A 144,179-nucleotide genomic window follows, 5' to 3' on the forward strand; every position below is an offset into this window, starting at 1 on the left:
TAATGTATTTGAGGTGGATGTGGTTTTAAAACGTAGTTTATGTGCCTCTGGCTTTTCCAATCTATTATGTGGAAGTGGTTTGTTGCAGTGTATTATATGTGGATCTGGCTTGTATTTTCAATGTGCTGGATTTGCTCCCAGCGCACTAAAAATGAGTGTGATGCAAGGTCATACTTCTGCAAATGTCACACCAAAGGCATGCACACAGAAATTCGGCGTGGGCTTGTGACAGCTAGGCTACACCCCATTTTTTGAGCGCGCGCCTGCAGCGTGCACATGCTGTCTGACTTTTGTTTAGCTACATATATTTTTCAGCGCTTTGCCTCTGACAGGTTTGCCACCCCTGGGCTCAGTAGTCACAGTGGCTGACATTCTGTGGTCTTTCGAGATCACACTCCCTTACTGTGATACCACACCCCCTCACGATGAGGCCACGCCCACTCCACAATATTACTGCTTCGAGGGGGGGGGCATTTTGACTGCTCGCACTGGGAGCCTCAAACCCTAGAAACTGCCCTGGCCATGCAGCAGCATTAAGAATAGACTGGAGAGGAGAGAGATGGGATTTGGGGAGGCCACATAGGAGGAGGTTACAGTAGTCCAATCTGGAGATGACCAGTGAGTATATGAGGGTTTTAGTAGCATCCTGGATGAGATAGGGTCTGATCTTAGAAATATTTTTGAGATGGAAATGACATTATTGTGAAAGGTTCTGGGTATGTGGTTTGAAGGAGAGGGATGAGTCCAGGATAACTCCAAGACAGCGCACCTTGGGACTAGATGAGATAGTTTTTCCATCAATTGATAAAGAAATAGTGGGAGGTGAGGTTATGTGGGAGGGTGGGAATACAATCAGCTCTGTCTTAGTCATATTAAGTTTAAGAAATCACTGGGACATCCAGGAAAAGATAGCAGAGAGACAGTTGGAGATTTGAGTCAGAAGAGAGGGGGAGAGATCAGGGGAGGAAAGGTAGATTTGAGTATCATCAGCATAGAGATGATAATGGAGGTAAAAAGAGCTTAATGAGTTCACCTAGAGAGGAAGTATAGAGGGAGAATAGGAGAGGTCCAAGAACAGAACCTGGGGAACACCTACTGTAAGAGGCTGTGGAGGGGAAGAGGAGTCATGAGAGGAAACTGAGAAAGATCGGTCAGAGAGGTAGGACGACAACCAGGAAAGGGCAGTGTCACGTACACCAAGGGAGTGAAGGATATGCAGCAGGAGAGGGTGGTTCACAGTGTCAAAAGCAGCAGAGAGATCAAGGAGAATGAGAAAAGAGTAGTGGCCTTTGGATTTGGCAACAAGGAGGTCATTGCTGACTTTCGTGAGGGCGGTTTCAGTGGAGTGGAGAGAACGGAAGCCAGACTGAAAAGGGTCAAGGAGGGAGTGGGAGGAAAGAAAAGCGGTAAGGCGGTTGTAGACAATCTGCTCAAGGAGTTTGGAGGCAAAAGGGAGGAGACAGTTGGGTCGTAGTTAGAAAGGTTAGGATCAAGCGTGGGTTTTTTAAGAATGGGGGAGACAAGGGCATGCTTGAATGCAGAAGGAACAGTGCCTGATTAGAGGGAGAAGTTAATGAGGTGGGCAAGATGGGAGCAGGCAGAGAGAGGAGGCGGAGGAGATGGGAGGGGATAGGATCAAGGGGGGAGGTGGAAGGGGGGAGGAGGACCGGATGAGGGCCATGACTTCCTCTCCAGATACAGGAGAGAAGGATGTTAGAGTTGGTAAAGTTGATGGGGAGGGGTGATCTGGGAAAGGAGGAGGTGGAGAGCTGGAGACTGGTTGGATATGATGTCCTGACGTATGGAATCAAATTTAGATGTAAAGTAGGTAGCAAAGTCAAGGGCAGAGAGCAAGGAGGGGGTGGGCAAAGGAGGGTGTTGAAAGTGGTGAAGAGACGCTGAGAGGAGTGAGGATCTTGAAATATGACTGTTTAGACAGGGAGAGAGCAGCACTATGGGATGAGAGCATAAATTTGAAATGGAAAAAAATCTGCCTTAGAGTGTGTTCTTCTCCACTGTCACTTGGCGGTTCGTGAACACTTTTGCAGGTGCATTTGGAATGCCAGGGTTGAGGAGTAGATCTGCGAGTAGTAATTGCCAGAGCAACAGAGTCCAGAGCAGGAGTAAGGGAGGCATTGTATAGGGAAGTGGCTTGTTCAAGGCAGGAGAGAGAGATGATAGGGGAGAGAAGTGAGTCAAGCAGGGAAGAAAAGGAAACTGTCGATAGCATCAATGTTACGCTTAGTGATGGTGGCTTTTGGAGGTAGAGGAGGGGAAGGAGAGAGGGACAGGTTAACAGAGAGAAGGTGATGGTCAGAAAGTGGGAATGGGAAATTGGAGTGATCAGAAATATCACATCGGTGAGTGAAGATCAGATCATGCAAATGGCCACTCACATGGGATGGTGAGGAGGTCTATTGGGAGAGATCAAGTGAAGATGTGAGGGTGAGGAGTTTGCAGGCAGAGAATTCTATGGGGATATCAATTGGAATATTGAAGTCACCTAGGATAATGGAGGGAAGGTCTGAGGAGAGAAAGTGAGGGAGCCAGGAAGCAAAGTTGTCAAGGAACTTGGAGGAAGGACCAGGGGGACGGTAAATGACAGCTACTGGGTGGAACTGGGTAGAAGAGGTGTATAGCATGGACTTCAAATGTAGAGAATGTAAGGGATGGTTAAGATGGAATGGGTTGGTATGAGTAACCAGGGGATAAAAGGACCCCAACACCACCACACCACCATCATGGCAACCCCCAGGTTGTGGGGTATGGGAAAAGGTGAGGCCTCCAGAGGAGAGAGCTGCAGGAGAAGTGGTGTCAGAGGGTAAAATCCAGGTTTCAGTAATGGCTAGGAGATTCAGGGAGTTGGAGGTGAAAAGGTCATGGGTTGGGACCAGTTTATTACAGACTGACCTGGCATTCTAGAGGGCACTGGATAGAGGGACAAAGTTTGTTGGAGAGATTTAAATGAGATTATCAGGATTTCTGTAGCGTGGAGGTGAGATTAATTTGGAGGACCGAGATGAATAGAGTGTAGTGATAGTGCGGTCTCCAGTGCTAGAAAAGGAGCCAGTAGTAGGTGGGCAGGAAGGGAGATTAATGATATTTGGATGGACATGAGGTGAAGTGACATGGAGAGGGGGGTGGGAGGAGGGAATAGCAGTGAGGTAGTAGGACTTTGGTGGAGTATAAGAGAATGAAAGTGGAGTAATGGGAGAAGATGGGGAGGAAGTTAAACAGGAGAGGAGATAATGGGAAGAGGAAGTGGAGGAGACAAGGGGGAAAGGATAAAGGTGGAAGCAAGGGGCAGAACAAAAGATTAGGTAGACACTGTGTGAAGGTGGGAGTTGAAGAAAACATGGTAATGGTAAGGATGATGTAAATTGGGGAAGAAAATGTTGAAAGTAGGAATAAAGAAAGAATGTAAGAGACTGCAGATTTCCAGAAATGCAAGTAAGAGTACAGTGTGGGAAAAATGTGTCTGTAAAACAAAAGTTTATTATTGAGTATAATAAAAGTGAAGATTTGGTGGGAGCAGAAATTAAATAATAAAATAGACAGTGGTTGGAGCTAGATGATAAGACTTAGAAAAAGAGCTAAGGTAAAAGTACATTATTATAGAGGTAAACTGACACACAGATAAGTATGCATTAGGATTATATGTATAGCACAGAGCCAGCACAAATAATAGCAAGGGAGGCACCATGTTTAAGTAGCCACCAAACAGGGAGTTCAGTAATCAAAGTCCTGGTTATGTAGTCCACAGCATTTTGTAGTATGGAGAATGTGAACTCACAATTGTTCATCGCACTTTGTCCAATTAATGTTTGGGTTGTTGTTAGTTTGTAGATCGGTTGGTTTCCTTCTGTTTTACTTCTGTTTAATGCTGATATGACGCCAATAATCGATTTAAAATGTAATTGGCACTTTCGAATAGAGCACTTATGAGATAGGGCAGTCCAGCCAAAGCTATCCAGCCGACTAATGAACCTTACATAGGAGACCTGGCATGTGAAACCACTGATTGCTAACTACCCCCAAAACACTCCCACTAATATTGCTAGCAATAAATTACCTTAAACAAACAAATAGCAAATACCATTAAGCTAACATCTGGGTCTATATATCTAGAAGCTAGCAAAGAAAACAAAAACACAAAAAACTATATTCAAAACCATCAGCTACAGATAGTATGCAGTGATAAAACTACTTAAGTTAACATTACTTCTAAGTTAATTGTTCAGCGCTGTAGTAATTTACCTAATACAGCTAAGGCGGGGACATACAAATACAAGGCAGCAAGAATATGCTGGGAGCTGTAGTCTTTTACCTAATACAGCTAAGGCTGGGACATACAAATACAATGCAGCAAGAATATGCTGGGAGCTGTAGTCATTTACCTGCAGGTGAGAGAAGACAGAAGGATGCATCAATTCACAAGCAATAGCAGCTGTAGATATAATTAATAATGCTGATATAACGCCAATAATTGGTTTTAGAATGTAATTGGCACTTTTGAATATGGCACTTATGAGATAGGGCAGTCCAACCAAGGCTATCCAGCCTACTAATGAACCCTACATAGGAGACCTGGCATGTGAAACCACTGATTGATAACTACCCCCAAAACACTCCCACTAATATTGCTAGCAATAAATTACCTTAAACAAATAAATAGCACATATCATTAAGCTAACATCTGGGTCTATATATCTAGAAGCTAACAAAGAAAACAAAAACACAAAAAACTATATTCAAAACCATCAGCTACAGATAGTACGCAGTGATAAACTACTTAAGTTAGCATTACTTCTAAGTTAATTGTTCACAGCTGTAGTAATTTACCTAATACAGCTAAGGCTGGGACATACAAATACAAGGCAGCAAGAATATGCTGGGAGCTGTAGTCTTTTACCTAATACAGCCGAGGCTGGGATGTACAAATACAATGCAGCAAGAATATGCTGGGAGCTGTAGTCATATACCTGCAGGTGAGAGAAGACAGAAGGATGCATCAATTTACAAGCAATAGCAGCTGTAGATATAATTAATAATGCTGATGTAACGCCAGTAATCGATTTAAAATGTAATTGGCACTTTTGAATAGGGCACTTATGAGATAGGGCAGTCCAGCCAAGGCTATCCAGCCTACTAATGTTACTACTCATGTGGCAGCAACTGTAGGTGATTACAGAACAGAGCATGTTGCTGGCTTTTTGAGAGGATGGCTCGTGGGCCATGCATCCATGACTTGGCGCCACTGCACTTGCAGGCGCGCCGCAAATGACATCATCACTAAGAGCCGATGTACATTAGGGATCTCTGGAGGAAGGTGCCGGCGGTTAGGGAACGCCTATGATGATGTCAGGCGTCCTGAATGAAGCAGGACGCCGACCACGTGCCCGGTCACGCCCTCATGCATTTGCGTGACTGCAGGATCACAGGCCTTTGTAGGCCGTGCCCCAAACACTATTTTGGCGGGTGTTTGAGTGCTGGATTCCTGTTTTGCTGAGACTCACTGCAAATTACAGGGGGATGGCTGTCTCTTATCAGATAAGCTGTTAAACTAGGATTATTACTTTTTGGTATTAACCTGGTGATATATGGTGGTCTTATAACATTGTTATATATATAAGCAACTTTACTGCACTACTTCTTAGGAATTTAGGCAGTAACATATATTGTTTTGTACTGAAGATTCTTTGTTTGACTTTGGTTTTTGTGCTAGTAAATGTGGAGTCCAGTTTTTTGCATTTAAACAGATAGGTGATTTAGAGTCTTAAGCCTCCTCGCTTTTGCTGTCATTTCAAAAGCAGTGCTGGGTAAAAAAAACACCTCCTTTGTTTTTTATCTATTCAAATTGTGCTACACTTTTTCCGGAGTAATTTAGCTAGCTAGCTGTATTGGTTAGAGTTGTCTTTCTCTCTCAGTATGGAGAAGCCAGACAAGGGTTCCAAAAAACAGGGATCAGTCACTTTTTATACTTGTACAAAATGTGATAAAAAGTTTCCAAAGGGTTGTACGGACCCAGGGTCTCTCTTTGCTGGTTGTTCACAGGGAGATTCATTACCGGAAAGTTCGGCTTAACGGTCTGTGATGCCTGATTGGGCAAGGTCTTTGGCTGAGGCCATAGGTGAATTACGTCACTCTCAAATTATACTTACCCTGTGCTTAAATGTCTGATCCCTCGGTAGAGCCCAATTGCTGAGATGGCAATATCCCTAAGGAAAATGTCCTTAGTGGATTTTTCTGGAGATGAGCCTTCAGCCGTCTCTTCCCAGGAAAATTAATTATGTCTGGGAAGACACCTCAAACTGGGAGGTTGACTCCCATTCTTATTCAGGGGTTTCTATGATGGTAAATATGGTCCGGGAGACTTTGCATCTACAGGAAACGGCTATTTCAGTGACTAGTTCAGTTTCTTTCTTTAAACGTAAGATGAAACGTGTCTGTTTTCCCAGAATTTTCACATTTTGAAGAAATATTAAAAGAAGCCTGGTTTAAAACCTGATTCAAAATGTCATATTCCGAAAAAATTTAAGAATATTTATCCTTTTTTAGAAGAGGGTACCAAGCTTTGGGAAATTCCAGCCATGGTGGATGCTCCTATTGCTAGGTTGGTCAGAAATACTGTTATCCCCACAACACAGTCTGTAACACCTAAGGATCCTATGGATGTGAAGAATGAGGCTGTACTTAATATATATATGTCTATATTCACTTTGTCAGGAGTCTCGCTGTGGTCTGTTCTGACCAGCGCCTGGGTGATACAGGCTATAAATTCCTGGATGGCCCAGGTGATTGCTGGGCTTCAATCAGAGGATTTGTCTGAAACTAGTTCTTTAGCTGATCAAATTTTGAGGGCTCTGACATATATAGGTGATGCCTTAATAGACACTATTCAGGTACAGTCTCATATTTCTGTTTTGACCATTGCTGCCATACGTTCTCTATGGTTTAAAACATGAAAGGCAGACATAGAGTCCAAGCATGCCTTAGAGGCACTGCCTTTGAAGGAGGTTTTCTGTTTGGTCCAGAATTAAATCAAGTAAAAGAAGCGCTGTGGGAACTAACAATACATATGTAATACGGTGGAAAACTATACCAGCTGAGGTGAGACAAACAAACAACACTCAACATACAATGTCACAATAGATGTATATAGCGCTTTCTGTGAAGAGTTAATAGTCCTGGATATCAGTTGTACCCGTGACTGTGCGGCGGTATGGCAAGGGTGTAAGTGCTGACCCTACCTTTCCCTATGCTCCTCCGTGCGGGGTTAGCCTGGTCCGGACTCCTGCTGTTCAGTCAGCTGCTGGTCTGCTCCGCTCACCGTTAATAAGATATACGATGCGCCGGGACAGCCTCCTGCTGTGGTAGTCCTGCGACCGTCTACACACCGCTTCCTCGTGGAGTTCAATTACTGCGCTCACTGCCTGGTGACGTCAATCGGGTTGTGGACACCAACGCGTTTCATCCTTTCGGACTTTGTCAAGGTGCTTCAGGATTGCACTTGTTCTCCTTTTACCCTATTGCTAGTTTGCTGATTGGCTTGTGTTTCATGTCAATCAAATAAGCCTTCTAGCTGGATATCGGAGGAGGCGGCTGGATTATTGCCCAGTATGCAAATCCTTGGGTGTGTGTGTATTGTAAAATATCTTTTTATTAATAGCAAAATTCCCGGCGCATCGTATATCTTATTAACGGTGAGCAGAGCAGACCAGCAGCTGACTGAACAGCAGGAGTCCGGCTATATACATCTATTGTGACATTGTATGTTGAGTGTTGTTTGTTTGTCTCACCTCAGCTGGTATAGTTTTCCACCGTATTACATATGTATTGTTAGTTCCCACAGCGCTTCTTTTACTTGATTTAATTGCTAATTGGCCAGGTGTCTGACCATTTATAAGAAAGCTGCTATTTAACCACAACATATCCAGGCGCGTATGACCATCTTTTTTACTGGTCCAGAATTAAGTTATTTCTCAGGTCACGGGAGGTAAAAGTCCTTACCTTCCTGTATCAACACCAAAACCAAAATCTCCTAGGTTTCGTTCCTGTCAGAACCAAGGCAGGAGAAGCTTTCAGGCCTTCAGTGGTATGCCTAGGGGTCCCCATAGAGTTGTTTTCAGGGGGCATGGTGTCCCCAGCACCCACTGCCCTGCTACTAAGTCAGCAGGTCAATCCACATGACTGTCACAGGACTGGGACTCGACCTCTGGTGGGAGGCCGCTTACTCAGGTTCCAGGAAACTTGGATTCAATCCAACCTGGATTTTTGGATACATGGACTGGTAACCAGGACTTACATTTTAGATTTGGAGGGTCCTGTTCCAGAAAGATTCTTTTCCACTCCTCTGCCTGTGGATGGTAAAGGAGGCCCTTATACAGGCAATTTGTGCTCTTTCCAATTCCGAAGTAATTCCGATTCCAGTACTACAGCATGGCCTGGGGTTTTACTCCAGTCTTTTCTTGGTAGACAAACCAGATGGATCGTTTTGTCACATTCTCAATCTCAGGGGGTTAAATCTTTATCTCCACTTTGAAAAATTAGGTCAGTCATTTGTTCCATGGAGGCAGGAGAATTTCTGGCCTCCATAGATATCAAGGATGCCTACCTCAATATTCCTATATGAAGGGGTCATCAACATCATCTGTGGTTTGCAGTGGGGCATTGGCATTTTCAGTTCCAGGCATTGCTATTCGGTTTGTCCACCACTCCCAGAGTCTTTACAAAGGTGGCACACATGATCTCCCTACTCAGGAGTGGGGTGGGGGTGGGGGGGGTCAATGTGTTGGCTTATCTGGACAATTTGTTGCTAAGGGCACCTCCAATAGACCTATTGCAACAACATCTTCAGATTACCATAGGCATGCTTCAGAGATTTGACTGGATCATCAATTTTCCCAAATCAAATTTAATTCCATCTCAGAGGATGGTATTTTTGGGTCTTCTCTTTAACACCCAGTGTCACAAAGTGTTTCTTTCGCAGGCAAAGATTCGGCATCTTCAATCTAAACAAGGATCATTTTACAGATGCCTCATATCTCAGTCCTCAGGGCTATGCAGTTACTGGGAAAAATGGTGGCTTCATTCGAAGCCGTTCCTTTCGCCAGATTCCATGCCTGACCACTGCAAAACCAATTGCTTCATCAATGGGTAAAGTCAGACCCTTGATTAAACAGGCAGATCTTCAGATTATCTCTGCAGACCTGTCAGTCACTCCTATGGTGACTGCAGGATGCAAATCTCAACAGGGGTTGCCAGTTGTCAGTAATAAATTGGATGCCAGCTTAACAGGCTGGGGGACGGTAGTTTTAGACATGCACCTTCAGGGTCTGTGGTCCATCCAGGAAGCTTCTCTTTCCATCAATATGCTGGCAGCATGCACTGAGGACACTGCCAGCACCGCCACACTGAGGACACTGCCGGCACCACCGCACTGCCGACACTGCATGGAAACTCTACACTGAGGATACTGCCACCCCACGTACTGAGGTCACCGTCAGCACCACCACACTGCCGACACCCTGCACTGAGGATACCACTGACACCCCGCTCTGCTGACACTGCCAGCACCCTGCACTGAGGACACTGCTAGCACCCCCAAACTGCCGCCCCACGTACTGAGGACACCGTCAGCACCCCCGCACTGCCGAAAACGGCACTCCCACACTGAGGACACCACCAGCACCCGTGCTCTGACGACACTGCCAGCACCCCTGCACTGAGGACACCACTGGCACTCTCGCACTGAGGATACTGCCGGAACCCCTGCATTGCCGACACAGCTGTCGCAGTAAGTGCACTATTGGTTTATCTGACCTGCACTGTATCCGACCTTCACTGTATACAACACACACTGTATCCATCCTGCACTATAAACTGCACTGTATCCAACTCCCACTGTAACCGACTCTCACTGTACCCCACACTGTATCCAACCCACACAGTATCCGACCTTCACTGTAAACTGCACTGTATCTGACCCACCCTGTATCCCGCACTGTAACCGACTCACACTGTATCCGACCTGGACTATATCCAACCCACACTATCCCGCACTGTATCCGACCCGCACTGTATCTGACCCGTGGGTATGGAATGCTTTTTTTACGGTTGGGGAGATTTTGGGGAACTGCTCAACAAAACGGCTGATTGATTGGGGCTTTACATGGGCACATAAAGCCATTCATCAGTGGCCCAGCGACCCCAGGAGGGAAATACAGATTGAACACTGAGAATAGGCATGTGCTGATGGCATGTGCACTTGTGTGGGAGGCATTCATGTCTGCTGTGGCTATTTACACATGGTTTAGGGCTGCTTGTTAACTATGACTACTTGTTTTGAGCAAGGATATTCCACGCACGATGTTTAGTACATTTAAGTGTTGTATTGTTTTCTATTGAAAGTACTTGTGAGTAGTTTAGATTGGTTATTGCTAATACATTACTAATTTGCAAAACATTTGTAAACAGAAATAACTGCCGTGTGTTTGTGCTGCTGCTCTGTTGGTTGCTTAATTTAGTCAGCCAGCCTTTGGCCTATGTTGGTGAACAATATTGTGAGCTGTAAGGTGGTCAAAATTTACTGAAAATGACTGGAAATTAATGTTATTTAGGTTAATAATACTGTAGGAACAAAAAAGCCAACATTATGTTACTTTAGCTGTTTTTATACATTTAAAAAAAAAAAAATACAGACCCAAAACCCATGAGGATGGTTTGCAAAACCAGAACCAAAACACGAAAGTTAATTCAGATCCAAAACCAAAACACAGGGTTTGGCTCACATCTCTAATTATTATATGAAGGCGGATGTGTACTCGATACATGCACCTTCCGGTCTCCTCACTACAGGTTTGGAATTCACCTCTCCACTCACTTTTACGTTATCAAATTTCTAAACATTCACAGTGTTTAAGTCGCAATTTGAATAAGCTTATTGTACAGATTTTATCACTAAGATTTTCAAGACATCTTTGTAAAATGTCAAATGTACCAACAATGGCAAAAGATCTCACACACTCTTGGGTCATTTTTGACCAGTTTTTACAATATTTAGTTGCTACAACAAACCTAGCCGACCCTGTAGGCGCTGTACAGGAAATCGTTGTTGATGGACCATCAACCATTCCAGAAATTCCATTCCGTACATTATTGGCTCCAAGCTGTGACTTTCTGGCTCCCATGGCCCGTACCGTGACCAACTTCTTGTCCTAACAGCTTCCCCTGCACACAGATAGGTACACTAATACCAATACAGACAGTCCCCAGCTGGTCGTTAGCAAAGCCCCACCGTGACCGACCTCTTGTCCTAACGGTGCCAACCCATGACCAACCTATTGTCCTTTCTACACACAATATTGCATGCACTAATTATCGTTTAAACTAGAAGTGGTATAGGCTCTTTCACTCCCCGATATTCGCTATAGTGCTTATTGAATCACTGTAGTCTAATACTTATTAAATGCCGCTCCTGAAATGCAATCCTTTCGCTTCTCTTGTTGCGACCTTTTACGCTTTCAAAAATGTTGCAAATTGGGGTGCAGTATTTGCTCCCCTTTTTGCAGTCCTGAACACTATTTTACCATATCTATATCATCACTTGCTGCGGGCATTCGCATATACCAAGAATTGCATATATAGGGCTCTATTTACTACAATCCGCATTGGGAATGCAGATTGTAGTATGATATTACCGACTGAATTTGCATTGCGAATTCAGGCAATATCACAGGGATTTACTAAAAATCCCTTGCAGGGACAGAGCTTGCGATAAAGCTCTGTCCCTGCGAATCCCCTCCGCAGCCTTATCACGGTATTTTCGCAAAAAATACTGTGACAAGTGCCCGTGCATGTGCCAACCGGCCGACGCTGCTACCCCCCGATGCTAAGCCCCGACCCCGCAATCGCGGACCACCCACGACCCCTCCTCCCTTAATTGCACTTAACTGCATGATCCGGGCTTCGGTGATGTCCTCCATTGCTCTGGTCAGCTGACATCCCATACTGCACTGGGATCCGGTCACTAGCTGACCGGAGGGAGGACATCACAGGAGCCCGGAACTCCGGTCCCTGGACTCAGGTAAGTTAATTTTTTTTTACTATTTTTTTTTTTTTTTTTGCAGTGTATCAGTGTGTGGTCTGTTTAGACCACACAGCTTATAACTGGGGCCGGCTCCTGGCTCTGCTCTGCACGTTAGAGTGGAGCAGGAGTCCGGTAACTGGGGGAGACCCTGGATAACGCCACCTCCATGTGGCGTTATTATCACAGGGCCTCCCCAGGTTTTTTTTTCACAATTTATTTTTAGTAACTTGCACACAGATCGCATTTCCCATTACAATTATGGGAAATGCGATCTGATTACTAGAAATAAATGATACTTAGGGGCTGGAGTAGAATTTTACGAATTCTACTCCAATTGCCCTGTAGTAACTTTAGGTGAAACTAAAATAATGTGAAAAGGGTGTGAAAACACCCTTTTTCAATTTATTTTAGTAAAAATAATGATAATAAATAGAGCCCTAAGTGAGATTACCTTCACTAAGGACAATTTCCTATTTATATGGTGCTTTGAACGCCATACATTCATCAAGCATACAGTTTTGTTAACACAATTCCTTTTTTGGTACAGTACCTTTTAATTCAGATATTTCTATCGAACATGTACTGACTAAGAAAAAAAACAAAAAACAAGTCTTTGAGACGGCCACTGACTCGATTGTGTGGCTGGCTCCATGTTTTTATGTGCTAATTAACCTGTTCAGTAGTCTGCACAGGATCAGTAAATGGTGAATTGTATAAGACTGAGCTATACAATTTTGACTAAAATGTTTAAAGCTTATGTCAACGTAACTATGTGGCAGAGTTATTTTTAAACACATCAAATATCTACGCAGACTATGCTATTTATTTTACCTTATTCGGAATTCTTCTCTGCATCTTCTCAACCCACAAAGCAGGAATTCAACACAGATGTAGGATATAGGGCCTCATTCAGCAGGGATCGCTGATGCGATAGTGGCTACAATCGCGCACGCAGTTCTGCTGAGAAACTGTGCTAATAATTGCAATCGCAAAGCACTGGCACGGACAACATGCAGACACCCACTTCCTCTCTCGCACATCCGTAATTCCTTGCAAACCAGCCACAACATTGGTAACATCGAAGTACATCGGAACCACTCACACATTTAAGGCAGGTCTGATGGTACCACTAAATTGCTTACTTTCCTGCACGCAGTGAGAGCTCATGCTGCATATGGCATCGCAGTGGTTAATTTATGCATGCCCCTGCAACGCGGTGAAACGCACTGGCACTCCTGCATTTTGCTGACCACTCCCTGTCACTACCCCCAAATGGTACTTCCTGTCAATCACACTGCGATGGGTCTGCGTACTCACTGATCGCAGTCTCGATCGCAGTGAGGCATTCACGCACTGCGATGCATGCACAGTACGCAACAATCGACCGTCTGCGTACGCTTTAGCAGTTGCAATCCTTGCTGAATGAGGCCCATAGAACACATTGTTCTGACCTTTTAGAGATGTGTCTTTCCACCTTTTGTTGTGTCTATGAGCAGAGAGTAAAATAATTGGGAAGTCCGATCAGCTTACTACTCACACAAAGAAATACAAACAATACCACCAATACAATGCGAATACGTGGTTGTCACCAACACAATGCTTCAATTTGGAATGCCCCTGATTTGCAGGGTCAGTGTGGTACAATTTATACACTGCAAACAATATAGGACTAACCTTAGAAACACACAATATATATACTGGTCACTACACAATAGGTTACAGGTAAAAACAATGCAACTGGTCAAGCGTTCAACAGCCTTTCTGAGTCATGGTCACCACTTGCTTGCTTGTCATCATCCCTGTGTGCTTATGTCCTCAGACGACCATCACTCAGAGTGGCAAAGTGGCAGTTAACAGTTTACAGTTAAAGACAGGTTCTTATTAGAAGCATATGCATTTACCAAAAGCTATATCTACAAGCAAAGTTGAATAAAACAAATGTTTACAAATCTGTGATCAAAATCAAATACATTTTCATACATAAATTGCAGTGCGATATTTACACATTGTTATGTTGGAAATTGTGCAACGTTCATAAAGAATATAAACACTAATACACAACAATGCGTGATATTGAAAAGCAGTATTTAAATATATGGAAAATAATAAAAAATATTTAAACGTACAGACAGTTATTTATTATTGTACATCATTCAGTTTTAATATTTGAGTTTGACAGTTTATACACATAAATATATCAAATAGGGAATTAGGTAACCAAGTTTTGTTTGTGTACAGAAGTAGTGGCCAAAGCGTCGACCGCAGACACTCAACGAGTCGATTGCGTTGGCCCACCCAGCAGCAGTCAGCAGCGTCCAATAGGAATTAGTGCAATTCTGATTCGCTGCTGCGCCGAACAGAGGCAGTCAGCTGTCACTGTGACAGCAATAGCCAATAAGAATCAGGCTGATTCTTATTGGTTAAGGTTGTCACATGTAAAGGCCTCCATTGCGCCGATGCCAGAGCTTGTGGGTTAAGGGGAGTCACGGGGCCTGTGTTAGTATTCTACTACTGCCACCCATCACAGACTGGCCGTACTCACTGATATGCCAATACAGTACTCATTCAGTGAAGTCTGACTCTGATTGGCGGGAACTCTAAAGAGGCAGCTGGAGTGACAGAGGGACTCAGGGGTCGGCAGCAGCAGCTCTGCTGAACGTGAGATTTTCCCGTCAGCATAGGGGGGCTGGTTATGAATACACTATTAACACCAGCTAGGAAACTTAACAGGGTATAACTATAACGTGTGGTGGTCCAGAAAGTAACCACTGATGAATATCGCTCATTTACAGTCAATAACCCCACTTTCATTATAGTATACAGATGCCTTTCTCCCACTTCATGCCTGGACCCACAATGAGTCTGTGGTCCAACATTAACCCTTCATTGCCTGTGTATTAAAGCGGCTACAGGGTTCAGTATATTGCAGTGCAGGCCAGACTCGAAGGCGCCAAACCTAAAAGGGGGCGCAGTACTGTACCCTGGAGTGGACCGATCAAGACTGCTGTGTCTGCACTGTGGCTGTTGCTGGACTGCTGGTGTCGCCCAGAGCTGTGGATCTGGAGGGACTGGGAGGTCCTCTACCTCAAGACAGGTCAGTATTCTGTGGGGGGACTGGGGAAATTTAATGTATGTTTTCTTTCTTTTATGTGATGGACAATGTTTGATTTTTTCCTGTAGGGGGACATTGTGTTCGGTTTTTTGGTGTGAGGGCCAATGTATGTGTGTGCGTGTTTTTTTTCTTCCTGTGGGGGCAAATGTGTGGTTTCGGCAGGACAGTCCCCACACCCCTTGCTGTGAGGCCAAGCCCCCTTTTGCATGCCACACCCACTTTTTCGGGCTCGCAGCTACGGTGCAACCAAATGTAGGTACTTGGTGGATCACGGAAGATTTTTAGCTTTAAAAGTAGATAACCGGGTACAAAAGTCTGGCCACCCCTGGTGTACAGTATATGTTGAAGTCCTATTCTGATTACACCATAAAAGTATATTGTGTAGTTCTGAACAGGTTCTCCTGCTAGACCATTAAGTAATCACATGGTCACTGGAATGCAGATGGGGGGGGGTGTATGCATTTTGATCGTGTCAAGTCAAAATACCTATGGTAATTATAAACTGGTTTGTTTGTTGTTTAGAGTAGACCAAGCCAGGGGTCATGGGTGTTGAAGAGAAAACTTTCCAGGTTTTGTAATACCCAGCTAGTTATTGTGAGGTAAAACTGTCATACTAGAGTTATGATACCCTGGGTTGTACCTTGAGGCAGAACTATAATTAGATATTATGAACGACATGCCAGCTAGATGGTTTAGTTTAGGAGTATAAATATAGGAAGTTAAGTTGTAGTAGGAGTTAGAGTAGCAGTAGGACTAAGAGTTCAGTTAAAGTGGGTGCTGGAGAAGAGATGTAAAGCCAGACGGACACACAGAGAGAATCATCGTCGGAATTCAAGAAGGTAGATATGTATCATCTCTCATAATCAGTAGTGATTTTAAATATGTCTATTAATGTCTGTGCGTTAAGTTTGTAAGATATATTTTGTGTTGCATCATGCTATGTAATTAGTTAAGGAAACATAAATATAATTAAAATATTTATCACTATTGTGCATTTTCTATTCTGTTGATTTGAATTATCTATAAATAAAAATTAATAAATACAGCAGGTTTTTTTTTTCATATCTCTGAACTTACATTGGAATCACTACCTAAAGGTTTAGGATATACTGTATAAAGTGTAACCCCTTTTTCAAGAGTTAAATGTAGTACCCACCTATATCTTGTAGGATCTTCAGTGCCTCCACCAGGGGCATATCTATAATGGGTGCAGGGTGTGCGGGGAACATGGGCCCCTGGGTCCAGGGAGGCCCTGCACCGCACACCCTGCACCCATAATATTACTTACCTCTCCGGAGTCCCACGTCGGCGCGGGGGTCTGGCATTGTAAAACGACTGGAAAATGGCCGCCATGGCCATTTTCTCGTCGTTTGCGCATGCGCAGTACAGGAGAAATGGCCACCGCGGCCATTTTCCCGGTGACCTGTGTAGACACTATAGACTTTGGGCACACTCTAGTGCCCAGAGTCTATAACTCCGGTGCTGGTCGCGCACAACTCAGTGCACTGCAGGGCAAAATTGAGTCTGCTTGGGAAAACAAAAATTTTCAGTTTAAACTAGTGTCTTGTACTAGCAAGATACTCAGGACCTGATTCAGACTCGCTCGCTAGATGCGTACTCTCGCACCCAGCATATGCAAATATGGGTAGGCAGGCGATCGCACTGCAAGGCATTAACCCATATCTATAATGGGTGCAGGGTGTGCGGGGAACATGGGCCCCTGGGTCCAGGGAGGCCCTGCACCGCACACCCTGCACCCATAATATTACTTACCTCTCCGGAGTCCCACGTCGGCGCGGGGGTCTGGCATTGTAAAATGACTGGAAAATGGCCGCCATGGCCATTTTCCCGTCATTTGCGCATGTGCAGTACAGGAGAAATGGCCACCGCGGCCATTTTCCCGGTGACCTGTGTAGACACTATAGACTTTGGGCACACTCTAGTGCCCAGAGTCTATAACTCCGGCGCTGGTCGCGCACAACTCAGTGCACTGCCGGCTGCCGGGCGGAAAGGAGGGGGCCCGTGTCGGAGACTGCACATGAGCCCCCTCCTTTCTAGAAACGCCCCTGGCCTCCACCCAAGCTAATGCAGGGCAAAATTGAGTCTGCTTGGGAAAACTAAAATTTTCAGTTTAAACTAGTGTCTTGTACTAGCAAGATACTCAGGACCTGATTCAGACCCGCTCGCTAGATGCGTACTCTCGCACCCAGCATATGCAAATATGGGTAGGCAGGCGATCGCACTGCAAGGCATTAACACGACCACTATGTCTTGGCATGCATTTGCTTTGTGTATGCAGACGCCCACCAGCCAGTCTTAAGATGCCCACTCGCGCACATCAACTCCAGGAAGTGTATGCAACCATCGGTACATCTAGTACCATCGGATGCGATCGCAGCGCTTGAGGTTGACCATACCCTACCGCAAGCACTGCGAGCACTCCAGTGTAAAATCCAGCCAGGTGACGTGTACTATGATGCTCCTTCTTAATTATGCACGCCTCTGAAACAGCGTTGAGACGCTGAGGCACGCCTGCATTCGCATCTCTACTCCCCTGTTCCTAGCAGCCAGCCCCTGTCACCACTCACAAATGGCTTCTCCTGTCACTCACTCTGCTGGGCAGTCTATGCACAGTGAGCGAACGCTTCGCGATCCCTCGCACTGGTTGGCGCACTGCGATGCGTTCGGATGCGCAGAATGCAAAAGTCGGCCAGCTTCGAGCGAACGCATTCTAGCGAGCGGGTCTGAATCAGGTCCTGGTATTGTACTCAAATAATATGCCTCTAACACTATGTGTATATTTATTCTCTATGTCTTTCCAGGGACGCTTCAGTTTGGATATAAATTCCTATAGTATACAAGTGAGTATAAGGACACAGTAAGAATATGTATAATCATTGGTTTATGTGCAATTTTCTTCTTTACACACTATCAGTGGTGGCTTCAGAGATGGGGCTGCAGCGCAGTCCAACATTCAAATAGGGGAGCCACACCAACTGCCCTTCCAAACATCACCGGCCAGGACTCGCTGGCAGTGGCTCTCCTGTTTGAATTTTGGACTGCGCTGCAGCCCCATCCCGGGAGCTGCTACTGCACACTATACATTACATTACCTGAACCTTATGACACACTGGGTAAAAACAAAATCACATTAAATAGTTAACAACAGTCAACATATGCACAGTAGGTATAAAAGTAAGGGGTCTATTTACTAAGAAGTGTTAGAAGTGAAGAGTGAAAAGTGATAAGGAGCCAGCCAATCAGCTCCTAACTGCCATCTCACAGGCTGTGTTTGAAAAATGACAGTTGGGATCTGATTGGCTTGCACCTTATCACTTTTCACTCTTCACTTTTCACTTCTCCTAACACTGCTTAGTAAATAGACCCCTAAGTCTTCTAAAGTGTGATAGCGGTAAGTATTCACTTATGATAGTCACAATAACGTTGCAAGTCTAGGGTATAATACTGATGTAACCCTGGTTAAGGGTTAAAATAAGAACTGTACTTATAAATCTATGTAAGATTTATAAATGTACAATTTATGAGGTAAAATATATATATGTATAGTCACAATTCATGATATATGTATTTAATGTATTAACATATCAATTTATGTGGTACTTTCTTTGTCTCTGTGGTGAGGATGTTCTACAGTTAGTGATGGGTAGTTCATGAATGATCAGTTCAAAATGAACTAGTTCACTCAGTTCACAGCTCTGGCAAAGATCAGTTCATCAGGAGCTAAAACAAGTGGGAGGAGTTAGACACAGTGACAGAGAGAGCCCAGCAGCTCCATTAGGCATGAGTCAGTACTGCTAAACGACCACAGGTGGCACTGCTATGCTCAGACCATCAGCCACCTACCCTCCAACATGACCCGTTCCATTAGGTACAAAACACTCTGCTCCTGGACTTCCCACCTAATGTATGATTGCAGTCACCTGTGTTGAACTAGGTAATTGGTGAGACAGGTGTTTCAGCACAGGTGTCTGCTATTATAAATTAAGAGGGAAGTCCAGGAGCAGAGCATTTTGTACCTAATGGAATGGGTCAGGTTGGAGGGTCTGCAGCCATATTCAATTTGGAGCGAAAAGTCCGTGCTGGACTTTTCGCTCCACATCGGAGTTTTTCTGGGGATAAAGTATCGGGCGCGCGCCCGCTTTGTCTCCGTAATCAATTGAAAACGGGAGCCGGCGAAACAGGATCGGCGAAAAAAAACGAGATTTATCTGGAATAAATTGTAGGACCCCCCTAAAGCTGTCCAGATATGGGGGAAAACTATGGGTACCCCAGTTTTAGCCTGCAAAAGTAAGTCAGGGTTTTAAATAGCTGCGGCAGGTGTTTTTTTCCCGACATTGAAGAAGTGATGCAGAAGAGCACTTAGGTTATTTTTTTAAGTGGTCCCATCAAATTTGGGGTACATGAAAATGGGTACTAGCATATTTTTAAGTCCCTAAAGTGTTTTTTTTTTTTTTAAATTCTGCAAAAATGCACCTGCCGCTAATAGTCTACTCTAGAAAACACCTGCCGCATATTTGCAGAATGGCCCTGAACCTATTTCCCTATTTTTCCTTTTTTTTTTTTTACACCTTAAATTTTTAAATACATTTTTTGGGGTGTCCCTATTTTTTTAAAAACTTTTTTTGACATAGTTTATTTTTAAATGTCATTACCAGGGGTGCAGGATATTTTTTTTAAGCCTACACCCCTAAACCCCAATTCTGCACTTTTTTTCGCCATGTAAAACATGGTGAAAAGTTATCCCCGTTTTTTTTCAAAGACTTTTCGCACCTGCAAAAAGTCTTTGAAATTGAATACGGGGATAATTGAATCGGCGAAAATGACGTCATCGGCAATAATTTATCTCTGATTCCAAACTTTTCGCTCCAAATTGAATACCCCTGTATGTGTGTGACTGTGCAGCTCATTGATCTAGATTGTCATGACTCATGAGTCATAGAGTCATTCTAGTTCACTAGTTCGAATAGGTCAGTGACTCAGTGACTCATGTGGAGCTGATTGAAACAGATTGTCATGATGACTCATTGAGTAGTTCAAAAGTCACATGATACATTCCCCATTAGCTCTCTCACATACAGTTATGAGTCAATACTGCTAAACGACCACAGGGGGCACTGCTGTGATCAAACAGATTCATTGTATGGATCTGATGTATATTGTCAGGATTCATTCTCCTAGTATATTAATTCACAAGATACACTCCTAATCATCTTACGACACAGTGCGGAGTGCTGCATGCTATATACTGTACTTCTGTTTACTCTACAAGACATAGGGGGAGATGTATCAAACCTTCAAGAGAGAAAATGGAACCTATCATTTTATAGACTATGCTTTGCATAACTTCTTTACTTTATCTCTCTCTCTAAGGTTTGATACATCTTCCTCCTATCTTTACTGTACTGATCTCAATTTTAGAGGGGTGATGTATAAAACATTCTAACGAGGATAAGTAGAGAACTTGCCCATATTGAGACCATCCTCCTGTTTTTATGTGGAGGCTGTAATCCCACCCGCCCTATTGTTAAACTGGCCACACACTAGACCAACTTTCATCCAACCATCCAACTAGTTGGCTGGTTGGAATGAAAATCTGGTAACATATGGGAGTAACTGATGATCAGCAATTTGCTCCTAAATGCCAGAAAACAGATGAAAATGGTCGTTCAGACAAGTTTGTTAAATGTTTGATCTAAACAATTTGTTCAAAAAACAGTTTTTGTCCATTTTCTGGCGTTTGGAAGCAAATTGCTGATTGTCATTTGCCTTTCATACCTTACCAGATTTTCATTCCAACCAATCAACTAGTTGGATGGTTGGATATAGGTTGGTCTAGTGTGTGGCCAGCTTTAATCTACAGTAGCTCTGGTGTGCATTAAGTGACATTAATGGGTGCAATAAAAAAATGAGGCAAAGTTTTTTTCCTTGTAATTACTGTATTTTAAAAGAAAAAAAAGTGACACGTTACAATACTCTGAATTTGGGTCTCTCTCACTTGTATATTATGGAAATAAAAATAACAACAATTAAGTTAACATTGCAGAGCTAAACATGTCACTACTACTAGTAGTTTGTTATATATTGCTTTTTTAAAACATTAAAAGATCAGACATATTAAACAGCTGACAATTTGAACAAGACTATAACTCACCTAATGAGCTAGTAGTTGAAATCCCTACTGTTTGTGTAATAGACTAGTTCTAGGTTTCCAATCACTTCTCTCAGCAGTGTTTCAGAGCCAGTGATGTAATTACCTAAATGAACTACATGAACTGATCATTTGAACTATTATTTTCAGTGAACTAGATCATAATGAACTGATAACCAAAATGAACTACATTTCTCATCACTAGCTACAGTGTGTTGGATGGTTGGATGCATTGGAGGAAATGGGGCGGTGTAATATAGGTGGGAGTGAATTGGTTCCTGTCAGTAAAAGAGGATCCAGTGAGAGGGAGGATATATAACAGCTGTTAGCAGCAGCTGATAGGCAGTCTGCTGATCCCTCCCTCCAGTGCCTGCCCTCCTGTGACCCAGGCAGCAAGTGAGTGGCGATGAGCTGCCGGGCGCAGGGGGGCAGAGCCGGAGAGGGGGCCCAGCCAGAGCTGGGGAAGAAGGTGAGACATCGGTACTCACCCTATCTGGCAGGAGAGGCGGCATCGCAGCAGGTGGTCCTGGTGACGGAGAGGAGCAGAGGGACATGCACCGATTTGGGCGTTCCCTGCCGGAGGAGGCGGTAGTGCTGTTGCCCGGCGGCGCTTGTTGCGAGGTGACCCAGCGCACAGCTATGAGCTCAGCGGCTGCAGGGCCATCAATCATAGCTGCTATATGCCGCTGATTGGGAGCCGGTCCGGCGTGCAGCCAATGAGAGCCGGAGACTGAGAAGCAAGGCAGCTCCAGTGTCAGATAGACGGCATCAGCATTGCTGGTCGGGCTGTGAGTAATTAATACCTGGCACTCACATAGACACAGATATCCCTAGTGGCAGCAAAGAGGCTCTATAGGGACAGAGGCTTATATCCCAGGATCATAAGGAACACTAGAGGATTTATCTACTAGTGGTGCTCTTTACAGTGGTTCTACCACAGCTGTATAATTAAATAGACATTTGTCTAAGAGGAGCAATTAACAAACTTCATACCAGAGAAACTATAGATATTTACCTTTTAGACTATATCAGAGGAAACCTCTAATTACATTCTGTAGAGTTAATCCAGGGTCTGAAACAGTACCTGAATACAGTGTAACTTGAGCCAGAGGAATCTCAGAGACAGTTGCACTATAACTACGTACTGCGTATTACTACAGTATATTGGGAACAGCAAAAGCTACAGTGTAACAAGTGGATATTTAGGAGAGTAATTGCTCATTACTTTAGCAGACTATAACAAAGTTTCCAAGTAAATTCTATAGCCACAAGAGGAGTTCAAATCTTATACAGGCACACAGCCTTGTTCTCTGGCTTTTACATGAATAATCCCACAGGATATTATATACTGACATTGTAAGAGTTTATTTTTATGCCAGGCATCAGCATAGATACTTGCATGAAATTTACTCTAATTCAATCTGGAATATACAAATACTAATTTGTGGTACAACCATAACTTCACTTGCATCAAGAGGAAGTCCCATAACTAGGATAAAGGACCATTGGACTAATACCAGGGACAGTGTCTGTGATTTATGAACTTGAAATATTTCTATCCTTAGTCCTTAGGATTGTAATACTTTATTGTTTAGGATATTAGGTGCCATATTCAAGGTAGTAGTATAATCATTGTAAATTGTAATAATATTGTTACTGCGTTGTCATTAATGTTATCTCAAATGTAAAGTGAATGCCTATGTATGGGAACAACTTTCATTTAAGTTCTTCATAAAAGTAATATATGACAAGCCTACTATCTGTATGTTTACTTACCTGGAGTGATTACAGTGGGAGATCCATTACTGCGGAATCTATGGATGGAAGACATTGGTGGTAAATTAAAATTGAAATGATACAGTATTGTATTGTGATTACACATTATCTATACACCACACTATATATTTTAACCATTGGGTTTTCCCAAGTAGACCCACATAAACCATAAGTACTTGGGTGGAGACACTGACATTGGGGATGTACACCACTTAGAGGAATGCTAAGGGACAAAGGTGTTAGTAACCCAGTATCCCTTTTAGAGAGTAAAGGGGGGTTATGAAGAAGTGTGTTGGCTTCCTGACTTCCAATTTAATGTTTTTGAATAACTAATGGATTCCTGAGGCTGATATAATCCCAAATATATACTACACACCTTGAATTCTAATGACCTTTATATTCCTAACGTAGCTTTCTCCTTTCCTTTGTCTGTCATTGATGACTTGGAGAGAATTAATGCAGTCAGCTGGTAGTTTCTTTATAAGCTATTAGATAGTGTAGTTCCCAAATGTTTTAACTTGCTGGAAATATTAAGGGAACCGAAATCCTAACTTTAAGCCTTTACAATCTCTAGGAACCTATGAAAACTGTAGCTGCTAACAATCCTCGGGGCTACACCCCGCATTTTTCCCGCCCGGCCTTGCGACCTTTCCCTCTCTGACCTATCATTTCATAGCTAGGATGTACAAGTGTGGTCTGTTTTATTTGCATTAATTCCAGAGTGCCATCCATTGTTCTCTATTTATCTAGCTGCAATTCTGGTATTGCTGCTGGAGGGGCTCCAGGACTGTTCTATAGTTGTGGTGGAATGCCGGGCATCCAAGTCTATATATATATATATATATATATATACATATATATATATAAAATTAAATATAGTGTGTATATATATACTGTGTGTATAAATAAAGGTATATATATACTGTATATACGCACACACACAATTGTGAGTGTACATTAATTATTTGTTATGTATAGCCCCCAATAGTGTTAGGGTGTTACACTCTCTCCCTGGTGTACTGGCAGGGGTCACCACAACAACCCTCGCGTGGACACCACATCACTCTCCTTTTCTCTATCTAGATAACCACCCAAAATTGGGCCATGAAAATACTATACTAGGGTGAATTAACTGTGGTTGACTGGAGGGTTCCCCTAACTGTTCATAGGTGAGTATGGTGGGGGGGTCACGTATTCCTCTTGTGACGTAACTCTTGTTCACTGTGGAGTTCATACTGCTCCTTAAACCCACTAGTGGAAATATTCAGTACTTCTAGTAATCTCAATAGTACTATCCTCAAATTTGTCTTCTTGAACTAAAGGCTGCTTCGCGGATGTCAACAACAGTGTGGACCTATTTCTATCTAGCCCTGCCATAGAAGGGTTTAAGGATCCTCCAACTTTAGTTCCTAGTCTTTCGTCCATGCTGGCCTTGCAAGAAGTCTCTTGGAAATAATAAGAGCCTTCACCATATTCATCATCCAACAAATTTACTTCCCTCAGGTACCTTTTGCTTCTTGTCTGGTTGGTTGTTTGTTGGCTGTTAAATCCCATCGAAGCTGATTTTCTTGGGATTTATCCTGACTTCTGTCATTATGTTCTTCAGTCTGAGACCCAGGAGGAATCCTGATTTCTCTTCCCAAATGAAGTAAGTGTTGTCTGTAGTAAGTCTGAATAGGGCCAGTTGCTCCTTCAGGCTTCATTTTATAGGAGGGAGTTCCAGGGAGTTGTTCTACCACCACAAAAGGGCCCAACTTTCAGCAATAACTTAACTTGTATCATTGTGTGAGTACTAAATTTCAGACAAGCACTTTGTCTCTTGGACACAATATATGTTCCCATACGTTTATATCATATCTGGATTTATTATTTTTCCCTAATATTTCTGCTGTCTCTTTGGCCAGTTGATGATCTGCCTTAAGAACTGTAATTGCTCCACATACATTACTTAGAGTGAGGAACAAAGTTAAAGCCTTTTGTTGTTAAACCCATGCAGATGTCTATGGGTAGCTGAGTTTCTCTGCCAAACATCAAGAAGTAAAGGGAGTATCCCATGGATTCATTTTTAGTACAATTATGTGCATAGCCAAACTACAGATGTACCGACTCCAATGAGCCTTCGTCTAGGATGCAAGGTGCCCAACATTCGAAAAGGGTGCAATTAAACCTTTCAGGTTGTGAATTCCCTTATGGGTGATAAGGGGTAGTTTGTGACTTCCGAATGCCACAAACCTCACATAATTCCCAAATTAACTGACTCTCGAATATCGCCCCTGATCAGTATGTAGTTGGGCTGGCAAACCATAATGAATGAAAAATTTCTTCCACAAAGTTCTAGCTACAGTGATAGCTCTATGGTCCTGAGTCAAAAAGGCCTGGGAGTAAAATGGTCAGTGAATATTTTGTTTATTTCTATCCCCTGAGTCAATATTTAAAAAATCTATACATACCAACTCCATGGGTCCATTGGTATGAATGTTCTTCAAAGCGGCGTTCTAACCAGGCAGTCTTCCTTAGTATGCAGTTCCCACAGGTCCTAATATGCTGATCTATGTCTTCAGCCATTCTGGGCCAATAAAATTTATACGAAATTAGTTGTCACTTTTCTATACAGAATCCTATTTCTTATGCACAATTTTCCATACTGTTTACAAAGAAGTTGAACTCTATAAAGTCTCCAAACATTCAGTAAATGTATCTTTCCTCCTTCTACAGCTCTACAAACCTGCGAAATATAGGGATCTTCTTCTTGGGCCTGAATTAAATCCCTGTGAGATACTCTCTGTAGATTTCCCAATTCTGACTGAAACAACCAGCTGTATGCAAAATAAAGAGCACTCCTTGTAGCTCCCAAAGATGCCACACAATCCTCTGTCATCAGTCTGATGACAAATCACTTTAACATCCAAAACGGGCACTTCTAACCATTCTTCATTTCTTGGTTTTACTGGGTCATGAATTAAACAGGATAACGTATCTGCATCAATGTTGCTCATTCCCCTGCAGTATTTTAAGCAGAAATTGCAGCACTAGAGAGCAGCAAGCCACCAATGTCCTGTGGCATCCAGTTTAGCTGTGGTCTGGATGTAAGTCAAAGGATTGTTATCGGTGGGAAATTCAAATGTCACACCATATACAGTAAATAATTATGTAATTTATCCACAACTACCCATTTCAAAGCAAGGAATTCCAATTTGTGGATAATTCCTTTCACTGGGATAAGGCCTCTACTGATATATGATACCGGGCATAACTGGTGGGCATGACTTTGATATAGAACCCCTCCCAATCCATCAAGGGATGCATCAATGTGGAGAATATAGGGCTTATCAGGATCTGCATATGCCAGGACAGGGGTGCTAGTAAATTGCTCTGCCACAATCCCATCTCTGCTAACTATATGAACAATATATTTTACCGATTTTTTGACAGGGCTCACATTCCTCCAGAGAAAGCTTGGACCAATGTACCATCAAACAATCCAAGATTCATATCTTCTACCGCTTTTTCCATGCTCTTCTGGAAAGTGGCGGGGGTACCATTTATTCTATGCAGCATACATAAAAATTCAAGAATTCCAACGGGCAAGTGAAAGCCGTATTCTCTGCATCTTCGGAGTTCATGGGAATCTGATAAAAACCCACTCAAGATCAAATCCAAAAAAACACTGGTTCCCGTTAACGATACTGGATCAGAACCTCTATACACTCCTTTCTATACCTTCTAATATCCTACCTATACCTTCTAATATCCTGCCTATACCTTCTAAGGATGACGCTGATTTGCGTACGCAGTCATACAGTAAATAAAGACTTAAGACCTGGGATCTGTGATTTCAAAGCACAAGTATTATTCAAGTAAAAGTACAGTCAGTTACACGCTATTGATCCAGACACAATTCGGCGCAAAGGAATTATACAGACCCAAGTACAGTATACATACGCAGTGCTTCCGGACCAGATGTTAGGCATCAGCAAGAAACTCCTCATCTATCAGCATTCAGCATGAAGACTAAAGACCCAGTGTTGGAGCACACATATTTATACCCCCCAGGAATAGACAACACAATAGGGAAGTTTGTTGCTGATGATATTGGTTCCCAAGGGGGATCCATCTGTTACAGGGCATTTAACAGGCTGATTCAAATAGACACAACCCAGCCTCCGACAACTGAGGGTCCCTAGATTCCCGCCACATGCAACATCCTAACAGTTATTCATTTCATATACATTTTGTTGCTTGAAGTCTCTGCGGTCCATAAGTTGAGAATGCATGATGCGATCTCCCCACCGATAACACCGGAATACTGTGGAAAGAGTACGCATCAGTACAAAACCAAACACGGCTTACTTAGCATATATAAAACCTTAGTTACCAAACAATCTTTATTCCATAGCAATTATACTAAATGAACAAACTTGAATCTTATACCTTAAAGCTTATGAAACCTTGTGTGTGAATATGTAATGTGTGAGTATGCGGGGTTTGATATAAAGACGCTAGTTAACTTGGTGCGGATGCGTGCGCATTTAGCTACTAAAACGATGTTTTATCTTATGCATTCGCTAATATGTGACTAGTTAACAGCGCAATTGTGTGTATTACTGTGAGTATGAGAAATGAGAAAGATGCAATCGTATGGTGTTAATAGTAATCTCGCCATATGTACTTAATTGTGAGTTTATCTAAAATGGCGCTGGGGCGGCCATTCGCAAAATGGCATCTTGCGATTTCATTTCCAAGATGGTATCTTGCAGCCAGTCACAAGATGGCGTCGCCGCGATTCAATTTTAAACTGATATTGTCTCAGCCAAATTCCCAGCTTCGACACCGTTCAATCAGTCCAAAGCTTCATCAACTTTTGGCACTGTACATTGGTCTGGTAGAGTACGCCTATTGAGAGTGCGATAATCCACACACATGTGTATCCCACCATTCTTCTTCCTGGCTACAACAATTATTGATTCGAATGGGCTGTGGGATTCTTTGATAACCTCATCATCCAACAGCATCTTAAGCTGCTGTCTCATATCATTGAAACTGGCTGGAGCCAACCTCCTAGATCGCTCCTGAAAAGGAGTATCATCCGTTAACCATATTCAGTGCTGGTGGCCAGCCCCAAATCCCACTTGTGCTGAGAAAAAACAGTAAATTGGGGTATGAACTCTTTTATTAACTGGTTCTTATCTGCAGGGGCTGTGTCGGTTCCTGGAAAACACATTTCAATATCTTTAGACGTCCAATCGACATTTTCTAGTCTCTTACATTCTTCTATCGCCTGATGATTTCTCAAACAACTGGGATGAATTTTTAGAGAATTAGAATAAGGCTTTCCCCTGCTTCCCGGCACCAATGGGCCAAAGTCTTAAACAAATTAGCATTCGTACAGATAACAATTGGTACTTCACGATCCTTCTCTGGACAAATAAGAGCCATGGTGACAATTTCACCTTTTACTCCAGCTATCTCTTGTGGGAACCTTAGGCTAATTGGTATGGTTGCTGAGGCCCCATAATACCAAACCAGACAGAGGCAAAATTGGAACGTCAGTCAGTTATTGTTGGTACCACCCCTCAAAAATGATGGACACCTGGGATCCACTATCCAATAAGACAGTAAACTGGTGATTGTTAACAAAAGCTGGGATCAGTGTAGCCAGGCCCATCAATCCATCATGTATAGAATTATATCCATGAGAACTCCCTATTACTTCCTGAGAGATTTCTAGGGAGCCAATTTGGGGTTCATTGACCTCCCTCAAGCATTTCCCGAAGGCCTCACACCTCTTCCTTGGTCAAGTATCTGGGGATGGTGATCATCATTACTATCCCAACCTAGCTCACATTCATAAGATTAGGGCGTAGGCCTTCCATAACGAAAACACCTCTGTTGCCTAAAGGAAAAACTGTCTTCACCCCGGCCCCTAATTGAAACCTTTGGAGGATCTTTTTCCGTTCTTCTGCCAATTGTAATGCAAGTTGTCCTACTTCTTCCCGCAAAATTTTCACTTCTTTAGTGAGCTCTTCCATGGGGGTAGAAAAATGACTTGTTTTGGGCACAGCCATCTTGACTCTCTTTATACTCTTCTCCCTGGCTTCCACCAAGGCCTCTTGTTGTCTCACCTCTCATTAGTGGTTGTCAACTAACAATACTATACCTCAGCCTTTGTGCGATGGAATTTGATGTAATGGCACATTCTAGGAGCTGCTGCATCCTTTTTTCATTTATTTCATCCCAATTAAAACCTCCTTTATCAATGATTCTATGAATGAGTTTGTCCAATCAGTGAAGGTAAACAGCCAACCTCTCCCCTTGATCTTGATAGGTGTGTCGAAAACGATAAATAAGATCTTCCGCATTTTCCAGCGTTCCAACTCTAAATCTGATGCCGCCATATAGTCTTTGAATTCTGCATTTGGGTTATCTGTCCTTGTTGCCAGAATTACTTCTGAAGCTGGCCCTCTGATGCTTTCCACTAGATGTTGCTTTTTAACAGAATCAGAAAAGTGCCATACTTTGTATTACTGTTTCCCTCCATTCTTCGTAACTGTCTTCCCCAACCGGAACAGGGCAAACCCCAGAAAACACTCTCAATCTTCAATATCCCCCTTCATGATGGATCTGTCCCAGTTCCCCCCCTATCCACTCCAGTTAGGAAAACAGTATCCTGAGTTTCATCAGAGATAGCCTCTCCTGACAAAAGGGTATTATCATTATTGTTAGATTGATTGGCAGAAGTAGGTGCCCCCTTATCTTCCTCTGGTTCATCCTCTGGCCACATTACATTCCACCTTCTCCCATCTACATCAGCGGCAGGTATCATGGATGGGATCATATCCCTTTCTAAAGGTTCCTGGGTAGTTATTAAGATAGCAACAATGACCCATTTGGTCAACAAGAGAATTATTTTACCCCTTTATCTATGCCGATCTCAGCAGTGCATCCAGTTGTAACCCCTTGGATTCCTGAGGCTGATATAATCCACTTAGCGATTACACAGGCCGATTTAACGATAATTAAATTGTTATTGTTCAGTCGCTTGTTAATCATTCGCAAATCGGCCATGTAAATGTCGAAAACGACCAGCGATGCGAACACCCGCTGGTCATTTTTTACTTCTATCATCGCCCAAATATGCTGGTCAACCTGACGACAATGTCAGGTTGCCCATATTCGGGGATGATTTCCGAAGATTCGTGTTGGTCTCGATTTGTCCCGGTTTTCAATTCGGATAGGATTGATCAAAAATTTTCACTTAAAAAATCAGGAGTTTACCAAGCTCCCAGTTGTTACAGGATCATTTTGTTTGATGGTGTATATTATCGATCCTGACCCGAGTTCCCTGCCCGACTTTCTCTCCCAAACAAGCAGCCTGCACATATCAGTGAAATATGTGCAGGCTGCTTGTTTAAAAAAAAATACAAAGGGTTAATTTTTTAAAAAAAAAAATTATGTGGGGTCTCCCCAAAAGGCTAATCAGCCCCTGACTGGTCAGCCAGTCCTGGTTCCTAAAATTACGTGGAACAAAATGAGTAGGGTTCCCCGCAATTTAAGAACCAGCACCTGGCTGCAGGGCCAGTGCTGGTTTTAAATATAGGGGGGAAAAATGCGTAGGGGTCCCCCTATATTTAAAACCAGCGCTGGACCCAAACCAACTGGGGTGTTATGCCACAGCCCGGAGACCCTCTTCCCCGCATCCCTGGAGCAGTGGGTACGGGGGTGTAATAAAGTGTTAAATAGTTTTAAACTATTGTATTTTACAGTGGAACTATAGGTGCCAGCATGCCTGACCTTTGGATCTTTTGGAACTACAAGAACCAGCAGGAGCCCGGCAACCGTACTTCCACTGAAAAATAAATAGTTAAATAAAGACACAACACACACACAGTAGATAGTATATATTTATTACAGACATACCTCAATCACACATACTTACCTGTACCAGCCAGTCTGTCCTCTTCTCCAATGTAGAAATCTGTAAAATACAATATTTTAATACTATTTAACACTTTGTTACCCCCGTACCCACCGCTCCAGGAGTGCGGGGAAGAGACCCGTGCTTCAGACCAAGCCTGGGTTTTTGGGAGAGAGGGGACCCCACCTCCCCTGTGATCCCCGGCTTGACTTCTGCCAGATGGGAAGATGAGATGGTTTCACCTGAATATGATGGGATCACAGCCGGATTAAGGTCTGTGTGGGCCACTGGGCAACAAACCTGTGGGGGCCCCTATCAATAACATTATCAAAGTGACATATTGACAATGTTATAAAAGAGTATATATATATATACATACAACCACAAACAGTATATATACATAATGCACATATATAGTAGCTACTGTGTGTATACTTACTTATATACTGTGCATATATTATAAATAGATATATATAAATATATATATATATATATATATATATGAAAAAATAGGTGGGGACGGCGCCAGCAATACATACAATAATTGATAAGTGATGTACCATATAATAAGCCATGTAAAGTAGTGTAAACCAAGCCCACTCTATATGGGCGTCTGCTCAATGTCAATAACAAATACTGGTAAAAGTATTAGAAAATGTGTAAGAAAATGAGTTGACTGTAGAGCGACTGGTTTAAAAAAGTGCATTAATCATATAAATATTCAAACTAATACTGTGGTTAAAGAATGAAAGTGCTAGTGCTTATGAATAAATAATTAACAATTTAACAGATACCAAATACACAATAATAAAATAGCAAATAAAACAATAAGATAAATAGAAGTAAAGTATAACAAAGGGGAAGAAAAGAAGGAAAGAGAGGTGGGAAAGGAAAAGTCACCTGTGTTGATTAGTTTGTCATAGGGAGAGGAGGGGTAATATACATACTATAATCTGAGGTTTCTTAAAACTCAACCAATTATACTAAGTGGCCATAAAATCAGAGGAAGGTAATTTCAAAGAAAAGGTGAGATAAGCATATAATGATCTATTCTCTGAAACCACCAAGAGATAGATGAGCAGTTTGAGGACGTCCAAAAAGTCAGCACAGTTGCCCTAGCAGCCTTCACCAGATGTCGAAGCAAGGACTAATTATAACTCGAAACGGGATGTCCACTAAGTTGAGCAGTCAAAACTCAGGCGTATTAGGTAAGGGGAGACCATTGATCAATCCTGTTATCCGCTGAACTGTCTTCCAGAAGTCAGCCAGGACTGGCCATTGCCACAAAATATGGAGAGGAGAACCCAATGCCTGGCCACATCTCCAACATAGAGCAGATACATTTTTGAACAACTGATGTGTACAAGGCATCTGTACCACCTAGCTAGAATCTTATACTGAGAGGTAAATTTACTAAAGTGAGAGATTTTAACTAGCACCTTCTAGAAGATAATGGCTACAATCTGATTGGTTGCTATGGGCATCATCTCCACTTCTAAAAACTCTCACTTTAGTAAATTTACCCCTAAATCTCTAAGACTTGAAGTGAAGCGGAGCTAGCAAAGGTAAAACTGAAAATATGGGACCATTGTTCTTCCATAAATTCCCTCCCTAGTTTACTATGCCAAGCAGAAACATAGGAAGGTAAAGAGACAGTAGAACTCTCAAGACACAACTGGTGCAACAAAGAGATCAGGTGTCTATACAGGGTTTCTGTCAAGCAAAGAGATTTAAATGTAGTTGGGGGTCCACCGGGCACTACCAGCAGTAAGAGAGATAATGTAGCGCCTAATCTGGAGATAGGCCCAATTGGCGCAACTGAGTGAAAAAGGCGTGAGACACCCGCTGAAGCCCAACTAGAGTGGCTAGAAGTCAAAAGGCCTGGGGGACAATCATGATTGCTCAACAAAGGTGTAGGTAGTGAGGCACCTGGACTAAATAAAGGGGAGTTCCTAATTTTTTCCTGCACTGAAGTGTAGGCCTCAGTGTGCGTTGTGTCAAGGGAGGACAATTGGCAATCCAGCAGAGGACATGGGATGGTACAGCAACTGTGTGACTCACTATAAGCGGCCATTGTTTAGCAGCAGGTAGCCTGGACATCTCAACAACCCTAGCCAGGTGAATAATAATACGTGAGGAAGCTGGAGACTGCCTCTTGCGTGATGTTGAGTCAAAACAGCCTGTGACAGTCAAGGTCGAGGTAAACCCCCATACAAAACAACCCACTAGACCCTGTAATTTCTTAAAGAAAGAGGTTGGGATTGTAGTAGGTAGAGCTTGCAATAGGTAAAGTACCTTTACCTTTATTAATTGTAGCTAACCAGGACAGTTTCAATAAAGACCATTTCTGAAAATCTGCCTTAAACTTTTTAAGAAGGGGAAGAAGGTTAAGTTGAAACAAGTTCATATTAGTGGGAGATAAAAGAACCCCAAAATATTTAAGTTGGGGTGAAGTCCAAAGAAATGGGAATGAGTCTTTGAGGCCAGCTACCCACATGGTCAGGGGTTGATATATTTATGGCAATATATGTGGAATAATTGATCTTAAAATTAGACACCCCACTAAACCTATTAACTAATGCATGATGGCAGGGAGAGCGGTCACTGGCGTAGAAATGGTAGAAGGAGATCATCGGCAAATAACGCCAATTTATATTCATTATCACCAACCTGTACACCATAAAATGTTTCCATTAGACCAAATAGCCCTCGCCAGTGCCTCCATACAAAACACAAAAATAAGGGGTGACAGTGTACACTATTGACAGCTACCATTTTTAATCAAATAGAAGTCTGAGAGTGCCCCATGGACCCACACCCTGGCAGAACGGGAGCGATAAAGAGCCAATATATGGTGGAGGCAATGAGAGCCCAATCCCATATAGAGGAGAGGGCCCTCTATGAACTACCAGCCAATCCTATTGAAGGCCTTTTCCGCATCTGTGGATAAAAGGATGATAGTGGCTTTCTAATTGGCCATTTCCTCTGCAAGACATGAGTTGGACCTGGCAGCTCTTTCATGCCGGTCTCAATATTTAATTTTTCACCATGGTAGGGCTAATCTGAGGCCTACACCATCTTTTCAGCCAAAGATATTATAGAATTTTCATTTAAATCAGGAAATTATTATTCCTGCTTTGTCTCAGGATTTGTCGACAGGGGACGGCAATGACTTGTCCTTGTGGGTTGTTGTGTGAGCCTTACAGGTCTATGTAGATCACTCATAATTGCAACTTTGGAGCAATTATGCAAGGTGGCTAACTGGTCATGAGTTCATACATTTACAAATTCAATGTGTTTTTGGCTAAGAACTCCAGCTGTGAGCGCAAAGTTATGTGTGCAGTGGTAGCTGAGCTTTCCCTTCCATAGGGGCAGCTTTAGAATGTCCCCATGGTGAGCAGTGTCCCCCAGAGTGGTTGACAGAGAAAATAGGATTTTAGTACGCACTGTTAAAACCATTTCTCAATCTATCTGGGGGACACTGCGGTCCCTCCCCTTGTCTACTAAGCTTGTCTTGTGTTGTTGAGTTCTCTTTTGTGGCTTTGGGGCCCATTTATTAAGGATCGCATTTTGCAATGCGATCAGGGCATGCAGTCCCGCCCATGATCGCTTTGCAAAATGCGATCATACCGGCCGAATGTATGACCCGGCACATGCAGGGAGACGGGTTCCGAAAAGAGCCCGTCCCTGCAATGTGACCGGAGCGCATTCCGGGTTGCTGCGCATGCGCAGTCCCGCGGACTGCACATGAGCGGCGCCCATTGCCGGCGGAGGGATCTAGAAGGTCCCTCCACCGGCTGAAATGCGGGTAAGTGCCCATAGGACACAGCGGCTAACGCTATCTTCAGATAGCATTAGCTGCTGGGGCCAATATCGGGAATGCTTCGCATTCCCGATATTGATACATTTGGCAGCATCGCATCCCCCATAGAAACCTATGGGGGAGGCGGCTGCCGGCGGCAATGGAGGGATCGCAGCAGGTATCGGAGATACCTGCTGCGGTCCCTCCTTCATACATTCGGGGGATACTTAGTATTTGAGGTAAACCCCCGAAAACAGGTGTTTTCGGGGACTTTACCTCAAATGCACTTTGATAAATGGACCCCTTTATGAAGTTTAACTGAAGTTCTCTTAGCTCCGGTGGGGCTTATGGGTTGTAGAGAGGAGGGCTAACCTACAAACAAGTATAGTCTGATGTGCCAACTCCACACAGTGCTCTCTACACCTCGTGATGATCAGTGTCCACCAGATGGATTAAGAGAAACAGATTCAGGAGTCTATTCATTATGTTAATGTTAACATACCAACTCGCTGCGAGTGCCAGAGCAATTCATCATTGCCCTGGTGCGAAGACAGCTGATCCGAAAATGAGCTGTCTCCCCGAAGCGGCTTCAGTGCTCCTTTCAGAGCAGTAAAACTTAGCACTGCTGAGTTGACTCAGCTGTGCTAGTGTGCCTGCGTGAGCTAAAGTTTATGCAGGCACACTAATCTGTGCTTAGACTAAAGTTCACGCAGGCGCATAAAGCCCGCTGTCTGGCAGAAGGAGCCGGACAGGGGCAAAGGGTGTGTGCTGCGAGCAGGAGCAAACGCTATCTGAAAACTTCATTTTTACAAAAGCAGGTGAAAATGTTAATTTTCATCTGCTTTTGTAAACAATAAGTGATAATTAGATAGACCCCTTAATGTGGAAACTTTAGTCATGTCTTTTGTGTTAGTATTATATTATCATCAGTTTTGAGACACATCTCCCAAATTAGCTGAGTGATTTCATAAACATATGTACAGGCAGTAATATATTTATATTTTACTGACTTTACAAATTAAGTTTTTACTCATTTGCGTGTCAGTGTTTTTGTTTAACTAAACTTTTATATCACTATCTGTGATATTGACTATCTGTGATATTGATTAAAGTACTTTCATATGCTAAAGCATCTGTGTGGACTTGCTACAAATTCTTTTTACCAAATTGAATTTATCTTTTGGAAAACTATTTTTGTTCTATGACATTTGAGAAAAGTTTTACATGAAATAGTGTTTTGGGTTTTGTTGTAAAGATTAATGCTCAGCCTCTTACTGTGAGTAGAAATTGCACCTAAAAACAATGATCAAAGATGTGTCCTTGTACATTTTAAGTCTCCAAAGACTGATTCAGATATAGGACAACACATGTTGCTCACTTTCCGACAAACATATCATTGATATAAGGCGTGTCTTAGAGATGCATGTAAGTGTGTTTGCACATCATAAACACATACAGTACTTGCCCACTTTTGAAAAAGCATTTCAGGGAGATTGTGACAGCATCACCTATGAGTGCGGCGGTAAAGTGGGCGTGTACTACTACATCTGAGAGGCGTTTCATAATATTGACTTGCATCCAAATGTTAATGAGCCCCAAAGCTGTTAGATCTATTTGTTCTTGAAAACAAACTGATACTTTTCAGAAAATGTATGCAGCCAGAGGGATCATTGTGTCTTATAACAGGGAAATGAGAGAGGTATACAGTACCAGTCAAAAGTTTGAATACACCTTCTCATTCAATGGTTTTTGTTTATTTAAATTATTTTCAACATAGTAGATTAATACTGAAGACATCAAAACTATGAAAGAATACATATGGAATTATGTTATAAACAAAAAAGTGTTAAACAAATCAAAATATGTTTTATATTTTAGGTTCCTCAAAGTAGCCCCCTTACAGCTTTGCACACTCTTGGCATTCTCTCAGTCAGCTTCATTTGGTAGTCTCCTGGAATGATTTTTAATTAACAGGTGTGCCTTGTCAAGAGTCAATTTGTGGAATTACTTGCCTTCTTAATGTGTTTGAGATCATCAATTGTGTTGTACAGAGGTAGGGTTAGTACACAATGGACACCACTATTTGACTACTGTTGTAATCCATATAATGGCACCAACCACTAAACTCAGTAAAGAGAAACGACAGTCCATCATTATTTTAAGAGATGAAGGTCACTCGATACGGAAAATTTCAAGAACTTTGAATGTATCCTCAAGTGGAGTTGCAAAAACCATCAAACGCTATGATGAAACTGGTCCTCATGAGGACCACCCCAGGAAAGGAAGACCAAGAGTTACCTCTGCTGCAGAGGATAAATTCATTAGAGTTACTAGCCTCAGAAACCGCTACTTACCTCAGATTAACCTCAGATTAGAGACCACATAAAATCTTCACAGAGTTCAAGTAGCAGACAAATCTCAACATCAACTGTTCAGAGGAGACTGCGTGAATCAGGCCTTCATGGTCGTAATTGCTGCAAAGAAGCCACTACTGAGGATGAACAAGAAGAAGAAGAAGATAATTGTTTGGGCCAAGAAGCACAAGAAATGGACATTAGACTAGTGGAAATCTGTACTTTCGTCTGATGAGTCCAAATTTGAGGTGCAATCAGGGAGTTTGCTAGACTTTCCAGAGAGACTGGAAGATTGCTACTATTGCTGCCCTTCCACTAGGCCAGTGGTTCCAAAACTGTGCACCGTGGCACCCTGAGGTGCTTTTGGACACTTGCAGGGGTGCCTCAGGTTGGTGGTCCAGCACCAAATAAAAGTATTTATGGTCAATGTAATGTAAGTATGTGGACAAACAGAAGCTCAAACCTGTCCACCATTACATAACTGAATCTAAGGATGACAGGTAAGCACTATTTACTTCACTGTACTACTATTTTTATTTCTGAATTTTGGCTTAGGGGTGCCATGAAAACAAAGCGGATACTCTAGGGCACCGTGATTCAAAAAAGTTTGGGAACCACTGCACTAGGCGATTAAACCTAGCGACTGAGCGATAACAACCGTCATCATCGCTCAGTCGCTTGGTAATCGCCCGCAAATCATGCAGTTTAATTCTAATGCGACCAGCGATGCGCGTGCACGCTGGTCGAATTGGACATCTATCATCGGGCAAACATACTGGTCAACCTACGATAACGTCAGGTTCAGCATGTTACCAGATGATTGATGAGCCTGCACTGAACTACTGCTCGTTCAGTGTAGGCACATCACAGACATAGAAACGACAGCACGATTACAATGTCGTAATCGTGCTGTCGTTTTTATGTCGTGTAGTGGATGGGCAGCATAAGTCAGGGAGTCTCCCTGACAATCAGGGAGAGTTGGCAAGTATGCATAAACATACAACTTGATCCTAAATTTCTGAACTGGCTATGTGGACAACTTGTGTCCGTATTTATAGCCGTGTGGATCTTTAACTTGAAGAGGCAGATCAGTGGCATTAAGATGCAAGTACAATAGAGCAAGGGAGTACAAAACACAAGCTAAGCACACCTTTATTATTATTTATTAAAATATAGTGGCAACATATACTGTTGATACAATTGGGAACACTGTAATAAAATGAGACTAATCTGTGCCTAGACTGTGATTGCTAGATAACAAACAGTATTTTTAGCTGTGATTAAGAACACAAGGCTCTCTTTAAATTATATAGTACTTTTTTTAGGTTGTTGTACATATTGTGTAAAAATTGTCTACTTCCTCTATTTCACCACATACCAATTTGGTTCTTGCAGCTAGACCTCTTTCTTCGTATTAGTAATATGATTATGTTTGGCCACTGCTAGAGTGGGCTAAAACTATCTTAAAGGGAAATTCTGATGTGCTTTATTAGTCATTGGAGGTTGTCTCCCTATGGTATGTATCTCTTTTTCTGATTGTATTGTGCTGATTTATTCTGGCTTATTACTGGAAGTGAGATCTTGAATGTGTAAGCATCAGTCTCTGAACATTCATGTACTTAATAATATTTACTTATATAGCGCCGGCATATTCTGTTGCACTTTACAATTGGACACACTTATTGATTGACAAGGCTTGTGTTATCAGCAAGCAGACTCATCTGTAACGTATCCTTTTCAGTTTTGGTATCATTTACAGATTGTTACCAGTATTTGTTTGTTACAGTCTTCGAATATCTTACTCTTGGCAAACATGCTTTGTAGTGTGTCCTTTCATTAGTCAACAGCATGTAGTACTGTCATCTGCTGTCACTTGGTCTGAAATCCATGCACCGTAGTGATCAGTTACTCGTCCAATAGTGTTCCAGTGGGTCGGATTCAGAGGTGAAAGTAGTGTAGATTTTGGTTGCAAGTGGTTGATGTTATTAATGCACACAGGCGTCCTGATAGTTACCACCGGGGGGGGGACAGAACAAATTTGGACGCTGAGAGAGACAATTTCAGTGGGCGTTCCTGGGTATTAACAGGGGTGGCTAGCCAGATGTCGGCATGTTGCGGCCAGAGACGGCATCTTTTTCACAGTTGCACAGGCACCGGCGGCCATGTTCCGATGGACATTCTTAGCAAACATAGGGTTGCTCTAATGTCCGATGATGTGACTGACATGTGTCCGATGGTGCTACTTATTATGTAAAGCAGCGGATTTGAGTCGCAGCCGGTGGGTGTCTCTGTACGATTCCCATCCCTGCGGCATAAAGATGCAGTCATGGCTACATTACTGTCCTCTAAAACAGGCCCAGTGTCTCCATGTGTATGTTGTGCACTGTTTTATATTCTGTAGCAACTGGATATGCTTAGGTACATGTATAAATTACACACTCAGACATTTTTGCATAAGTGGAGCACAAGATTTTATATTGTTGCAAGCTTTTACCTCTTTGGAAATACATCCAATCACTATCTACATTGTTGCCAGCTAAATCATGTATTATAATATAATACAATGAGCTCTCCTTTACTGATGCTAAGTTGTATCAAGTTTCTGTATGTGATTTGACCACTGCATGCAGTTCAATACATCAGGTGTGAAATACTGAATAAAATAAAAATCCGGGCTTATTGGGCATGAACTGTTCGGAACTTGTGATAATCCAGATATGAAATTTGGGTTTGTGACATTCCAGGAAATATACTTTATGCTAATTGTCACAGAATATGGACACTGAGAAGGCGGTCTTCATTACCATGGACAGCTACTAGTAGAAGGAGTGGACATCAGATAAGTGATAATCCAGAACTTTGTACCTTTATGGAATGACATTGCAAAATAGACTATAGACTTTACATGAGTATGTGGGATTCATATATGAACATAACATAAGAAGGGAGCGCCGCATTATTGTGCAGTGCATCACAGGTATTGTTGTCACAGTATAATACTGCGTGGTCTTTTGTCCTAGTTTTGAATATCTTTAGTATTGTGTCCTCAATTATTCATGGATATATAGGATGCAGCTTCAGTTAGAAATATATTATAACACACAGGATGAGAAGAATAAGACAAGTTTGTGAGAAGATTTATTGAGACCAGCATCATTTATTTTTTATTTATTGTGACTTCTACAACTTTGATTGGTGACAACACAACAAAATGATGAGAAAACCCCTCTTGTTTAATGTCTTTTTATCTATAGCTTCTTAAAAATTTATAAGAAAAGCATATCAATTATATTTTTTAGTTAAATAATTTTATAAGGATAGTATAGATATAGAAAAATAGTTTTTGTTTAAAAGACCATCATTGCTGTCACACATATCTCTCATCTATATTGGGATTTTTTCAGTTTCAGATTTCTACCTGTATAGTACCGGGGATTGATTGAAGGTCTAACCACTATAGTCATCTTAATTATATGCTGCTGGTCAGTTCATAGGTGAGGTGTATGTACTCGCTGTTCCCTTCAGTTAGTGTTTGGACGTAATGTTTGTAGAAACAAGATTACAGTGATACTGCAGATATAATTGATACAATGATTGACAATTATGTGAGATATATTATGTGGGCACAGTGTTAGTAATACAGAGAGTAATTACTGATAAATTATAGTCTGCTTCACATAGTCTACTGTCTTTGTTGTAGTCCGGATAGATGTAAATGGCAGTAATTAACATATTAACAACCTCTTCCCCATAAACATTGATTTCTGTTTTTGTGTAATGAATGGTTATTGGCAGTCACAAATATACAGAAGCAATAAGAGAATTAGCAAATACCTTCATATTGTGAGTGCATTTTCCAACATAACGAGAAAAAGAGGAAGAACAAAATAAGAAAGGAGGGGGTGATTCCTGTTTTTCATTAGTCATTGCATTACCACAATAACCCATGTCTTCCGGCTATCGTTGTGTCACTTTGCCGAATTAACAACAAGGTGGCCGCACCCAGGGGCCACACATATAGCTACGTTACCAGTGTGGGGGCATATGTGAACTGGGGTTTCTGTCTGGCATAATGTGAACTGGGGGCACTACAGTGTGGTCAGCACATTTGTGGTGCTGGGAGTATGTACGCCTTATACTTTTTATTAACATCACCAGTATATCATATTGACAATTTTGTTAGTAGGGCCCCCACAAACCTTAATCCGGCCTTGGGTTTAATGCTATTAATATGGAGAGACGCGCTATTTGGCAGAAATATATTTATAGACAGAATTGCCTCAATATGTATATGGGGATCTTTATTTTAATTTGTATTTTGACTTATACTTAGAGAGAAATATTAGGTTGTTGTACACAGTACTATTTATACTTAAGGTGCGTATCCACTTCCCAACTGTGAAAAGAGAGCACAATTATGACACAGTAAAAAACGACCAGTGGGCACATGCATCGCTGGTCGTTTCTGACATTTACATGGCCGATTTGCGCACCTTTAGAGACAAGCTGTGTAACACATATTGTTAAACACAGGATTGTAATCTCTCCAATGTGTATAATGTGTTTGTATTTATATCTGTTGCTTACTAAAGATGACATGTCATGGATATTGGGTACTCTTCATATATTTGATCAGGGGCGTAACTAGAACTTTGGGGGGGGTATCCAATTAGCCCCGAATATTGTATGGGCACTAATTGATCCCAGCGATTGGCGAAAAATTGGGATTTTTCGCCAATTATCCCCATTTTTCGACAATAATAATAGGATATATCTCACGAAAACACATAGGTCTGTGAGCTTATCGCGGACCCTATGTGTTTTCGCCTTTTTTTAGTTGACAAAACTACAACTATTGTGGATTCTTTTTGAGACACATCAGGTCCCAAAAAACCCCCCGATAAGTGCCGGCGTTGGGCTGACTTCGGGGCTAATTGGATAGCCCCGGGGAATCAATTAGCACCCGAACAATATACTTGCGTGAGTTAAAAGGGAGTCCTGGATCATTATCCTTGGACTATCCCAAAAATGTTTTGCAAGTTTTACACTTCACAAACGGATAATTTGCTGTCACACAGCATTCCAAGGAGTTGTGTTTATCCATAATATGCTTAGTTCAAAAGCACTAACTTTGAACTTAAATTTTTTTTAACAAAACGCCCACCTAATCTTTGAATAGGCTAACTGAGGCTTATGGGCAGGACTACCTTCAGAAATTGTAGGGCTTGGGACTGAACAAATAGGCAGGTTGCACCCCCAGGGGAAATTTCTGGAGGGGGCGGGTCTGTTAAGGGGCAGTGGGCTCTTTTAGGAATTGTACACATCAATAAATGACTCTCCAAGCAGCTTCGAAGACAAAGATAAAGCTTTGGATTAAAACTGAAATGTCAGAGCAAAGGAGCCCCTTATAGCGTGATTTATTTCTGAGTATAAATCCTAAGACAGTCGACGGTCCTGGTTTATATTTTCACACATTTGTTGTGTGGAGGGCACCTGGGCATATGTTCCTGTGAGTGCCAGTCAATATGGTTCAGTTTATATATATATATATATATATATATATTATAATGCCACTCACTTATTCATCCAAATCCGGTCCTGGTGCCTGTAGCATTATCCAAATAATCTCCAATAGGTTAAAACGGCACTTAAAAAACACGATTACTGATGAAAAACGAAATGTGTATTCAATCACTGTCAATGTTTCAGGGCTCACGCCCTTTTGTCAGGACACACATTTAATATGTAATTTATTTGTGTGTCCTGACGAAAGGGTGTGAGTCCTGAAAAGTTGACGGTGATTGAATACACATTTCGTTTTGCATCAGCAATCATGTATTTTGAGTGTTGTTTTTTCTATTGGAGATTATAATATACGGCTTATTCCCCTCCTTGCAACACTTCACCCCCACCCCTTATGTGTTTAATATTTCTCTCCCCCTCACCCCCTCTCCTTATGTGTTTAATATTTCTCTCCCCCTCACCCCCTCCCCTTATAAAATATATTTCATTAATTTCTCCCCCCTTGTATATTTAATTAGATTTCACTCCCCTCACCCCACTCCTTAAATAATATATTGAATGATTTTTAGCACTTACGCTAATGGGTGGTCTGGGTTCTGCTCTGTCCTCCCGGGCCCCAACATTCCTACTTAGGAAGCTGAGCTCCACCAGCCTACTTCTAGCTCGTTGTCTTCTTGGTCCGAAGGTGGTGCGGCGCTGTCATCATCACCAGAGGAGGGAGGCTAGCAAGGACAGACAGGTGCGGACGGCCACTTGGAACGGAGAGTGCCTGGCACCTGTAGGCAGTCGGTTGGGCAGAGAAGCTGGGCTGGGGTGTCCTCACAACAGCCCGGCTTCTGCACATTCGCAGATGCTAAACGCTGCCTGAACGGAGCTCCACAGCCCGGCTGCGGCATTCAGTTTATGAATCAGTTGCCAGTCCCGGCAGTACCCCCCCTGATGGCTGCACTGCTTATGGGGCAGATTGTATGTCACGTGCACGTGTGTATGAGTGGCACAAAATATTTAGTGATGGTCGTGAGGATGTCGAAGATGATGAACGTCCCAGAAGGCCTTGCACATCAAAAATAATTAAAATGTGGAAATTGAGAAATTTGTTCGAATTGACCGTCGACTCCGAATGAAGAATCAACGTTGCTACAAATGAATGTGTGTGTGTGTGTGTGTATATATATATACATACCTGCCGACTTTCTGGCTGCTCCTTCCGGGAGGGAGCAGGCAGATCGGCAGGACAGGGGGGCGTGGCCGAGACAAGGGGGAGTGGCCGGTCGGGTGACATCACTTGTGGGTGTGACGGGGGCGGAGTCACGCAATCGCGTCAGTTTGGCCCCGCCCCTGCTACACAATGCTGATAAAATAGGCATTGTAAAGCAGGGGGCGGGCCAAAATGACGCGAATCGCGCCCCCGGCCCCCCCCGCTGCGGGGGCTGCAGGGGTTATAGCGGGGGGGATAGGAAGGGTGAGCGGAAGCTGGGAGAATTGCCTGCCTTCCCGGGAGGTCGGGAGCGGCACCCGATTTTCGGGAGGCTCCCGACCAAATCGGGAGGGTAGGCAAGTATGTGTATATATATATATATATATATATATATATATATGATTCAATCTACTCCAGTAGAAAGGAAAGCACTCTCCAGATCTGTGTTTAATATTTTTATTTTCATAAATTGTTAATATGCCATTATGCCGCTGACGGTTCGACTCTTTCTTAAGGCTGTTTTTTTTTTATAATAATACACTGTAATGGTAAATAAAATAAAATATGAACAAATATGGTCTCCCAGGTCCCTTCTATATACAACTTATTAAGAATTATATATATGGTTGCTTAGGAATAGTATATCAAGCACACTTGAAGTTTTACTTTGATATAACAATATGTGAATGTACTATACATAGTTACCTTATGTTGATTTCAGCACAGTCCTGCATTAAAAAATACATGCATAGGTGTGTTACGTATTGGACAAAAAGATATCCAGTGTGCAATGTATATTATGCTAACTGGATGGTTAGAATAATTACCATATAGTATTACCTAAATGTCATTTTACAATATAATTAGAACATATAGCTGTATCTTAAATAAACTACTCTTCTGTTTATAACTTAACATATGCAGCATATAAGGCATTATACTGGTGGATCATATTACTATCATATACGTTTACTACTGCACAAATTTCAGTAAATATACAATTATCAAATTGTTACTATATTATTATATGATAAATGACCAGTTGCTGTATCTATCACTGATAAAACATATATATATATATATATATATATATATATATATATACATACAGGTTGAGTCTCCCATATACAAAATGCTTGGGACCAAGGGTATTTTGGATTTCGGAATATTCCGTATTTTGGAATATTTGTATACCATATTGAAATGTCTTAGGAATAGGTCCCAAATCTAAACACAGAATGCATTTATGATTCATATACACCTTAAACACACAGCCTGAAGGTAATTTTATACAATATTTTCAATAATTTTGTGGCTCAAACAAAGTTTGTTTACATACATGAAATGAATTTATGTTTCATATATGCCTTATACACACAGCCTATATGTCATTTTATACTTTAATTTTAATAATTGTGTGCCTTAATAAAGTTTATACACATTGAACCATCAAAAATCAAAAGTTTCACTATCTCAGTCATGCTAAAAATATTCCGTATTTTGGAATATACCGTATTTCTGAATATTTGGATATGGGAGACTCAACCTATATATATATATATATATATATATATATATATATATATATATATTAGGGGTGTGCACCGGCCACTTTTCGTGTTTTGGATCTGGATCTTTCTTCGTGTTTTGGATCTGGATTGGTTTTGCCAAAACCACCCTTCCGTGTTTTGGGTTCTGGGTTTTGTGTTTTGGATCTGTATTTTTTTTTAAAAAAAGCATAAAAACAGCTAAAATCACAGAATGTGTTGATTTTTCTGCTCCTATGCTATTATTAACCTCAAAAACCTTAATTTCCACTCATTTCCAGTCTATTCTGAACACCTCACACCTCACAATAGTGTTTTTATGTCCAAAAGGTTGCACCGAGGTAGCTGGATGACTATGCTAAGTGACACGAGTGGGCGGCACAAACACGTGGCCCATCTAGGAGTGACACTGCAGTGGCAGACAGGATGGCAGTTTGAAAAACTAGGCCGCAAACAGTACATAATGCAAAAAAAAAAAGAGGTGCAAGATGGAATTGTCCTTGGGCCCTCCCACCCACCCTTATGTTGTATAAACAGGACATGCACACTTTAACAAACCAATCATTTCAGCGCCAGGGTCTGCCACACGACTGTGGCTGAAATGATTGGTTCATTTGGGCCCCCACAAAACAAGCTGGCAATTAATCTGTCCCTGCACAAACTGGCTCTACAGAGGCAAGAAGTCGTCCTCATCCACCGATTCCTCACCCTCTTCAGTGTTGTGTACATCCTCATCCTCACAGAGTATTAATTCGTCCCCACTGGAATCCACCACCACAGGTCCCTCTGTACGTTCTGGAGGCTGGTCTCCCTGGAAGAGTTGATAATTCATTTTTATGAACATCATCTTCTCCACATTTTGTGGAAGCAACCTCCTACGCCTTTCGCTGACAAGGTTCCCGGCTGCACTAAACACTCTTTCGGAGTACACACTGGAGGGGGGGCAACTCAGGTAAAATAGAGCCAGTTTGTACAGGGGCCTCCAAATTGCCTCTTTTTCCTGCCAGTACAGGTACGGACTGTCTGACATGCCTACTTGGATGCTGTCACTGATGTAATCCTTTAACAGACAGACACACGCTTGTCGGTGCTGCTTTGAGGATGCAGGTGCGGCTACAGCCCACACATTTCACAAAGACAGAAAAAAAAGAAGAATTTTTTATTTTTTGTGGAGCGCACTTTGAGGGTTACACCACCCTTTAACAGACAGACACACACTTGTCGCTGCTGCTTTGAGGATGCAGGTGCGGCTACAGCCCACACATTTCACAAAGACAGAAAAAAAAAGAAGAATTTTTTATTTTTTGTGGAGCGCACTTTGAGGGTTACACCACCCTTTAACAGACAGACACACACTTGTCGCTGCTGCTTTGAGGATGCAGGTCTGACTACTGCGCATACATTTCACACACAAACACAGAAAAAAAGAAGAATTTTTAATTTTTTTGGAGTGCACTTTGGGGGTTACAACACCCTTTAACGGACAAGCCAGCCGGCCCTTTACTTATGACACAGGCGAATGCTTGGCGCTGCTCCTTTGTTGATGCACGTGCAGCCACAGTGCACACAATTCACAAACACAGAAAATAATTCCTCCACCATTCTGTCAGTGGTGACAGTATCATATGCAGTGACAGTAGACATGTCAGGAATTGTTAGCACGCCCTTCAGTCCGGACCAGATGTCCAAACCGGCCCTTTACTTATGACACAGGCGCACGCTTGGCGCTACTTTGTTGATGCACGTGCGGCTACTGCGCACACAATTCACAAACACAGAAAAAATATATTTTTTTTGCACTTGGGGGGAGCACCCCTGATGGACAGAGCACCCCCTGGACAACACTACAGCACCCCTTTAGGACTGGGACACTGCACAGGACTTTGGAGTGGACACAGCCCCTATGGACAACTGACTGCACAACACAGTCCAGCCAGCCCCTATGGACTTTGGAGGAGTGGACACAGCCCCTATGGACAACAGCAGCACAGCACAACACAGCCAGCCCCTATGGACTTTGGAGGAGTGGACACAGCCCCTATGGACAACAGCAGCACAGCACAACACAGCCAGCCCCTATGGACTTTGGAGGAGTGGACACAGCCCCTATGGACAACAGCAGCACAGCACAACACTACACTGCACTACACTACACAGCCCAGCCAGCCCTAACTCCCACCCTCCCTCTTCACTGTCCACAGCCGAGTGAAAAAATGGCGCTGACGCGGGTACCTTATATAGAATCCAAAGCCTGTGAGACCCGGAAGGCGAGATGATGACGTTTTGCCTCGATTTCAGATCCGAGTCAGGTGGGAAAAGTCGAGCCTGACTCGGATCGGCCTCGGATCGGGGGGGCTCGCGGGGGTTCGGATTTCAGAAATCCAAACCCGCTCACCCCTAATATATATATATATATATATATATATATATATACACACACACACACACATACATTATACATCTATAGATATACACCTACATATCATTAACCAATATAACCATAGTATGAGCAACATTAGGGAAAAACTGTATAATTGTGTGCACAATATACTTATAAAGGTGCCCTGGCTGAGTAGTCATACAGTAGGTGTGGCTTTTATTTCAAACTAAGCAAGCTCGTTCAAGATAACAAACAGCCTCAGCTGAATGATCTTAGAAGCTAAGGCTAATATATATATGGCAGACATCAATTAAAATTATAATCCTAGCTAATGCTATCATGGTCTCAGTACCTTAGTAACATACCTTGTCTCCATACTGCATGCTGGCTCAATGCATACTTGCCTACTTTTTAAAAAGCATTTCAGGGGGACTGTGAAAGCAACACCTTTGAGTGCGGAGGTAAAGTGGACGTGTACTGTTACATCTGGGAGGCGTGTCATAAAAGTGATTCACATCCAAATGTAAATGAGCCCCAAAGCAGTTCGTAAGATCTACTTGTTGATGAAAACACACTGGCCCAAAATCAATTCAGTGCGATGATGAATAGCCACGGGGGAGGGAGCTCCCACAGCTATTCAATACACCGCCCTATTTGTGCGGCTAAAGGATTTCTTCTTGCACCCCCCTAGGGATGCGAGGAGAAATCCAACAAAAATGCCTAGTGCACAGTTGTTTCCCGGCTTAGCGTGGCGCTAACAGCTGTGTCCGCCACTTTAGTCAGAGAATGTCTGTTACCGTGCCTCAACACCCAGGTTAAGTTGTGAGAACCGGCATTCTCTGACTTAACCAATTCCCGACAAGGCAAACAGCGCAGTGTATTGAATAGCTGAGGGAGCTCCCTCCCGCATCTATTTATCATCGAACTGAATTGAATTCGGCCCACTGATACTTTTCAGACAGAAAATGCCATTGGGGTCATTGTGCATTATAAATAATGCAAGGAAATTATACTAATGATCCTATTTGAACGGTTTTTTTTTAATATAACAGCTTCACAATGGGGTAAGGTGCTATCAGGGAGATTGCTAGACTCTTCAGGGAGACAGGGAGATTGCTACTATTTCAGGGAGTCTCCCTGACAATGAGGGAGAGTTAGCAAGTATGGCTCAATGCTTGTGTGTATCTGCTCCATATTTAAGGGTTGTTGCTAGATCCAAGTTGGAGAATGGACCTCTGATGTCACAATCACGTGACCGCTACGGCATGGCCAGTCAGCTACCAGTGTTACAATCCACGTGGGCATTGTCGAAGTTAGAAATATTAAATACAAAAAATAATGTCTTATATCCCAAATCTTATGCATTAACTGGCATAGTCTCACAGATTCCAATGTAATAGGTAATTATAGATTAACCAGTAAATCACAGAAGGAGTTGTAAATCAGGTTTGCTGGCCCAGGTTGGAACAAACAACCATGGTGTCATAAAATGTGAAATTTCTATTCACCAACATTTCCTGTATTTGATGTACAAATAAGCATGTGATGCCTGAGATTCTTGGCACCAATATATAAATTACTTTTTATCTGCTGTTATTATGGCCCCTCTTCTGACCCATACTGAACAATGAATGAACTGGTTTATGACCGCCCCAGGTCTGCTGCACTGTGATTTTGATCTTAATTATACGTATCGCCTACACACACCAGTGCATGTGAGTGCCCAGTCCATTGTTTTGTGACATAGACAGGAAAACCTGTTTCTTACATAAATTACTAACCATGGTCAAACAGTAAGACAGATGCACCTACATAAATTCTATCTAAACATTTAATATATATATTTAAACCTAATTAATGTATTTCTTTCTTTGAGGTATATATATATATATATATATACATACATATATATATATATATATATATATGCAGTATTTGTAGGATTGCAATTGGTGATGTGTTGTTTCTGGCAGTGTCTTTTTGTCCTCATATTTCTAGAGATATGTTTAGCTTTACAAGTGATTACCAGCTGGCTGAGGTGGTAGTGCCCCCCGTTATGGCTGTGAGAGATTGGTTTAATTGGCCACACATTAATCTTATTCCAATGCATTTTGAGGCATTTCTTTAAACTAAACTTTCCTTTACATTACTCTTTTGTAATTTCAGTATATATATATATATATATATTTATATATATATATATATATATACAGTCAGGTCCATAAATATTGGGACATTGACAGAATTTTCAGATTTTGGCCTCTATTCACCACCACAAGGGCTTTGAAATGAAACAAACAAGATGTGATTTAACTGCAGACTTTCAGATTTAATTTGAGGGTAATTACATCCAAATCAGGTGAATGGTGTAGGAATTACAACGGTTTCTATATGTGCCTCCCACTTTTTAAGGGGCCAAAAGTAATGGGACAAACTAAACAATCCTAAATCTAACTTTCACTTTTTAATACTTTGTTGCAAAACCTTTGCAGGCAATTACAGAATGCATAGACATCACCAGACGCTGGGTTTCATCCCTGGTGATGCTCTGCCAGGCCTCTACTGCAAATGTCTTCAGTTCCTGCTTGTTCTTGGGCATTTTCCCTTCAGTTTTGTCTTCATCAAGTGAAATGCATGCTCAATCGGATTCAGGTCAGGGGATTGACTTGGCCATTGCATAACATTCCACTTTTTAGCCTTAACAAACTCTTTGGTTGCTTTTGCAGTATGCTTCAGGTCATTGTCCATCTGCATTGTGAATCGCCGTCCAATGAGTTCTGAAGCATTTGACTGCATTTGAGTGAATATGAGCATATAATATTGCCCGAAACACTTCAGAATTCATTCTGCTGCTTTTGTCAGCAGTCACATCATCAATAAATAGAAGGGAACCAGTTCCATTGGCAGCCATAAATGCCCACGTCATGACACTACCACCACCATGTTTCACTGATGAGGTGGTATGTTTTGGATCATGAGCAGTTCTTTCCTTCTCCGTACTCTTCTCTTCCCATCACTCTGGTACAAGTTGATCTTTGTCTCATCTGTCCATAGGATGTTGTTCCAGAACTGTAATGGCTTTTTTAGATGTTGTTTGGCAAACTCTAATCTAGTCCTGTTTTTGTGGCTCACCAATGGTTTGCATCTTGTGGTGAACCCTCTATATTCACTCTTGTGAAGTCTTCTCTTGATTGTTGACTTTGACACATATACATCTACCTACTGGACAGAGTGTTTTTGATTTGGCCAACTGTTATTCAGGGGTTTTTCTTCACCAGGGAAATAATTCTTCTGTCATCCACCACAGCTGTTTTCCGTGGTCTTCCGGGTCTTTTGGTGTTGCTGAGCTCTCCGGTGCATTCTTTCTTTTTAAGAATGTTCCAAACAGTTGATTTGGCCACACCTAATGTTTTTGCTATCTCTCTGATGGGTTTGTTTTGATTTTTCAGCCTAATGATAGCTTGCTTCATTGATAGTGACAGCTCTTTGGATCTCATATTGAGAGTCGACATCAACTGATTCCAAATGCAAATGTCACACCTAGAATCAACTCCAGACCTTTTACCTGCTTAATTGATAATGAAATAATGAGGGAATAGCCCACACCTGTCCATAAAATAGCTTTTGAGTTGATAGTCCCATTGCTTTTGGCCCCTTAAAAAGTGGGAGGCACATATTGAAACCGTTGTAATTCCTACACCGTTCACCCGATTTGGATGTAATTACCCTCAAATTAAATCTGAAAGTCTGCAGTTAAAGCACATCTTGTTTGTTTCATTTCAAAACCATTGTGGTGGTGAATAGAGGCCAAAATCTGAAAATTCTGTCAATGTCCCAATATTTATGGACCTGACTGTATATATATATATATATATATATATATATATAGAATTAGACATTTATATTGCATGTCCAATGTATTATATAAATCCCAGCTTTCGTGGCTCACACAATACATATAGTCCAGGGATGAAACCACATATTTACATCGTGTTTAGGATCATACTGTACAGAATTGTGTTAGCAGTGATCCAATGGTTACAAATAGATTGTCGCACATTGCGGCAAGCAGATATTAGCAATGTCAGATTTATGTTTAAAAATAGCATATAACAATGGTAGATTTGAGCTAGTTTGTTGGAGGGAACCCAGAGGTGAACATCTGTAACAGCAACCTAAGCCTAGGCATCACCCACTGTTTGAACCAACCAATAACCCCCAGTGAACTGGAAACATCCCACCCCTAGACCAATGGAAGGAGACACAACTTGCCATTATACACACCCATAATTTAACTGTATAAAATAAGGCTCCCCTGATCCAGAGCCCAGTAGCTGTAATCTACCAGTCTTCTGGTGACGACTGCACTCTCTGGATCCAGGGCGCACATTGCGAACGTATGTATACTGCTTTGTAACTCTGACCTCTGTTCTTGAACTGTATTGTACCACTGTATAACATGTAATAAATATGTTATATATTCTTTAAATACAATATTTACTTTTGTGCGTTGGAACACAGAAACTGGTGTGTGTGTGTGTTCACTTGCTTTCACATAAGGTTATACTGTTATATATACTGTATATTCCTCTGTAATTCATATTGTATTTATGATATAAAGATAGCGACTGTTATGCATACTAGTGTTGTTACAATAAGGGAAGATATTGCGTATGCATAACACCTTGCGTGCACTGTGCATTCACATTTGCATATCACCATATGCAAGGTGCGTCCACATAGCGTCAACAGCCGTAGAATATTTAAACAGGATTTCACAGTATAGAGGGGGAATATAAACTTGTGGCGAGTGAAGCGAGCCACCGTTCCGAAGCAAGCCCGCGAGGGGATACTTTTGGCCCCCATTCTGAACCTTGCCCCTCCCTTTTTTGCCATGCGCCAGAGGTCCTGTACACCACCTAGTTCTAGACTTAACCCATATTCCTGACTGGTGACCGGAAGTGCATCACCGGAAGTAGATATTAGCTCTGTATCTATTGTTTTTATTATGCATATTGTGATAGAAGCACTGGAGAAGTGGTGAGTGGCTTCTATGTGTGTCCCAGATTCCTGTCTTATGTGTTTTAAGACCCCCAGGAGAAGTCTGTTTGTGAAAACAGACTAGACATGTTGGCTTTGGAGAAAAGCCAGAATGGGTCCTGGGGGTGTGATTGTGAGGAGAGGGAGGGCTCCATCCACAGGCCACTCCAGGTGTTGGGCCTTTTCAGCCTGGTAGTAGGCTCATTAGGGCTTGCACCTGGGCGTGGCTGATTTAAGCTAGGAGTAGCTGTGGCTGAGTGTCTCACACCTGGGGAAGTAGGCATGCAGGCTAGCATGTCCAGAGACACTGTATGACAGACCTGTAAGTACTGTGGATGTGAACTTACTTTTAGTGTTCTGGTAGTGAGGGAACCTACTGTCTAGTTAGAGCCCAGATGGACTAGGATTTTGTTTATGTTTTATTTTGTTTATACGTTTGGTACAATAAAGACTTGCGCTGACCAGTTTGTACGAGAACCCCAGACTTGTGTCCTGTTTCTCCGGCTGCTGTGTGTGTAAAGAGGGAGTCCATCTACCCCAAGAGAGGGACCCCTTTACCGACTGTGTCACATTTGGTGGAGAATGCGGGCAATCACACACTAAAATTGCAGCAAGGAAAAATTTTCCTTTAAAATTTAAAAGGACAGACACATGGAATCCATGAAAGTGGCATCAGCAGATGCTCAGAGAGGCCAGGTTCTGCTTTCATTCTACCCCTAAAGAAAACATGGAGGACATTGTCAAAGACTTGCTCCAAGCTATGGCAGCTCAGCAAGAAGCTACCAGGGCTCAGCAGGAATCCACCAGGGTGCAACTATTGGCCTTGGAGACAGCCCAGAGGCAACAACAAGTCACCATCAAGGAAACCCACCAGGCCTTTGCAGAAAAGAGCCAGGCCAAAAAAGAGGTGGTACAACACCTAGTAGCCCGGTCTGAAGATGCATCCACTGACCCTCCAACCCACTCTTGCTCCATACGTGCCAGTTATTTTTTACAGAAGATTACTTTAAGTGATGATGTGGAGGCATATCTCACAGCATTTGAGAGAACCACAGAAAGGGAGAGCTGGCCCAAGGAACAGTGGGCAAGTTTTGTGGCACCCTTCCTGTACAGCTGAAACGGGAGATTCGAATTCGCTTGGGAGTCACCACATTTGTTCATGCCCAACGAGTCCACCACTGGGAGTTCCAAATGGAAAAGCCTCCATGCTCACAGATGCATGACATCGTCCATCTAACCACAAAATGGCTACAGCCCGAGACACTGATAGGACCACAGATCGTGGAAAGAGTCGTGATGGACCGGTATCTGCGATTACTACCTGCAACTCTGCTGATGTGGGTGAGCCATGCAAACCCTAAGGACCTCATTCAGAGCCGGACGCTATTTGCGCTCGCTCGTTCAGAAAAAAGGGGTGGCTATTCAAATGAACCGTTCACTCTTTGCGGTCTGTTCATGCCTCTAGGTCTGAATGAGCGTACAAAACATGCGGTCGTTTTTTGGAAAACTATGCCCCCTGGCCGCTCGCATCCTACGTCATGTCCGCTATTTATTAGATTACTCGAGTACATCGACCAGAATATGAACTGCTCGCTATTCTTGTGGTTGGTTTTTCCAACCGCAATCTTGCGAGCAGTTCTGACTATAAAATAACCCAGTGACGTGGTCAATGACGCTGCTGTATTAGTTATGCACACCCATAAAACGCCCGTTTTGACCTTTAAGCACGCCTGCGTTCGGATCTCCACTCCCTGTTTTCAAGCACCTTCCCCTGTTACCACCCACATACGCCTCCTCCTGTCACTCAAAATAGCAGGCATTCGCTATTTAGCGAACAAACGATTTTCGGCCGCACTGACTGGTTCGCGCATGCGTATTATGATCCGTACGCATGCGCAGTTGTGCAAACATCGCTCGGAACGAACGAGCGGCCACTTACGAGCGGCTCTGAATCAGGCCCTAAGTCCGCAGACCAGTTAGTTGAACTGGTGGAGAGGTACGTGGTAGCTGAGGAGCTGATGAGTGTGCCCCACCGAGCCCCGATGGCGCATCGGCGAACTCCCATTGACACTGGTAAGACTGTTCCAGGGGAGAAGGGTGCTGGGCGGTGGAATGTACTCAAGACTGGGGGTGTGGAACCTGGAGACATGCCTGCCAGGCCAGGAAGGTTCCTACCTTGTAAAAGACTAGCTATTAATGTGATTCAATGTTTCTGATGTGGTAGTTTCAGCCATATTTTGGCTAATTGTTCACTTACCTCTGAACCTATGCAATGTGATACTGCTCATGTCAACCGCAGGATGTCTTTCTTTGCACAGCCAGCCTGTACTGCTGACCGGCTGGTTGAGACCGATAAGCACATGTGTATGCTCTCTGTAGAAGGCAACTGAGTAGAGGCTCTGTTAGATTCTGGTAGCCTGGTTACACTTATCAAAGCTGAACTGGTGAACCCCTTGAAGCGTAAGGGGAAAACTGTTGGTGTGACCTGCATACATGGGGATACCTTAACTGATGTGGTCAGTTTTGATGTGAACGCAGCCAGCTGTACTTCAAATCACAAGGTGTGACTGCACCATCTGGCTGTTTTTTTGAAGAGAAAATTTGTTCTACACATGTGCAGAATGGATCTCTCCTGACTACCTGGACTTTTCTGCGGACCATGCAATTTCTTACCTGTTTTGCTGGAAAAATAATCAGTTAAGTGGTTCATGCAGAACTGAACATAGAAACACTGTGTGGTTCTGCAATAGTCTCTGTGGGTTTGGTACATGGCTTAATGTATGATGCAATATTGGGGAGAGATTTTGCTCACTTCTGGAGGTTGTGGGAAAGCCAATTTTTTACAGAGGTAAATCACCCTGACCCATTTGAGAAGGTTACTGATGTGGTAGCAGAGAAAGTTTCTTCAGGGTCGGAGATGTTCCTTTTTTCTAGTATGATTGACGAACTAGAGAATGTGGAGCGTGATGGTGGCTCACCAAGTGATGTGCCTCCCACTGAGGTGGGAAGTGTTATTGAGTCAGTTGATCATCTGCCTGATTTAGAGGTCAGAAGAGAGGTCTTTGTCGTGGAGCAGTTAAATGACCCTACTCTGGTAAAAGCCAGGGAGAATGTCAAAGTGATCGATGGTAAACCGCTCAACCCAGATAGTCCTTTGTCATATCCTCACCTGGCAGTTTGTCAGGATTTGTGGTATCAGGTGACTAAGAAGGGGGAAGATATTGTGGAACAATTAATAGTTCCCAAAGCATACAGGAGAACAGTGTTAGATCTGGCTCATGGTCATATAACGGAAGGTCACCTAGGGGTAGAGAAAACCACTGAGCGAATTTTGCAGAGGTTTTTCTGGCCCGGGGTCCATAAAGAGGTATCTGGCTATTGTGCATCCTGCCCTGAATGTCAGTATCATGCTCCAAGACGACATTTTAAAAGTCCACTAGTCCCATTACCCATTATTGAGGTGCCATTTGAAAGAATAGCTATGGATTTGGTTGGACCCTTAATGAAGTCTGCCCGGGGCCATCAATATATTCTGGTGATAATGGATTATGCTACCAGGTCCCCGGAAGCGATACCATTGAGCAATATGTTTACAAAGACTATTGCTAGAGAGTTAGTCCATGTCTTTAGCAGGTTGGGAATACCTAAGGAAATACTGTCTGACCAAGGTACCCCATTTATGTCAAAAGTCATGAAAGAGTTATGCCGCCTGTTTAAAATTGAACAGTAAAGAACTTCGGTCTATCACCCCCACACCGATGGGTTAGTGGAGAGGTTTAACAAGACGTTAAAACATATGCTAAGAAAAGTAGTCGACAAAGATGGTAGAGATTGGGATTACTTGTTGCCTTATTTGTTGTTGGCCATAAGAGAGGTTCCCCAATCCTCCACCGGGTTTTCACCTTTCGATTTGTTATATGGGTTACTACATATTGCCAAAGAGACATGGGAGGGGCAGTCCAGTCTGTATAAAACTGTTATCGAGCATGTTTCCCAAATGCAAGAAAGAATTGCTGCTGTGGTGCCGATAGTGAGAGAGCACTTGGAACAGGCCCAACAGGCACAGCAGAGGGTATACAACCGCAATGCTCAGTTATGCATCTTTGCTCCTTGGGATGGAGTGTTGGTGTTGGTTCCCACAGTAGAAAGTAAACTTTTGGCTAAGTGGCAAGGACCCTTTGAAATTTTAGAAAAAGTGGGGGAGGTTAATTATAAAGTTTACCAGCTGGGGAAAAGAAAGCCAGAACAGATATACCATGTAAATCTTATAAAACCATGGAAGAATAGAGCAGCTTTGTAAGCTGTCCAAGTCCCTCCAGTAAACCCAGGGCCCTTGGTTCCCGAAGTGACGGTAGCAAAACCCCTGTCAGCAGTTCAACAGCAGGAAGGTAAGGAATTTCTTATCAGAAATAGGGTGCTGTTTTCTGACATACCAGGAGAAACCACGGTCATTAAACATGACATAATCACTGACCCATGAGTTAAGGCTAACCTAAAGCCCTATAGGTTACCAGAAGCCCAAAGAGAATCAGTTTCGAAAAGAAATTAAAAAAATGTTAGAGTTGGGTGTAATTGAAGAATCGCATGAGTGGTCAAGCCCCATTGTGCTTATTCCAAAGCCCGATCGGAGTGTGTATTTCTGAAATGACTTCTGGAAATTGAATAGTGTGTCAAAGTTCGATGCCTACCCAATGCCTAAGGTGGATGAACTAATTGAAAGGCTAGGGACAGCCAGATATTTAACCACTCTAGACTTAATGTCACTTGCTAATACCCTTTGGTTAACTGAGAATGCCAAAGAAAAGACAGCTTTTTCTGCACCAGAAGGGTTGTTTCAATACAAGATGTTACCCTTTGGTTTACACGGGCACCTGCTACATTTCAAAGAATGATGGATAGGATTCTAAGGCCCCATAGGCAGTATGCTGCTGCTTATCTAGATGTGATGTGGTCATTCATAGTCCTGATTGGCAGTCTCACTTGCCTAGAGTACAAGCAGTGTTGGACTCCATTTATAAGGCAGATTTAACAGCCAACCCAAAAAAGTGTTGTCTAGGGATGGAAGAAGTAAAGTATCTTGGATATACCATTGGCAGAGATTTGATAAAGCCACAGCTAAATAAAATTGAGGCAATACAAAACTGGCCACAACTCCTGAATAAGAAACAGATGAGAGCCTTCTTAGGGATTCCTGGGTATTATAGGAGGTTTGTACCCAATTTTGCCACCATTGCAGTCCCACTGACTGACCTTAGCAAGGGCAAACAGAAAGTCATGGTGGAATGGAGTCCTGAAGCAGAGAAGGCTTTTCAGGCATTAAAAACAGCGTTGTGTACCCAACCCATTCTGGTGACTCCTGATTTTGACAGGGTTCGTGGTGCAAACTGATGCATTAGAAATAGGTATAGGAGCGGTCCTGTCCCAGAGCAAAGACGGTGAGGTACACCCTATTTTCTACCTAAGCAGGAAATTAAATGTACATGAGAGAAACTATGCTACAGTTGAGAAGGAAGCATTGGCCATAAAATGGGCCTTAGAAACTGTCAGGTACTATTTGGTGGGAAGGAAATTCAGGCTGATCACTGACCATGCCCCTTTGAAGTGGATGTCATAAAACAAAGAGCAATGGGAGAATAGCGAGGGGTTCTTGAGATTGCAAACCTTTAAGTTTTTGTTAGAACACAGGCCAGGAAGTCAGCTGGCCAATGCAGATGCTTTGTCACACATTCATTGTTTGGGGGGTTTGCAGTATTTCCGTTACCCATAGGTAAAAACAAAGGGGGGGATATGTGATTTAAGCACTGGAGAAGTGGTGAGTTGCTTCTATGTGTGTCCCAGATTCCTGTCCTATGTGTTTTAAAACCCCCAGGAGAAGTCTGTTTGTGAAAACAGACTAGACATGTCGAATTTGGAGAAAAAACGGAATGGGTCCTGGGGGTGTGGATGTGAGAAAAGAGAGGGCTGATTTAAGCTAGGAGTAGTTGTGGCTGAGTGTCTCACACCTGGGGAAGTAGGCATGCAGGCTAGCATGTCCAGAGACACTGTATGACAGACCTGTAAGTACTGTGGATGTGAACTTACTTTTAGTTTCTGGTAGTTAGAGCTCAGACGGGCTAGGATTTTGTTTATGTTTTATTTTGTTTATAGGTTTGGTACAATAAAGACTTGTGTCCTGTTTCTCTGGCTGCTGTGTATGTAAAGAGGGAGTCCATCTACCCCAGGAGAGGGACCCCTATCCCGACTGTGTCGCAATATATATGAAGCACTTCTAACTTAATGTGGCTATTAGATTTTAGTATGCACAGATACTGTATTTAGCTCTAAAGGGTGGATAGAATAGTGCACAATAGGTTAATACCTGCCTGGTGAAAACCAAAAGTGTGTCATCACTAGTCCGGGACCGAAAGTGGAGCATGCAGTACTAAGCTGTGTCTAATACAGGAAGTGGGGCATAGTGAGTGCAACATGAGATACAGGAAGTGGGGCAGGATGTTTGGTTAAGTGTGTGGCACTGTATAACAGGAAGTGGGGCATAGTTCCTTTATTACAGTCTTTATTACACTGAGTTGAACAACATATAGTAAACAATAGCTGGCTTTTATAACCAGACATATGTGATTATATGAAAGTGTATATTTTTGGAAATGTGTTGTTTTATATGAGATAAGAGTGAGCAATTTGTGTCTGCAGAATTCATACTTGCCTACACTCCCGGAAGTCGCGGGAGGCTCTCGATTTTGCGGGTAGCCCCTCACACCCCTGGTAGTGTAGGCAGATCTCCCGCATCGTCCCCACTTCCTAGTGAAGCGTGCAGGATGGAGATTAAATGGGGAATTCACGGGTCCACGAGGATGCCAACAGTCTGCAGCAGGTCTCCGGGCTGCTCCCGAAAAGGATTTATACAAAGTCAGTAAAGATGCTGCAGATATGTATGTACAAACCAATGTATATGTGCATATATAACTGTGTGTGTCCCCTTAACTAATTAGTATAATGTGAACTATGTATATCAGGAAATATATAGTAGTATTTAGAGTTAAACCTCAGACATTAAGACTATTATTAACATAGTCTTTGGGATAAGAAAGAAGTTAATTTATATGTAGAATTTTATTTTTTTTAGCATATAAAAGCCAACTATTGATTAGGTGTTCATATAATTATGCATAAACTATTAAGTGTTAACCTTTTACAGTGGAACTTAGAGATTGAGCATACATTATAATCCTAAAGAGAGACCTGGAGAGAATCTCAGTGGGGTCTTCTGGTAGGCCCAGAACAATTAATCATACAAAAATGTTCATCGGGTTATATTCATAAGCCCCCTAGAGGCGACAGTATCCAATGTGTGGATCCACTGGCTCTCGCTTCTGCGCAGTTGTAGTAAACGGTCCTCCACGGGGTGAGGAGGCGACCCAGTCAATTAAATTGGGTCCCCTTCTGTAGGCCATCGTAGGGCCATGGGTGTCTTTGAATGGAAGCACAATATCTGTTTTTATGATGGACCAATAATTCTTGAGTGCTTTCTGTATTGTATGAGCTTGATTGTCATATTCTGTTATGAATATCGATCTGTTGGCTTTCTGCTTTTTGGCTTTAGGTTGCTTATGTTTTGCTCTTGCTTTCTTAAGGCATTTATTTAGTATCTTATTTGTGTATCCATGTTTTTTTAGTGTCTCTGTCATTTTTGCCAGTTGGACCTCTTGGTTTATTACATTAGTGTTGTTGCGTAATAATCTTATGTATTGAGCAATTGGCAAGCTGTTTTTTAAGGCCAGTGGATGATGGCTGGAGGTTATTAGGGAGAGGTTTTAGTCTGTGGATTTTCAAAATATAGTTGTTTCAAATTTATCATCTTGGCAGTATACTGAGATGTCTAGAAAATTGACCATCTGTTGTTCAACATAGTGGGTGAATTTAACTGGGTGGTCAAGTTTATTTAGATAGTCATCTGAATGAAAGTATTTTCATATTCTTGCCATAGTAGAAAAACATCATCTATGAACCTTTTGTAAAACTTGAAGTTATGACCAAAGTTTGTGAAAATGTACATTTCTTTGTATTCCGCTACATATAGATTGGCATATGAGGGGGCCAAATTGCCTGAAAGTTGTAGGTAACATGTGTTTTTGTACATGAAGTGGTTGTTGTACAAAACAAGTTCTGATAGATTAGCAATAAATTCAATTGGAGGCTTACTTGGAGGTGATTTTATAAGGAACGTAGGCCTTGTTGGTATACAAGGAAAAAACATCAAGGGTGGCTAATAAAATGTAATTTGTGAGGTTGTCAATGGGATCCAAGTGAGGAAGTCATCTGTGTCTCGAATGTAACTGGTACATTTAATACTAGGGGTTGTAGATAGTAGTCAACATAAATAGCCAAGGGCTGCAGTATAGATCCTCAAGCAGATATTATAGGGCGACCTGGAGGTCTTTGCAGAGTTTTATGTATTTTTGGGGTAGTATAGATTATAGGGCAAACTGGTTTGTCCACCTTGAGAAAATTAAAGGTGTCTTGGTCTAACCATCCTGCTGTCCTATATATAGTACATTATCCACTTTATTCTTGATGCCTCCCAATGAGTTTTATTGCGGTAGTTGGTAAGTGTTTACATTATTTAGTTGCTGCATAATTTCAATATCATATTCTATCCAATTTTGAACAACAGCAGCTCCCCATTTGTTAGCAAGTCTGATGACTATTTGGTTTTTGTTAGTTTCTTTAAAGATTTTGTTTTGTCTGGACTCAGGTTGTTATAATATTTAACTGGTTGTGTTTATTTGACTTCCTGATTTATCAGTCTAAGATAAGTCTTGATGCTGGCATTATTGGAGGTTGGGTCAAATTTTGATGGACGCTTGAACAGGTGTAGTTCTTCCTTTTGTGTCCTGTGACCAAATAATTTTTTTAACCTAATTCTTCTTCCATATTCGTAATAATTAACTGACCATTTAAATTAATTGTGTCTATTTGTAGGCACAAATGACAAGCCTTTCGCTAGTAGTTGGGTTTCAACCTCATTTAGTGGGTAATCAGATAGATTGAAGACTACATCTGAGGTCTCCTCCCCCTTCCTTTTTTCCTCATAACCTCCCCTCCACATATGTGGTCTTTGGCCCTGATTCAGAGCCGTATGCTCTTTGTGAGCGCCTGCTCTGAATCAGGGCAGGCCGGTGTTTTTTTTTTACACCAGCCTCCAGGCCGCTTGCTAAGCTGTGGGTGACCGCCCACAGCTTTAGAGGGCAGCCTGGCGATGGTCGCGATTATCGCGACCATCGGGCTTGTGACGAGACCCTTGTGATCAGAGGATAGCACAGGCTGACAGGACTCAGGAGGTAGCACTGGGAACTGGGAACTGAGAACTAGATAAGATTAGGGAGTTGATTAATACCCCAACCAAGGGCTCAGAGTCTAAACACACCAGCTGTTTTCACCAGGGAACCCCGCAAGGGGATATGGATTTCGCGGTGTCTGCTGTGCAGGTCACGCCCCCTTGGTAGGGTCTCTCTAGGACTTAATCTAGAACTTTCCGAAGATAATGAGGGTAAGCTCCCAGGACCATGGACTAAACAATGGGGAAGGATAGCAATAGCCCACGTTAATGATCCGATGTTTCTGATTGCAGTTGGTGATGTTGAAACCGATGGTTCTGGTTATAGCTAATGAATAAGGAACCGATGGTTCTGGATACAGCTGATGAATGTGGAACCGATGGTTCTAGATATATGTGGAACCGATGGTTCTAGATATAGCCGATGATTGTGGAACTGGTAAGTTAGTAATCGGATAGGTATCGATAAGATTAGACTTGAGTAGGTACCACTTGACTGAAGATCGGATAGGGACCGATGGTGCTGGTATCGCATAAGAACCGATGGTGCTGGTATCTGATAAGGACCAATGGTGCTGGTATAGGATAAGGACTAATGGTGCAAGTACTTCTACAATACCAACGAGGAGAAGTTTGGAGCCAAGTAACGTAACACAGGAGTGAGACGTGTTGTCCAAGGCACTGACTGCTAGTCAGTGCAATCCTTTTATCCCCCCTGGTCTGTGCTGGTTGGCTGACAGGATCAGGTGTCCGTTGCAATGTGTCCGATTGGATGAAGGACACTCCACACTGAGTGGAGCTCAGAGTCACATGACCACCACTGGCCCAGGGACTAGAGGATCAGCGGTCAGCTGACCGCAAATGTCATGGCGGCGCCCAGGCCCAGACATGGCGGGCATGTTAATGGGGTTACAGCAGCCAGGGTAAGCTGGGGTACACTGCGGACAGCAGCACAGAGCAGGAACTGGAGAGCTAGCCTGAATAGCTGACCTGTGCAGGCCTATGCACCAGCGTGAAGGTGAGATCTGTAGCGCAGTAACGCGATTCCTGACACTAGCCAACTTTTATTCAGGGTCTTATGTTTCACAACTTATCAAAATTCTATTACATTTTATTATCATTAAAATACCTGATATGAATAAACTAGATGGTCACGGCCACAGCAGGGAGCATATCACTGCTAAATAGGAGATATATTGCAGGTCTCTAAGGAGTCGTGGCATAGGTGGAGAGGGAGAGGACAGGGGAATGTGTAGGTAAAAGATTCTCACTTTTCATTCATTTCATTTTCATTCCAGCAAAAACCCATGGTGGTAACCGTAGACCACCCAGGTAGGAGTATGGAGGGAGTTAGAGTTTAGGATGTATAAAACTTTTATAACTAGTTTGTATAGTCCAATAGTAATAGTATGTTTATGTTTTCTTAAAACTAGCAAAGAGAGGAATGAGATAGGTCTATATCTAAGTTTAAAAAAAAAAATAGAAATGAAGAGACAAGAATAAATATATATAAAATGAAAAGAATGGATACACTATATTTTGAAGTTGCTGTTTGTTACAAAATATGTGTAATTATTAACAGTTCTTTATATAGTCCACACATATAATGCAGAATGTTTCAGTCATTTCCATCATTCCCTACAGCTTATGATATATGCACCTGACTGAGCGTTATACGCTAATGCGGCCAATGCTGCTGCCTCTTTGTACTTTGTAGCACCTGCTATGTGAAAATATGCAAATGTTACTCCGCTGAGAGATGTATTGAGATGCCCACCCGCAGCTTTGCAAATCCAAGCAACTGCGTAAATGTTGCAGCATCTGCATACAAAGGGGCAGCATCGGTCGCAGGTCATTCTATTATCGCAGTCCTGAGTGAATCTATGTTCCAGCAGAATGAGTGTGAGAATGGAGACGCTGGAGCCATATTACTTGCATATGGGATCACAGACACAAGATGTGACCCACCCCCGAAACGGTCGCAGCACAGCTGCATTCTTTGCTGTCACTCCCCATTACCTCCCCCAAACGTTCCCTGACTGTCAATAATGTTGTGAGTAAATAGTCACTGCGAGCAACTACGGTAATGGTCTGTGACGCATACCCATTGCGACTTAGATACATTCATGTTTTACTAATAAATGCTCAACTCCGTAAACATGGAAATAGTGTCCAGCTCTGAATCAGACACAATGCTTCCAACCACACAACAATATTTCCTCTTCTTATTGTGCAATAATGCCTTTGTACTGCAGAAATATCAGCATACTGCAAAGGCTTTCCTTTTCCCATTTGTATCTTTTTTTCTATTAAATTGCACAGTAATTCATTGCAGTGATAGACCCAGAGCCTGACTCTGCAATCTCCCGCAGTGCCTGCGTTACCCTGAGTGTACACACAGAGGTGCTGCTATGATCAGGACAGACGGTATCAGAGAGGTGGCAGAAAAGTGATGGTCGGTGACTGGGAGGTGGCTACTAGCGCACACAATAACAGTCCGTTTAGTGGGCGTATTATGGGAATCTCACAGTTCTGTGAGTGCAAGCGGCTGTGTTCCCGGATGCACAGCCGCAAGAATAGGAGCCTGTGGCCAGACGGAAACACTGCACCTGCTATAGGTAAACTTTTCGATGGTGCAACAGATGGTGAAGTATACCAATCAGAATTACAGCGTGCACGGGCGCTAAAAGTGGGATCTCAGTCCTTGTACATTCAGCTGCACTGACTTACACAAGGGAGAGAGTTTGTAGGTCATTTGCATAAAGTCGGAGGTGGGCGACTGCCTATAGACACTGCAATGTGTGTGCGCTTTTGTGTGCGACTCAGAATTTTATCCCAGTGTCCATCAAATATCAACACAATTTGTAATACAGCGCACACAGGCTGTGACAGGCTCATACAATATGTCAGCGCACCATGAATTATTTTTGTTAACTATCATTTACAGGTTGAGTCTCTGATATCCAAAATGCTTGGGACCCCCTTATTTTGGATAACGGAATATTGCGTACTTTGGAATATTTGCATATCATAATGAAATATCTTGGGAATGGGACCCATATATACACACAGAATGCATTTATGTGTTATATACACCTGATACACACAGCCTGCAGGTCATTTTATACAATATTTTCAATAATTTTGTGGCTCAAACAAAGTTTGTGTACATACATAAAATTCAGTTATATTTCATATTCATCTTATACAAACAGCCTGAAGGTAATTTTATACTTTATTTTTAATAATTTGTGCCTTAGACAAAGTTTGTGTACATTGAACCATCAAAAATCAAAGGTTTCATTATCTCAGTCATGCCAAAAAAATTCCATATTTCAGAATATTCCGTATTTCGGAATATTTGGATATGGGAGACTCAACCTGTATAGACTTTTGAGTTCCACCAGATTCTTGCAGTGATTCTGCAACCTTCCCCAAGGACAAACAGTAATTTAAAAATATCTGAAATATTAATATTATTCAGCTGCTATACACTTTAAATATGCATTTTTGAAGAAGTTATATTCTATAAGTGATTTAGTGTTTTAGTCTTAACCTCGGTTTTGTGCATTATGTAGCAGGCAGTGTTAAGTTGTGGTGTGCTCAGCTGTCCAGGCCATTACATTGCCAGGCATTGCTATCAGCCACAGTACCTGAATCTTGGCCAGTCTTCTCAGTCTCCCAGCTGCATCTGTTTTTGTGCCAATTAGTTATTTTTTTCATATTTTATGATCTTCAAAAACAGCGAGTAATGGTTTATCTACTGCTCTCACCTGTGGCGCTCTCACACTGATACCAGCCTTTCCTTCTCTTATATAAAGGTCTCATCAACCTGCCGTCATTGCTGAGACAGATAGAGTCATGAGGAAGATGCTGCTTTGGGCGGGTAAGAGAAATCTATATACTGTATCTGCGTTGTTGTATGATGATGCTATTTGATTGAATATAGCTCAGATTAAATTTTTTTCTATGTACATAACAGCTACATAATAGGTGTAAGGTGCAATCAGAGGATTACTAGACTCTTCAGGGAATCAGGGAGATTACTACTATGTCAGGGAGTCTCCCTGACCTTGAGGGGGTGTAGGGAAATATGAATGTACATGATGTAAAATATTACTTATTGTATATTTTATAACTTTCTGCTTTTTTTCACAGGTCTATTCCTGCTGCTGAATGTACAGCTGGGTAAGGACATGACTTATTTCATATGTGCTGCATGTCTACTAAGGAAATGTAATGACAAACAAATTTCAGGCAATGCTAACAGAAAGACACATAATATAATGGAAAATGTAAATGAATACATGTGATAAGTGGTGGATTTATCACATGCAGTATGCAATGCATGATACATCCCGCCCATAGGAACCAGCATTTATATTGTAGTCTTTGACCTCCATAAGCAGGGCCGCCCTCAGGGGGTGACTGCCAGGTCTGGAGTCCCGGGTCCGGACAGAGAGAGGGGCCCGTGCAGGGATGGAGTTACCAGCCATCGGGGGCGAGCTAGGTACCATTAATGATTCAGGTCCTCCTGCTCCCTCCACGGCCGCTCTGTGTGCCTGTAACACGAGTGAGAGATCTGATAGGCTGAGGCTGCACCAGGGGCTAACAGAAAATGGCTACACCCATAGCAGGCTACAGAAAGATCGACCAATGGGGTGCCAGGCTTCTTTTCCCAAGAACCCAAGGGGCTGAAGAAAGCAAAGGGGTTGGGGCTAATCGGGAAAAAGAGAGGAAGATAAGTAGGTAAGGGGCACTATATTGTGTGTGGTATAAATCTGACATGTGTGTGTGTGTATCAGAGGGGGATGCGTGGGGGTCACTTGCACACATTGGAATGTGGGGGGATCGCTGAAAGAGGGGATTATGGAGGGGATCACTGAGAGGGGAATGTGGGGTGGGGGGTCACTGAGAGAGGGGAATATGAAGGGGATCGCTGAGAGAGGGGAATATGAAGGGGATCGCTGAGAGAGGGGAATGTGGGGTGGGGGGGTCGCGGAGAGAGGGGAATATGAAGGGGATCGTTGAGAGAGGGGAATATGAAGGGGATCGTTGAGAGAGGGGAATGTGAAAGGGATCGCTGAGAGAGAGGGGAATATGTGGGGATCACAGAGAGAAATGTGTTGGGGTGATTGCGCCTGCTTGCCGCCGACAGAGGAACCAGCCGCAGTGTGCAGAGGAGCAGCCAGTAGACACAGGAGAATGTAAGTGTCTGTGGGCTGTAAGGACTGAATGCAGGGGCTGTCAGGCTTCTTTTCCCAGGAACCCAAGGGGCTGGAGAAAGCAAAGGGTTTGGGGCTAATCAGGAGAAAGAGAGGAAGATAAGTAGGTGAGTAAGGGGAACTATATTGTGTGTGGCTTAAATCTGACAGGTGTGTGTGTGTATCAGAGGGGAATGTGTGGGGGGTCACTTACACACAGTGGAATGTGGGAGGATCACTGAGAGAGGGGATTATGGAGGGGATCGCTGAGAGAAGGGATTGTGGGGTTGCTGAGAGAGGGGAATATGAAGGGGATCGATGTGAGAGGGGAATATGAAGGGGATTGCTGAGAGAGAGGGGAATGTATGGGGGTGTCACTGAGATAGGGGAATGTTGGGGATCGCTGAGAGAGAGGGGAATGCATGGGGATCACAGAGAGAAATGTGTGGGGGTGATTGCGCCTGCTTGCCGCCGACAGAGGAACCAGCCGCAGTGTGCAGAGGAGCAGCAAGTAGACACAGGAGAAGGTGTCTGTGGGCTGTAAGGGTTGAATGAAAGGGCTCTCTGGGGAGACAGAAGGGATGATGGCTGGGGAGACACTGTAGGGTTTGAGTTGCAGAAACACCGTGGGGGGGGCTGCCTATTTTGACAGTCCCGGGTCCCACAATTTTTGATGGCTGCCCTGTCTATAAGCCAGGAGGTAGAGCTGTGCCAGTGTTCACCTTGGCAAGTAACTGGCAACTGTGTGCAGTAATAAATGTACCTGCAACTAGCAAAGTGACATGTATTCCCATCAACAGCTGCAATTGTTATTCCACTACCTTATGTATCAATTGTACCTCACACCCTTTACAGTATAATCTCATTTAGGTTGGGTCATCTTCACTTTCTGTTTCATTGTATGTCATTTGTAGTTGTGTCATGATGGCCTCCATGTTAGCTACTGATTAATACGTTGACATTTTATAAATAAAACATAATAAAAGTCTGCTTTGTTCAGGTTCTACCTTCAAACTGGTTTGTTACTTCACAAACTGGGCACAGTATCGGCCTGAGCCTGCAAAGTACATGCCAGGGAATATTGACCCGCAGCTCTGCACTCATCTCGTGTATGCCTTCGCCACCATGAGCGGGCACAAGATTGCACCATATGAGTGGAACGATGATGTCCTCTATAAGCAGTTCAATGATCTAAAGAAAAAGTTGGTATTACAATAAACTTGACCACAGCATTTCTAGTCATACAACTCTGATGTTTGTGTGATCCGCGTGCAGAGATAAGCCCTTATTACCCATGTAACATCTACTGTATATATATTTTAGATTTTGGAATCCTTCAAGTTGTACATTGCTTTTTATTTGATTTGCCAGTGTTATTTATGTGTTATATCTGTTCCAGTCATCTCATAGTTAATCATTCTCATTGGTATATTATAAAGTCTATAAAGTTATGGGTATCGTAGCTATTTAAAGGTTAAGACTGATTTATCTACTATCACCCATATAACACACGGATTCTGTTAGGCCTACAAAACCGGGGTTTGTTACTAGCACTGTCTTGTTCTGTGTTATAGGAATACAAAGTTGGTGACATTATTGGCAATCGGTGGTTGGAACTTTGGGACACAGAAGTAAGCATCATTTTCAGCATTTTAATGCAAATATATGTAACGCTTACAGTATGTCACTGATTTCCCCTGTTTTGTTATTGTTAGGTTCACAGAAATGGTTGCTACTGCTGCGAACCGTAAGATTTTCATTACATCTGTGATTTCATATCTCCGTCTATATAACTTTGATGGCATTGACTTGGACTTTGAGTACCCAGGATCTCGAGGTAGCCCCCCTGAGGACAAGCAACGGTTTACTGTACTGATACAGGTGGGCTGCTAACATCTACTACTACAACTCACTTTATAAGACCTGCTGTAATACCACCCTAATGGCTGAGTGTTGGTGAATGGTGTGTGTGTGTCAGGGCCGTAACTAGGGTAGTGTGACCAGTGCCATGGCACAGGGCACCACTGGGCAGGGGGCGCTGTTTGGACCTGTCAATTTTCCTGTTTATTATCATTCTCACTTGTAGCTTCCTCTTCTTTTACCCCAGCATCTCCTGGCTGCCCAAGGAGTACCCCCATTTCTTCCCTCACCCTTCCTCATGAAGCCATGGCCAGTTTTCAGGTGCACTTTCTTATGTCCCTATTTAAAAAATGGGGGGGGGGGGCACCAATGCTCTCTCTGGCACAGGGTACCAAAAAGTCTAGTTGCAGTTCTGGTGTGTGTCGTGCCTGTTTCCTTCTGTAATTGTAATCTGTCCTGGCCTTTCCGGATGCCTTCTTTCCACGCTTGACTCCTCGAGCCCCTTAGTTGGTATTCAGAGAGTCGAGGACTGCCCAGAGAACCCCCCCAATAAAGTCACTACTCATTTGGCCAGTGACTATGAATTTTATTTAGCTGGAACACTTTGTCACTGTACTTTGGTGAATAGGTTAGTTTTGCAATTAACATACACCATAGAATTTACTGTTGGCCACAATTATCTACCTAACTGTATTACAAGTTATGCATACACATTGTATATAACTGGATTTAAGACTATGGGGCCTATTCATGATGTTAATTATCGGGGTCCAAACGGACCCCGATAACTAACATTCTAACTCGCCATGGCCACCGGAGCAATTCAGCATTGCTCCGGCGCGTTGGCAGCTGATGTGAAATCAGCTGCCCCCGCGAGCGGCTTCACAGCTCCTTTTTGGAGCAGTGAATCTTTTCACTGCTCCTGTTGGAGCAGTGACGGCGGTGCGCATGCGCGACCTACAGGTCACGCATACGCACAAGATCCCCGACGTCCGGCGAAAAGAGCCGGACAGTGGCGGAAGGATCCGAAAGGATCCCTTCTCGCAACCCAGTCCTTCCCATAGGGAAGACCGGGTGGCGAACCACAAGCGGGGGTATTCGCCATCTGAAGATGGTGAATGCCCCCGCAGTCAAGCTCCGAAAATATAATATTTTCGGAGCTTGATGAATTCTGTCCCCATACTAGTGTACGGGGACAGCGGGCCATTCCGCAAACAGATGGTAAGTAGGAGATATCTGTGATATCTCCTGCTTCACCTTCTTAATGAATGGCCCGAATACTTAATTTTCACAATTGCAGGTGAAAATGTTCTTTTTCACCTGCTTTTGTGACAATTAAGTGATGATGAATAGGCTCCTATAGCAGAATTCACAAATGCAACTACAACATCCGGATAACATACATACATTATACATCCAGGTAGTCCTTCAAAACCTTGGGACAGGCCCTGTAATATCCTAGAATGGCAACTGGGTGGCGAGGTTGGATTAGTATGACAGAGCAAGGAGAGGTAGGCTTCCTCACTGCCTTGTGTTTGACAGTATGATATTACAAGGCAGTACTCTCAACTGGCTGTGAAAACATGTACAGCATTTCTCCCTGCTAATTGTGGTGGCAGATAACTGTTCTCAATGCGTGTGGTGATAGCAAATAAGACAGTCCCCACTGCAGATTATGATAGCAAATAAGACAGTCCCCACTGCAGATTATGATAGCAAATAAGACAGTCCCCACTGCAGATTATGATAGCAAATAAAACAGTCCCCACTGCAGATTATGATAGCAAATAAAACAGTCCCCACTGCAGATTATGATAGCAAATAAAACAGTCCCCACTGCAGATTATGATAGCAAATAAGACAGTCCCCACTGCAGCAGATGATGAAAGGATGAGGTTGAGCTTGGTTTTCACTACTTTACCGTACACTGACCATTGGGCTGTACACTGTAACTAGCTGGTACTGTCTACCTAATTGCGGAAAGTCCTTTCCCTTGGGTGCAAGGTTGCTGGGTCACTCCTCAGTGAGGTACAAACTAGTGGGCTGGCACTGAGGGCTCTCGACCTGTCTGTTTGTGCTATTTCCGCTTTATCAGGCTGCCTCTTCAGCTGGTCTCCTCTGTGGCTTACCCTGAGGAACAGCTGCCGTGGATGTCTGTGGCTCCCGGCCACCTGCTGTCGGCCCCTGACTCGAGGCAGTTATCACAGACGTGGCTCCTGCCCGTCTTGTTTTTGTTGGCTGCCCGCTCCTATACTCTGAGTGGCCGGTTCCCTGCAGCACGGCTCCTGCTCAGCAGCATCTGCTGTTTGCAGAATCGTGCGGATGACATGTGGCCCTGATCAACCCCGTGCCTGCTCCTGTCAGCCCGGATCTCTTCATAGCCCGTCGTTCCCACCTAACAGACTTCTCCTCCCTGGCTCACAGGTCAGGTTGTCCTCTCTGTCAGGATTCTTCCCGCTCCTCTGACTCCATTTGAGTCCCTTAGGTCCTAAGCCCCCTTGCTGGCTGCTGACGTCACGAGGTGAGGGGAATGATTAACCCCCTCAGCGCCAGTACAAAAAACGCTTATTTCATTGACAGAAGGTCTGTACTATGGCATCACACTGCTATTATATAAGACGTTATTAGCTTCTTCAGGGATAGTATATGGAAGAATCGCTTTGTACAGTCACAGGGGTCCTGTGACTGTACAGGACAGGGCAGTGTGATGCTCTAGTACAGATCTTATCTAATGCCAGTTACTGCAGTATGTACATGAGGTGGAGGACATGGACTTAGCAGAATTAGTAGTGTGGTTTAGTGTAACAACAATTGTCCCCTACGACGGTGCTTTTGGCGAATCAATAGATAAACCACCTACAACAGTTCCTTTCTGTTTTTCACGTAGTCATTGACTCTGATCTTTTTTGTTTTTAAAACAGAGGTGTAATATAATGTGTGGATGACTGTTTAACTTACCTATTATACAGTATATCCCACCAGTTTACTTGTATTGGGGACAAATTTCCAAGCTCCAAAAAGCTACCCTTTAGTTGCATTTAGCCAGCTTCCACAATGGTAAAATCCTTAAGAGGATCCCTTCTCAGTGGGCTCTTCTCAATGCTTCCACAAGTGCAGTGACATGACCTTTAGTGGCCCCCGCATGGCACTGCAACCAGGAGGTGTAGGGGTTAGCATTACTGCTATCATAGTACTGAGATCATTCCTTAAACTCCCAGGCAATGTTTTATCTGAGTGGAGTTTGTATGTTCTCACAAGTTTTGCATGGGTTTGCGCCGGTTTCTTATCACGCTTATCAAAACATACTGCTACATTTTATTGGCTTCTTACAAAATTAACCCTGGTATGTGTTTTTCCATGTGGTAATGAATATAGCTCCACTGGCGCAGGGATTGATGTGATTGACTAAATATTCACTTTAAAACTGTATTATATGTGTGCGCTTTATAATTAATTGTTTATAAATAAAATAATTAAAATATGGCCAATATTATGCTTGTCTTATGTTTTCACCAGTGCATAGCTAGCGCTCCCAGAACCCGGTGCAGGCCATGCCCCTCAGTATGATGACACGTGGAAGGGGCTTGGCTTGCACTCGGCGCCGGGAGCGAGTGATTACAGCAATGCCCGGAGCATCCTCAGGATGCTCCGGGGAGCTGTAAGGGCAGCGTTGTGACCGTCTGGAGGGTCCTAAGTATGCACCAAGTGGCACTGCTGCAGAGATTCTGGTAGCAGAGTGCCGTTGCAGACACCCTCCCAGCCAGATGCAGGAGCTGTGGGTGAGCGGCGGTGCCACCCACAGGTCCAGGGCCGGATTTCCCGTAATCCATTCTAGGCGCTCGCCTAGGACCCGGCAGGACACAAGGGGCCCGTGGACGGGCCCCTTTGCCTGAAGAAATCCCCGATAACAGCGCTCCCAGAGGAGCACTGTGCTAGTACCACGTGACGTCATGACGTCACGCGGTCCCGCCTCCACTCCCTGAGAGTCCCGCGAGGCTAGAGCCTGTGTGTTCGTGGCCGCCAGCCTGCGGGCGGGCGACATGAGGGAAGGGTGTGCGTGTGTGCACACAGCACAGGGTAACGCACCGGGGACCTGCCGCCGCCTTCCCCTCCCAGCTGATCCATCCTCATCCAGCTACTGTAGCCCTGCCGTGACCCGCCCCAGCAGCCACTTTGCCGGCCTTCCAGGCCCTCCACCGCCCACCAGGTAGGGACCTGTATTAATTACCTGATGAGCTGCCACATACACACACTATATAAGTATGTATGTATGTATATATATATATATATGTATATGTGTATATAAGTATGTATATATATATATGTGTGTGTATATAAGTATGTATATATATATATGTGTGTATATATATATATATATGTGTATGTATATAAGTTTAAAATTATATATATATATATATATATATAAAAATGTGAATTTATCTATATATATATATTTTTTTGTCTAGTGACATTGTAAAAACTATATATATCCAGTAGGATATATGCATTTTTCACAATGTAAATTTTATATATATATATATATATATATATATATATATATATATATATATATATATATGGGAAATGGATCATTCCCATTGAGATATAGATAGATATTGTATTTGCACATTATTTTTGCAGTGTCGGCTCCGGCGTGCGCATGCGTGAGACCCGGCCAGCGACGGGTGCTTAGTCGCTACGGGTCTCGCACCAAAAGGGGGCGGCTGTCGATTTTGAATGACAGCTCGCCCCGGTTTGGAGGCGGGCAGGGGGGGTGGCTACACAAACGGAACGCCTGCTATTTGTGGGAGGCACCACTGACATCACCAGTAATGATTTGATGTCCGTAATGTTTAAAGCTTTAAAAAGTTGAATATAAGGAGGAAAAACAAAAATATGATGTAAGGGCATGAATCAGGAACTCACATGTAGGGCCATATCCAATTAGCCGCGATAAATTACGGTGGATTATTAGCTCACTCGGGGCTATCCAATTAGCCCCGAAGTCGGCCTGACAACGGCACCTATCGGGGTTTTTTTTGGGACCTGATCAAATCCCCATTTTTCGCCGATCGCGGGGATCAATTAGTGCCCGAACAGTGTTCGAGGCTAATTTGATATGGCCCATAGTGCTATGGATTGTTTGAGGGAGGGGGCCCCAAACTAGTATATTGCCTAGGGCCCCATGAGGTCTAAATCCGGCTCTGCACAGGGCTCTGCGCTCTATGCGGCTGCACCGCTCGCACACCCCTAGTTACGGCCCTGGTGTCTGCACCCAAAGGGCATTAAAGTTGGCCTAGTGGTTATTTGCATTCATTGCTATTTATGTTACTTACATTCTGCATTGGCTAAATTATATGATTTTGTTTTTATTAATTTTTACCATGAGCCTTATCTCTTAAGCCATGGTCTACAAACACATTTCATAAACTTTATACTTTATTTTCTAACTGATTAAAGTATTCAAGAACAATGTTTTTGTTTGAATTATTTTGAAAAATATATCTGAAGGTAGAGCTGGAATAGTGCGATGCTTAGTTCCATGCTTTCATCTACTTGCACCTTGTTTCCATCTCCATAACACCCTTTTATAGTCAACAGATACTGGGCCTGATTCAGGGCCACTCACAAAAAGCGAGCGCTCGCTCTCAATCAGGGCGGCTGCTTTTATTTTTAAAACTGGCCTCCTGGCCGCTTGCATAGTTGTGGGTGACCACCCACAGCTTTTGTGAGCGGCCAGGTGATGGTCGCGATGGTCGCGACCATCAGGCTTGCGACGGGACCCTTGCGGTAGGGTCTCGTTCCCGCAAGCCCCAGTGAGCTTCCGGCTGTAATAGAGCCGGAAGCTTACCACTGACATCACTCATCACGAGTGATGAACGCCTACGTTTGGCCAGCCACCCCCCCCGACCGGCCTACCAAACGGGGCGAGCTGTCGATCAACATCGACAGCTGCCCCTTTTGGATGCGAGCGCCGGAGCAAGTGATTTCTCGCTCGCTCCGGGGCTCGCGCGTGCGCACTGCCCGCCCATCGACCCGCTTGCGAGCGGGTCTGAATCAGGCCCACTGTACAATAGGCAAAATACTCTATTTTTATAGTGGTTAAGCAGAATGGTAAATTTGACCAGCATTGTTAAGTAACTGAATTTATGTATCTACCCTAGAACTATCAGGGTTATAGTGTACTGTATTTATCACCTTACTACAACATTTTGATGTCTCATGTAGAACATTAGGGGTCCCTCACCATTTTCCACTGACACCACTGAACTCTGAATGCTCAATGCACGTCTGTGTCTGTTAGTGAATAGATGTCAAATAGAAGGTTCCATGAAATAGTATCTTGTAGGAAAAATATACTAAAACATATAACAACATGTTACTGGCAACTTCTGCCTAGATGTTCAGTTCTAATCATATATAAAATAAAAGGTTGCTCTGTGAGGTTTTGAATTTTTTCTTCTTGTGGTGGTCAGGATTTATGGGTTCCCAGCTAATTAATCAGCTATCATTTGTATCATTTGTAGGTATTGTTCATTTTAATTCAGTGAGACAAATTCCTGTCCGCCCATTACCACATGTAGGGGCCCATTTATCAACAAGTTTTACCATTCACAACGAGTTTTAAAACTCATTGCGTATGATAATGGTGCTCCAGCCAATCAGCTCCCAACTGTCATCTGTTTGAAAAATTAAAGTTGGGAGCTGATTGGCTGGAGCACCATTTATCATACGCAATGAGTTTTATCACTCATTTCGTATGATAAGACTCGTTGATAAATGTGGCCTTTAATGAGCTACAGGCCTGGTTCAGAGTTGTACGCTAGTCCCGTTGCGTCTGACACTTTATAGGTAGTTACTGTGAGTTAATATGCAAATGTCGCAGCTGCTGGGAGATGTATTTAGATGCCTACCGGCAACTTTTCAATTCCAAGCGGCTGCGTAAAAAGTCGCAGCATTTGTGTACAAAGACGGAACATCAGTCACAGATCAGAAGATCATTCGCCTTCTAAGAAGATCAGTCGCTGGGTCCTATAAAACGGCTGTGTTACTCCCTCATTTTTCTAACCACCCCTCCATTACCACCCACAAACGACCCATAACTATCAATCACTCGACTTAGATGCATGCGCTGTTATAAAAACATCAGCCAACTATGGACATATTGGCATAGCGTACAGCTCTGAATCAGATCCTATGTCCCAATGGGTACTTCGTAGCTAAATACAATAACTGTTAAGCTGGGTACACATTAGACGATGTGTACCCAGCATGACATCTTTCGCGACGGACCCGGCGAGGGTGCCGACATCGGAAGTACATATGGTGGCAGCGATCGACTGTCGGGAGGGGGGGTAGCGGGGGCCATGCTGCATTCGGTAGCAGGGCATCGCTAGAGACATCCTCAGATCTTTCAGCATGGACAAAAAGATCTGAGGATGCGACGGACGACCCATGGGAGCGCATGTCGGCATCGTGCGCACACACTGAATGATTTGTCATTCCAATGCGTTGGAATTGGCCAAATCGTTCAAAATATAATCTAATGTGTACCCAGCTTTTGACTGAGTGATATGGTATAGGAAGAAGTTAAATATTTGTTAGTTACCATGTCTGTAGCCATTATAAAATGTACACGAGTCCTTTATAGGTTGATATAATTGTAGTGAAAAAAGAGGATTGGGGAGCGCTAAGTAAAGAGGATATTATTTTATTTTATTATAAAACTCTTAAAACATGAAAACTAGGATATTAAAATATGCATAAACAACACATACATTAATAATGTGTAACATATCAGGCTAGTGAGACACAGATAATTAATATAAATGTATATTCTCTATAAACCGTGAAATATCATCAAAACAGATCTAGAAGAGCAAAGATGATACAAGAAATTAACCTGTTGAAATTGGTATTGACCAACAGATCTGTAACTTAAATAGGTGTTTAAAATTCCAGCTTAATAGCAGATGCTGATAGTATGCAAAGCGTATGGTCTCCAATTAGAAAAAAAACAAGTCATAGATGAATGGTGCAATAAATCACAGTTACTGTCTTAGAGCAAAGCATGCAGTCTCCGTTTGCATGTAAACACAGGGGGTCATTCAGAACCACTCGCGAGCGCAGGACGCTCGCAAGCGGGTCGATGTTACCCCACTGCGCATGCGCACGACGGAGGGAGCTTCGTCGTGCGCATGCGCGAGACCCGGACAACGACAGCCAAGCTGTCGCTCCGGGTATCGCACCAAAGGGGGGCGTGCTGTCGATGGTGACTGACAGCACGCCCCCTTTGGTGGGCGTGCCGGGGGCGTGGCTGCCAGACGGAGGCGTCTGGGTCCGGCCCCACTGACATCACTAGTGATGTCAGTGGGAGTGATTTTGTCTCTGATAGAGCCAAAATCACTCCAGGGATTGCGGTCACCGAGACCCTACCGCAGGGTCTCGTCGCAAGCCCGATGGTCGCGATGGTCTTGACCATCGCGACCATCTTTTTGGCCGCTCGCATAGCTGTGGGTGGTCACCCACAGCTATGCGAGCGGCCAGGAGGCCGCTCCATTTTCATGTAGGAGGGCCCTGATTCAGAGCGAGCGCTCTGGTCAGAGCGTCCGGGCTCTGAATCAGGCCCACAGTCACAAATAATGCTAGTGCTGAGAATCGGCAAAGCTTGCAGTCTCCAATTACAAAGCATGCAGTCCCAGTCAGAGAAGCATATTATTATAAAAAAGCAGGCTAGTAGCGTATGTAAGGTAAACTTGACATTACCTGGACACAGGTCTGTCGTCCAGCATAATTGTAGTTCATGTTATAACCTACTCCTTTACCCTTGCAGGAAATGCTTGATGCATTTACTAAGGAAGCAGCAGAGACAGGTCTCCCACGGCTCCTGATCACAGCAGCAGTGTCTGCAGGAAAAGGGACCATTGATGCTGGTTATGAGATAGCAGAAATCGGAAGGTGGGATATAGAGGCAAAACCATGGGGTGATAGCTAAGGAGCGTATTATACAGAGTAAACTATAAGTAACATATATTACAAATGTATGTTTGGAAATTTCATTTTTCACTGACTGTTCTGTCATGTGTCTGTTTCTGTGTTTTTTATTGTGTGACAGAGTGGTCATAAGACAAGTCTGTGTCTGTTCTAAGCGTAAAGGGGCCTATCCATTACCCGACTTTGTGAACAATTCGACCAAAACCAGGAGGTTTTGGTCGCATTGTTCACAAAGTCAGATAATGGATAGCCGTCAAGGACCAGCGATGTACGTGCACACTGGGTCCTTGCCGTCCCCGACTGTCTACTGCACGTGTCCGTCAACCTGAAGACGCTCGTCAAGTTCGACATGTTCAGGGATAGGAGGTCGGGCTCCTTCACTGAATGACGTTCGGTGAACGCCGTTCAGTGCAATGCCCGCACCTTGGCGACCTGAAGGTCTGAACGCTAGACGGTCATACTTTCAGGTCGCCTAATGGATAGGCATCATAACACTGTAAAAGTCTATTTCACTTTGTTTCTCCACAGACTCCTGGATTTTATCAGCGTGATGACTTATGATTTCCATGGTGGGTGGGACACGGTGTCTGGACATAACAGCCCCCTGTGCCGAGGCTCCACGGACGTGGGAGATTTAATTTACTTTAACATTGTAAGCAAGCCAGACCATTTATCCGAAGATTATTCAGTTAACATACACACTTACCAATCGGCCGCTCGATGTGACATCACAACTGGGAGGGCATTTAAATTTCCCCACCAATTTGAGATGTCTGTATCGGCAGTCCATGCAGCATGTGTACAGGCAATCGGCGGGTCGCCCTTACACACATGCAGATGCACTGATATATATTTCAGATATATCGGCACCGGCTGTGTGCAGAGCCAACCTGATATGTCTGTGAACGATGTCGTTCACAGATATCGGGTGTACATCAAACAATATATCGGCAAATGTTACCCAGCATTACCAGTATTGTGGGTTGTTTACTAATATTGTTTAAAGGTTCAAGTTCTGCACTAAAACCATAGCAACAAATCAAATCTTTGCTTTCATTGTCTAATGCTGGGTACACACTAGGTGATATATCGTTTGTACAGCCGATGAACGATATATCTTTAAGTCCATCTTGCAGTGTATACACGAAATATACTGTATCTGTGAAAGATATAACAGACGGCTGTTCGGCAAGTGTTTATGCACAAGGTTGTTTGTGCAAAACCTTGTAAAATTATTAGATTGACTGGTTGGCGATCTAACAATTTGCCGCTCAAGTGTACATCCCACATTACTTGTACTAGACAGATAAAAGCTGATTGCTTGCTGAATTATTTGTGCAGAAGTGCATCTTTAAGCTCTGTTAGTAATTGATGTGCCTAATAAACCATTGTGTTGTGCATATTATTGATCATGGTATTGCTGTATTTATATTATACTCTTTCCATAATTATCTCCTCTTCACTCCCAGATGTTTGCTATGAATTACTGGAAAGATAATGGAGCGCCTGCAGAGAAACTCCTTATTGGGTTCCCTACTTACGGACGAACATTCAGGAATCCTAATCCTAGTAAATGCGATGTGGGAATCCCTGTCTCTGGAGCAGGATCAGCTGGTCCATACACCCGAGAGGCTGGCTTCTGGGCCTACTATGAGGTGATACACAATACTATACACCATAACATGTAGATTGTCAGTGGCTAAGTGCCTGATTCAGAGGTGGATGCACTGTCCATGTTTACCCAGTTGATGGAATATTTGCTACTGCGTGAAATATCCTGGAAACTCCTATGGCGCATACATACCACTGAGTGTATGCAGAGAACGCTGCTGCATATGGAATCACTGCCATTTGAAGTGGCAGTAAGCAGCCATGGGCATTCCAGGGAGGTTGCTGGGAGACTGCTTGAAGCTGTCACAAAAAAGGCTGTCTCAGAGGCGTGTTGTGGGAGTGTCATGGGAGTGTCCGTCATCGCGGCTTATTTTTCTCAAACACAGAGCTGCAGCCACAGAGGTCATGTTTAGAAAAAGTTCATAAGGAGACACTGTGCCAGCCATAGGGTGTGTCATAATTGTATATGCTGATCTTGATGGTTCACCGATGGTCAGGGGCACCGAGATGGAGGGTGGGTTCGGGTACTGATTGCCCCCTTCCCCTCAGGCCTGGCATGGCTGTCAGCGCCCCTGCCAATGGTAGAGTGTTTGAGTCCACTGTCCATGGACTTAAAAGCGCCCATCTCAGGCTTGCAAATATCCGGCGCCATCGCAAGTACACAAGCAGAAGTCCAAAATGCATTTGCATATTATCGCAGCAGTAAATCCGAAACAAATGGCAGCCATGCATGCATTAGTGTCCACCTCTGAATCAGGCCTAAATGATCTATATAGACTCCGATTCTTGGGAATCTCTAACAGTAAATGTTTTACAGATCTCCTCTGTATCTCAAGCGGAATAATTAATACCACCTGTGGATGTTTTAAAATGTGTCAGCCAGTAATGTGCCCCAACTAAACATGCAGGACTGGAGTTGTGAAACACTGATCTATACATATACAGTAGATGCTAGGTACTCCCCTAGACTGTATGCTCTCAAACGGATGTGGCATATTATGTCAACATTCAGGATGTCAACATACCCAATATGACGACATTTAAACAAAACAAAGACATACAAATGGGCTTGATGAGAAAAATGCACCCCAAAGAAGGAAAGTTCATGGAATACAGAAACATGTAGGTTTCTATCATAAGAACAGATATGAGGAATTGGAAATATATGAATCCCAAAAAAGATATGTACCATCTAGATGGGGGGAAAGAACAAATAAGACTGCTAGACCCTCAGAAACAGATGAGGACTATGATCATTTTTTAGGGGAAGGTCACAAATCAATAGGAAAAACACAGAGAGAGCAACAAAGAAGCTCCATGAAAAAGGGAAGAGAAAAAGAAGGAGAGGAATCAGAGGAGGGAGGAGGAAAACAAATAAAAAGCATGTGCATGAGGTAGAGAAACTAGGAAAAGGAATTTTTAATTTATCGTCCAAAAATCTAAATGAGAATGAAATGAAATTACTAGCAAAAGGGCTAAATCTTGCTCCTGCTAATAAACCGAATTTATTCGATCTCGTTGTGGATTTGAATAGGTATGCTCGTACCTTAAGTAGAAAAAGTATTTTGCCCTTAAAAAATGAAAAATGATGATGTACAAGGAGAACCGATTATTCTAGATAGAATGTCATTGTGGAAATATTGGAATCCTTTGAAAGGCAAGCAGAAACATCTCCCAATAGTGAATATCAAAAAATATTCGAAGTTGAGAACCCCAAAAAATGAAAAGAAAATCAGACTTTTATCCACTCCAATTTGAAGGACCGCTAGTAGAGAGCTTCTATAAAAAAAAGAATGGAACAGTTTCACCTTATGTGTAATAAGGTGGACACTATGCATGTTAGAGATAATCTGAGCCCTATGTAGAGAAAAGCCCTGAAACAATTATATACAGACAAAACTATAGTAATAAAACAAGCAGATAAGGGCGGGGGGATTGTTATTATAGATACAGATGACTATCTGAAAGAAACACACAGACAACTAGATAACATCGAATACTATAGAAAGCAGTCTGGAAGTCCCTCCACCCTTTTTCAGCAAAAATTAAAAGATATGCTGAATTGTGCCCTGACCGAGGGTGCTATAAACAAAGACACTTTTCATTTTTTATTTTGTGCACACCCGGTTATCCCCACATTTTATTATTTACCCAAAGTACACAAATCCCTCACGTCTCCACCGCGTAGACCTATTATTTTGGGTATTGGGTCTCTCACTAATAATTTATCTTTTTTGTGGATTCCCACTTACAAAGACATGTGAAGTCACTCAAATCATATGTTCAGGACACTAAACATTTTTTGAATAAGATTGAAAGCGTACATTAGAAGAAAGGATATTATTTAATCACATGTGATGTTGAATCCTTATACTCAAATATCCCTCACAATCTGTGGATACAAGTAGTATAATACTATCTTTTACAAGATGAAAATATGTCATATACACTGCGGGAGTTTGTATTATGAGCAATAGAATTTATTTGACATCACAATTATTTTTTATTTGACTCACAGTATTATTTACAGACATGGGGGACTGCCATGGGGTCCAGGTTTGCTCCGAGTTTTGCCAACCTATACATGGGGTGGTTTGAGGAGGAGACTGTGTGAGGGGCAGGGCTCGGGGACAATCTGGTCCTCTATGGCAGATATATTGACGATTTGTTTTTCATTTGGGATGGGGATGTCACCTCTGTTGTAGCATTCACTGATGGTTTAAATAATAATTCATATGGTTTAAAATTCACAAGTACATATGATAAAGTACATATTATTTTTTTTAGATATAGCACTCTTGTCAGGGAGGATAAACTGGTCACATAAACATATATAAAACCAGTGGACCAGAACAGATATCTTGACTATAGGAGTTCACATGCCAGATGCTAGAAAGAGAATATTACAAAAGGGCAATTAATTAGAATTAGGCAAAATTGCTCCAGTAACGAAGCATTCCATCGACAAGCACAAACATTGATATAATCGTTTCTTGAACAGGGATATCCTAGGGATACACTGGAGAAAGCATATTAGGAAGTGGATAGCCTAGATAAGGCTCAACTTTTGAGGAAAGGAAAAAAAAAAGTGAAAAAAAGAAGAAAGAACAATGATGTTCACTACTCAATATAATACATGTGCACATTTGATAAAAAAAAATTGTCTTTAAAAACTCCTCATTGCTTAAACTAGATGAGGTATTATCGAAAGAAGCAGACATTAGGAAATTTTATCTTAAGAAAGTCAAAACATTTACAGTCTTATTTAGTGAGAAGTCATTTCCAGAAAAATCAGATAATGATAATGGTAAAGATACAGCCTCCAAAAACTGGCTACCACAAAGACCTCCAGGATTCCATAAATTTGGGAGAGAAGCCTGTGCACATGCAAAATCAATCCAAGAAAACTGATCAACTTTAGATCCCATACTACAAAGGAAGAATACAATATTAAAGATTATATAAACTGTAAATCTTCATATGTAATCTACCTCATCCAATGTGGGTGTGGTAGGCAATATGTGGGGTGTACTACTACAACGCTAAATACCAGATATATGGAGCACAAAAGAAACATTATGAAGGGTATTAAGACACACCCACTATCTAGACATATTTCCATGTGTCAACAGGGACAAATGGATAATGTGTCAGTAAGAGGTATAGAAATCAACTGGTTCACTGTACGTGGAGGAGACAGATTCAGTAGACTATGCCGTAGGGAGGCTTATTGGATCTACTACCTAAATACTGTGGTACCCTACGGACTGAACGATTCTATTGAACTGAATAATATATAGATACTTGAAGGTTGCCTTCGGGGATACTATAGAGGGAAAGAGACTGAACAGAAGAGTATAGTAAAGATGGTGGGGACTAGAGAACTTTAGATATGTTGATAATTTCTTTGAAGACTATATAATGAGCAGAATAAAATAGAATGCTGCATATCTATTGGGGTTGGACAAGATTATGTTTGATGTTTAGTCTGTTGAGGGGTTAAAATTTAGAGAGATCATATGAAAAGATACATAGGGGACTTTGAGCTGTGAAAACAAGAAATATGCATAGAAGTCATGGTGTCATAATGGAAGATGATTATTGGACCAGGACATCTGTGCTTGAAGGAATACAGTCCATATAATATTATGTATATACACAAACTGAAAAAAAAATATGGGCTAAAGGTGGATGGTTATTATTTGGGGTACACCTAGTCAAATGTAAACATATGTAGTTGTAGGTGCAAACTTTTTAAATATATTATTAGTAAATTGTTTGGGTGATGACATATATACACTAATATGATCAATATGTTCTATAGTATTAAGTTTTCATGTGGGGGTTTCTAACCTTCTAAATGATCAACGTATGTATTGTATATCTAATTATATGTAGGTTTTAATAGTATAAAGGGAAAACAACTTACTTAAAGAACATACTATGTTGTATGTAGAGTAAATATGATTAAACGTATCTAGTTTGAGTCCCATGAGGGACACTATAGTGCAATATGAATAAATCCCATCCAAAAGAACTAAGTATAAATTACGGAAAACTTCCATACAAAGGAATTAACGAGAACGAGTCCTGGAATACAAGCCCACTGGACATGCACGCTCTATGACAAAGGAGGATAAAAGGGCAGGAAAAGATGAAGGCACATATCTTCTGAGGAAGCCGCCAATAAGCAAAGAGGTGGGGAAACACGTTAAGAACTGATTAGTCTCACATCACTTACCTGTGCTAGCCGAGGAGTCGTCCCGTCAAGGTCTGGATTCGTGCTTCTACCCTCTGAATAAAGCTGCAATCTGGTGAACGCTGCCAGCACCTGTGAGGAGAAAGCTGCGCTGTTACACGGACATACGGAGACGCTATCACTGGACTTGCATGTGTTAGTGAAACAGTGAGTCGGCCCAGAGAGTGGTGAGATAAGCAAACTTGCTACATTATTACAAACACTGAAGTGACTGTGATCTAACTGTTGCTAAATATTTGCTACAATTTAACCGAATCAAATTGCTGGGCTGTATAAAGACTGCTTTGGATAGCACACGGCCCCACAAAATTAAATGATGTTTAATCAGCAAATTATGCAGGTAAACGTATACAAACAATATTGCTTTTAAAGAGAGGAATAGACCATTTGGGTGCATAACAATTAGCTGCACCTACAGAGCTAAACAGTTACTTTCTTGGGAAAGTTAAATGTTAAATACCTGTATTATGCATGTGAGAGCTAAAGTGCCAAGGTAAAATACAATCACCTTCTATCAAGGAGTAATTTTAAATATTGCCTACCTAATATTTACCAGTTAGGAGAGAACTATATGTATAATTTTTAAAGTGCCGGCCTATGCTCAATTAAATACAATATTTATTTTATATATGTGTTTTTTTTTATATATACATATATTTATTCTGACTTAATCAGCGCCTCTATATATATTTTTATTGAGTTTTCTGGCTGTGGGGATTGGTAATCTCCCCTAAGTAGAGGCTGCAGATTGTCAGGAAATACTAGTGTATAAGTGCAGCGCCAGCCGTATATATCTATATTTTAAGGTAACCCTAATCCTAATCTAACACTATTGTAACCTGAAAATTATGTATTGAAATTCTGTCTGTCGACATTATGTCAGTGTCAACATTGTGAATGTTAACCTGTTGAATGTTGACATTCTGAACATGTCCTCACTTGAACATCAACATTCAGACCATGTCAACATTATGGTATCAACATTATGAATGTCAACATAATGACTATATACTCTCTCACAGGCAGGGCCCTCCATCCTCTTGTTCCACCCTGCATTATCCTTGTCTCCAGTGTACTCAGTCACCAACTCTGATACTTTCTGCCTGCCCTTCCCATGGCACTGGGTCATTGAATGCTGCTGCTAATTACTGTGACTCATCTAGTTGTCTATATATACAACTATTTGATTTTTTTCTTTTTGCTGTCCATTTTATTATATTAATTTGTATGTATATATCATTGTAATTTTCCCTGTATGTTGCTACAGACAGTTGGTGTCACCATAATAATAAAAGATAATAGTAAAAATAAAAATACTCCACCTAAATACCCATGTAATCACCCACTTCTGCAACCAATAGAGACATTATTCAGTCTGTATAAGAAGTACATTTGGGGCTGTGTGCTGAAATATTTATAACTGAGCAAATAATCCACAACTGTACATCATTTAAGTCATTCACATTCAGTGCTTAAAGCTGGCCACACATCTAAAGATAATCTGTCCAACCAGCCAACTAGTTGATTGGTTGGAATGAAAATCTGATAAGGTATGAAAGCAAATTACAATCAGCAATTTGCTTCCAAATGCCGGAAAATGGACAAAAACTGTTGTTTGAACAAATAGTTTAGATCAAACAGTTAACAAACTTGTCTGATGACCATTTTCATCTGTTTTCTGGCATTTAGGAGCAAATTGCTGATCATCAGTTACTCCCATACGTTACCAGATTTTCATTCCAACCAATCAACAAGTTGGCTGGTTGGATGTAAGTTGGTTTAGTGTGTGCCCAGCTTTACTGTCAAAGTCAGAATAGGCAGTGCTGCTTTTCAGCAAGCAGTCCCATAACCTCTCATTAACTATGACATAATGTCCAGGGACAAATGTATTTTCTATAAGATCATTTTTATTTTAAAGGCACTTTTGAGTGGCGACTTTTCTAAATACTATATATAATATATACACAGTAATATATATATATATATATATATATATATACATAAATTTTGTTTGTTTTTCTATAGCTCCACCTCCAGTTTTTTTCAGAAAAATAGCCCTTAGAATAGGTATGGTAATCCAATAATGTTATGCTGTAAAGCAACTTCTTTCCTCCTATTTTTCATTGACATTCAAATTATTGAAATGCATTTCTGCCTTCAGTAACATTGACCTGCCATTCATATTGCTGCTAATATTCAGTAATTTGTAGAGGATACTGCTCATCAAAATGGTTTATACTAATCTGGATATGTTATCACCATTTTGTCTTCATAATATTTACCATTCCCACCATCATGACTCAATGACTCTGTGTGCAATGTGATCACCTTAACTTGATGGTCTGAATGAAATGTTGGCTATTTATAAATATAGGATCATCATCATAACTTCCAACTATGCTGTGGAAACTTATCTGGTGCGCCCCCGCTATTCGCCGTATTCAATTCCCAGCGTCCCAGCGAAGCTCAAACAGGCGAAAATTGCTGTCAGAAATGGGGAAATCAGCCTGACACCCCCCAAAAGATGTGCTAACATTGGGGATCAGTACAGATGTCCCCGATTAGCCCCCCTAGAGCTATTTGGGGTACTTAAGTGCTTTCATTTGCCTCTATATAGCGTCTTTGCACAAGTGGTGAAGAATAGCATAGAGCAGTTTTCTTTGGCAAAAATAAGTAATTGTGTCAAATTTGGAGTACTTGAAAATGTGTGCAAGCATGGTTAAAATTGCTAAAGTGGAGTTTTAAGTGATACCAAAAATGCACCTGCAATAAAAAAAAAACAGCTCCTCCATACTTGCATACCCCCCAAAAGTCTATTTTGCTACTTTTTAGGTGTGTACCTCCACTTTGTACTTTTTCGCCCCCTTTTTCAAGGTCATTTTTTGGGGTGTTTCTCACTTTTATTAGGGATTTTTTGACGTAGTTATCCTTTGGGGGGCTGTCCCAAGGGTGCAGAGTGTTCTCCGCACCTTTGCACCCCAAAACCGCAATTCTGAACTTTTTTTTTCACCTGCTATTCATAGGCAAAACTTTTTCTCCTATTACACTGTATTGACTTTCCGCGTACGCGAAAAGTCTTTGCAATTGAATACGGCGAACATTTTCTGCCTGGCGAAATGTCATCCATGATACTTTTTCACGGATTCCGACTTTTCGATGCTAATTGAATACAGCCCTATCTGTTTTCATCAAATACACAATAAGATTGCACTACTAATTCTACACTGATAACTATTTCACATTAAAGGGTCGTCTTTCTATCACCCACCTCCACCACCAAACTAGTGTATTGGCAGGGCTAATTTCCTTGTGATATCGGCAGTTATTGCTGTGGAGTTCAAATCATATGGCAATATTGACTGTGCCCGGAGGCCGACCACACGTGATTAAAATGGCTGCCAAGGCATTGAGGGGATTAACCCTCATGCCATTGCGCCATTTTTAAAAGGACCGTGTAAAAGCACACTGCACATGGTTTATAATAAACTGTATTAAAGTATATATGTATTGCTGTAATGCACTGCAGCTGATCTGCAATGCATTAGTGCATGAAGCAACGTATACTTAATAGGCTATGCACTATATGGTTTAAATGTATATTTTGTAGAGAAAATGCACTTATAAGGAATGTATAAGTTGTTTTGTTTTAGAAGGCTGTAACATTTAAGTCAAATGGTTATGAGACATTCTCACCTCCTGACATATGAAGTGATATGTTAATTGTCCTGACCTATGACAGTGGTCAGACCATTGTGTAACAAAACTTTCTTTGAAGTGTATTCCAGATTAGACCTGGCTGGAAGGTCTCTGTGTAAAGGTGTGAAGAGGGTGAAATGGCCTGAGACTATCTCCTGTGTGTGCACTTCTGGGGGAGAGAAATGTTTGTTTTTTTCATGATTATTGCTGGTTACCCTACATAGATATGTTGTCACTGTGTGATAAATGTATCAAAGGATGAAAGTAAATGACCAGTTCCTGTGGAACGTGAGTTGTAATTACTTTTGGGATAAGATGGTCTGATCGGGTTACAAGACCAACTGTGGGTGGATGTCACCATGCTGTAGTGTGTTTTCTGACTATATATACAGGGCCTGTTAGCCTCTGTTTGTGTACAACCCTGTAACTTCTTTGAGGAGAAGAGCTGCTAAGATTCCTGTATGTGGTACATCTTTGAAAATCCTTTGTGGAGAATTGCTGTTTGATTTCTGTGTGATATTCCCCTTCAGGCGGAAGGGAGGGTCTTCTTTAAGACTTTGAGCAATAAATATCTTGCCTGAATTCAATTGTATCTCAATCCTACGACCAACAGAATTGCGCAAAACGCTATTCCGTTCTCCTGCTGTTCTGGGTAAGAGCTCCGTGTCTCCAAGTTCAAGCCCTCTGCCAAGCTACCGTGCAGACCTGGTCCATTGCGAGGGATCAGGAGGAATCAGCCGACACCAATCAGGGGGTGTGGCTGCAGCTAGTCAAACACATACGCAGCAGAAGCGGTTCCAGGTAGGAGCCTGAGGGTAACGTAAAAATCAGTTCCAAACGCCGATGGTAGAGTTTGGTGGTGGCAGCATCGTTACACACCCACAGTGCAGTGGCCGGAGTCAGTGACAGGCGGTCACTGACGGTGAGTGGGAGTCCAAAAGTGCTAACCTGTGACCAGGGACGGCCTAGACGGAAGGCGTCCGGTCACATTGACAAATAAATGAGTTTGGAGAACCTTTAAAAACGTGTACACTCTCACTCTAAATGTGACTGATTTCATCTAAAAAGTCCTGAAACCCAATTTTAACCAAATATTGTGAAATTATGCTAAACATATTTTAATTTTCATTCAGTATAAATATTATTATTATTAGTATCATTATACACTGCAGTATTAGATTTTGTAATAGATTCATAATTATCATATTGTTCTGCATCATTACATTATAGTTAATTGTTAGAATACCATGCTCATCTTATCTTTGTTTAATTTTAGAGATCATCATATAGGTATATACTTTTATCATGTTAACTAGTATCATATAATTACACCTAATAACCTTGAAATACACTTTAACTATAGAGCTGTAATCTAATCATGGTACCTTTATATAAGCTCTACATCATTGGACAATACGGCACTTTAGGCATATACATAATGTTGTTGTTATGGGGCCTATTCATCATACCTAAAGTTTCTCAGGAGGAAATTAGATTTAGAACTCGCATGGAGTTCTACCTAATTACTGGAGGAATTCATCATTCCGCCTCTCCATAACTATCTATTCTGAAAAGCTGTCATTTTTGCGATGACAGCTTTTCGGGAAATAGATAGTTATCCCTACCTGCTCTACCTTACCACAGCTGGAAACAGTGCTGCGCATGCGCTGTTACATCTGTAAAACCAGCGCATGTGCAGCACTGCCTATACCTGCGGTAAGTTTGTGTGTGTCCCCCCTCCGCTCACCACCCGTTCAGCACTTATCTGCCCGCGCAGCAGCCTCAGGCACCGTCTGCTATGCTATCACGTGTTCTCCCAGCAGAGCACAGTACTGTTTAGGGGAAAAAAAAAACGTGTTTTTTTCTAAACTTTATTGTGTTCTGCTGGGAGAACACAATGTCAGCATAGCAGACGGAACCAGAGGAGAGACCAGAGTGCCAGAGGGAGATGCCGGGGGACCTGTCCAGCTGGAAGCAAGTAAGTGTTACCTTCTATACACCACCTCAGTGGCGAATAGTAACTCCATCAAATTCCGAAAATACATAATTTTCGGAATTTGATGAATACCATATCAGTGATATCTCCTGTGCTAAGTGTGTTCATGAATACTAAAATAACGTTAATTAAGGAAAATGTCCTTTAAAACGTTATTTTAGTGTTGATGAATAGGCCCCTATGTTATGGATCACAAAATATTAGGCAACATGTAATCCTTTGTGTTTATTAAGTGTATTTTAATTACCAGCATGGTCACCTGCAAATAACCCATGATGTGTATTGTCCAGCTGCAGGGATAATTATTTGTCTGAAAAGATGCCATGTGAGAGGGAGGCTGACAGATTCATGTATAGCCCATTACGGCTCCCAGCAAATGATCCAATAAACAGATATGATAAAAGTATGGATTCTTACACATTCACACATGACAAAAAAATATTGCAACATGAAAGATCACCATACTGTCCATCAGTCTCTCACCATATAAAGGTGTTGCGGTGGGCTAGCTTGCATTGAAGCAATGAAGTCCCGGGCATTCCAGCTCTGCACCACCGCAAATGAGTTTGACAAGGCCAGTTGGAAAATTTCAGCTGCAATTGGTACTTCAAGGTTCCGGCATCAGGATCCCTTCCAACACGTTTTGGTACGAATACCTTCTTCCGATGGACCGTATGGTGATCTTTCATGCTGTTTATATTGCTGCTAAAATATATAGGTTGCACAAATATATTCTGCAAAAAAATTGTCTGCTGCTATATTTAGTGATACTAATTGTTTTATCTTATATTTTATGGTGTTGTTTATTAATTCACATGAATGTGTTTTTAAATTGGTGGAATAAATATTTTTGCTTTCCCTAACTGCATGTGATGAGGTTGGCTTGTATAGTGCAATTCCCCTTACCAAAAGAATGTTATGTTCACAAGCAGGATCTGTACTAATTTACATTGACACAGAAAGCCAAGGAAAAGGTGAGGGGAGGGCAACCTGACACACGGATAGGGATAAATATTCCACATGCAGAACTCTGTACAACTTTTGGGAGGCAATCTGACATTGGAAATTACTCCATCTGCTTGCGTCTTATCTTGTTTATCTTTGTAAAAGATCTTTGTATGTCATTCTTATTAATTTTTTTATGTACTTTAAGCATTGTGAGCATCTTTCTGATATTAAACTTCAGTTAAAAAGATTGGTCTCTATGATTCTTATCAGATCCATTTTGCTTGTGAGTTTGGGTTATCCATGCTACATATCTGTACTACAGGTTATTATGTGGATAATCATACCTGGGAATTAGTTGTAGAAGCATAGGGAGATTGGAAACTTCCTACTTGGGAGTTTGTCGCTCCTGAAATCCTTTCCATGTTGGCCATTATTGGGAAATGAATAGTGAGTGTGAGAGATACTTGGGAGTGTAATCATTACTGTAGACAGACCAGGTGGTGGTTTTTTATTAACTGTATCACCTTCACATCAAGCAAGCTCAAGTGAGTGCTAATCTTGTCAAAGTTACAGACAGCGGTTAGAGATTGGACTATCTTGGAACCGGGTCCGTGACATAATTAGAATGTAATATATTTAATATGCAAGTGTGATAGTGTTGTCATCCAAATCCATGGTGTAACATATATATTTTGACTTTGCTAACATTGCAATCATGTCCTCATTTTTAACAGTATACTCTATGCTAAACTCTCTTTAGATCTGTACTTGGCTTAAAGGAACCACAGTGAAATGGATTCCAGACCAGAGGGTGCCATATGCTTGCAAGGATAATGAGTGGGTTGGATTTGACAACAAAGAGAGTTACGACTGCAAAGTAAGATGGTGTTCAGATGTGGCTTTGTATAGGTACAATGGAAATTAGATCCATCCTTTAGGGGTGTATTTATTATGGCCGCATTTTAGCCCAAATAAGTATATTCATATCTTATCTGCAAATAAGAAATTCTTTATTAGTGCAATGTATCAAAAATTCATGCAAGGACATGGACTCCAATACGAGCCTGTATGGAGAAAAAAGAAAACGTAATAGCTAACACTATAACATTACTTTCTATTAACCGGGTTTGCTGAATGCACATGGGCTGGTCTCAGACATCACATGCACGTGCAGGCGGTAGTTCCCTGCAATAAAAAATGTGATAATGTAGCCTAAAGACTAAAATGGCTAACGCCACCCAAAAAGCTTAGTTTTCAGAGGACTTTCTGCACAATGACTTATGTAGATATGCCCCTTATGGTGGCGTCACCCCATAGCAACTGAAATTATGTTTGGATGCAATATCCTAAAAGATGAAGCACTTGATTGAGAAGAGAGTAACCTTTTGACTATAAGGTATCCTTACAGGAGCACCACATTTAAGGAACAAGCAGGCTGCTATCTGTTCCTTTTATTTATTATGAGACTGCCCACAAAGGGAATAGATTGTCCTTATAAATAAAGCCCATAATTATTATTAGATGGAGTTGTATTCAGCATTACAGGACATTGTAAGGAATGTGCATGACTGTAATGATTTCTCCCTTATTTCCTAGGTGAAGTTTTTGAAGGAAAGTGGTTTCGGTGGAGCTATGGTTTGGGCCATTGATTTAGATGATTTCCTGGGATCATTCTGCAATGAAGGGAAATATCCATTGATAGGCCACCTGAAATCCCTGCTGGAAGGTATGAGGGAAAATATATTTGTAAATATAGTTTCTTTTATTCTTTTTTTTTTCTATAAATATCCAGAACAAACACATTGGCATGTTAAATAGTATTCCATATCTGTGCAGTCTGAGGACATATGGGCCTATTTATCAATAATTATTTGCGGGATGTCTCCAAAAACAGCCGTTTAGAGGGGTGGGGGGATATCCACCAAAAACACTTGGTTATTCAGGAGATAAATACTTATTTTTGCTGAAATTACCAATTTACGGAATGCGTCAGCCATTGTAGCCTACGGGCTACTTTCCGCAAGAGTTACCGGCAGAGGGATCCCTGTCATTTACCACTTGCGCATGCCTGGTCAGCAGACCACGCATGCGCACGGCTCCCGAAAAAGAGGTGAACTGATGGCTAATGCGAACCCTTTACTTCTGACACACCACATAGATGGGCTCCTTTTGAAGCCCATGTCCCTGCGGGTGTATTTTAACATATACGGGCAAACATTAATTTCTTATTGCCGCAAATAGCTTACAATAAGGAATTTTATTTATCGGATCTAGGATCATAAGGATCATTGTAGACAGCACAATACAATAAATTGGCACACACAACATTATACAAAATCAGTATTGAATTTAACATACAAACTCCTGACTCCTTGAACAGATAGGAAGAACCACCAATGGCAGCTTATTGTAGTAGTTCTGGCATTTGCACTGTACATCACATGTGATATACAGAACTGGTACTAACATGTATAAGCTGCAAATATCTAGTGCATACACCTTTCAGTACACAACGTTTCCTCTTCGATTCTCCATTCTTCTCATTAATGGTTTTCATTACACCAGATGCATGCTCTCACATTGGGGGAGATGTACTAAGCCTTGAAGAGAGATAAAGTAACAACCAATCAGCTCTTAACTGCCAAACATGGTAGTTAGGAGCTGATTGGTTGGTACGTTATCTCTCTCCAATTGCCATTTTCTGCAGCACACCAGACTGACCATTTCCTACAAATATCTAATATAAATGGGAAATTTGAGAAATGTGATTTTCATAACCAAGAAGTGGAATTTTTAATTTTTTAAAAACATTAAAAATTACTTCCCCAAAATTTGGTGCCCAGGGAACTTTCCCCAGCTATTGCTGCTGCATCATTAACATGTAGACTTTAATGAAAGATTATTATACTGTTCCTACTTGTTCCTACTTTTGTATTTATTTTTTTATTTTTACAGTTCTGTAATAGAACTAATAATTATTGATTATTTGGTTATTTATATGATAACCACCCACATTTCTTATGAATATTTTATTCATGGCTTTTATTTTGTTTGTTTATTTTCCTTGTTTTTGTCATAAGGTTACTGGTTTCAAAATAAAACATCTCCAGTATTTATTATGTATTCATTGGGTGTAATATAAAAGGTCGACAAGTACCATACAAAAGGTCGTCAGGTACAATAGGATGACAGTGTAAAAGGTTGACGCAAAATTGTTCAACACATTTTTTTATTTAACCCTAACCGTCCCCCCCAAGTGCCTAACCTTAAAAATGTAGAACAAAAAAACAATGACCATTTACCTGTTAACCTTTTAACCCTATCATCCTTTTGTCACTGTAGACCTATTGCATGTCGACCATTTGGTGTTGACCTATTGACTGTCGACCTTTTTATTGTCTATCTTCTATCCGAATACTGTATTCATTATTGCTTATGTTTTAATTATAGTGCAATTAAGTAGATTATTATTTGTTAATGTATGAAAGGATAGGTATATTTATGATAAATGTATTCTTTTACTTTGTAGGTTCAACCCTAAACTGCCCTGGAAAGGTATGTGGTGACACACCACCCATTCTCCCAACCACTACCACCACTACTACTACTACTACTACAGCTAAACCTGGGGGCGGTACACCACAGCCCCCGGTCACCCCTCCACCTGTTCCTCCAACCAATGACGAAGACCCCAAATTCTGTGAGGGTAAAATTGATGGCCTTCATGTGAACACGTTAAATCCACAAAAATTCTACCTGTGTGCAGGTGAAAGGACCTACGCCATGAAGTGTTCAGATGGTTTAGTGTTCGATAAAACGTGCAACTGCTGCAACTGGCCATGAATATCCTTTGCTTCCCTCCTATGTAAGAGCAGCCCTTCCCCATTCTAGGGCTACCTAATAAAGTTATAATGCAATATGCTATCCTGCTTAATGTGACCTTTTTGTATACACAATAAACACAAGCACATCTAGTCCATTATATCAATAACTTATTACATATAGATCCTGATTCTGAATTGCAAGCAATCACCAAGCCATGCCAGTGTAGTTGAGCGATTTATAGCAACTGTGTATGTGTGAAAATGTCTTACAAGTCCTATGGCGCATGTGTTACACAGAGTATATGCACAAAGGCGCTGTTGCGATCTAGACGGACAGTATCAGTAATGTTATGGGAAAGTGATGGGCGTTCCTGAGCGGTGACTGGGAGATAGCTAGAATGTCAAAATGGTCCGTTCAGTGGGCGTGTTATGGGATTGTCTCATGAGTGTCAATACTGCGTTCACAGATGCACAGCCGCAGGCATAGGAGTCCATGGTCAGATGTAGAAACTGCACCTGCCATAGGACTGGTGCAAGTTTCCATGGTGCAACCACTGGTGACATATAAGGAAGCGCCAATCTGTATTACCTCCTGCACGGGTGCTGATAGTGTACGTCTCAGTCCTTGCACATTCGGATGTACACAAGGTAAGGAGTTTGTAGCAGCATTTGCATAAAGTCGCATAGGGAGACCGCCAATAGGCACTGCTGTGTATGATTTGGGCCCATAATGGCTACATGACACATCAACTGAGCAGAGACACGTTCCAGATCAAGTGTAGAAAGTGATGTTCTGGGCCAGCACTAAAATTAGGACAAACTAGTGTGCCAATATGTTGGAAGTCCTAAAATACTGAATGGGTGACATATAGGGCCAAATGTAATAGGGTGAGAGTTTAGAAAATGTGAGAGTTTAGCAGTAAACTCTCACACTTTTTAAACTCGCCCAATGTAATAGAGTCCGGGAACATGCAAACTCGCGTGTTTTTAGACCAAAAAAAGTCTCACGATTTACAGTAAATTCTCATCCAGATGTTTTCACATTTTGAAGGTAAAACCCGATCAATGTGACAGATTAGTGCTAAACTCTCACATTTTCTAAACTGTCTCCCTATTACATTTGACCCATAATGTCACTCATTCAATGTTTTTATTTTCTTCATGTTACCCCTGGTACACTAAGCACTGGCTGCTGGGGGCGCAGGTGCCAGTAACTTCTTAGTTGTGAAGTGGACGCTGGGGCTACTCCATGGAAATGTTGTACCTACTGTATGGGAGAATCGCAGGTGTGTAGCTGAAAACGGTAAAGAGGCGCCGAACCTCTAACATAGGAGGCTATATAAGAATATATTACGCAGAAAAATGCGTAATATAATAACGACTGTAGGTGAATATTCCGATATATTTGAATAAGGTTGAGATACATGTACAATAAGCCTGGATGTGAGTTATGAGACACTGCCACAAATATAAACTGCAAAAGTCATTGTGCTGTTCCAAGGCTGCCGAGAGACATTGCAGCAGCTTAGCCCTAAATAAGAGCCAGTGTTCTGTGAGCATGCTGCCTACATTGCCGGTATATATTGTAAAGCTGCAGCGTAAGTAGAGTATTTGTGGGCATGTATATCATCTGATACTGTGCAAAAGTTTTAGGCAGGTGGGGAAAAAATGCTGCAAAGTAAGAATGCTTTCTAAAAGGAAGTGTTAATAGTTTATTTTTATCAGTTAACAAAATGCAAAGTTAATGAACAGAAGAGAAATCTAAATCAAATCAATATTTGGTGTGACCACCCTTTGCCTTCAAAATAGCATACATTTTTCTAGGTACACTTGCACAAAGTCAGGGATTTTGTAGGATTATATGTATGACTAACCAATCATACCAAACCGGTGATAATGATCATCATTTTCATATGTAAGTTGAAACACAGTCATTAACTGAAACAGGAACAGCTATGTAGGAGTCTTAAAACTAGGTGAGGAATAGCCAAACTCTGCTACAAAGGTGAGGTTGTGGAAGACAGTTTCATGTCACAGGTTATATACCATGGCAAGACTGAGCACAGCAACAAGACACAAGGTAGTTATACTGCATCAGCAAGGTCTCTCCCAGGCAAAGACTTAAGATGTGCTGTTCAAGCTCTTTTAAAGAAGGACAAAGAAATGTAGACGCAGTGGTCGGCCAAGGAAACTTAGTGCATCAGATGAAAGTATACTTGCCTACATCCTGGCTGCTTCCTCCAGGAGGAAGCAGCCAGGTCGGTGTAGCAGGGGGGCGGGGCCTGTATAGAGAGGTGTGGCCAGAGACATTACCAGCATTTATGGGCGGGACTGGGGGCAGAGCCAAGCGATCGCGTCATTTAGGCTCCGCCCCTGCTACACAATGCCGATATTTCTGGCATTGCTATGCGGGGGGTGGAGTTATGATGACGCGATTCAGCGCAAATCGCGTCATCAGCCCCTCCGCAGCGGGGGTTGAGCGCTACATTGTGTGGGGATTGGAGGAGTCGGGAGGCCTGCCCACTTTTTCGGGGAGCCGGGAGCGGCACCCGATTTTCGGGAGGCTCTCGGCCAAAATTGGAAGATGTCCAGCAGTGCCATCAGCTCAGAACTGTCAGAAACCAGTGGGACCCAGATACACCCAGGGCCACCATCAGGGAGGAATGCCAGGTCTGGAGTACTGGGCCCAGACAGAGAGAGGGACTAACCCCATAGCAGGCTTTCCCAGGAACCCAAGGGGCTGGAGAAGCAAAGGGGATGGGGCTTATCGGAGGTAAGAAGATGAATAGGTGAGTAAGGGGGAACTATAGTACTGTGTGTGGCATAAATCTGGGGGCAGAGGGGTATCTGTGTGTGTGTAACTGACAGGCAGAAGGGAGTGTGTGTGTGTGTGTGAGGGGGTCACTGACAGACAGGGGAGTGTGTGTGTGTGGGGGGTCACTGACAGACAGGGGAGTGCGAGTGGGGGGGGGAGAGTGTCGCTGACAGGCAGGGGGGAATGTGTGCGGTGGTGTTACTGACAGGAAGAGGGGAATGTATGTGAGGATCACAGAGAAGCAGAGGGGAGTGTGTGTGTGTGTGTGTATGTGTGGAGGGGTCACTGACATACAGAGGGGAATGTGGGGGGATCGCTGAGAGAGAAAAGGGAATGTGGGGGTGATCACAGAGAGGGGATTATGGAGGGAATCACAGGTAGAGCAGAATGTGGACGGGACGCTGAGAGAGGGGCATGTGGAGGATATCGCTGAGAGATAGGGGAATGTGGGGGGATCATTAAGAGAGAGAGGGGAATGTATGAGGGTGTCACTGAGATGGGGGAGAGAGAGAGAGAGAGAGAGAGAAATGAGGGAGGATCACAGAGAGAAATATGTGGGGGGGGAGGTTGTGGCTGCCTTGTCCAATAAAGGTATTTTTTTTCTTATTGAGACAAGGCGAACGTGTGATGTCATGAAATCACGTGCACTACACCACCGACAGGAACCAGCCGCAGCGTTAAGAGGAGCAGCCAGAAGACGCAGGAGGAGCTAAGTGTCTGTGGGCTGTAAGAGCTGGATGCAGGGGCTTGCAGAAACACAGGAGGCTGCCTATTTTGTCAGTCCTGGGACCCACTATTTCTGATAGCAGTCTGGCCTTCACAAAGAAGTGGTCTTTATGGAAGAATTGCGGCCAAAAAGCCATACCTTTGACGTGGAAACAAGGCCAAGTGACTAACATAGTAACTGGGGTGCAGAAAAATGGCAGCAGGTGCTCTGGACTGATGAGCCAAAATTTTTCATATTTTGCTGTAACAGAAGGCAGTTTGTACGCCGAAGGGCTGGAGAGAGTGTCAGCAGGCAACAGTGAAACATAGTGGAGGTTCCTTGCAAGTGTGGGGCTGTATTTTCAGCAAATTAACTTGGGGATTTGGCCAGGATTAATGGTGTCCTCAATGCTGAGAAATACAGGCAGATACCATCAGGCTCAAAATGTATTCTGCAGCAGGACAACAAACCTAAACATACAGCCAATGTCATTAAGAACTATTTTCAGAGTAAAGAAGAACAAGGAGTCCAGGAAGTGATGATATGGCCCCCATAGAGCCCTGATCTCAACATCATTGAGTCCATCCGGGATTCCATGAAGAAACAGAAGGATTTGAGAAAGCCTACATCCATAGAAGATCTGTGGTTAGTTCTCCAAGATGTTTGGAACAACCTCCCTGCCGAGTTCCTTCAAAAACTGTGTGCAAGTGTACCCATGTGATGTACTGACTGGTTTGTACAGTGCTGCACCACTAGCACCAGGTTCAGGTGTGTTCGGATTGCTTCGGTGGCCGATTTCCCGGTGTTCAGATAGGACACACCGTGACAGAGAGGCAAGCCTGAATTCCCCTTTTGCAGACACAATGACCAGTCAGGAGGGAAGGTGCAACGCAATTTTATTATAGGTTAATATTTAACAACAAATGACAGGAGATATTTACCATATACAGATGGAATGAAATTAATGACACTATTCAATGACAAGGTATTTATTTATTACCTCCCCGTCATCTACCGGTAACCCCAGCTGGCAAGCATGTGAAACCAACAAGAACCACAATTGCTGCAGAACTTTACCAAAAAAACAAATGAGAGACCTAAATATGAAACCTGCTGGTCTAGCTTGAATCAATGGTGCTCCGGCAGTCTGTAGCTGTGAAATACAGTCTGTGTTAACACTCCCTTTTTGCTGACAAAAACGTGGGAAAAACACATGCAGGTTAGGCTTATATCAGTAGTGCACCAGCAGCCTACAGTTTAAAAATACAGTCTGTGTTAACGCTCCCTTTTTGCTGAGGAATAACGTGGGATAAACACATGAAGGTTAGACTTGTACTTGTAGTTCTCCAGCTGTAACGGCTAACAGTTCATGCAGAGTAAATGGCCCAAGCTCAATAAAGCACATGCAATTTAGGCTGGTACTTGTAGTTCTCCAGCTGTAATGGCTAACAGTTTTCATGCAGAGTAAATGGCCCAAGTACAATAAAGCACATACAAGTTAGGCTGGTACTTGCAGTTCTCCGGCTGTAACGGCTAATAGTTCATGTAGAGTAAATGGCCCAGTCACAATAATGCAACTTCAAGTTAGGCTGGTACTTGTAGTTCTCCAGCTGTAACCGCTAACAGTTCATGTAGAGTACATGGCCCGAGCTCAATAAAGCACACGCAAGTTAGGCTGCTACTTGTAGTTCTCCAACTGTAACGGCTAACAGTTCACGCAGAGTAAATGGCCCAAGCACCATAAAGCAACTTTTACTACCAGAATTGCCAGCCGGGATTACACAGGGCTAAATAAACAAGTAATGTACATTACATCACGGGAATTGACATAGCAACAGATTCACAGTAAGCATGCACCTTTTGCTAATGAGATGACAGCACAAGTAATATAAATTACATCAGCATGAAAGGACTTTGAAATGGATACCGGGTCAAGCAGTGTATAAGACAATTTACATTAACCCCAATATCAGTAAAGATTTAAATATTTCATACAAGCAAAATATTAGTCAGCATTTACCATAATAACACAGTGAGCAGCTTTACACTGTGCTATAACAGATAAAGGGCCACGGAGGACCACTATCAACCACTTTAGCTAACACATGAGTCAAACAGTAAACAGCACATGACATTACATTTACTTTAAAGCTAGACATAAAATACTTTGTACATCACCCACAGTGGCATCGGACATGAGCCGACACCCATAAGGCACGTCCCCTCCTGGACAGGAGTCAGAGGTTCACAGGAAAGAAAATGACCACCAATGCAACTCTTGGGGAAAAGAGGGGGTGACCTATCTTTTACTTCCCCCCTATTTCATCACTACACACACACTTTACCTAATTTAAAACACTATGACCCCTTTCTATACCCAGTTGTGTGGGAGACTAACTCCCCAGTCCCAGCTTTTACACAAAACCTAGTCTCCCAGCCTAATCATGGTTAGCCACAAGGTAAAGGATAATGCAATAGACCCAGCGGACCCAGATAGGATAGGTGTACAGAGGGGCAGGGCCTTAATGGAGGGAAGATAGGAGCTGTGGAGCGACAGAGTATAGGGAGGTTTTGGTAGGATCTCACCCCTGGCAGTGGCTGTTCAGCCTCTCATGATGTACAGGGCAACTCTGGGATGCTAGGCACCGCACCAGAGCTCCCAGCTGCAGACCTCCAGCAGGTATTTTACAAGGAGCAACAGGTGCAAAAATCCCTTTCCACAGGGGCTCTGTCCAGCAAACACATAGCAGCAGGAGGGGTCCTGAAGCACTCTTCCTCTGGGGCTGTCTTTTCTTCTGCCTGTGCGGGTGCCAGCAGGGTTTTCGTCACTGGCGGGACCTTTTCCTCAGCTGGGGCTTCATCCGCGATGATGGAGCGGAGACCTCCTTCCCAGTTAGCTCATTTTCTCTCCCAGCATGCGCAGACTACCATATGCAGTGACTCCTGATAACAGGCACTTAGGGAGGCAGTCCTATATTCAGAGGGGGCTTCTTCCAAAGCAGGGTGCTCTATGCAAATCCCCATCCTCCAGGGACACACATCCAGCATCAGAGCCCCACCCCTGGAAGATTCGACAGGTAGCCTTCCGGGCTAATGTGAAGTCTGGTAATTGTAATCCAGGGCAACATTAAAGTTATAGCATCCTTATTTTTACAAGGGCAGTCCACTGATTCCTTACAGACAGCATACCAGTTGCAGTATTTGTAATCCAGGGTAAATGAGAGGGGTTTCTGTACCCCTATTTTATAAATCCAGGGGCACTCCACAGACAAATCCTCCCTGACTCCTTTTCCAGAAATTCCTCACAGACTCCTCACAGACTATCATTCTTCAGAAATTCTCCCCAGACTCAGCACTGACAGCCTGAGGAGGGTATTATATAAACTTTCCCTCACTCTCCTCCCTGTCTGTCCGGCATCTATGAGTGGACAGAGGGGACTCAGCAACAGGCCGCCTACAGAGATCTCTGCCTGGACACCCAGGCTACCAATCAATGGGGCAGGATTTTCCCTCCTAAAAGGGGTCGCTGACCAAGGTGCACTTTCTACCTCCCTGTCTGCACATGCTCAGTGGGGTTCAGGGAGAGCAAGGTCAGTCAAAGTTCACTATACCTGCCTATTAAATGGAATGGGGCTGCAGTATATCTATGTGTACATACATAAAAAAATATATTGGGGGACCCCTATTTGGGAACAAACTTGGGGGTACCACACCCAGAAGAATTGATGCTGTTTTGAAGGTAAGGATATTGAATTTCAACCTCTATATGCACCTACCTATACCTTCTAAACCCTGCCTTTAAACCTCTAAAATTGACGGTATTTGCGTACGCAGTCATACAGTAAAATAAAGACCTTCAGGGGTATTCAATATGGGTGCGATAATTCAGTTTTTGCGTTAATATCGGAGGTATGACGTCATTATTGCAGGTTTGACTTTTACACTGTATTCAATATCAAAGACTTATCGCATTTTTGAAAAGTCGAAGTTAAAAAACGGGATAAGTTTTCACCATTGAATAGGTGTCGAAAAAAAGTGCAGAATTGGGGTTTAGGGGTGCAGGCTTAAAAAATAGCCTGCACCCTTCAGAATGACCCCTTGAAATGATCTGTGTCAAAAAAAAAAAAAAATCGGGACACCCCAAAAAATGCACTTTGAATTTGGGGGCCAAAAAAAAAAAAGTTGGGGAACAAAGTTAAAAAATAGCGAACTTGACTCTGGGGGGGTTCCCCAAGTATGCCCCAGGTGTTTTTTTCATTGCAGCTCCTTGCGCAAGTGGGTTTTTCACGATTTCACGAAGTCTGTTTAGCAACTTTAAAATATGCTGACCCCCATTTTCAAGTACCCCAAATTTGCTGGGCATAGTTATTTTCCCCCCCAAAAAATTCTAAATGCTCTTCTGCACCACTTTCTTCAAAGTCGCATTTATGCACTTGCCGCGGCTATTAGAAAGCCCGACTTCCTTCAGGAGTTAAAAATGGGGGTAACCATAGTGATCCCCCATGTCTAGACATCATTAGGAGGGTCCCTAGAATATTTCCCAAAAATTCCCGTTTTTGTTAACCTGTTAAAAAAATGTGTAAAAATTTAGAAAAAAAATTACATAAGGTCCCCCCCAAAAGCCAAACCAGCCCCATGCTTGCCAGCCAGTGGTGGTTTCTAAAAATACGGGGAACACTGATAGGCTCCGGCAACTGACAGTTCCCACGTGGGTGAGTCAGCCCACGTGGGAACTGTCAGTTAACGGAGCCAATCAGCGGGCGCTCTACAGTGAGCGCTGCCGCTGATTGGCTGATGGGACTGCAATGCCCCGTGAAGTCCCGGCAGCGGCCATTTGGGAGCTATGTGTATGTGTGACAACACACATACACATAGCTTGTAGCGTGGATCGGATAACTCGTTTTTTTGTTTTAAAACACCCATGGATTACTGCGGAGACCAGCGCTGGCTGTAGGCGAGTATAAAATCTTTCTTGCAGGGACAGCTACCATACATCTCTCTACTTGACAAGGGGACCGAACATCTGGTATAGGTAAGTATGTGTGAATGGGTAGGTGCGTGTAATAAACTTATACTGGGCACGGTGTGTGGGGAAAAACACCTTGCAAAGCTATTTAAAAACCCGACTTTCTTAAGCAGGCAAAAACGGGGTTACTCATAGTGATACCCCATGTCAGGACATCTTTAGGGGGTCCCAGGCATATTTCCCGAAAATTCACGTTTTTTTCCTTAAATGGGCTCAAGGGTCATTTTTTGAAAAACAGGGATAGGGGTTTGGGGGTGTAGGCTTATAAAAAATAGCCTGTAGTTTTGGGAATGTCCCCTTAAAAGGAAATGTTAAAAAAAAATGTCCTACAAAAAAGCGGGACACCCATAAAAAAATAAATTTGAGTTTAAAAAAAAAATAGGGACACCCCCAAAAAATTAATTTAAAAATTGGGGTGAAAAAAAAAATGGGAAAAAATTGTTTAACAATAGGGAAATAGGTTCAGGGCTATTCTGCAAGTATGTGGCAGGTGTTTTCTAGAATAGATTTATAGCGGCAGGTGCACAAATGCAGAATTTTTAAAAACTTACTTTAGGGACATCAAAATATGCTAGTACCCATTTTCATGTACCCCAAATTTGATGGGACCACTTAAAAAAACTAAAAAAATAACCTAAGTGCTTTTCTGCAACACTTCTTCAATGTCGGGGAAAAAAACACCTGCTGCGGCTATTTAAATCCCAGACTTTCATTTAAAGGCTAAAACGGTGGTACCCATAGTGATCCCCCATGATTTTACAACTTTAGGGGGGGGTCTTACAAATTTTTTACGGAAAAAAATCGTAACTTTACGCAAATCCAACATCGGAGGTTCCCGTTTTCGAAGATTTCAAATTGAATACAGGGATACGCGGGAGCGCGCCCGATACTTTAACGCAGAAAAAAACTCCGATATGAAACGTAAACTTCGGCAGTGAAGTTAACGTTTCATATTGAATACCCCTGTTTGTGTTCCAGTTGATTTCGTCCACCCTACCACCAGCTCACAATCATAATCTAACCAAAATTATGCGGTTCAATTATAGTGTTCAAATAAGCCTAACAGATCACACACATTGATTACTGAACGCTATAATTACGCTGGGGGCCAAACCCTAACAAAAATAACAACCCATACACCTGCTTTGTGTAAAGTAAACGGTAAGCTGCTACCGAGTCACTAGGCCAACTCCTGCGCCTAGCACTTAAGGGTCCTACGATACCCTTAACATTTAGGTCCCGTGTTACACCCTAAACAAATACTCACTGATAAACACTTTTTTCCTGCACAGAAAAATACACGTTAACCCAGATATTAGCAACAATCGATAATGTAAACTCAATGGCTTTGTTTAAACACGTGGCAGCACAACCGGAAATGCGTATACGCTATTGTGCGACTAGTCGCATACACAATGATGCGACCACCACACAACCGTATGACGTACCCTTAGCTGTGTACGCAAAAGTGCGTCCCTATTGCGTGTAAAAATGCGACTTAGCTGCTTGCGCAATACTGCGACACCCCTTTTAAACGCAAAATATTATCAACAAAGGAAAACAAACTTCTTCCTCTCTTGTCCCTGGATTCTAGTCAGCGTCTCTTGGTCACACGATAACGGGTAGTGATCTCTCAGCATTGAATGGTTGCAGGTAAGACTGCTTGTGGCCACTATCCACCGTTTGCTGAGATATAGATATCCGTGTATATATCGTGTGATTAGGTACGTGACTTCACTATGAGCCCCCAACTAAGGATATTGAATTTCAACCTCTATACGCACCTACCTATACCTTCTAACCCCTGCCTATAAACCTCTAAAATTGACGCTATTTGAGTACGCAGTCATACAGTAAAATAAAGACTTTAGACCTTGAACATGTGTTCCAAAGCACAAAGTATTATTCAAGTAAAGTACAGTCAGTTACACGCTGTGATCTAAGTACAATTTAGCGCAAAGAATTATACAGACCCTAGATACAGTCATACATACGCGCTCTGGATCAGATACCGGCATCAGCAAGAAACCTCCGTCAATCAGCAATCAGCAAGAAGACTAGCAACCCAGGGTCAGAGCACACATATTTATACCCCCCCAGAAATAGACAACACAATAGAGGAGTTTGTTGCTGATCCCATTGGTTCCCAGTGCGGGTGCATTTGTAACAGTGCATTTAACAGGTTGATTCAAATGGCCACAGTCCAGCCTCCAACAGCTGGTTTGCCTTCGTTTTCCCACCTCATGCAAATCTAGACTGTTGGTTTTACAAAGTACATTTTGGTTCTTTATGTCTTTACGGTCCATAAGTTGCGAACACATGTTCCGATCTTCACACTGTTGATACCGGAAAGCTGTGGATAAAGTGCCGATCAGTATAATATCAAACACTGCTTACTTATTACGTATTAAACCTTAGATACCAAAATAGTCTTTATTTCACAGCATTTGTAATAAGTGAATAAAACTTGGATCTTTTACTTTATAGCTATGGAACCTTTTGTGTAAGTGTGCATTATGTAAGTATTAGGGATATGAGAAAAGACGCTAGTTAGGTTTATCTGATTTGGGGCAGATGTGCACACATGCAGCTAATAAACAGCGTTTGCATGCAGGATATTGTGCATTCGCTACTGAGCGTCATGTTAGCAGCGCAACTGTGCGTAATGTGCGGTGTTTATGCATGAGATTCTATCTATGATGGACTTTATATATATATATATATATATATACATACACACACATATCTCATTCCTTCCTAACAGTTTCACACTGCAATGCAAATGTGTTACCCCCAGCTGTGGAGCTGGGACCCATTCTGTCTGGGAGTGAGACTAAAACCTGCTTAGGATTCAGACAAATTCAATTGTGTAGATCAATGTCTGGGTTATATTACAATTGCCACAACTATACTTGTCTATATACAGGGATTCCCAATTTGTATGTAAAACACAGTATTCTGGTGTATTGTCTATTCTATTTACTTTTCTCAGGAGGCTGTTTTTCTAGTTGTTTTTGGTATATTTTTGGTATATTTCTCTATGCAAGGTTGTCTCCAGAATGTGCCTGTCATGGCTTCTAAAAAGATTATCAAAAACATTGCCATCTGTACTTAGCTCGTGAGTTGTAGCTTAAAATGGCGCTGGTCACAAAATGACGTCTTGCAGATTCTTGTTTCTAAAATGGAGTCTAGCTGCCATTCGCAAGATGGCATCGTGCACGCTAATTTTTACGCTGATTCCATCTCAGCCACTAATCCAGCTTTGACAGTCCACCCTTTGATAGCGAACAACATGCTATCACATCCTGATGTTAAAATTAATTTTAGGCATACATTTATATATTACTTAATGTTATTAGGGGATTGCACAAGGTGGTTCTTAATCCATCAATAATGTGTCTCTAGGAGGGGACATAAAACTACCATTATACGCACACCACGGACCTTGGGAGATCATGTGAAAGATGTGAGGATGCACCAGTCCTATAAAGGAAGTTTTGATTGGGAATTAGGGACTTACATTATTTGAGGTGTTTTTAAAATAACATTTTGATAATACTTTTTATGCACATCTAAATATAATACATTATATGATGGTATTTCTAGTTCAGGGTTGTAATGCAGTTCTACATTTACCTCAGTATTCATATTGTCATTCCTGACCACCATCATAATTTCGTTCCTTCGTGTTACCTTATTTTTAAATTTTCCACACTTCAACACATTAGGAACACACTTGACACATATGCCAATTACTATGATGACAACCAATATAAGGATCAGGAGTTTACCTATGCTTGCGATCATTTCCTGGACCCACTCCCCTAGACCTGAGAACCACTTCATGGGGTTCAACCATGACACCCATTCCTCTACCTTTTCCTCTACTTCAGCCACTGAAGCGTTATGGTTCTTCCGAAATTCCCATTTTAGCTGCAGAATTTCATCCATCTTCCGGTCTATCACCTCCTTGGGGTCACTGGTGTTATCAGTAATATATGTGCAGCACTTTACTCCAAACTGGGTGGCCAAAGTTACGCAATACCCTTCAGTGACAGCTGTTAAATAATTTAGCACTAGTCTGTGTTGCACCAGTTCTTTCTTATACGCTTGCAATTCCCTACCTGTATACCTGAAGGTGTCATCATACATCTCGGTGATATTATCTATCAGTTTAGCAAGATCTTGGATATATCTAAAATTTTGCGTACCCCGAGCGATCCTGGTGGGATCCAATGCAGCTAAAACTTGAAAGCCAGTTGTCTCACTACTTAACTGAGTGGCTTTATGCATATCACCAGGTATCATATTTCTCTGGTCTCTGTGTTCATACTGTGTGTGAAGATATGGTGATGGTGTGTTTTTATGAATGCCAAGAATTTCACCATGTGTAAGGGTCATAATTTCTGGAAGTAGTCTTCCCAAGTAACATAACAATTACGGTACTAAGATTGGTCAGACACTCCCCTGATTTGGCATAGCACTCCTCCTCCTGACTCCACTCCATCAGCACTGCCATCAGCTCCCATCTCCTCTATCAGTCCTCCATCACAGAAACTGGGTATCCCCAAACAAACCAAGATGATGGGAACTCTGGAAGAAGAATACAAACATGAACACAGCAGAACAATCCCTTGCTGCAACACTGAACTACAGTTTTCTTTTAGCTCAGGTTTCTCATTGTCACCTTTTTAATCCTCCCGGCACAAGCTCGCAATCGACAGGTCCACGTTATCGGCCTCGTCTACGCCTTGTATCTCCACCGGTTGGTTAGCCTCCCTGTAGTGAGTGGAATGGACCCACGTATCTTCCCCGGCCACCCTTTGAGGATGTGGTACTTTGTCAACAACATCAGATACGGACCTTTCCACCGATCAGTCAGGACCTGAACATAGGAAATTATTGGATCATAACGGATTCTCCAGGTTTAACATCATGAGAGTTTGCTTCAGTCATGTTAGTTAATATTTTCAATTTCAGTTATTCTTACTCATCTTCGTGAGACACTGCACAGTAACCTCATTATCATATTTTCACATGAGACTGCCTGTTAAACAGTATTTCAAAGGGGGACAGGTAGACAGATGGTCTGGGATGATCTTGATATTAATACCCATCACCTTACACAGGTTATAGAAGACATTACTTGTGAAATGAGTATCCCTCCTATATTCAATTATTCTAGGGATACTGTATTTGTACACACATTCCTGCAATTTAAATTCTGTTATCAATATCTGCTGCTCTAAATATTGCCTGGGCCCCTGGGTTGGACAGTATTCCGAGTATTTGACCTTAGCCTGGCATGGCTGCCGTTTGTCCTTAGCGACCTTGTGTCCTGTGTGTGAGAGATAAAGCACAACAGTTTAATATCATTTAAACATGACCTAAATACAACAATAAATCGTCGACATTTTACATTAGAACAGATCCATTGGCAGGTTGAAAAGATTGTAAACAGTCATATAAAGCCTGGGAGAAGATGCTGGGGTTGTCTATGAACCCATGGGACACTCGTGTCCATGTGTAGTGTACACCTCCCCCTAAGTGGGAAAAGAAAAATACTGACAGTCAGGGTGTTAGGACACAGGGAAGAAAGCAGAACAGAGATTGGGTATCAGTTACATCAGTTACCATTACCAGTTTTTCCCTAGTACTTCCCGTCAACCTGTCTATCTGCAGACCACAAGTATGACCCAACTCCTAGCATTGGCTCTCACTCTGCAATAAAGCATTAACGGCCACAATTGGAGCCGGTGCCTGTTGGACATTTGCTGGTCTCTCTGCATATCCCTTATGGGGATATCCAGGTACTCCCTGGTTTGGGGGTCCTACCCTCTTTGCCATGCAGCTCTTACTTATGTGTCCTGGCTGGTTGCAATTAAAACACTTCCATGGGAAGGATTGTTGTGTGGGTTGAGCAGGAGAGAAAGGTGGTGGGTATGGGTAAGGATATTGAGGAAAAGGATATTGTGGGAGGTATGGAGCTTGTGGGTAGTATGGGACTTGTGGTTGTGTAGGATAAGTGGGATAAGGCTGTGTTTGCTGTGGTGTAGGATTAGTGAGGGCAAATAACTGTTCAAGTGCAGGTGTGGGTGCAGGTGTGTCTGCTGGCTGTGATGTTACCGTCATTCCTTCCAGAGCTTGAGTACTGACAGCCATTAGTTTCTCGCTGTGTGTCTCTCTCTTCTTTGAGATGTTTTTCTCATGTTCTATGGCGGATTCTATGAGGGTATCTATTGTGACTCCCCTCCAGCCAGGCTGTGAGGTCTGAACCTGGGTTTTTAGGTTCTTTTTAAGGCCATCCATGAGTATGGTGACAATCATTCCCCTGTGGTGAATGCTATCTTGAATATCCTCTAACCCAGTGTACTGGGTCAGAGCCTGCAGAGTCCGGTCACAATAATCTTCTGCAGATTCACTCTCTTTTTGTTTTATGGTGAAAATTTTGTTCCAGTTAACTACTACTGGAAAATATATACCCAAATGCGGGAAATATTACCTTGGTTTACTTGGTCTGTTAAAGGAACGTCACCATCCAATACACAATCCGTGATAAATTTTGTCACGTCGATATTGCGTGGTAGACAGGCCCTTAACACCACCCACCAATCTTTATTGGTGGGCTCATGAGAACTACCCAAATTTCTCAAAAATCTTTGACATTTGGCTAATTCCTTTTTGGGATCGAGGAAATCATTTATGATTGAATTTAGCTCTGCTCTTGTCCAAGGACAATGCATTACCACATCCCTTGTAGGTACAACTCCGTTCGCGTCCGCATTCCCATTTGGAACAGTGATTGTCCGAATGGGATGCAGACTGGCCGCAGTGCTACCTTTGACCTTATTACCTGGCTGGGGGTTTAATCTGTTGCTGCAACGTATAGTATTAACAACTTCCTCCACGGGCGCAGAGGAGTTTAACACTTCCCGTGCTGTTACAGATGGAGATGGTGGCACCACTTGAGCTTGTCGTGGTGTCGCATCTAACATGTGCACAGCATGGGAAACGGCAGACATAACAATAGGCTCATCATCCACATCATAAACATTTTCTTTATGGTTACTTAAGAGAGGGTACAAGTTGCTTGTTACATTTTTATGAGTTTTTTTCTACTTCAGGGTCCATAGGGTATCCACAGGATACCTTGGGGGTATAGGCGATGGTGGCAGACATCCAGGCACCACAGAGTTAAATTTTCAGCCTCCCAGGATGCACTGGGGTCCCTCTCCTATACCCCGCCCCCGAGCCTCAGGCCACTCAGTTTTCGTCGGTGCCTGGCCGGACCAGTCGCACCGTACAGAGGGGGGTCTTTTTAAGGCCCCTGAATATTTCTTCGCAGCTGTGGCTGCACAACTAGAGTGCTCTCAGTATTGACATCCATGCTGTCACTCCTACACCCCGCCGGTACCGATCCGGGGATGCTGGTAGGTAGCTGGGGTCACAGCTAGCGGTGACCCCGGCTACCTGGACTGTGGCTGGATGCACAGGGAACAAGGTAAGCGGCGGGGTCCCGCGGTGGGCACCCGCCGGTAACACAGTCCTGTTTGGTTCCCAGGCAGGGGGCTCCCTGGGGACCGGCTGCACGTGGGGCCAGGTACTGATCCTGCACCTTCCACTAGACCACCAGGGACAGCGGGCCGCAGCATGTGCGGTACAGCGCGGCGTCCCAGGGGTTAATAGCAGGCCAGGGGAGAATGCCTTCCCTGTCTCACAGCCAGCGTCTCCCCCGCTGCACAGTGCCATTCCACAGCGGTCTGAGCGGGCTGTCAGCGCTCCTCCCCCGGGCCCTGCCTTCTCTCTGCTCCTTGGTGGCCATTTTCTCACTACATATGCTGGGGATGGCAAAACCTGCTGGAAGCTGAAACAGATGCCATTGTGGTCCGGGTCCTCCGCATACCTCTCCTTCAATTAAGGTCAGTGTATGCAGCACTGCTTCCTACCAGGCTCTGGTCTGTGTAGTTGATCGCAGTGTTTGTAATGCAGGATATTATCTGTGCATTGTATGTGACTTTAATGCTAGCGCTGTTTGCCTGTACTTTCATTTTTGACTGTCAGCCTTTCTCCTATCCCTGTTCTTCTGCTACAGCCGTTGCGGTGCAGTGTTGCAGGGTGTTTATTACCTCACAGTAAACGTGGTTTTTCTGTGTGGGAGGTCACATACGCTCCGTTCACATTCCTCATGTCTGAAAGTGAACGAGGATATCCTCTTCCAGCTATAATGTACTGATATCAAGTGCAGTTAGCGGAGGGATATAAAGACGCTGAGGGTTTATGGAGGGCATGTTGTATTATATATCACACCCCATTTCTGTCACTGTGCCTGCACAATAAAGGGGACCACCCTCGGCTGGCTAAGATGCTTACAGCCCTTGTGGGCAACGCCCCCTGCATTTCCCCTTTGGGGTTATCGCAGCCTGTGGTGGTCTCATCACATGCAGGGGTCTCTGGACAGTTGATGGTACCCCAGTGTATCCTGTTTTCGCCCCCCCAAGTCTCGCAGGAGCCTGTGTGGGTGAATTTATTGTCCAAATGGTATAGCACCTGATGGACGTTTTACAGGGGGAGTCACCATTTCGGCCTTCTAAACGGCCTTTCGGGTCTCAGACGGGTAAAGGCATGACATCTGATGATGGTGACATTATTGACTTTTTCAGACACGAGCCCCTTAGTGCAAAGGAGGCGTAGTCTGGGTCTAAAGTCTATACACCTGGCCTTATACGGGCAGTCCGTGCGGCTTTGGTTATTACATATCCCCCGTGGCTAAATCCAAATATGCCTTCTTTAAGGATAAGGGTGTTGCCACTGTAATTCCTCTATCTGGTCAGGTGGATCATTTAGAGGAGGCGTGGAAAATCTGGGTAAGCGGTTCCAGCCTCAAAAACGGTTGACTTTTTGCATACCCCTTTTGCGGATAATTAAATTTCCGAATGGGAGTTACCTTTACGGGTATATTCTCATGTTACACGTCTAGTGAGGAGTGCTACGTTGCCCATGCCCTCCAGGTCCTCTTTGAAGGAGGTTCCAGATTGCAAGGTGCAAATATATCTAAAATCCAATATTCCCTTGCTGGAGGGGCTTCCAGGCCAGCTATGGCCGTGTGCTGGGGGGCCAGAGCCATGGAGCGCTGAGTAGGTAACTGGATCTCTGCACACTGACTCTCCAGCAGAGCAGGTGGATAGTGGCAAATTCTCAGAGACTTTGCCATGTTCATAATGAGACAGTCTTACATATAGCCTACTCCTTTCCAGAATCTCCTCGGCAGCAGTAGCGGCTTGCCGCTCCCTGTGGTTGCGCTCTTGGAAAGCGGACGCAGATTTCATTTGGAATGCTTTGCCTTTTACAGGACAAGTCCTGTTTGGCCCTCGTCTGGACGCAATTGTGGCCCCGCAGGCAGCAGCAGTCTGTGTGTCTGCCATCGGCTACAGTCCCATCAGGGTCTGGGGCTTTGTTTTTTCGGCCCTGTGAGGCCAGGGTAAGTCTAAAATACAGCTTTCTAAGACAGTCAGTAGCCAGGAAATCTGTTCAGCCATAAGAACAGGCTTGGAGTACAAGATGTCCTACTCCCAAGTTGGACTATAAGCCTTCAGTCTCACGGGATGGGCCTCCTCTCGGGAGAACCCAGAGTTGGAGGCCGGCTTCTCCAGTTCGCCCAGTGCTGGTGTCTGGCCACCATGGACACTGGGGTAAGAGAAGTATTTTCTTAAAGGTATGTCCTCTCCTCCTGGTAAAAGCCTCCCAGACGGTTTTTCGTTACAGGTCTTTTGTCAATTCAGGACAAGGCCCTGTAATTTCTGAGGGTGTTACACTCTATGCTCCAGGCAGGAGTTATAGTACCTATTCCGTTGCCCCAAAGGGGAACGAGGTATTCCTCCATCCTTTCTGGTACAGACACCCAATGGGTCTTACCAGGACATTCTCAACCTCGAATCCTTCAACAAATTCTTAAGGGTTCCTCGGTTCGGGAGGGGGACCGTGCATTCCATTATTCAATGGAGCCTGGGAATTTTGTGGTGTCGGATGTATTCAGGGTGACTACCTGAATATCCCTCTTTTCTTAGCACACCAGTGTTTTCCTCAGGTTTGCAGTGGTCGATAAGCATTTCCAGTTTCTGGCATTGCCCCTTGGTTTGGCCTCCGCACCTCACGGTTTACCAGGGTCATGGCAGTTATGGCAGCCCACCTGCGGATGCAGGGGGTCCGCTTGTTACCCTATCCAGTTGACCTCCTGTTGTTACCACAGTCTCCAGAGATACTTCAGTGCCATATGCAACGGACAATATCTGTGTTGCTACGTTAGGGCTGACTGATAAACTGAAAATGGTCCTCTCTGATTCTTCACAGAGGATGATCCATATCCCAACATCGTAGGATCTTTGTGATTGAGGAAAAGATCTCTGCATTACAGGCAAAGGTACGCAGTTGCCTGCAGAGTGTCTTATCACTTGGCAATGTGGTTCCTGGGTTCCAGGGTTCGCTGTTCGACATGGTGGAGAGTACACAGCTTCACTCTAAACCTCTGAAAAACTTGATCCTCTCTGGATGGGATGGGTTGCCCCATAGGATAAAGTCAATAGGCTTTCCCCGGAGGTTTGTCTCTGTCTGGCCTGGTGGCTGCGAAAAGCTCACCTAAACAAGGGGCACCCTCTTTGGGATTGCGGACAGGGTCCTTCTGACGACGGACGCCAGTATCCGTGGCTGGGAAGCAGTGACGGGTCCACACTTGTTCCAGGGCAGGTGGACACCAGTAGTTTTTGCGCTTCCCATAAACATCTGTGAACTCTGAGCAGTATTCAAGGTTCTCCAGCATGCAGGATAGGTCCTCCACGGAAATACCGTGCAGGTACAGTCTGACAACGCCATCATGATGGCTTATGTAAACCACTTAGGAGGTTCCCGAAGTCAGGCGATACTAACAGTGGTGTCACGAATTCTGGCTTGGGTGGAAGGCTATATCCTTGCCATCATCGGCAGTGTTCATTCAGGAATCCTCAGATGGAAAGCAGGCTTTCTCAGCCATCAAGACGTGCATTCAGGGAAATGTCCTCTTTATCAGGAGGTGTTCAATCTTCTGGTGAACAAGTGGAGCCTTTCAGAGATGAGACTCTTCTGATAGACGTAGGTAGGTCCAGTGGACCTTCCAAGTTGTGTACCTCGTCCCTCCGTTATCCCTTCTTCCTCCAGTAATAGCAAGAAGGAGGCACGCTCCTGCTGATAGCTCTAGCGTGGGCCAGATGGCACTATTACTCAGATCTTCAGAGCCTCTCAGTTAACACTCCGAAGCTGTTGCCTCTATGCCCGGACCTGTTGTCTCAGGATCCTGGCTGATACCCAGACCTGGGTTGTCTGTCCTTGACGGTGTGGCGGTGGAGACTGCCCTCTTAAGGTCTAGGAGTTTTTCCAGCTCTATAGTTAACAGGGGCTCTGTCCATGCTAAGAGCTCGGAAGCTTTTATCTGCAAGAATTTACCATTGGGTATGGTATACTTTCTTTCAGTTGTGTCGCCCTAGAGGCTAGGCTCCTCGGGTATTCCAGATATCCAGAGGTTGGCTTTCCTACAGGTGGGCTTAGATAACGGTCTTCTCCTTGCTTACCTGAATGTGCAGGTTTCTGCCCTGTTAGTATGGTTTCAGTGTAGGATTGCTACTCTTCCTGATGTCTGCACCTTTGTGCAGGGTGTAAGTTATATTCAGCATCCCTTTGTTCCACCTGTTGCTCCTTGGGATTTGGCTGTGGTCCTTAGGGCTCTCTGAGGACCGCCATTTGATCCACTGGGCTCAGTGGATTTCAAATGGCTTACGGCTAGGACTGTATTCCTTCTGGCTCTTAATTTGGCCAGAAGGATCTCAGAATGGGAGGCTCTGTCATGTAGACCTCCCTTTTTCTCATCTTTCCTAGGAACAGGGCAGTGGGGGTGTCTAGTCTCCACATCAATGAGGAAATTATAGTACCGACCTTTACTTCCCCAGTCCTGTCTGCTGGTGAGGCCTATTTGGCTGTGGTACGGGTGCTAAGAATTTAAGTTGACTGTACTAGTCCATTTAGGAAATCAGACTCTCGGTTTTGTCATTTCTGGTTTCCATAAAAAGGGTTGGCCTGCCACTACACTAACTTTGGCAGGATGGATTCACAGGTCTTCCTGTTCCATCCTCTATTAAAGCTCTTCCACTAGGTCTGTGGGTCCTTCGTGGGCAGCTCGACGTGGCGCCTCAGCGGTGATTGGCAGCCACGTGGTCATCTGTCCATATTTTTGTAAGGTATTATGCTTTTGATACCTTCGCCTCTCAGGATGCTTCCTTTGGGCGGTGGATTCTCCTTACAGCACAGGAGCGTCCCCACCCTTAAAGGATACTGCTTTGGGACATCCCCAAGGTATCCTGTGGATACCCTATGGACCCTGAAGTAGAAAATAAGAGATATGGTAAGAACTTACCCTTGTTATCTCTATTTCTACAAAGTCCATAGGGTTCCACAGGACTCCCGCCCTGTTGCACCTGTACTGCAGATGGGTTTTGATCTGGTCACCGGTTTCTCCGTCTCCTTCTGGTGAGAATGTGATTCTTGTGTGTTCCAGACTGTCTTCTCTCTCTTTTTTTTTGCTCCTGCTCCGGCCTATGGCTTGTTACGAAACTGAGTGGCCTGAGGCTCAGGGGCGGGGTAGAGGAGAGGGACCCCAGTGCATCCTGGGAGGCTGAAAATTTAACTCTGTGGTGCCTGGATGTCTGCCGCCATCGCCTATACCCCCAAGGTATCCTGTGGAACCCTATGGACTTCGTAGAAATAGAGATAACAAGGGTAAGCTCTTACCATATCTCACATTTTTTCATGACTGTATCTGCACCCCCATCCACATAAGGTGGTGGTGGTGCACGTGAACTACTGGCAATACCTTCCGCAATGCTACCTTGCCGCACGTGCATGCCATTTTGCGGCTCGCACGCATTGCAATCCAGCGCCGCGGGTGTATTTGCTGGCAATGCGCTTGCAACGCTAGTTTGTGTCGCTTGCACATTTTTAAGCCACGCATCCCCTTCATGCTGCCACAATTTTAAACATTCGTAATATTTTACTTTTTTCTCTCGAGAACGCATCAGACTGATGTGATCCCGGACATTATCCAATACATCTTTATCAAAACTACCAATTCTGGGAAACGGTCTAACACTCTTCATCGTTATTTTAAACCATACGTCACAATACCTTATTGCATAAGTACCGTACTTAGTATGCATAAATACGAAGGGCCGATCCAAGCGGCGCTTCCATTAGCAGCACATCATTGTCTAACATTTCTATTGTTTGCGTGGTTCCCATCTTGGGACAACTCCTATGTTTTTCAATAAAAATTTAAACTGGTGAAAGACAATTAAGATACTTTCACTTACCTGCGGACGCCTTTGAAAAAGGGTGTATCCGCAAACCCTATGGAGGACTTCTAGACGCTTCCATTCACCTACGGAAGTAAAGTCCGCTTCCGCTCAGCAATCCCTTTTTGACTAACTTTCAACTGCTAGAGAGCAGCAAAGTACCCTTTGTGTTCCAGTTGATTTCGTCCACCCTCCCACCAGCTCACAATCATAATCTAACCAAAATTATGCGGTTCAATTATAGTGTTCAAATAAGCCTAACAGATCACACACATTGATTACTGAACGCTATAATCACGCTGGGGGCCGAACCCTAACAAAAATAACAACCCATACACCTGCTTCGTGTAAAGTAAACGGTAAGCTGCTACCGAGTCACTAGGCCAACTCCTGCGTCTAGCACTTAAGGGTCCTACGATACCCTTAACATTTAGGTCCCGTGCTACACCCTAAACAAATACTCACTGATAAACACTTTTTTCCAGCGCAGAAAAATACACGTTAACCCAGATATTAGCAACAATTGATAATGTAAACTCAATGGCTTTGTTTAAACACGTGGCAGCACAACCGGAAATGCGTATACGCTATTGTGTGACTAGACGCATACACAATGATGCGACCACCACACAACCGTATGATGTACCCTTAGCTGCTAACGCAAAAGTGCGTCCCTATTGCACGCAAAAATGCGACTTAGCCGCGTGCGCAATACTGCGACACCCCTTTTAAACGCAAAATATTATCAACAAAGGAAAACAAACTCCTTCCTCTCTTGTCCCTGGATTCTAGTCAGCGTCTCTTGGTCACACGATAATGGGTAGTGATCTCTCAGCATCGAATGGTTGCAGGTAAGACTGCTTATGGCCACTATCCACTCTTTGCTGAGATATAGATATCCGTGTATATATCGTGTGATTAGGTACGTGACTTCACTATGAGCCCCCAACTAAGGATATTGAATTTCAACCTCTATACGCACCTACCTATACCTTCTAACCCCTGCCTATAAACCTCTAAAATTGACGCTATTTGAGTACGCAGTCATACAGTAAAATAAAGACTTTAGACCTTGAACATGTGTTCCAAAGCACAAAGTATTATTCAAGTAAAGTACAGTCAGTTACACGCTGTGATCTAAGTACAATTTAGCGCAAAGAATTATACAGACCCTAGATACAGTCATACATACGCGCTCTGGATCAGATACCGGCATCAGCAAGAAACCTCAGTCAGTCAGCAATCAGCAAGAAGACTAGCAACCCAGGGTCAGAGCACACATATTTATACCCCCCCAGAAATAGACAACACAATAGAGGAGTTTGTTGCTGATCCCATTGGTTCCCAGGGCCGCTGCATTTGTTACAAGTTGATTCAAATGGCCACAGTCCAGCCTCCAACAGCTGGTTGCCTTTGTTTTCCCACCTCATGCAAATCTAGACTGTTGGTTTTAAAAATTACATTTTGGTTCCTTATGTCTTTACGGTCCATAAGTTGCAAATGCGTGTTCCGATCTTCACACCGTTGATACCGGAAAGCTGTGGATCAGTATAATATCAAATACGGCTTACTTATCACTTATTAAACCTTAGATACCAAAATAGTCTATATTTCACAGTATTTGTAATAAGGGAATAAAACTTGGATCTTTTACTTTATAGCTATGGAACCTTTTATGTGAGTGTGCATTATGTAAGTATTAGGGATATGAGAAAAGACGCTAGTTAGGTTTATCTGATTTGGGGCAGAAGTGCACACATGCAGCTAATAAACAGCGTTCGCATGCAGGATATTGTGCATTCGCTACTGAGTGTCATGTTAGCAGCGCAACTGTGCGTAATGTGCGGTGTTTATGCATGAGATTCTATCTATGATGGACTTAACATATATATATATTTATTTAAATACAGTGTATATATATACACACACACACACACACACACACACACACACACACACACACACACACACACACACACCTCATTCCTTCCTAACAGTTTCAAACTGGCAAAGGGTGGTCACACCAAATATTGATTTGAGTTAGACTCTTCTGTTCATTCACTTTGCATTTTAATTGATAAAAATAAACTATTAACACTTCTATTTTTTAAAGCATTCTAAATGTGCATACACACATAACGATTTTTGAACGATTTGTCAATAACGACTTCGTTATCGTTAAATCGGTAGAAAAAATCATTCAGTTTATGAGTTATAATGATGAACAATAATCACAAATGCGCACTCCCGTTTGTAGTTATCGTTCATCGTCCATTTCAGACTGTCCAACATGATGAATTTCATTAAGGGAAGAAACATTGGCCCTCTCTCTGAATGAGGGCGGCCGCTTGACTTTTCAAGTGCGCCCTCCTGGTCGCTAGCTAAGCTGTGGGATACCACAAACAGCTTTAGCGACCGACCAGGTTGATGGTCGCGATGGTCAAGACCATCACGACCATCGGGGCTTGCGACGAGACCCTAAGGTTGGGTCTCTGCAACCGCAAGCCCCAGGGAGCTCCCTGCTCTGATCGAGCAGGAAGCTCCCCACTGACATCACTGCTGATGTCAGTGTGGCCGCCCACAAAACGGCAAGTGTTCCTTAAGGAACGCCTCCGTTTGTGAAACCACCCCCCCCGCCACGTCTACAATCAGGGCGAGCTGTCAATCACCATCGACAGCCGCCCCTTTTGTAGTGAGCTCTGGAGCGAGAGAATTTCTCTCTCGCTCCGGGGCTTGCGCACGCGCCGTGCAGTCATTGCGCATGCGCAGGGCCTACACTTCGACCCGCTTGCGAGCGCTCAGCGCTTGTGAGCGGGTCTGAATGACGTCCTTCATTCGTGCATCGTTCAAAAAATCGTTCATTATACTTCAAAAAATCGTTCACTTTTTCAAGGGAAAATCTGACAGAAAATCGTTGGTTACAAGATCGTTACATGTGTATGCACCTTTACTTTACAGCATTTTTTCCACAGCTGCCTAAAACTTTTGCACAGTACTGTATAATAGATAAAATTACTTGGTGATTTCATCATGTACTGTAGTATAATTATAATTGTATACTTTTTTTATTGTTTTTAGAATGTTTAATCAAATTCAAAGGGTATTGATTTTTTTTCTAGAATTTTTTTAATTTGAAGATTATCATATAGTATGTAGACTTTTGAAGGATAAAAAAAGTTGTGTCATAGAAATACATGTCAAAAGACTAATGCTGGGTACACACTGGCCGATATATCAGCTGTTAAATTGTGTGTGCATTTCCCAGTATGTACAGACGATAAGTCTGTGAACAATGTTGTTCATAGACATATCGAGTCAGCTGTGCAGCAGAGCCGATGCCCAATATATCTGCAAATATATGTATATCTGCAAAGAAGGTGTAATAGTTAGCATTACTGCCTCACAGCACTGAGGTTGTGGGTTCAATTCCCTAACTGTGTTTGTATATTCTCTCTGTGCTTGGGTGGGTTTCCTCCGGGTACTCCGGTTTCCTCCCACACTCCAAAAATATACTGGTAGGTAAATTGTCCCCCAACAAAATTAACCCTAGTGTGTAGGTATGTGCGTGTACATGTGGTAGGGAATATAGATTGTAATCTCCACTGGGGCAGGGACTGATGTGAATGGGAAAATATTATCTGTAAAGCGCTGCGGAATATGTGTGCGCTACATAAATAACTGATAATAAATGATCAGTCGACCGCCTGTACACATACTGCAGAGGCCGCCGATGACTGACAGCTGAACTGGGTGGACACGTGTAATTGTTGTGACGTCAGTCACGACACATCAGCCAGATGGCCGATCCTTCATCCTAGTTTGTACCCAGCTTAACTGTGTGTCTAAGAGCAGAGGTTCCCAAAAGCCATCCTCAAGACACCCCAACAGCTCAAGTTTTAGAGATATGGTTGAGCACAAATTGACTAAGGTATTAATTAAGTCATTTGTGGTCAAGCATATCCTTAAAACCTGGACTGTTAAGGTGCTTTGAGGACCAAATTTGCCATTATGGCCTTATAGCAAATATTACGTTGAACCAGTGAATTATAATGACAAAGTTTAAAAGTGTTATAAAATCTTCTGGTATACAAATATTAAGGTCTGTGTTTTTAGGCGCAGTCCCTGACACTGACATGCCAAGACTTTTAGCTGCCTCCCCAGTTACTGTCCAGTAATGACCATTGAAATTGCATAGATCTCCATGCAATTTCGATCTATTTCTCATGGCTGTAAACATTGGGGTATACTTGCCTACCTTTTGCTTCTCCTTCCCGGGAGAAGCCTGGGGAGGAGAAGCAGGTGGTGGGCTGTGATGTGGGCGGGGCCTGATGATTTGCATCATTAAAACCCGCCCCGTTCGTGGTGAATTGCCGCGATTGGCTTAAATTTAAATAAGGGCGGGGCTAAATAATGCAATACTTGGAGAATCACATCATTAAGACCTGCTCCCTACATGGGGACCCGCAATCGCCGTGGAAATTCTCCCCATTCTGCCCACTTCATTAGAAAGTGTGCAGAATGCGGGAGAAGTGCCTACCCTTCTGAAGGGCCTGGGTGTTACCTGAAAAATCAGGAGCCTCCCATGAAAACCGGGAGGGTAGGTATGTGTGCATTGGGGTGCATGTGCATATTGTGTCTTTGATTCAGATACAGAGGTAAAACATTGGGCACTTGCACTTGATGCTTTACCTGCGTGCATCTCTGAATCACCCTCAGAGACACTTAATTTCTGAATAAATACAATAGTAAAGTCCTAAAGGAGGCTTTGTATTCTCCTGTATCCTCCAATGGATTCAGAGAAAAGGATTAAATGGAGGTGACAATCCAAATAGTGATGAAGCGGATAGGGCCATGGGTCCATAGGCCAAGCTGTGAAGCAGCACCTGTATTCCATAAATCACAGGGAAGTGTCAGCACACAATGTGGATAGCCCTGCAGGCAACGTATCAAAAAAATGGGGTAAATAGACCTGAGGTGTATACTGTACAGTACCAAATTGAGAGCATGCAAAGACATGAATGAGTACATTGACAAGATGTTATCCATATCTCAGCAAATGACATCTGTATGAGTCCTGGTGGACGAGTAGGTGATTGCAATGGCAGTGCTGCAGAATCTAAAACCTGAATTTGACTGGTGGCTTTAGAATCCACTGTGTCAAAGCTATCACTGGAGATCTTGAGGGCTAAACTGCTGCAATACCAATAATATATACCAGTTGAGATCAATGCAGAGCATTTGGCATTACGGATAAGAGACACTAAGGGGTATATTTACTAAAGTGTGAGTTTTTAGGAGTGGAGATGTTGCCCATAGCAACCAATCAGATTCTAGCTATTATCTTCTAGAATGTGCTAGTTAGATGTTAAGTAGAATCTAATTGGTTGCTATGGGCAACATCTCCATTTCTAAAAACTCTCACTTTAGTAAATATACACCTAAGTCTAAAAAGCCTGAATACAGGTGTTTTGTATGTCACAAGGTGGGACATAAAGCCTCTGAAGAGATGCAAAAGAAGTGTGACAAAATAAACGCGTCAGCTTTAAATGTAACAGTCGCAGGAAGGATTGCTGGTACATGGACTAGGGATCACACAAGGCATTTTAGTTGCATTGAAAATGGTTTACATCACTAAACACGTGATCCTATAACAGTCATAGGCATTGGATACAAAGTACTTACAGCTATAAAAGTTGGGACAATCATGTTTTGCGTCAAACCATAGTCACAGATAGTCATAGACATCCAAGATGTATTAAGTGTACCAGATTTGGAGACAAGCCTCATTGCCATATGCGTCCTAGAAAATAAAGGCTTCACGGTCAAGTTTGCAGAGGGCAATTCTTAAATAAAAGAGGGACTGTAATAGCACCAGCCACTATGGAGCATATTCAATTCGGTGCGAGAATAGCAAAAAACCCACACCTGTGAGGTTTTTCCTGCAGGTACGGGTTTTTTGCTATTCAATTAGGTGCTTGTTTTTTGTTTTGTTTTTAGCGCTGGGAGGTTTTTTTCACGCACCACCAGAGCAAGTGTGATTTTTCCTAAAATCGTTATTTTAGGATAAACCAGTGGGACTTGCTCTGGCACCCCGGCGGCACCACCCCTTAGGACTAATTATGCAATTGGAAGTTCCTTAATTACTTACCTTCTGCAGTGCTGTCTTCTGCGTCCAACGCCGGCTCTGCTGCAGCAGGGTGAGAATGTCTGCGTGTGTGGTGTTTTTATGTGTATATAAGTGTGTGTGTTTGTGTATGAGTGTGTGTGACCCCCACTGCCAGTGTGCCCCCCCCAGTGTCTGTGTGGCCACTGGAATGGGCGCTGGGAGAACTACATCTCCCAGCAGCTCTTGCCCCTCCCACCAGCCCCTGGAGCCTCCCAGGAGCCCCCGAGACTCCCAGCAGCCCCCTCTCCAGTAAGAAGAGAGAGGGGAGACTACAGGGAGCCGCGGAGACCACCGGTCAGGTAAGTGAAGAATTTTTTCTTTTATTATTTATGTGGTGTAGGGTTTTCAGAGCTGAAAACCCAGCGACCACTGTTTTTTTAATTGAATACTGCAGGTAGCGTGAGTGCGCATATCCGCAGTATTTCTAAATTGAGCGTGAGGTTTTTTCCTCGCTAATCCTCGCACCCAATTGTATTTGCCCCTATATGTCCCAGACACAGAAGAGTGTTGTACAATTACAGCCTCTGAGACTCTGGAATGTGAGAACTGTATAATGGGTAAGCAGACCCACTGTCCTTTCCCAAAGTTTGAGGCACCATTAGCATACAGAAATGTGAGAGCCGATGGATTTAAAATCGATACCAAAATGTCCAAAGTGGATTGATACCATATTCATAGTGGATACCAAAATGTCTTCATGATTTCATGAGAATGACAAACGTTTACTACATCAAAGCCAAGAATGAAGTAGAGAATAAAATAGCAGACTGCAAAAGTCTGGTAAAGACTTAAACAGGTCAGAAATTAAAAATCTTGAGATTTGACAATGGTGGGGAATATGAAAACAAGACTGTAACCGTCTTCCAAAAAATTAATGTTATTTAGCACCAATTAACCATTGTGTACATGGAAGAACAAAATAGTGCTAAGGAGAAAGCAAACAGCACAATTGACGGAGTGTGGACTATGCCGAGTGACGCGGACTGTAAAAATGTTTTGGGGCAGAAGCAATGTCTACCGCAGTATACTGTACTTAAAGGAATGGTATATACCGATGCCGGAAGCCCGAAGGTTCAACATCCTGACTGGGGCTGGTAAGTAGGTTAACCGTACCCTGTCTTCCCCCCCTAACCCTCCCTTGGTGGTGCCTAACCCTAACTCCCCCCGGGGGTGCCTAAACCTAACCCCCCTCCCCGCACCCTAAACCTAACCCTTCCAGATGGGGTGTGCCTAACCTCCCCCATTGGTGCCTAACCCTAAGCCCCTCTCACCGCAGCCTAACCCTATTATACCTGGGGGTGTGCCTAACCCTATGTCCCGCCAGGGGTGCCTAAATCCAACCCTCCTCCCACGCGGCTAATGCTAACTTGTCCCTGCTGGCTGTCGGGATTTCGGCGTGGGGCTAAAGAAAAGGGTCAGGATTTCAACACCCATCTTTAGTCCCGGTCGGGATTCCACTTTCAGGATTCCGCCAGCCAGCATCCCGGCCGCCGGTAATGTCACCGCATCCCTACTTAAAGAATCATGTACCCACAGTTACTGTAAACGGCAAAACAATGCTGGAGGCAAAACAAATGTCAATCATTTCAGAGTGTTTGGACGCAAAGCTAATGCACTGAAATCCTGTCTTGTCACTAAAGGATACAGGACCTCATTCAGAGGCAGTCGTTAGATGCAAGTGGTCGCTCTGAATGAGGGCGGCCTCTTGCATCTTGTAGTGCCGCCTCTTGGTCGATCGCTAAGCTGTGGGTTACCACCCACAGCTCTAGCGACCGACCAGGGTGATGGTCACGATGGTCAAGACCATCATGACCATCGGGGCTTGCGACGAGACCCTATGGTTGGGTCTCGGCACTCGCAAGCCCCAGGGAGCTTCCTGCTCTGATCGAGCAGGAAGTTCCCCATTGACATCATTGCTGATGTCAGTGGGGCCGCCCCCAAACGGCAAGCGTTCCATTGGGAATGCCTCCATTTGGCCGGCCATGCCCCCTGCCCGCCTCCCAAACGGGGCGAGCTGTCACTCACCATTGACAGCTCGCCCCGTTCGGAGCGAGACCCCTAGCGACGGAGCGCCCATCGCTAGCTGAGTCTCGCGCATGCGCACGTCGGAGCCAGCTCTGACGTGCGCATGCCCAGTGGGGAAACATCGACCCGGTTGCAAGCGCTCAGTGCTTGCGACCGGGTCTGAATGACCCCCACAGTGTTGCAGTGTATCAACACCGTGTTTAGTCATAGCCATTTCTACCATGTATGATTTATTTCTGTGCCACTGATTTTGAGTCAGCTTTCCTGAATGGAGATTATGTGCTAATGATAACATGGTCCAAGAAGAACAAGTCTGTCTATTAAAGAAAGCATTGTACGGTCTGAATCAGAGCTGCTGGTACGTTAAGTTAGACACAGTACTTCTGCAAATGGACTATGGGTCTGATTCAGAGCCGCTCGTAAGCGGCAGTACGCTCGTTCCGAGTGATGTTCACACTTCTGCGCATACGTATGGTTTATAATACGCATGCGCGAACCAGTCAGTGCGGCCGAAAATCGTTTATTCGCTATATAGCGAATGCCTGCTACTTTGAGTGACAGGATGAGGCGTATGTGGGTGGTAACAGGGGAAGGTGCTTGAAAACGGGGAGTGGAATTAAGAACGCAGGCGTGCTTAAAGGTCAAAACGGGCATTTTATGGGTGTGCATAATTAAAACAGCAGCGTCATTGACCACGTCACCTGGTTGTTTTATAGTCAAAACTGCTCGCAATATAGTGGTAGGAAAAACCAACCACAAGAATAGCGAGTAGTTCATACGCTGTCCGATGTACTCGATTAATCTAATAAATAGCGGACATTTCAAATAAACGTCCGCAAGTTTTGTTCGCTCGTTCAGACATGGAGGCGTCAACAGACCGCAAACAGCGAACGGTTCATTTGAATAGCCACCCCCTTTTTCTGAACGAGCGAGCGCTAATTGCGTCCGGCTCTGAATCAGGCCCTTTGTATGTTCAGAGACTGGTCTATACCACAAAACAATACAGCAGAGACTGTTCATCATTATTATATATGTGGAAGACTAGTTGAAGCTTTTTAGTACATGAAAGACTTAGGGGTATATTTACAAAGGGGCTTATTCATCATCACTTAATTTTCACAAAAGCAGGTGAAATAGCACATTTTCACCTGCAATTGTGAAAATTAAGTATTCGGGCCATTCATTAAGAGGGTAAGCAGGAGATATCACAGATATCTCCTACTTACCTTCCATCTGCGGAATGGCCTGCTGAATTCATCAAGCACCGAAAATATATTTTCAGAGCTTGACTGTGGGAGCATTCGCCATCTTCAGATGGTGAATGCCCTCGCTTGTTTATCGCTACCCGTTATTGTCTATGGGAAGGGCCGGGTTGCGAGAAGGGATCCTTTCGGATCCCTCCGCCCCTGTCCGGCTCCTTCCGCCAGACGTCGGGGCTCTAGTGCGCATGCGTGACCTGTAGGTCATGCATTCACACCGCCATCACTGCTCCGGCAAGAAATGGTCCCCGGGCAGAAGTTTCGGCAGTCCGACGGACTGCCGAAACCTCTGCCCGGGGACCATTTCTTGCGGAAGCCCAAAAGCATTGCTAATTAGGACCCCTAAATCTAAGCGGACACTGGATTTGGTAATTATACGTCTGGACTGACCTTTAAAATTGCACATGCTTAGTACCACTGGATCAATATTATTGGACTATCATCTAAGCCTCCTAGCATCTAATGAGATCTATGTGACTGTAAAATTGGACTGATTTTATGCTCTTTTGAACATTTTAAATTATATGCATATTGGTATCTTGTATGCCTTACTAAATGATTAAATGTACTCATTATAGTTGAGCGCTGTTATTTTCTCTATTTCTTTTTCAATAAAATAAATCTGAACTTGCGATAATTTTGGCGAAAAGAACCGAGTAATACCAAACCCGCACATCTCTATACTTAACCAGTTCTTTATTTTTTAGTTCTTTATACTAGATTTATTTTAATCTGGTAGAACAGCAAGCAAAAGAGACAGAGATATCACCCTCATGTGTAACAGCGATAGGCAATCTGTGTGGAATATAGTAGCCTCTAGCTTAGTGTAATGCTGGGTGTTGTAGTGTACCGGGTGAATCCACTGGCGGATGTTAGCCCTGGTATCCTACTATATATCAGTGGAATAGGGTACTTGCAGGGGTGCTGAGAGGGGGGGCCATGTACTATTTACCCGGGCACCCCCTCCCTTCTGTCTTCCTCACAGCAGCCCAGAACACAGCGTACTGGGCTGCTATAAGATAAATATAGAGCTGAATCTTTGTAAAATGTTATGTTTTGATTGTAAAAGGGTGGGACTGACAGAGGTTAATATTGGAACATAAGCATGCAGAGCAGAGGTGGAGTAATATAGGTGGGAGCAGGGTTGGACTGGCCCACAGGGGTACAGGGGAAATCCCCGGTGGGCCACACTGCCTGTTCCAGACCTCAAATTATACATTGTTACTCTATTAGATCATGATGGTGAGTTATCTGGTGGAGTAGTACCACTGATCAATATGGGTGATTGGTTCCCTTCTATAGAATCTACACCTATTGATTAGCCAAGCATTTTGGGTGACTGGCCACACCCCCTCTGATGAATAACCACACCCCTTAAGCATGGGCCCCTACCACTGCATTCCCCGGTGGGCCCTTCATGCCCCAGTCCGACACTGGGTGGGAGTGATTTGGTTTCTGTCAGGAAAAGAGGATCCGTTTGGAGAGTGGTAGATAAGAACTGTTAGCAGCAGCTGACAGTCTGGAGTCCCCCTCACCAGAGGTTGCCACTCATCACTCCATCCGTGCTGTGTGAAGGGAGAGCCTAGCAGCGTCCGGGAGTGTGAGTGCGCAGGGCCAGAGTGAGGCTGGATGGGTAGCGACTTGGTCAGAGGTGACCACAGTTCCCAGCGGCTGTTCCAGTAGAAGGCGGCCGGAGGTCGCGTCAGAGCCGGGGCCGGTCAGTAAGAGAGACCGCCCATAGTGAGACAGCTGACAGCCGTGCCTGAGTCTCAGCCACCGATACCAAGGCAAGAAGAGCCTGCATTATACAGGCAGCTGACAGATAGTCTGGTAGCAGAAGTGAGTGAAGCTAACTAGTGGCAGTGTGAACAGCAGTAGCGCTGTACCTACAGTGAGTACTATTACACCAGTAACACACTCAGCTGGATCTCTTATACAGCATTAATAATTGACCCTAAATGTAAACAGCACAGATAGTAGTTATTCTACCACAGAAGTCACCTTGAGACTTATACTAACATTATTATTTGGAATCCTAGTCAAACATATAGCAAAATAGGAGGAAAAGTACTAGGGAGATAATCCTAAGGAGAGAAGAGCACCTGGAGTAATGCTTTATCCTAAGGTTTTGGGCAAGCAGCGACCTTCAAATTATCTACAGTATAAGTACTGATTTATCTCATCAATAATTGGGGACATAGCTGTAGCCTAGGTACAAAGTGAAAAGATTATATTATATCAATAACATCCCCACTTCTGGAGGACTTATATATGACATTGTGGCTTAATTGTGGTACTGCTACAAATTCTTTTCAGAACTTATTTTACAGAGGAGTGATAAATAGCTAGAGATACATAAAACTCCTGTTTCGCCCACCCTTATTGTGTTATTTATGTTAGTTTAAGAAACTATTGGTAATACGAGAATTCGTATTTGATTGTTTCAAAGACATTGAAAGCTAACCAATACACAGTGGATATTAACAAGGATGTCTATATACACAATTGATAGAGGACTTCATCAGTTTGTATGCTCATCAAAGAGACATTAGTGTTAGAGGAAAGTGTAACTTTGTTATTCTTGAACACAGTAATATATATTGGCATATATGTGTGGTACCCCCAAGTTTGTTCCCAAATAGGGGTCCCCCAATATTTTTTTATGTATGTACACATATACTGCAGCCCCATTCCACATAATAGGCAGGTATAGTGAACTTTGACTGACCTTGCTCTCCCTGAACCCCACTGAGCATGTGCAGACAGGGTGGTAGAAAGTGCCCCTTGGTCAGCGACCCATTTTTGGAGGGAAAATCCTGCCCCATTGATTGGTAGCCTGGGTGTCCAGGCAGAGATCCCTGTAGGCGGTCTGTTGCTGGGTCCCCTCTGTCCACTCATAGATGCCGGACCGACAGGGAGGAGAGTGAGGGAAAGTTTATAAAACACCTTTCTCAGGGCTGTCAGTGCTGAGTCTGGGGAGAATTTCTGAAGAATGATAGTCTGTGAGGAGTCTGTGAGGAATTTCTGGAAAAGGAGTCAGGGAGGATTTGTCTGTGGAGTGCCCCATGATTTATAAAATAGGGGTACAGAAACCCCTCTCATTTACCCTGGATTACAAATACTGCACCTGGTATGCTGTCTGTAATGAGTTTCTGTGGACTGCCCTTGGAGCTGTAAAAATAAGGATGCTATAACTTTTATGTTGCCCTGGATTACAATTACCAGACTTCATATTAGCCCGGAAGGCTGCCTGTCCAATCTGCCAGGGGAGGTGCTCTGATGCTGGATGCGAGTCCCTGGAGGAAGCTTGCCTGGGGATTTGCATAGAGCACCCTGTTTTGGAAGAAGCCCCCTCTGAATAAAGGACTGCCTCCCTAAGTGCCTGTTATCAGGAGTCACTGCATATGGTAGTCTGCGCATGCTGGGAGAGAAGAGCTGCCTGGGAAGGAGGTCTCATCGCTCCATCGTCGCAGATTAAGCCCCAGCTGAGGAAAAGGTCCCGCCAGTGACGAAAACCCTGCTGGCACCCGCACGGGCAGAAGTAAAGACAGCCCCAGAGGAAGAGTGCTTCAGGACCCCTCCTGCTGCTATGTGTGTTTTGCTGGGCAGAGCCCCTGTGGAAAGGGATTTTGCACCTGTTGCTCCTTGTAAAATACCTGCTGGAGGTCTGCAGCTGGGAGCTCTGGTGCAGTGCCTAGCATCCCAGAGTTGCCCTGGACATCGGAAGAGGCTGAATAGCCACTGCCAGGGGTGAGATCATACCAAAACCTCCCTATACACTGTCCCTCCACAGCTCCTATCTTCCCTCCATTAAGGCCCTGCCCCTCTGTACACCTATCCTATCTGGGTCCCCTGGGTCTATTGCATTATCCTTTACCTTGTGGCTAACCATGATTAGGCTGGGAGACTAGGTTTTGTGTAAAAGCTGGGACCGGGGAGTTAGTCTCCCACACAACTGGGTATAGAAAGGGGTCATAGTGTTTTAAATTAGGTAAAGTGTGTGTGTAGTGATGAAATAGGGGGGAAGTAAAAGATAGGTCACCCCCTCTTTTTCCCAAGTATTGTATTGGTGGTCATTTTCTTTCCTGTGAACCTCTGGCTCATGTCCAGGAGGGGACGTGCCTTATGGGTGTCGGCTCATGTCCGATGCCACTGTGGGTGATGTACAAAGTATTTTATGTCTAGCTTTAAAGTAAATGTAATGCCGTGTGATATGTATTTGGCTCTGTTTACTGTTTGACTCATGTGTTAGCTAAAGTGGTTGATAGTGGTCCTCCGTGGCCCTTTATCTGTTTTAGCACTGTGTAAAGCTGTTCACTGCTCACTGTGTTATTATGGTAAATGCTGACTAATATTTTGCTTGTATGAAATGTTTAAATCTTTACTGATATTGGGGTTAATGTAAATTGTCTTATACATTGCTTGACCCGGTATCCATTTCAAAGTCTATTCATGCTGATGTAATTTATATTACTTGTGCTGTCATCTCATTAGCAAAAGGTGCATGCTTACTGTGAATCTGTTGCTTTGGCAATTCCCATGATGTAATGTACATTACTTGTTTATTTAGCCCTGTGTAACCCCGGCTGGCAATTCTGGTAGTAAAAGTTGCTTTATTGTGCTTGGGCCATTTACTCTGCGTGAACTGTTAGCCATTACAGCTGGAGAACTACAAGTACCAGTCTAATTTGCATGTACTTTATTGGATTTGGGCCATTTACTCTGCATGAACTGTTAGCCGTTACAGCTGAAGAACTACAAATACCAGCCTAATTTGCAGTTGCTTATTTGTGCTTGGGCCATTTACTCTGCGTGAACTGTTAGCCATTACAGTCGGAGAACTACAAGTACCAGCCTAACTTGCATGTGCTTTATTGTACTTGGGCCATTTACTCTGCATGAACTATTAGCCGTTACAGCTGAAGAACTACAAGCACCAGCCTAACTTGCATGTGCTTTATTAAGCTTGGGCCATTTACTCTGCGTGAACTGTGAGCCGTTACAGCTGGAGAACTACTAGTACCAGCCTAAATTGCATGTGCTTTATTGGGCTTGGGCCATTTACTCTGCGTGAACTGTTAACCGTTACAGCTGGAGAAATACAAGTACCAGCCTAACTTGCAGTTGCATTATTGTGCGTGGGCCATTTCCTCTGTGTGAACTGTTAGCCGTTACAGCTGGAGAACTACAAGTACCAGCCTAACTTGAAGTTGCATTATTGTGCTTGGGTCATTTACTCTGCGTGAACTGTTATCCGTTACAGCTGGAGAACTACAAGTACCAGCCTAACTTGCATGTGCTTTATTGAGCTTGGGCCATTTACTCTGCATGAACGGTTAGCCATTACAGCTGGAGAACTACAAGTACAAGCTTGGCCTGCATGTGTTTTTCCCACGTTATTCCTCAGCAAAAAGGGAGCGTTAACACAGACTGTATTTTTTAAACTATAGGCTGCAGGTGCACTACTGATATAAGCCTAACCTGCATGTGTTTTTCCCACGTTATTCTCAGCAAAAAAGGAGTGTTAGCACAGACTGTATTTCACAGCTATAGACTGCCGGAGCACCATTGATTCAAGCTAGACCAGCAGGTTTCATATTTAGGTCTCTCATTTGTTTTTTTGGTAAAGTAAAATTCTGCAGGAATTGTGGTTCTTGTTGGTTTCACATGCTTGCCAGCTGGGGTCCGGTAGATGATGGGGAGGTAATAAATAAATACCTTGTCATTGAATAGTGTAATTAATTTCATTCCATCTGTATATGGTAAATATCTCCTGTCATTTGTTGTTAAATATTAACCTATAATAAAATTGCATTGCACCTTCCCTCCTGACTGGTCATTGTGTCTGCAAAAGGGGAATTCAGGCTTGCCTCTCTGTCACGGTGTGTCCTATCTGAACACCGGGAAATCGGCCACCGAAGCAATCCGAACACACCTGAACCTGGTGCTAGTGGTGCAGCACTGTACAAACTAGTCAGTACATCACATATGCATGTTCCCTAAATGTATGCTGAAAACTATGATGTGTTGTTAATGTGTTTGCTCTCATTCTTTCACATATGTTAACCTAAATAACAAAAGTCTATAATAATATGTGTTTACTTACCTGGAAGAGCATTAAGAAGGTCCCATTTCATCTGTACCTACAGTATTCAAAAGGGAAAAAGTAGGTGTTTTATTGTGATAATTATTGTGTGCACTACATTGCAAAATACACTTAAGTTTAATCAGGCTTACCCAAGCGAACTTAGGTATTATACACTCATATAATTAAGCTTGGGTGGAGGCATATTTTATTGACCCAGTAAGAAAAAGGGTTACATTTGGAGACACTGCTGAGATCGAAAATACACTCTAAGTCTTTTACCAGCAGGTGTTAGCGGCCATTCATTACAGTGAAGTAAAATTAGACTCCCACCATTATGGGAAAGAAACAAAAGAATAAGGAAGAGGTAGGCATTAATGCCCTGGCTGTGGCAGTTGGAACCCATAAGGAGGATCCAACGGACGAGAGGTGGATAGATTTAGAAGAAGAGGGTGTGTATAAACTGAAGGGGAATTTAATATTAGAAGTTCAAGGAAGTAAAGACGAGACAAAGTTGGAAAATGATGTGGTAGTGATGGGAAAGATAAAAAAAGGACAAGGGATAAGAAAGCAATATTTGAACCTCATAAAGATGATAGTGAGGGTAGTATAAGTGAAGAAATAGTAGAACCTATATGCACTGGCGTAACACTGGAAGATGGGAATTCCATTAATGAAAATATACTAGGAGAACTAGAAGATACAACAGATGCTGTAGTAAAGAGAAAAGAATATAGCATAGTCAACAAGAAGAGGAAAAGGATAAAACCAATGGATCTAGTTCAGTTATAGAAATAGCCATTCAAGCTACTCTGGAGGAGCCGAAGAGAAAGTGGGTGCTGTATAAATGGGAAGAGAAATTTGTGGAAGAGATGATGTGACAAGAGAAAACGAAAAGGTAGCAATTATGGAACAGATATATGCAGAGTACAAGGAGCATGAAGAGTTATTGCGGAAAAGACCAAATGAAGTAGAGTACAGTTTAGGCATAATGGAATATATAGTAAATGTATGGTTAAAACATGTTAAATGGTTATCAAATCTTCTACGGGACGAAATGTATACAAAGAGAGAAATTACTGGAGATTAATTAAAAAGAAAAAATGAGGAAAAACAAAAGTTCAACGCTCAAGTACAGAAAAAGAACAAGGAATTGCAAGAAGCTCTTGATGCGGTAACCAGAGAACTGGAACATTTGCAGCAAGAGAATAAAGGTTGGAGCAAGAACATAATATACAGAGGTCTCTGCAACAAGAAGAAACAGTCCATTTTCTTGAAGTCCAGGTGAAGGAGATGTCCCAACTCTTGGAAGCAACGGAAACAGCAAAACAGAAGTATGAGATTAGAGTCTTTGAAATGAAGGAACATTTGATGCAGCTAGAATGTGAGAACAATACCCTTGCCATTGCCAACTCTGTGAAAACTATGCCTGAAACCCATCCCGGTGAGTTTTCCATGAGCAAGGAGCCTAGAGACATTGCATTACAGACTGAAGTAGGGGTTGTTAAGTTGTGGAGAGAAACCGCAGATAATCCTAAAATATCTGGCACGGTTTTATGGTTCCATGTTGTCGAAGTCAAATAATTGGTTATGATCGCTCACAATTATTATCCGACGATTTAGTAGTTAATGGTCTGCCATTGTGTAACAAGGACGCTATTTAGCATCGGCGCAATCCAATGCGCAAAATTGCTCACCCACATCCACATTCATACACAGACGCACAACGCGTACTTACATAAATATATGAATATAAACACATAGATGATCGTATATGCACTCATATAAGTACACGTGGACGCTCGTAGGCTTACTTGCATTTACACACATTGATGACAACATTTTCTTAGTTTATTATACAGATGCACATTAGCGACCACAAACATATATATATGCACGCACTCATAAAAGGTTCCTGCACATTATGGTTTACATTAAAGGTATTAATTATGATGTAAAATGTACAAAGATGATATTTAAGGTATAGAACATAGTAGACGTATCCTACTGATACCCTGTTTATTTGCAGACTTCCGGTTCTATCGGCAAGGAAGTCGTATCTTGCGTCCGCAAGTTATGAATCATAGAGAGATATTGGTTAGATATTGTGAAATTGTATGTAGTTTATACCAGTTCTTCGGTGGGAAATCTACACAAAGAAACTACTTGAAGATCAAGCCATACCCCTGATGACACCATATGAACTATCCAATGACAAGACTATCCAGGAGCAAGAACAAATGAAACAGTGTTTGTCTGTCCCTATTGTTGTTGTCACATCTTGTAAAGGTATATATACTTGTATCCATGAGCCAGTCCTCAGTCGTTACCCATTTAATGACTGCAGACGTCAGGATTGATTGACTGGGACCTGGATCCAGGGCGCATGCGTATGTATTGGCTGTACCTTTCTATTATACTTGCTTACTTGCGTCTTTGCGCTCATTGTCTAGATCAAAGCGCATATTAGTTTAATTGAATAATATAACTTTTTGTGCTTTGGAACCACAATTTGACTGGAAAGCAATTAATTTCTGTTTAGAGATTAAGGGGTATCGATTGATCAGTTGAGGTCACGCTACCTGGAATTCACACAGTAACACATGGTTCTCGATTTCTCAAAAAAAAGTGGAAGGCACCTTACGCAGGAAAGAATGCACTGTGGGCCTGATTCAGAGACAGACGCTCTGAACGAGCGCTCCCTCTGAATCAGGCCATTTTTTTTTGTTCGGCCTCCTGGCCGCTCGCATAGCTGTGGGTGACCACCCACAGCTATTGTGAGCGGCCAGGTTGATGTCACGATGGTTGTGATGAGACCCTTGTGGTAGGGTCTCGTGGCCGCAAGCCCCAGAGAGCTTCTGGCTCTAATACAGCCGGAAGCTCTCCCACTGAAATCCTTCGGGAACACCTCCATTTGGCCAGCCACCCCCCCTGCCCACCTACCAAATGGGGCGAGCTGTCAATCACCATCGACAGCTCGCCCCCTTTGGTGCAAGATCTGGAGCGACGGAGCACCCGTCGCTAGGCGGGACTCGCACATGCGCACGACGAAGCCGGCTCCATCGTGCGCATGCCCAGTGGGCAAACATCGACCCAGTTGCGAGTGTTCAGCGCTTGCGACCGGGACTGAATCAGGCCCTGTGTTCGAAACCTGCTACCAGTCAGTTTTGAGAAACCGATACCCGTTATTGTGTGATTTTAAGGAGCGCTGGCTAGGACCTGGGGACAGGGGAGAAAAGTTTGTTTCTTTCACTGTTAGGTTAGATACTAAAGTGCAATTAGCACAATAGCATGCACGTATTTCCTGTACTGCTGCCACGTGTTAAAACAGTCATTGTATTCATAGCGTGATTACTTGTTAACCTCTGAATTGTACTGCTCTATTTGGGGGAAGGTTTATTTTTCCACGCAGAAAAGGTATATGAAAGTGAACAAGTGATTGTGATGTGAATAGGAACTGTGTGGCAGGCCTATAGACGGGGTACTGTGTGGCAGACCCTAAGACTCGGTAGGTAACTGACGAGGCAGAAAGCTACTGAGTTGGTACACATAGCAGGTGTACTTGCAGCAAGGACAGAGATTTTGTACTTTGAAAAAGAAAACAAGGGGGTTTTCGTTCGGCCCCCAATTGTAGTCGCAGAGTCCATTGATCAGTTAGGTACTTTGGGCACTGCAATCGGACCACATGGTTGGGCAGACCGTGATTGTGAATTGGGGGTAGTGGAAGAAATCACTGGAAAGGGTAAGTGTTATTGGAACACTTAAATTCTACCAGTGGAGAGTAACTAAAAAAGGGAAGCTTGGACGAAGCTTGTGTTAATTCATCTGAAGGCAGGGTAATTGCATAGGCATATCCTGCTGCTTATTGTGCACGCCATCTATTAAGCTTAGCGGGCCGGTTGTGCATAGTGAGTGGGAGTGCATGAACGTAGCTCCTTGGAATCATTCACCAGTCCACATTATCTAGTAATTGCTAAGCGTTTTCCCAGATGGGTGGTAAACAAACACTGGAAATGGTCGATGATGCGCTGCTTTTGGAAGGGCTGACAGGTTCGGCAAGGCATATAATGTATACAAAATATGGTGCGTATGCTACTGCGTAATGTGATGTATGGATTAAGATGACCAGGAAATGTGGAAAACCTTTTCCTAAAATTGGCAGTTTTGATTTGGAGGTGTTGAATAATGTTAGAGATAGCATCTGTTTAGTGAAATCTATAAAGAAAAGGGTAAAATTAAATGAATGTTTAAAGTTGTGGCAGTACGGGGGGAATTTGTGGCAGCATGGCGTGCCCGCGACGCAAAATAGTTTTGCACACGTGATGCAAGGGAGCGCGCACACGACGCAAAGTAGCGTCGGGTGCACGCCGCAAGGTAGTGTGAACGCAATGCAAGTTAGCGTTGCCAAAGGGATAGGTATTGGTGCATGCGCACCTCCGTTGCCCTATGTGGCTGAAGGTGAAGGTACAACCGATACCAAAAATGATAAGTATGTAACAAGTAACTTGTACCCTATCCTGAGTAATTATAAGGAAAATGTTTATGAATCAGATGATGAACCTGTTGTACTGTCAGCCATTTCACATGCTGTTCAAATGTTAAATGTTCCACCACAGCAAGTGCTGTAATAGTAACAGAAGCTGGTGGAGGTAATGTAATACGTTGCAGTAATAGATTGAACCCCCTAAGTAACAAGGCCAAAGGTAGTGGTGTGGTAGGCATTCATCCAGTCCGGACAATAACAGTTCCCAATGGGAATCCAGATGCAAATGGTGTAGTGCCTACAAGGGAGGTAGCAATGCATTGTCCATGAACGAGAGCAGAGCTACATTCCATAATGACAGATTTCCTGACCCTTGAAAAGAATTAGCTAAGTGCCAGAAATTTGTAAAATATTTAGGTAATGCTCATGAGCCAACCAACAAAGATTGGCGAGTGGTATTACGAGCATGTCTTCAACCCAATACTGACATGAAAAAGTTTATCACGGCTTGTGTATTGGATAGAAATGTTCGCTTAACAGATGAAGACAATCAGGATAACATTGCACGTATAGTCATACAATTGGCCATATATTTTCCAGTAGTAGTGAACTGGAGCAAAATTTTCACCATTAAACAGAAAGAGAGTGAGTCAGCAGAAGATTATTTTACCCGAGCTCTGCAGACTATTACCCAGTACACTGGGATAGAAAATATTAAAGATGACACACACAACAGGGAAGTTGCAGTCATGGTACTTATGGATGGAGGAATTACTGTAGATGCCCTCAGGGAGTCTGCTATTGGACATGATAAAAACATCCTTAGGAAGAGAGAAGCACGGAGTGAGAAGCTAATGGCTGTTAGCATTGAAGCTCTGGAAGGAATGTACACACAGCCGCAATACCCATACCATACACAGCAAAAAAAAACACATACCACACACTGCCGCAAACTTTCCATACATCCCAATCCACACAGCAACCCCCTTTAAATACATACGAACCATGAGGATGTTCCAAATGTCACCAGAAAGGACACATAAGTAAAAACTGTAAAGAGAAAAATTGGGGAACAATTAATAAGTAAACACATAGATACACCCCAAAAGGACACCCACAGAATGCAGGAAATTTCCAACAGTCCCCAGCTCCCATAGTGGCAGTGAATGCTTTACTGGAAAATGATAGTCAGCTCTAGGGGTCAGGTCATACCTGTTGTCTACAGTCAGGTTAACTGAGAGTACTAGGGAAGAATCTACAGTGATAGTTGATATAGCTGGTACTAAACATACTTTTCTTGTAGACACAGGGGCGACCAGATCAGTGTTAAATTTTCCAACCAATTTACAGGTGACCATCAAAACAGTACCAGCAATGGGTGTAACAGGTAAAGTGCAGCATTATCCTTTAACCAAATCTGCAGAGGTTACTATCGGGCTGCTGCAAACCAAGCATTCTTTTCTACTGGCAGCAGCGGCTCCTACTAACCTGCTGGGAAGGGATTTGTTATGTAAAATGGGATGTGTCATTTACTGTACCCCTGATGGTATATTCCTAGATATCCCAGAGAAGGTTGCGCATGAAGTAAGGGATATATTGGACACTCCACAAAGGTTAATGTTTCACTCTACCATTCCAGAGCAAAATCCATCTCAGGTAAAACAGATGTTAGCACAGATACCTGATTCCCTCTGGACCAAAGATGGACAGGACACTGGGTTAATGGCAAATGTAGCTCCCATAATGGTAAACTTAAAAAGTGGTAGACAAGCTCCAAAAATATCTCAGTACCCCTTAACGCCAGAGGTAGATTTAGGGGTGTACCCCATAATTGAAAGGTTGTTACAACAGAAGACCCTAATCAGAACTGCAAGTGTAGCTAACAGTCCCATTTTTCCAGTGAAGAAGAGGGGTTATAGGTTAGTACAGGACCTTAGAAGGGTAAACAAGGTAGTTGAGAGCCAATTCCCCATAGTGCCAAATCCAGCTGTCATCCTTATGGAGATTCCACCATCTGCAACTCATTTCAATGTCATTGATTTGTGTTCTGCATTTTTCTCAGTTCCCCTACATCCTGACTGTCAATATCTATTTGCATTCACTTACAGAGGAGTACAATACACATGGACACAATTTCCCCAGGGCTTCATAGACAGTCCCAGTATTTTCTCTCAGGCCTTACACGACTGTTTGCAATCTTTTCAACCAGCCAATGGATCTGTTCTAATTCAATATGTAGACGATTTGTTGTTGTGCTCTGATTCATTTATGTCATGTTTAAATGATACTAAACTATTGTTGCTTCATCTCTCACAAACAGGACACAAGGTTGCCAAGGACAAATTACAGCCATGTCGGGCTAAGGTTAAATACTTGGGACACTGTCTAACCCAGGGGCTACGACACTTGACAACTGACAGAATACAAGCCATACAGACAATGACACTGCCACAAAACCAACAGCAAATCCGTACCTTCTTGGGGATGTGTGGATACTGCAGAATGTGGATCCCAGGTCTTTCTATTTTGGCATTACCATTGCAGGACTTAGTTTCTTCCTCAAAACCCAATCCTGTCACACACACTGAGGAAACAGAGCAGGCTTTCCTTAACCTTAAAGACAGTCTGACAAAAACACCTGCATTGGGGATACCAGATTATGAAAAACCCTTTGAGTTATATTGTACGGAAGCTGATGGTTGCGCAGCAGGTGTCCTCACACAAAGACATGGTGACGCTAGCAGACCTGTAGCATACTACAGTGCCCAATTGGACACTGTGGCAAGATCACTCCCAATGTGTTCAAGAAGTGTAGCTGCACCCTCTCTTTTGGTAAACAAGGGTGAAGACGTAGTATTAGATCATGATATGATTGATTATACACCACATGCTGTATCTGCTTTGTTGAATTCTGCCCAAACCAGACATGTCTCTACAGCTAGGTTCACAAAATGGGAACTAGTCCTAATAGCACCTGCAAACATCACCATTAAGCGGTGCAATACATTAAATCCAGCAACATACTTACCATATGTGTCTCGAAATACACAAAGGGTGGAAGGTGAGCCTCCGGTACAAGGTGAGTTTTGCAGGGACATTGATACACATGATACACCATTAGAAATTGCAGATTTGACATTTTACATGGATGGGAGTTGTCATAAACAAACTGACACAGGTGAATTATGCAGAGGTTATGCTGTCGTAAATGACGAGGATGTGATAGAAGCCGAACCCCTTGGTCCACCTTACTCGGCCCAGGTGGCGGAGCAGTGGCACTAAGGAGAGCATGTGAGTTGGTAGAAGGTAAATGAGCTAACATCTATACTGACTCCAGATACGCCTTTGGGGTAGTACATGATTTCGGGGCTCTATGGCATCTTAGAAATTTTATGACAGCAGCAGGTACACCAGTAGCACACTCACAACATATCAAAGGACTGTTGACAGCAATTCAAAAACCGAAGGCAGTAGCTGTCATTAAGTGTAAAGCCCACACATGCGAGGAAGATCCGGTGTCAATGGGCAATAACAGGGCAGACGAAGCTGCCAAATGGGCAGCAGGTTTAAGAGTGAACATGCCAGTTAATCAAATGATGGTTTTTCTAGCAATTGATGCACAGAAATTAATTGAGATGCAAAATTTGTGTTCCAGTCAGGAAAAGGCTGTCTGGAGATCAAAGGGATGTGGGCAGTAGTCCTCTGGACTCTGGAGAGATGAACAAGGTAAGCCGGTGGCTCCCAAGGCATATTACCCAAAAATGGCTAAGGCAGCGCATGGTCTGACTCACCTGGGAAAACAAGGTATGTGCAAGTTGGTCAGAGCATATTGGTGTGCACTGGGCTGTTCTTCTCAAGCTGAAAAGGACAATGTCCTGCCTGATTTGCTTGAGGAAAAACATTGGAAAGACCATTCCAACCAAACAATCTCATATCCCCCAGACAGACGGGCCTTTTCAGGTAATACAAATTGATTTAATCCATTTATCACCTTGCAGAAATCTCAAGTATGTATTAGTTTGTACTAATGTATTTTCTAATTGGGTAGAGGCATATCCAGCTGCCACTAATACTGCTATTTTTACTGCTAAAAGATTGTTAAGGAATTTGTATGCAGGTACGGTATCCCTAGAATCATAGAAAGTGACGGGTACTCATTTCACGGGTGTTGTCTTCCAGAACATGTGTAAGTTAATGGGTATTAATAGTAGGCTTCACACCCCCTACCGACCGCAAGCCAGGGCCAAGGTGGAGAGGGTAAATGGTACTATTAAGAACAAACTGAGTAAGATCATGGCGGAGACTGGACTGGGATGGCCAGAAGCCTTACCGATAGTCCTCCATAGCATAAGAACCACTCCTAGACCTCCTCTTAATCTGTCCCCCTTTGAGATATTGTTTGGGAAACAACCGCATTTGATAATAAGTCCACAGGATGATTTGAAGAGCAATAATGAGGTTACAGTGAAATATCTTAGAAAAATTAGTAAACATCTGAAACAGCAGCAAGAGAAATTGAAACTGTTATCATCTGATATGCCAGACATAAACTGTCATGATGTTGAACCTGGAGAATTTGTTATGATTCAAAACTTCTTACGTTCAGGTTGTTTGAAGGTCCTTATCAGGTGATGATGACAATTATGACATTGTTGAAGGTAGCAGAGAGAGATACCTGGGTCCATTCCACTCACTGCAGAAAGGTCAAACATCCGGAGAAGATACAAGGCAGAGTCGAGGCAGATAACGTGGACGTGTCGATCGTGAGCTTGTTCCGGGAGAGTTAGAGACTGCAGTGGAACACCTGAGCTAAAGAAATTTGCAGACCACTATTCCAGAAATGGAGTGGTGGGCTGGGTTGGTGTCTGTGCTTTTTTCCAGGGTTCTCATCATCCTTATTTGTCTCGGGATTTCCTGTTCCTGTGGCGGAGGACAGATTATGGAGTGCAAGGTCGAGAGTAGTGTTGATAAAGTGTAGTCAAATGAGAGGACAACAAAACAACCAGGGCAGTATATGGTCGAACTCAGTCCTAGAGTTATTAAGAGATCTGTTAACCATGAATTTTGATGACAGTGTGAAGGGTTATTGTCTGAAGAATATTGTATTTGTGAATATTTGAGGTCTTTAGTTGATGAGAAATGCATTCAGCAATGCCAGTCCAAGAGTAATCTGAATTTGGGCAGGCATCCTTTAGAGGATTACCATTCGTTAGTGGGTAAGGTTTTAAACCAGACCGAATGTTAGGTGTATTCCCATGTGCCTCGGGGACAACATAATCTAGGACTAGTACCTATCCCTTTAAAATTCTCTGAGGTCCTTGGATTATATGGGGTTAAAACGATGGACAAGAAATTTGATATAAATAGACCCCCTAGTTTTAAGCTCCACCAATACCAAGTAGATAGATCCCTGATATGTTATAACATCACCAATCTGGGGAATCCAGGAAACTGGGAGGTAACAGGGAACAACCAGACAATTACTTTTTCACACAGAACTGATGGTGAGCCTATTGATTATGAACTTTTATGCAAAATAATTGCAAATGGGAGATACTACCAGTATAGGTACACACGAACATATGATAAAGTAATGGTTGGCAGAGTACCATTAGGGTATTGTGCAGAGGTTATACAAACTGAAACATGTACCAGTCAGATGGGAGGTAGAGAAGCAGGATTCTTTGTCAAGATAATGTGTTCAATGATTATGATGAATTCTATTCCTTATATCCTGCCTGATAATGTATATTTTATATGTGGAAGTAAAGCGTACAAATGTCTCTCTCCGACTTCTGAAGGTATATGTTATATTGGAAGATTGATACTAGAGGTTATGACACTTACACATGATGAAATGATTGGTATCACTAAAACTGCTCCACTTTCATATACACATGAATTATGAACATCGAGACAAAAGAAATGTAATGCCTGGTGAAGAACACAAAGCCACCCAGTTGGTTAGTGAAACAGCTGGTTTTCAATTCTTGGTAGCATTAGACCCCACCAGAATCACTCATGGGAGTCTTAAATTTAAGGTACATCCAAGATCTTGCAACATTGATAGATAATATCACTGAGATATATGATGACACGTTTAGATATACAGGTAAGGAGCTACAAGCTTATAAAAAGGAACTGGTACAACATAGGCTAGTATTAATCTATTTAACATCTATTACTGGTGGATATTGTGTGACTTTGGCCACCCAATTTGGTATAAAATGTTGTACGTATATTACCAATAACACCAATGACCCCAAGGAGGTAATAGACCGGAAGATGGATGAAATTCTGCAGCTGAAATAGGATTTTCGAAAGAACCATAACACCTCACTAGCTGAGGTGGAGGAAAAGGTTGAAGAGTGGTTCTCGTGGTTGAACCCTGTAAAATGGTTCTCCGGTCTAGGAAAGTGGGCCCAGGAAATGATAGCGAGTATAGGAAAGCTCCTGATCCTTATATTTTTGGTCATCTTAGTAATTGGTTTATGTGTCAGGTGTATTCCTAATGTATTGAAATGTGGAAAATGTACTAAGACAAACAGGGAGACTGAAACTATGATGGTGGTGGGTAGTAATAGTATGGATACCAAGGTCAAGGAAGAACTGTATTACAATCCTGAACTAGAGTGTACCATCAGATAATAAAATGCGAATAGGATTAATCAGACATAATAAAAATGTATTGTAAATGTTCTATACAACATCCTAGGTAATGTCATCTCATTCCCCCAAAAACTTCCTTTATAGGTTGGATGAGTTCCCACATCCTACCAATGGTCCCTTATAGATCCGCAGATAGCGTATAAGGGTTGTTTTACCCTTCTTGAGATGCATTATTAACGGTTCAATGACCAATTTATGTCATACCGTTCAGAACATTTGAATAATAATTTGTTATGTCTGGTTAACTAGGTTAAGAGCGAAAGGTGATAGTGTCTTGTTTACTATCAAAGGGTGGACTGTTGAAGTCAAACAATTGGTTATGATTGCTCACAATTATTATATGACGATTTAGTCGTCAATGGTTTGCCATCGTGTAACAAGGACACTATTTAGTGTTGGCGCAATCCAATGTGCAAAACTGCCCACCCACATCCACACTCATACA

The 144,179-nt window shown here is 43.0% G+C and overlaps 1 protein-coding gene across 2 annotated transcripts; it reads left to right on the forward strand.

The window, feature by feature from the left end:
- Positions 1-15,953: 15,953 nt before the first annotated feature.
- Positions 15,954-95,243, forward strand: LOC148516748 (acidic mammalian chitinase-like). 2 transcript variants are annotated; one of them, XM_088479651.1, is made up of 13 exons: positions 15,954-16,039; positions 18,023-18,061; positions 66,060-66,124; positions 66,397-66,426; positions 68,443-68,644; positions 69,017-69,073; positions 69,158-69,323; positions 78,136-78,260; positions 78,825-78,948; positions 79,766-79,951; positions 92,067-92,183; positions 92,903-93,032; positions 94,836-95,243. In XM_088479651.1, the coding sequence occupies exons 3-13, from the start codon at positions 66,100-66,102 to the stop codon at positions 95,147-95,149; spliced, it is 1,476 nt and encodes a 491-aa protein (XP_088335777.1). In that variant the 5' UTR covers positions 15,954-16,039; positions 18,023-18,061; positions 66,060-66,099; the 3' UTR covers positions 95,150-95,243. The 2 variants fall into 2 exon arrangements, with proteins under 2 accessions (XP_088335777.1, XP_088335776.1); XM_088479650.1 differs by lacking the exons at positions 15,954-16,039; positions 18,023-18,061 and adding an exon at positions 38,622-38,732.
- The last annotated feature ends 48,936 nt before the right edge of the window (positions 95,244-144,179 follow it).

Source organism: Taudactylus pleione, unplaced genomic scaffold, assembly GCF_031769625.1.
Source record: "Taudactylus pleione unplaced genomic scaffold, aTauple2 ptg000242l, whole genome shotgun sequence".
Classification (NCBI taxonomy): Eukaryota; Metazoa; Chordata; class Amphibia; order Anura; family Myobatrachidae; genus Taudactylus; species Taudactylus pleione.

Bases quoted from the DNA above. Each gene is read 5' to 3' on its own strand.
- LOC148516748 (XM_088479651.1), top strand. From the start codon at position 66,100: ATGAGGAAGATGCTGCTTTGGGCGG. The intron at 68,645-69,016 runs GTTGGTATTACA...TCTGTGTTATAG, and splicing joins TTCAATGATCTAAAGAAAAA to GAATACAAAGTTGGTGACAT. The intron at 92,184-92,902 runs GTAAGATGGTGT...CTTATTTCCTAG, and splicing joins AAGAGAGTTACGACTGCAAA to GTGAAGTTTTTGAAGGAAAG.